Source organism: Eulemur rufifrons, chromosome 15 (genome assembly GCF_041146395.1).
Source record: "Eulemur rufifrons isolate Redbay chromosome 15, OSU_ERuf_1, whole genome shotgun sequence".
In the NCBI taxonomy this organism is placed as follows: Eukaryota; Metazoa; Chordata; class Mammalia; order Primates; family Lemuridae; genus Eulemur; species Eulemur rufifrons.
Genome location: NC_090997.1, coordinates 76,972,246 through 77,116,424, shown reverse-complemented (window position 1 = coordinate 77,116,424; position 144,179 = coordinate 76,972,246). Strand labels below are relative to the sequence as shown.

The 144,179-nt window shown below is 35.5% G+C and overlaps 3 protein-coding genes and 1 pseudogene across 7 annotated transcripts in view; 2 read left to right on the top strand and 2 right to left on the bottom strand.

Annotated features, from left to right (window-relative positions):
- KIAA0408 (KIAA0408 ortholog) overlaps positions 1 to 7,918 on the top strand; it is a 10,487-nt gene extending 2,569 nt beyond the window's left edge. The window contains exons 2-5 of the mRNA XM_069488865.1: positions 1,288 to 1,650; positions 1,739 to 1,818; positions 4,281 to 5,602; positions 7,743 to 7,918. Of these exons, the coding sequence (XP_069344966.1) occupies positions 1,288 to 1,650; positions 1,739 to 1,818; positions 4,281 to 5,602; positions 7,743 to 7,918 (1,941 nt within the window). The remainder of the gene's footprint in view (positions 1 to 1,287; positions 1,651 to 1,738; positions 1,819 to 4,280; positions 5,603 to 7,742) is intronic.
- Positions 7,919 to 32,773: 24,855 nt separating this feature from the next.
- On the bottom strand, positions 32,774 to 33,823 carry LOC138395790 (cell cycle checkpoint protein RAD1-like; annotated as a pseudogene).
- Positions 33,824 to 62,902: 29,079 nt separating this feature from the next.
- On the top strand, positions 62,903 to 106,972 carry ECHDC1 (ethylmalonyl-CoA decarboxylase 1). 3 transcript variants are annotated; one of them, XM_069488054.1, is made up of 6 exons: positions 62,903 to 63,176; positions 74,073 to 74,294; positions 77,559 to 77,701; positions 85,771 to 85,823; positions 87,361 to 87,441; positions 103,216 to 106,972. In XM_069488054.1, the coding sequence occupies exons 2-6, from the start codon at positions 74,075 to 74,077 to the stop codon at positions 103,622 to 103,624; spliced, it is 906 nt and encodes a 301-aa protein (XP_069344155.1). In that variant the 5' UTR covers positions 62,903 to 63,176; positions 74,073 to 74,074; the 3' UTR covers positions 103,625 to 106,972. The 3 variants fall into 3 exon arrangements, with proteins under 3 accessions (XP_069344155.1, XP_069344157.1, XP_069344156.1); XM_069488056.1 differs by lacking the exon at positions 62,903 to 63,176 and adding an exon at positions 63,836 to 63,875; XM_069488055.1 differs by lacking the exon at positions 62,903 to 63,176 and adding an exon at positions 64,220 to 64,457.
- A 2,027-nt stretch (positions 106,973 to 108,999) lies between these two features.
- Positions 109,000 to 128,392, bottom strand: RNF146 (ring finger protein 146). Of its 3 annotated transcripts, none has more exons than XM_069487926.1 (3): positions 128,331 to 128,392; positions 114,320 to 114,429; positions 109,000 to 110,692 (listed from the first exon to the last, which is right to left on the bottom strand). In XM_069487926.1, coding segments are annotated over exons 2-3 (1,083 nt in total). In that variant the 5' UTR covers positions 114,322 to 114,429; positions 128,331 to 128,392; the 3' UTR covers positions 109,000 to 109,611. The 3 variants fall into 3 exon arrangements, with proteins under 3 accessions (XP_069344027.1, XP_069344029.1, XP_069344028.1); XM_069487928.1 differs by lacking the exon at positions 128,331 to 128,392 and adding an exon at positions 128,161 to 128,324; XM_069487927.1 differs by lacking the exon at positions 128,331 to 128,392 and adding an exon at positions 124,413 to 124,618.
- Between the last annotated feature and the right edge of the window lie 15,787 nt (positions 128,393 to 144,179).

The window sequence follows — 144,179 nt, the reverse complement described above, 5'->3', positions numbered from 1 at the left end:
GAAGACAGAGCAAACCTGTTTCCTAGGAATAGCACTTTTCCCCCCTGGTTTTTAAACTAAAGCAATTTTGTTTTTACCCAGGGCTTCTCAAAAACAGGACAATGTCACCAACAGCATCCTTAGATTTAATATGTCACTTTTTAGCATTGCTTCTTATAATATATCTCGAGATCAGCCCAAACCATCATGCCCACAGCCATTCAATACAAGTAATTTTACAAGACCAAAACAATTGATTCATGGCTGCAGTTTGATGCTATCCTGACTTTATACAATAAATACAAATAAATGTATTAGTATTAGTAAAATAAATGCACCATATATCTTTTAGGCATCAACTATGTGCAGTGCTTCTCTCAACTGAGTTTTGAGTAAATATTAAGTAGCAGTAAATCTGTTATATCCTTAAATAATACATGTGGTGCAGATATTGATTGTGGCTATAAAATGTAGAGTTGTTTGGTTAATAGTTATCTGACAGTCTCTTTTGAAATTTGACAAGCTTTTCCTAGACTCCAGCCTAAAGAGAAGGCCACGTCCTTCTATGCAAAGGTGAGATGAGTGAGTGCCTGCAGGTTTAACTAAGGTTTCACCAAGGTACAATTTGGGGTCCACTTTAACACAGACTAATAGATGATCAAAGCCTTAAAGTTCTATTATGCCACATAGGGAATTGTCACATTTGTTTTAATGTGGATGAGAAACTTTTAGAATGTGTATGGCCTTAGCATTTAAAAAAAAAAACAAACTTGGTAATATCTAGCCTTCACCAATGTAATTGGCCAAGGGAAACATTCTTTGATTGACAAATGTCTCCTAGGGAACAGAATGAATTGACTTATTATATGAGATTGTCAACTATTTAGAGTGTTAAATGTTGGCATACAAGTAGGATCATATATTTTTAAAAACATGACTTTAATGTTAAACTCTTCTCTCTGAAAGCAATTAGATAGTATGGCCAGTAATTGATTCAAATCATTCTAATTTTGTGACAGTGCTTCTGTATCTATGTATGTACAGATACAGATTCATTTTATTTTCGAATGAGTTGATTTCTAGTCATAAAGATAGACGTTAGCATCCATGCATTGCCCTACTAAAAGTAGTCTTATGGTTCATCAAAGCTGTTCTAGTTAATCCATATTTTGGAAGCCCTGTTTGGAGGCAGAAACATTATACCCAGGTGCAATATAGTAATATGGCAAAAAGAACTAAAAACAGTTTGCTTAGTATCAAGAATATTAAAGTGAATTAGGGGGAAAATGTTTTAATTTTGTTTTACAGCTTTGCCAGGAAGTAAAGCTTCGGAGGAAAATCAATATGCATGAACGTGCTAGGATCATTGGTCTTGATCTTGAGAAGACCACTCAAGACAAAATGGTGGAATCTTCTCCAGATGACTCCAGTGCAGGACAATACGAATTTACAGGGATGAATCACAGGGATGGTCTGGGAAAAGAAAAGAAAACAGAGCAGAGCTTGTTCAGTGAAAGAAATCAAATGTGTAAAGAACAAAAAGCAACAAAAAAATCAAAAGTAGGATTTATAGATCCTCTGGCCACAGACAATCAAAAGGAATGTGAGGCCTGGCCTGCCCCGAGGACTTCTGAGGAAGAGAGCAAGAGCTGTTCTGGCGCCCTCAGCACTGTAAGTGAGCTGTGATTAGCCTAGAACTGTTTCTAAAGAAATATTTACTTTTCAAAGTGCTAACATGCTATTGCTTATACATATAAAGGCTCTTGAAGAACTTGCCAAAGTTAGTGAAGAATTATGCAGCTTTCAAGAGGAAATTCGAAAGCGGTCTAACCATAGAAGGTAGGCTGGTACATCCATGATTATTTTATGTTGGGAAATCAAAAAGAATATTGTTTGTAGTTAGTGAATCCAAACTGCCTCCTCCTTACATTTTGTTCGTGCGAATTCCTGAGTTGTTAAAATTTATTATCTTGGATGGGAGATAGAAACTTCGATTGTATATGTCTCTGCTCACTAATTCGTAAAGCAAATCTTCTAATTCTCTTTGTAATTTGACTACTAGGAATACTGCACTCTTTTGGTGTTTAGTTAAGGTAGATCTTCCATAATAAAGTAACAAGTAGCCTCTAATGTAGTTCTTATTAATAATTTTGAGTATTTGGCCAGAAGAGTATACAACTAGGCAACCCAGTCAAATACATCTTTAAACTTTGTCAGATTTAACACAATGGTGTGTTAGTTACATATATAATGATGTTCTAGAAACATTTTATGCTTAAGACACAATTATTTCTCTACAATTAGTATTAATATAATGTTTCTGAACATGTTTTTCAGAAATAGTACATAATTGTAACAGCAATTTTTAGCCAAATTCAAAAAATATATTTGAAATTCTCTATTAGTTAAGATGTAATATTTTAGGATTAACATCTTGTGGGGCAGTATGCTTCTCTTAGAAAGCTATAACAATGTGTTCCCTTATTTTTCTTCAGCTCTTAGGAAGCTCAGAGAGAATTTTTGTGCTGACTTGCAATAGATTTTTTTAGTCAACAATGTTTTATAAATAATATTTTCCTCTACTTGCCCATTTAGCTTTTGTTTACTATACTAATGAGTGCTTATCTGTACTTTATTGTAAGGTATCTCATACTCTTTTATAAATTGAAGATATTTATATGTATGATTTATATTTATAAATATAAGTAAGTTTTATTTGTGATTGTTGCTTCGTTTAGGTTTTTATTTAAATAACTCAGAACTTACTTGCCAATTTTCTTTCATAAGTCACACCTGGTATAAAGCCCTTATTGTCATCCCATGACCTTTAGAACAAGGTTCAAAATCTTTGATAAGTAGTTCAAAGGCATGCTGATTTGACACGACCTAATGTTTCCCTCTCATTTTTCATTATGTTCCCCACTCTGCTTTATAATCTATCTGTACCAAAATACTCATTGTCCCTTGAAGAGCCACACAATTTTTATCACAGCTCACTTTGTCTGTGTGCCCTTTACTCAGCTCATCTAAAAAAAAAAAAACACGTTACTTTTCTTTCAAGTCCAAATGACACCTTCATTTGGAATTATTCATGTCTCATTGCACTTGCATTCAGATTTCTATCTTACTATTTAAAATGTTATTTCATATTCAAGGGGAGGAACTTGAGCTCACATTACATAATGAATAGGAATTTGGTAGGCAGAGAGGAGGTAAGGAAATGGCAAGGGAAAGCCAATAAATAGCACAAATCCACAAGACTACACAGTCTAATTTGAGTGTATGTGAAGTTTCAGGTAACAGAGAAAATGGGAGCCGAATTTGAAAAGATAGTTTGGGTTGGAGTATGTTGAATGTAACACTGAGGGGTAGACTCTGCCATAAAAGCCAAAATATGACTTGAAGTTTTTGATTAGCAGATTTATATAAAAACGATGTTTGAGGAAATTGTGTCTCCTTTTGCTGTAGCAGAAATCCATTGCTTAAGCTATGTTTTTTCCCCTTTTTTATTGTATTTTATTTATAGAACTTCTTCAGAGAATAAAAATACTGTTTTTTCAAAATGGTTGTCAGGAGATACAACAGAAAGCGTCTCATTACAATTGATGTAAAGCATATTTGAGAGCTTTGAAAATGCCAGATTTTACGGGGGATTTGAATGTTTTCTTTAGCTTTTTTTAAAATTTAATATAGGTATGTAAAGGTTGTATATTTTTGTGGGGTACATGTGATGTTTTGATACAGGCATACAATGTGTAAGAATCAAATCAAGGTAATTGGGGTATCCATCACCTTAAGCATTTATCATTTCTTTCTTTCTTTTTTTTTTTTTTAGACAGGGTTTTGCTTTGTCACCCAGGCTGAAGTGCAGCAGCCTCATCATAGCTCACTGCACCTCAAACTCCTGGGCTCAGGCAGTTCTCCTGCCTTAGCTTCTCGAGTAGCTGGGACTACAGGTGTACGCCACCACACCCAGCTAATTTTTCTATTTTTTTGTAGAGACAGGGTCTTGCTCTTGCTCAGGCTGGTCTTGAACTCCTGGCCTCAAGCAATCCTCCCACCTCATCCTCCCAAAGTGCTAAGATTACAGGCATGAGCCACTGCACCCAGCCTGCATTTATCATTTCTTTGTGTTGGGAACTTTCCAATTCCATTCTTTTAGTTGTTTTAAAATATACAATAACTTATTTTTGACTATAGTTACCTTGTTATTAGATCTTGTTCATTTTATCTAACTGTATTTTTGAGAGCTTATCCTAAATAAAGTTATAACTAATACAGCATGTTTTATAATTGTTTAGGATGAAGTCAGATTCTTTTCTCCAGGAAATGCCAAATGTAATTAATGTGCCTCATGGGTACCACAGGATCAACAATGGCCAGTGCATTCTTCCGGTTAATTTAGAGAAAGAGAAACAGAAAAATAGAAAGAATCTGAGCTGTACCAATGTGCTACAAAGCAATCCTATGAAAAAATGTGGAATTGACACAATTCATTTGCAAAGAAATGAAACTCCACCAGTACCTCCTCCAAGAAGCACCTCTCGAAATTTTCCCAGCTCAGATTCTGAACAAGCCTATGAAAGGTTGAAGGAAAGTTTAGAACACAACAACTGGGTGGCCCATGAGGGTCTAAATGAAAGGAACTGCAATACTCACTTCCTTTTGAGGCAGCATGAGATGCCTAAGCTGTGTCCAAATGAAGAGAAGACTTTGAAAGATGGTATCATGTTTTCCTCTTTGGTACTAGAAGTCAAAATAGATAGCAAGCCTCCAAGTAAAGAAGATGTTGGCCTTAGCATGTGGTCACATGACATTGGTATAGGTGCCAAAAAGAGTCCCTCCACTTTTTGGTTTCAGAAAACCTGCTCTACTCCCAATAAGCCAAAATATGAAATGGTGATCCCAGATCACCCTGCTAAATCTCATCCTGATCTTCATGCAAGTAATGACTGTAGCTCCTCAGTGACACAGAGCAGTAGCGCACTTAGAAGTTTCAGTTGTGGCTTTGAAAGAACTACAAAGAATGAAAAGCTGGCAGCAAAGACTGATGAATTTAACAGAGCTGTATTTAGAACAGATAGAAATTGTCATGCAATACAGCAAAATCAAAGCTACTCTGAGGATCTTAAGCCCTGTGATACTTTACCTACTCATACAGGTAACACATCAGAAAATGACAATGTGTCTGGTATTTGGAAGGCCAGTGCCCACATGCCTATGCCCATGGAAAATGTGCCTGATAATCCCACCAAGAAATCCACAACAGGACTAGTCACACAAATGCCGGGACACGTAAATCCTCGCAGTTATCGGAATATGCTCCACGAGCACAATTGGAGACCAAGTAATTTGTCTGGTCGACCAAGGTCAGCTGATCCCAAGTCAAATTATGGTGTCGTGGAAAAGCTGCTGAAAACCTATGAGACATCAACAGGGTCTGCATTGCAAAATTCTAAGCGCTTCCGGGATAATTGGACCAAATGTAATTTTGATGTCAGTGTTGGTGCCACATTAAGTCAGCATTTAGAAATGCTCCAAATGGAACAAGAATTTCAGCAAAAGACAGCTATGCGTGCGGGACAGCAAGTGAAGCAAGGAATAGATCAGAAAAAGGTAACAGAGATGAGAAAGCAAATAACATAGTTTGGTAGAGATGCATCCATTTTTAGTCCAATCCATTGCCCATTCGTATAAATAGGATGTAGGCAAACATTTTGGCCTCTTCTTACCTGCTTGACCCTGTATTTGTGAATAAATATAACTCAAAAGGAACTTTTAAGGTATAATTTTTAAGAATGGGAATAGCACATTATAACTTTTTAAAAATTTTGAAATGGTGTAACATAAATATCATAAGTGGATTTCAACCTCCAGAAGATCAAATGTTTGTTCTTTCTTGAAAAAATATTCAGAATGGACATTGGTTGATTTATAGAATTTTGTTCTTTTAAAGCTTTTTTTTTTTGAGTATATGGAAAATATTTTAAAAATAATTTTCACTTTTCAGTTAACAACTATGATTGGTTCAGTCATTCTCAGCATTTGATTCATGTTCTTTCTCATCAGATTAGTCACATTAAGGGTGAATATGGGTAAAACTCGTCATTTAAAACAGCACCTAATAGGGTTATTTTATTTATGGAACTAAAAGATAGTATATAAAAATAAGGTCATTCTTATTTGTATATATTCTTAGCATGGAAATTGGAAAAAGAATTTAAGTGGGTGTTTAAATAAGCTGTTATCCTTTTCTTGTTCCTGTCCATTTCAAAAGAGTATAATCTTCATTAATTATAGGAGAGAAAGAGGTCAAGGAAATTGATATTTACAATGAAAAGTTATACAACAGTCCCTTTTTATGGATATAATTATTAAGAACATAACTTACAAAAAGTTATAAGGTGGCATATTGTTATTATTAGCCAATGCTTCAAAAATTCTAGTCTTACAGAATGCTGTGCGTACACAGCATGGTTTTAAGCTATGCAGGTTGACTCCTTCTGGTGTAAAATATTATGTGGATTTCAAATTCTGCAAAAATATCAGTTCTCATCCATTTTATCAGAACTCTTGCCTGTTTCTGTTAAAAACAGAAGGTACAAATAATTATCCTGCTTTTGTATTTCTCAGCTTAAAAAAACTAAAAGCTTAGAAGTTGAGCTCATAAATGCCCATAAGGTCCTGTAGCTAGAGATGGGAAATAGAAACCTGTGTACAATAAACAGCCAAAATTCTCATTAACTAGCAAGAAATAATACTAAATGTTTCTCCTTTTTTGCATTGATTGGAGGTCTGGGAGGGGGATCATATATTACAGATCCTTACTTTTGTTTTGGTTTTAGTTTTTTCCCCTCTGTGAATAAATCTAAACTATAAGTCTCCAAAGAGAGAAAAGAAAATGCAGGTTAGTTCAGGCCTTGACTAAAATAGTAGAAATAGAGGCAATCCTCACTGCCCGTCTCGGGTGAAAGAGCACAGTCTTGGTTAAAAAGGTCAGTAAGAACCAAGTGTATAAAATGTGTCATAAAAGCTTTTTAATTTTTTTAATTGTGAGGTTCAAAAAATGCTTTTCTTTCACTGAAATAAAAAAAGAAAAAGAAAGGAAATAAAAGAAAGAGAAGGAAAGAAAAGGAAAAGGTTTTCACACATCAGAACATGCCCAGTAGAGACAGCAACTCTTTATTAGCAATTATTAATAGAATGAAATTGTATTTAAAAGTATTTTGATGATGATTTTTAGACTTTTGAGAGATAATAACAGTGATTCTAAGTGAAAAAAAAATAGTATCAGATAAATAATGCAGTTTGTGTGCCTTTTGCTTATGAACTCTAAAAGTGCCAATAATCTGACTTAAATGAACAGTTTCTTCCATCAATTACTTTTTACTTTTAAATAACACTAAAACATCCTAATATCCTGCTAAGAAACATCTGTTCTTCCATCATATCAAAGTTATTTAACTTGAATTTTTGAATACTGTGCTTATAATTAGTTCTACAAAGAGATCAATTGTATTAAAATTTGTTAGTGAGAGGAAAGCTACAAGATTATCAAGTGCCATATTCCAAATTCAATTAAAATTCAATTGCTTTGATTAAAACATCCAAGACCACAAATATTAGACAAATACCTTCTTTAGTTTTCAATGCTTGTTTTTGCTTATAAATTTTTTAATACATGAATCCCATAGTTAGGATCTATAACATATTAAGCCCACTGTTGGTGCCTGTATAGTAAGAGATGCCTTCATTTGTGTCTTAGGAATCCATGGCGGTGAAAACTTCACATGGAAAAGGATTTTCCCGACCTGCTAGACCAGCAAATCGCCGTCTCCCATCCAGATGGGCACCTAGATCTCCATCAGCGCCCCCTGCCTTGCGGAGAACTGCCCACAACCATACAACTTCTTTGCGATCTGAAGCATCAATGATCTAAGTCTCTAGCCTGGATTGTGAGATTACAAAAGTTCTAGTCCCAGTTGTCAGACAGCATTCTGAGTGTTTACAGCCAGTCCTGTTCTCTCCTGTGTCTTTGAAGATCACTGGGACAAGCAACTTAATTCTTAACTTTCCATCAGTCTTCAGTGTTTTTAATCCACGGAATAATTATTTTCCCATATTTTGATTTCTTAGATCAGAATTTTTTAATGCCATCCTCATTAATTTTCCAATATGATTTAAGTTGAAACAATGTATAATATTGTATATTCTAACTTTCTTGCAAGTGGCAGAAAGTAAGGTTATGTGCATGGCCATGTGTTTGTAGGTGCATGTGTTGAAATAGGAAGTATCCTAGTATGTATTTAGATAAGAAAAACTTATGTGCTAGTGTTGACTTTGAAATTATAACATGTATACCTATATATTCTTTGTGTTTATTTAAAAGTTTTGAAAATATATAGTACTATTTATATTTTGTATACCTTTTAATAGGTATCCACTTAAGCATTTGAGGTATATATATAAATTAACCACTTCCTTGACCCTCAGCTACACTGAAAAATAAGAATTATACACATATCTAACATTGGTAGATTTCTAAATACAATTCATAAATAGTTTCTTAACCCATATAAGGATAAACTAATACCATTGATCTCCTTGTTTATTCTTTTATAAATGAAAGTGTCACAATTTTAACAGATCAGCTTTCCAAAGCAAGCATAAAACGTTCATAGATGCTTTCGTATATCATTTGGTAGTCTAGTATGGCTTTATCTAAACTTGATCCTCAGAGCCAATGTCAGGAGACTGCCTTATAAATGACTAAATAATGAATTTATTTTGTCAACCTCAGTAACAAACATTCCTTAAACAGGATGCAAAAGACATTAAATTATGTTGAATTTTACTCTTTGTAGTAAGCTTTTAGTTTAGCTGCTTTACTTGGAGTCGTATATATTTAGAGGTAAGTTATTCATTTTTTTTCCTTTTTCTCACCTTTTCCCTAAAATTAGTAGATGAAAGACTCATTCACTTTTTTTAACCAATGAAGATCAAGAATAATATTTAATTGAGACCTGAATTTTATTTATAATAATGTGCTACAAAAAAAAAAAAAAGCCTTAAACTAAACGTTGACATCCCATAGTAGCATCAGGAAAAGAAACATATATTTTGGCTACAAATTACATACAGTGAACACACAAAATATGTATTGAGAACTGATAGAAATATGAATGCTGAGGTACTTGGAATACTACATGGAAGATCTTAGAAGCAACTTTGCTCTCCACTGTCTCTATATAAAATCAATTATGTTGTTAGTTAGACATTAATTCTATTTAAGCTTTTCTCTTACTACCAAAACAGGTTAAGCAATTCTTATGCCAAACATATTCAAAGAGCCTTTTCCTTATGATGTTTTCTAACCACTTAGAGAAATTTACTTCATTCTACATCGTGACCTGGAGTAAATAATTTTCAAATTGCAATTTCAAATTGAGGATTGCCTTGAAAGGCCCAAGACTGGTGATGTCTACATCCATACTTTACAATAAGGAAACTTTCAGGAGTGACCCAGAATTAAACTTCTAGAATGTGAGTTTGGATCAGATGGTAATTAAGGGCTGTAGATTCACTCTTTTAATTCTTGTTTCTTTTAGAAATATCCTTTTCCACAGGAAACCTATCAAAGACAAATAACCTAGACACTGTCATAATATACTTTTCAGCTACAGTGGAGAAAACACCAGGAAGGTGGAACCCTGGGGCATTAAATAATGGTCCTTTTAGGAAAATGCTGCTGTGTGGCCATGGCAAGCCTGCCCAACGATTGTGCGATGTCACTGTTCCTCTCCAGCACCGTATCCCAGGTAGTCTGCTATGACCTGTGGTTGCTACCTTTACCTATAAACCAGAAATTAAGGATCTCTTTAAACAATGAAATTCCTGATCTTAGTCCATAATTACTAAAACAAAATTTCCAAGTCCCTTTTGTTATGGATGTGGTCAGGACTACTGAATTAAATGTTTTGGTTCAAAAAGACTGTTAATGGAACATCTCCAAAGTGCTACATTTTTTTTAGTCAAATTATTTTGTGGAATGATTCTGCTGTATTTTGAGGTTTACTTACTTAGGTGGCTGCATTGATTCATTGTCATATGCCAGACACTGTGCTAGGTCTGTGGTCGGGGAATGACACTACTGTCATGTCCCTCAGGAAGCCCACAGTCAACTTAGCATCAAAAAATATGAAAAAGTGAGCTTTATGGTAATGTGAAAGGTATAATACAGAGCTTTGAGAACAATAAAATTAAGTGATTTTTTTTTTTCTCTTGAAAAAAGAAAAAAAAAAATTTCCAGAGCTGGGGGCCGAGACTCTGGAGTCTTTAATAAAACCAAACTAAGCAAAGCAAAATATTTGATGGCCGGCAGATTCGGAAGTAGTGACATTGATTAATACTCGAATGGATGGGTACCCACCCTTGGGTGGTCACTTTCCTTCTCTGAGACTTACCTTTGTTATCTGTAAATTAAAAGGGTTACATTGTCAGGCTTCACAGTTTTAAGCTACTTTTTTGGTTAACTTTTGAATGAACCATTGGGACATATTTTAATATCTTCTTATGTTGACTAAAATCATAGACTATTAGAGCTGAAACAATAATTAGCATCTATGCCAACCACTTGATTGTAAAACTGAAGAAACTAAAATAGATTATTTGAATGTTGTTTTCTCTTTTTAAATATTTTATAATTTTTTAATGGAAAAACTTATTAGGTAAATAGGAATTATCCTTGAAAATAATTTTTGATGTGATTGATTGCAATTTTTAACTGGCAATTTTTCTACTTTGGATGGGTGTTTTCTTCCCAACAACATAACTTCCATTATACCATCATTGCTAGGTACAAAGGATTTGTAAACATTTCTAGAAATATTTGGTTAGAAAAACTTATATTAATAGATGTTTTCCCTAGCAGATTTGGGGGGAAAAATCTTATATTATTTTAGCAGGGGTTACTGATATTATAGGCTGATCTCAGAAAAGAATAAGAATGAGGCAGAGAAGAGTGCCTGAGTTTGTGTGTGTGTGTGTGTGTGTGTGTGTGTACACCACCAACACATTAAGTTCTCAGTATTGCCTTATGTCCCAAAGCCTAATATACAAATATAAATGATGCTTTGTATAATTCACTTTATCAAAAATTATCCATAACTTTCATTTGTTTTTATATAGACAATGAAGATGATCATATTTCATTTCATAGATATTACTATAAAACATGAGTTACTTCTACATGGGTGATTTCATCGGGCTTCATGGTATCCTGAGAAAACATCTGGACTGAAAAAAAAAGTGTATATGCTTCCCTACAAAGTTCTTTAAAATTATTGTTATGTGTATTTGCTGATAAACAACTACTTGGTACTGAAATCTTCAGCCATTAGACGCTATCAAATAAAATAGGTGTGTAAATACTCACCCATGGCAATTGTATACATTGAGAACATTTTTATTTTCCTCCTCTTCTGCAGTGAACTCCAGTAAAGCAGAGAGTCTTATAGTCTAAACTCAAGTATGTGTACAGTTCAATCTAGCCTCTCCCAAAATATCTCCAGACAGTAGAATTTAAGCCAAATTTTCCTGACTCCTTGATCCTGGCCACACATAACCCCATATTGTTTCTCACACAATGACATCCTCTCTGTGCCCATTTAGCTGCTCATTGAGTCAGATAAAAGTTTTCTTTGAAAACAGCATTTACCGCTGAAGTTTGCATTTACCTGATGAAATTCATTACTTTTAGGCAGATTCAGATTTCTAGTATAGTAGTATTTTCCTTCAAATTCTGCATGTTTTTCTTAAGTAGCATGTACTTATATAAAAAGTTATAATTATGACTTACTCATCTTACCGAGAAAACATGATCCTTCAAAACATTGGCTTCATAAAGCAAAAAATCAAAAACAAAGAAAAATGGGGGGAGGGAGTCCTTCAGGAAAGTGCCAGATATAACTTCTACCCGATCAATTTTACTGTATTACTTTTTCTTAGCATGGGAAATGATTTTTGTTTTAGTGGGAGTAAAATCATGAGACTTAACATATTGCAATGATCTTATGAATCCAATAGGCTAAATTCCGAAGGGGAAAAAAAAAACCTACTTGGATGAAATGATGGTGAAGTCTAGAAATTAGGGAAAAGTCTAAATTTGGAAGGACCTAAGAAGTCATTCAGAACAATCTCATTTAGAGGTAAGAAACTGGGGACTTATAGGTCTGTGTGGCTACCAAGGTTACAAGGACAAAATCCAAACCTCAGCTCAAATACTAGTATCCCACCTCTCTGTGAAATGTGCCATGTACATCTATGACTTCCTTGTTTGCAAAGCATGAGACTTGTTTACATATTCCATGACTTGTTTGCTTCTTACAACAAACCTCAAGGCATACATTGTGATTTCTAATTACAGAAGGAAAAATTAAATCATTGGGATAATAATTAGAATAAATATTTCCAAGATAATAGTTAGAAATAAATAGCAGATGGCTCTTCAGAGTCCTCGCACAGGTGCTTTTACTTTCCCAAAGAAGAAGAGGAAGGAAAAGACTGGACAGTACTTTTTCATTTTGTTTTATGTTTTATCCATGACACTGAAATTGTTTATTTTGCTTTCAGTAAGAGTCTCTTGATTCCATCTTTCAGTGTTCTTCATCAAAAATCATCACTCCTGATTTATATGGTTTTAACAAATTCAAAAAGTTGTCAACAAGGCACAGTTTAACAAAATATTTTCCACTTTTAATGCCTGTGCTCTTGTTTTATATAAATTTTGTGTGTAGGACATGATGTTGACAGTAAAACTAATAAATAGCCAAGCAATCCTCATCTACAGCATCAACGGAATCCTGACCTCCTTAGTCTTCAAAAGAATCACAGAAAAGTTTCACACTATGTAACTTACGTGTACTCCAGAATAAATGAGGGCATTTCACTTGAAGTTTTCTTCTTAGTCCATCTGTGCTGCTACAACAAAACATCTGAGACTGGGTAATTTATAAAGAATAGAAATTTACTTCTTACAGTTCTGGAGGCTGAGAAGTCCAAGATCAAGACGCCAGCAGATTCAGTGTCTGGCGAGGGCTGCTTTTTGCTTTCAAGATGGTGCCTTGTTGCTGTGCCCCCACGTGGCAGAAGACCAGAATAGCAAACAGGAGCCAAATGCTGTGTGAAACCTCTTTTATCATGGCCTTAAATTCCATATGTGAGGGAGGAACCCTCATGACCTAATCACATCCTAAAGGCTCCCCCTTCATACCATTGCATTGGAGATTAAGTTTCCACTTAAATTTTGGAAGGACACTTTCAAACTATAGCAAGTATGCAGTTATTTCCAATTTAAATCTCACTCAAAATTACAGTCATATCTGCATAAAGTGGTTCAGTCAATGACAAACCACATATACAACTATGGACCCATAAGATTAGAATGCAGTGTTTTTGCTGTACCTTTTCTATGTTCAGGTACATTTAAATACACAAATACTTACCATTGTGTTACAGTTGCCTACAGTATTCAGTACAGTAACACACTGTACAGGTTTGTGCCCTAGGAGCAATAGTCTGTACAACATATCCTAGGTGTGTAGCAGACTATACTATGTAGGTTTGTGTTAGAACACTCTATGATGTTCGCTCAGTGATGAAATCATGTACGGATGCATTTCTCAGAACATATCCCTATGATTAAGCAATGTGACTGTAATTGTGCTCTACCATCAGTTTCTTTTTGAAGTTTTATTCTCCAATCAAATTATTTACTTGTGGCAATTTTATAAGAATCATTAAACAAATTTAATCCAGCTATTTGTGATCTGCAAATTTTTTTTTACATAATGCTGATCAGTCTCAAAATATTGCCAAATTATCTAATGTAAATTATACATTTTTTCATCCCAATCATTGCTTAAAATTTTGTTTTTAAAATTAACCAAGTAAAGAGTTTTCTGAGTTAATGATATCTGGAGTAAAATGGTTCATTTGCAATGAAAGCCAAAGAAGCATCCAAGTAATTTTTAAGAGGAAGTTACATATAGGAGTATTAGGGGGCAAAAGTCTCTATATGTTAAAATTCAAGAGATAAATCATTGGGAATAAAGATTCTTCCTAGAAAAGCCCAGGCAAGGATAGAGGAGCTGAGACCTGGCATGTCACTGTGCTAAAGATAGTGGCAGTATAGCCCAGGGAGCCAGAGCTAAATGAAAGCACTAGGCTTCCCAGGCAGATCCAGGCCTGGAGAACACACTACATCAAAGACCCCAGCGTGGACAGTGATCAAGGGTCAGACAGGTGGTCATCCTTAAGGAGATTTCTTCATAAAGCAGCAGAGACCTGACACTGGGCCCAGGTAGTAATGAAGTGTCCAGGGAAAGAAATTAACAAAAGCAAGATCCAAGATCAAGCAGTCCAGTCCTAGGGACCAGCATGTAGGAAAGTTAAGGGATGCAACCTGAGGTAGGAAGGCAGGTGCCACTGGCATTAGAAATGAAGAAATATTCACCAGCACACCAGATCTCTACTGCAGTTGAGCTCCAAGAAGACTAGGGTAACAAATGAGAACCCATTTGTAGGCAACTAGGAGAATAACCACCACTAAGCTGAAATAAATGGAGGGTCTGCAGTGTGGGCCCTCAACTGAGACATTTTCAGGAACTAGAATTTATAGGATATTATCAGAGGACCTCACTGGAAAAGGCACAAAGATGATGGAGTGGGGACTAATCCTCTTCTTCTCTTCCTTTTGGTGCTATTTTCTTGTGACTCTATCTCCAGAACCTAATACTTTCCTGATAATATGATAAATAAAATAAGCCATTCATACTTTCATATGATAAAATGCTAAAATTAAATGATACATTCTTCTCCAATTAAAATTTAAAATAGGCACATGAAGAGTAAGACCATTTTTAGAACTTAGAAAATTACCCAAAATTATCTATGTATGAAGTCAATGAGCATAGAGAACGCCCTTACTGCATTGGTAAGAACAGAATCTCTGTACTTAGAGAAGTTGGAGATCATCTAGACCAGTGTTTCTTGAATGCCTCCAGAAAATCTTCCCTAGTAGGAGAGAAAAGAAATAGCCATCCAAAGACCTCTCCTATTGTTTAAGATAGCTCATTGTAAGAGAAAATTGTTTAAATTTGAAGGGTTTTAACTTGAAAATTTTTACTCTGTAAGCAAACCAGGATTCTGACAGCTTTGTTCACTAGTTGTGCCAAGCACTTAGAAAAGTGCCAGCAGATAGTAGGTTGAGGGAGTGAATAAATGAGATTTTTAAATGTTTTAATCAAGCGCTATCAGGAAAAATGAAAAAGGTTTCCCTGCTTCCTTATTTAATTACAGATAACTGAATTTGCTTATTTTATAAAATTGAGCTGACCTGAATTTACATTGTATAGTAATTTCTCTTCCTGTTTAACAATATTTTGAGAACCTGAACCCACTGAAAAATATGCATACAAATTGAAATTGCTTTTTCATTGTTTGAAAAATTTTATAAAAATAGTCATTAAGGCAAGATGACCAGAACACTAGTGAAGAGAGAGCACACTGTAATGTTTCAGAGGACTACTGGTAGAAATTTTGCTAAATATCTTTTAGCTGAAAGGTCAAAGCACTTGTGTCATATGACATTTCGTAACGCTGTCTCTTTTATTGCCTTAGAAAAAAATAGTTGAAGGGCCTTTTTGAAGGAAGAAAAACAACAGATTATATGGGCTTTTATTACATGTAGTTGAACTGAATTACGTTTTTAAAATTTTATTGTCAATAAAGTCAACTCTTCAAAACTCTCACACTTTAATTCTGTTGCAATCTCATTGCACCCAGTGAAAGAATTCACGGTTTGACTTTCACAAAGAAATTACTTTTAAAATGTCTTGGCTGATTAAGCCAACCTTGAGAATCGCTGTTTACCATTATAATGGCAAAACAACGATTCATCATTTTAACCTATGTTTTAGTCACTTAAAAAAAAGTAATTCCAATAATTGAAAATCTGATCAACATTTTTCTCTGCCTAATCCAGCACACGTATATGTCAAAGAGCAAGTTGCCAAACTCATGTCCCATTTCTTTATAACTTAATCTAAGAAGGTAAGCATCTAGATAATTTTTTTCTGCTAATTTTAAACAAAATCCAGCATTCCTTTTCAGGTCATTAATGCACAACGAAAACCAAGAAACAAACTCTTTCAAAGGAGATTTTACTGACCGGTGACGCCAGGGCTGCTGATTCATGCAGGGTACAAAAGTGTTACCTTTCCCACCAATGAGCCTCAGAGATTTGTTTCCATGCATGTCCCTACCCATCCATATGTTATTCTATTCTTTTTGTAAAAAACTTTTATATTTTTTAAAAATTATTTTTACTGGTTATTGCACTATCAATTATCCTTATAAAATTAGTGAACAAAGATCAATAAATAATTGCTAAATTATTAGTGTCTATGCTTTCCAATGTAAAATAAAGAGCATTCATCTCTCAGCCATTCATTCCAGAATACCCATCATGCATGTCAGAATTATTTAGTTGGGCATTATTCAATAAGTATACCTTTTTCAAATTACTCGTTTGTTTTTAAGCTCCACACAGGTTTGACCTTAAATACTTCCCCCACTTCACCAAGTTTTTGTTTGGTTGATGGTTTTTTTTTTTTTTTTTTTTTATTCGTGGTTCTTGTATATAAACTTTAAGTTAATAATCATCAAGCAATATTGACTTGACTTGTGCTTTTCATTCCTAGTTGCTATATTTTTTCCTTTGTTGATGCAACATTTTCTGGTTGTTTGAATCCTTCATTTTTAATGTTACCCACAAAAACAATGAGGATTTATGCAGTCATTCTCAGGGTTTTATCCACTGAAATGTATAAAGAATTAAACCTTTGGCAGCTACACAATGTTAAAGCTACTAAATATATTTACTATTTTGAGATGGCATCTAGCTACTACCAGTTTAGTAGTAAAGAGAATGGTCTATGATATTTTTCACCATCAATTTCATTGGGAAAGCCTCATCTTTCCAACCTTTTCAGATTTCTGGTTGTACTAAAAATTTTAAATCATCTTTCCTTTTTTACCCAATATCAAGTTATGATCCAAACTTCCTGTATTAAGTCACAATATATTTCCTATTGGAAATATAATTTTAAGATTATTCCACTTTAAATGTATAAATGAAAAAAATGGTAACCACACACACAATACAGATTTAGGGGGTACTTATTTACTATTGGGAGGAAATAGAACTAAAATGAATCATATGCTTGTAAATAAGATATATAATGAGAGTAACTGTTAGAAATTCTTAAACTCCATTTGGAATTGATGACTTGGTCAGGTTTTGTGACCTAAAACACTGATTCCTGCAGATGCAAAATAATTTCTCAGAAGACTGGCCATGTGGGTCTCTGAGTTTACATGAGGACATCACAGTTTCAGCACTTTCACTCTGGCAGCCAGTTCCATGAGCAACCTCAGCACACTCTGTGCTTCCCCTAGTAGCATGCCCAGATCAACTCATGGGGACTGCAATGTTAATGCCACTTTATTCCCCAAGCACAAAAGCACCAAATCAACAATTTTCAAATCAACAATTGCATATAAAAATGTTTGCTTTCTGAGCTTACATAAAAGCAACAAAATATTTACCAACAAAAAAATCAAATATTCTTTTGTTCATTGAGTTTTCATGTACCAGATTTTTAAAACTTTTTATTATGAACGGATGTTAGACTCATGGGAGGTTAAAAAAATAGAATAAAAAGTCCCATGAATTCTTCATTCAGCTTCCTCTGATGATGACATTGTATTACTGTAATACCAAATCAAAACCAGGAGATGAACATTGGTACATTACTGTTTCAAAATCTGCATTCATCTGTGTGTGTGTGTTTCCAAGCACTGTTTTCCAAGAACAAATTTGTTTAATCACCACTACAATCAAAATACAGATTTGTTCTATCACTGCAAAAGAACTCTCTTCTGCTACCTCTTTGTGTCTCCCTTCCCCCACTACACCTGTCCCTGTGCCCTGGCAGCCATTAATCTGTTCTCCATCTCTGTAGTTTTGTCATTTCAAGGATATTATATGAATGGAAATACACAGTGTGTAACATTTTGAAATAAACCTTCTTTTCAGTAAGCATAATGCCTTTGGGGTCCATCCAGATTGTTGCATATATCAATAGCTCACTATTTTTTATTGCTGGCTAAGTATTCTATTGTATGGATGTACTTGAGTTTGTTCAACCATACATTCATTTAAAGACATTGAAGTTGTTTCCAGTATTTTACTATATAAACTATTCTTAACATTCATATGCATGTTTTGTATGAACATAAGTTTTAATTTTTCTGGGATAAATGCCCAAAAGTATAATTGCTGATCAAATGGTAAGTGCATGTTTTAGTGTTATAAAATCTGGCAGACTATTTTTGAGAGTGACTGTACTATTTTATATTTCCAATCCAGTTTCTCCACATCCTTACCAATATTTGATATTACAGTTGGCCCTCCCTATCCTTAAAAAATTAGTTCCAGAACACAACCCCCCACTCCCTCAAGGATACCAAATCCACAAACACTCAAGTCTCTTACATAAAATGGCCTAGTACAGTAGAACCCTCCATATCTGCAGATGGGGAAAACCCACCGATACAGAGGGCCAACTGTATTATTTTTTTGTTTCAGATGTTCTAATAAGTATATAGTGATATCTCATTATGGTTTTAATTTGCATTTCCAAATGACAAATGATGTTAATGTCTTTTAATGACCTCATTTGCAATTTATGCCTTACCTTTGACAAAATGTTTTTGTACTTCTTTTGTCTATTTTCTAATTGGATTTTCTTTAATGCTGAGTTTTGAGAGTTCTTTATATGTCCCTGATATAAGGCCTTTGTTGGACAGATGGTTTGCCATATTTTATCCCAGTCTGTAGCTTGTCTTTTTAACCTCTTAATGGGACCCTTTGAGAACAAAAGTTTTTAATTTTGATAAAGTCCAATTTATTCATTTTCTTTTCAGTTATGGATCATGTTTCTGGTGTCAAGTTTAAGAACCTTTTTGCCTTGCCCTAGGTCCCAAATATTTTATCCTATATTAACTTCTAAATGTTTTATAGATTCATATTTTACATTTAAATCTATGGTCCATTTTGAGTTATTTGTTTAGGTTGAGGTTCAATTTTTTTTCTGTTCTCATTCCTCTTTTTCCCATTTCTTCTTTTGTGGGCTTTCTAGATATGTTTTAGAATTCCACTTTAGTTTATCTAGAGGGTTTTTAAATATATCTCTGTGTATAGTTTTTACTGGTTGGTCTTGTTATTACAGTGTTCATGCATTGCATATCATGGTCTGCTAATGTCAACATCTTACCACTTTAAGTGAAGTGTAGGAACCTGACATTTGTTTAGATCCTTTTACTCACCTCACTTGTCTACATAAATGTTTTAAATATTTCCTCTACATATTTTAAACAACACATCAGATGATGTCATAATTTTAGTTTCAACTTCAAACATGGTTAAAAAACAAAAAAGACAAAAAATAGTCTATTATTTTTACCTCTATTTTCACCTATTCTCTTTTTAAATTTTTTCTGAAGTCCCAGCCTCCTGTTGGTGTTGTCTTTCTGTTTAGAGAACATCTTTTTAAATATTTTTTAAGGGTAGTTCTGGCAAGAAGTTTTCTTAGTTTACCTTCATCTGAGAATGCCTTCACTTCTTTCTTCAGAAGGATATTTTCACTGTGGTTGACTCTTGAACAGTGTTATGCCACTTCCTTCTGACTTCAATAAAAAAATCACTTTAACTTTAATCATTTTCCCCTATAGATAATGTTCTGTTTCTCTATAGCATCTTCCCAGATTTGTTTTTTCCTTTGGCTCTCAGACATTTGATAATGATATGTCTTGACATAGATTTCTTTGGGTTTATCCTGTTTGAGTTTCACTAAACTTTTTGAATCAGCAGGTTTATGTCTTTCACCAACTTTGGAAAGTTTTCAGCCATTATTTTGAATACTCTTTAGTACCACTCCTGTTTATTTCCTAGGACTCCAGTGATACAAATGTTAGATATTTTGTTATTATCTCACAGATGATATTGATTGCTTTTTAATATTGAACTAGCCTTGGATTTCTGGAATAAACCCTTCTTGGTCACAGTATATAAATATAAAAGTGTGTATGTGTGTGTGTGTATACATAGAGAGAGAGACAGAGGAGGAGACAGCTGGATTCAGTTTGCTACTATTTAGTTGAGGATTTTTGTGTCTATGAGAGATATTGGTCAGTTGTTTTCCTTTTCTCTGCCATCTGTGTGGTTTTGGTATTACGATACTACTACTGGCCTCATAAAATGAATTGGGAAGTGTTAGCTTCTCTTCTGTTTTCTCAGAGAGATGATGTGGGATTGGGAATAATATTAATTATTCTTTAAATATTTGGTAGAATTCTCTAGTGAAATGATCTGAACCTGGAGATTTCTTTTTTCAAATATTTTTAACTTTAGATTCAGTTTTTCTTGAATTTGGACTAATCAGATCATCTAATTCATTTTGGATGAGTTTGGTAGTTTATGATTTTTAGCAGGTTTGGTCCATTTCATCTAAACTGTTGAATTTGTCTAGACAAGAGTTGTCTGTAATATTTCATTTATGTTCTTCTAATGGCGTGAAGAATCTGTAGAAATATTGTCTGTTTTGTTTTGATATTGCTAATTATGTCTTCTCTCTTTTTTATATCATGTCTTACTAGAGTCTTATAAATTTTGATTTTTTTCAAATAGCTTTTTGTTTCATTGATTTTTCTCTAAGTTCTACTGATCTCTGTTTTAAATTCTAGTGATCTCTGCTTTTATCTTCATTATGACCTTTTCTCTGTTTGTTTTGTGTCTATTTTGCTAATTTTTTTCTAGTTTCTGAAGGTGGAAGCTTAGATTATTGATTTGAGAACTTTCTCCTTTTCTAACATAAGTATTTAATGTTATAAATTTCCCTCTCAACACTGCATTAGCTACATTTCACAAATTTTGATATGTTGTATTTTCATTTTTATTCCATACTAAGTTTTAAAAGATTTTTTTCCTTGAGACTTTCTCTTTAACACATGGATTATTTAGAAGTACATTATTTGAATTCCAAGGCTTTGGAAAATTTTCTGTTATCTTTCTGTCATTGATTTTTAGTTTGATTCTATGATGATTAGAGAGTATATTTATTCTGTATGATTTCATATGCTTTAAATTTGGTGAGGTTTGTATTATGCCTCAGGATATGGTCTGTATTAGTGAAAGTTTTGTGGACACTTGAAAAGAATGTGTATTCTGCTCTTGTTGTGTAGTGTGTTCTATATGTTGCTATTAGCTCTTATTGGCTGGTTGTGTGATTCAGTCTTCTATATCCTTGGTGATTTTCTGTCTCATCATTCTATTAGTTGCTGAGAGAGTGATGTTGAAGGTCTCAACTATAATTTTGGATTTGTTTTTTCTCCTTTTAGGTCTATCAGTTTTTGTTTCATGTATTTTGAAGCTCAGTTTCTAAGCCTCCTTGGTATATTGACCCTTTTATCAATATGCAATCCTCCTTTGTGCTTGGTAATTTTCTTTTCTCTGAATTCTAGTTTATCTCATATCCACTCTTACTCTTTTTAAATTAATGTTTTCACATCTTTTTCCATCTGTTTACTTTCAACCTACCTATGTTGTTGTATTTGAAGTGAATTTGTTGTAAACAGCATAAAGTTGGACTGTTTTTTAAATCCACTCTGTCAATCTGTTTTTTAATTGGTATAATTACATCATTTACATTTAAAGTAATTATTGATATGTTAGTGCTTTAAGTCTGCCTTTTTATTATTATATTCTAGATACAAGTTCCTTATTAGATATATGATTTCCAAGTATTTTCTCTGTATGTTGTCTTTTCATTTTCTTTATTGTGTCCTTTGAAGTGCATAAGTTATTAATTATGATGAAGTCCAATTTACCTGTTTTTTTCTCTTTTGTCACTTGTACTTTTGCTGTCATATCTAATAAAATCATTGCCTAATGCAAGATAATGAAGTGTTACTTCTATATTTTCTTATAAGCATTTTGTTGTTTTAGCTCTTACCTTTAGATTTATGACCTATTTTTAGTTAATTTTTGTTTATGGTGTGAGATATGGGTCTAAGCACATTATTTTTCATGTGAATACACAATTTTCAAAGCATCATTGATAAAAAGAAATTAACAATATATAATAGTTTCTTTTTGGACCCTCAGTTCTATTCCACCAATCTGTGTGTCTGTCTTTATGCCAGTGCCACACTGTCTTGCATACTATAAGCTTATAGTAAATTTCTGGGTAGAATTTCCACATGAACTTTAAGATAAGCTTATTGATTTCTGCAAAAGAAGAATACAGCTGGGATTTTGGTATTTTTTGTATTAAAACTGGAGATCAGTTTGGAGAGTATTGCCATCCTTAATATTATGTCTTCTGATATATAAACATGTGATGTGTTTTCATTTATTTAGGTCTTCTTTAATTTCTTTCAAAAATATTTTGTAGTTTTCAGTGTACAAGTCTTATACTACTTTTGTTAAAATTGGCATTGTTTTATTCTTTTTGATACTATTGTAAATGGAATTGTTTTATTGATATCATATGATAATTTATTTTGTATATTGACTTTGTATCCTGCAGTCTTACTGAATTCATTTATTTATGCTAATATTTTGTGGGGGGGGGTTCCTTAGGATCTTTTATATACAATACCATGGCATCTGCAAACAGAGATAGTTTTACTTCTTCCTTTTTAATCTAGATGTCTTTCATTTCTTTTTCTGGACTAATTGGCCTGATTAGAACATTCAGCACAATATTGAATAGAAGTGGCAAGAGTGGATAACCTTGTCTTATTCCTAATCTTAGGGGAAAGAATTTAGTTTTCGGTATTAAGTGTGATATTAACTGTATGTTTTTCACGGATCTCCTTTCTCAGTTTAAAAAGTTTCCTTGCAGTCCTACTTAGCTGAGCATTTTTTATTGTAAAAGGGTGTTGGACTTTGCCAAATGCTTTTTCTACATCTATTGAGGTATCAGATGATTTTTTTGTCCTTTATTCAATTGATACATTGTATTACATTTGACTGATTTCATATGTTAGACCAACCGTGCACTCTTGTGATAAATCTCAGTTGGTCATGGTGTATAATCCTTTTTATATGTTGCTGGCTTTTTTGCATCTGTATGCATAGTGAATATTTTTCTCTAGTTTCCTTTTTTGTGATGACTTTATCTTGTTTTAGTGTGAGGGTAATATTGGACTCATAGAATGAGATGTGAAGTGTTCCTGTCTCCTATTTTTTGAAGAGTTTGTGAAGGGTAGTTATCAATTTTTCTTTAAATCTTTGGTAGCACTTTCTAGTAAAACCATCTGCCTCAAAATTTTTGAGTGAAAAAATATTGTGTTCTTAAATATAAATCTTCAAGTAAAATTTACATTCCAGAAAGCTGTGTTGAGCTTACAATATAGCAAACAGCTTCCACTTCCATTTCAGAAGCATGAATGTAGTTCATCACTCTTTTGTGAAATGATATACCTTGTTACAAAAGAAGCATACTTTCTGAGGTGCCTCTTTTTTCTGGTGTCAAAGACATATGCTCTGTTTTTAATGTGGGATTCTAGTGGCTTCTTATCAGTATTTTATCAATCAGGGTCCAGTAAGGAGAAAAGAAACAACACTAAGAATTTAAAAACGTAACAGGAAATTGGAAACAAAGATGCTGGAATAGCTAGAAGAAAAAATGGTGAAAGGGGATAGGGGAGAAAGAAGGAAATAGAGATAATACCTAGAGATTAGAAATTGCTAATGTTTCTAGCTTGGAGCACACACCTGATGCTTTACTGTTGGCAGATTCTGAAACACTGAGTAACAACCAGTCCACATGGAAAAGTTCTGCTTCCATTTCGAAGTGTAAAGTTTGAAATCACCTGACTTCCAATACTGTAATAGCAACTACCAGTAACTACCACTAGCATGAGTTAGAGACTCGAAGCCTTTCTTTTCATTTATTCTTCTGATCTTCTGCCAGTAGCAAAGGAGCCTAGGAACTATAATATAACTTGTAATTTCCCAGCCCTGGCTACACACTGCAAGGTATACAAAAGCAAGTGGGGAAAATTGAAATGTTTCTGTAGAACTTATTCTGAAATTAAACATTTGATTTAAAATGTCTTAAACCACAGGAAAAATGAAAGCAATAGTGTCTGTTGGGTGATTTTCTGTTTATTCTAAAATTTTAGAGCAAAATAAAATTATCTTCAATACGTAGCAGGATCATTTACTTACAGATCTCAGTAAAATCAACAAAAAGGATTTATAGCTTAACTTGGCAGAGGGTACTACATAGAAATGTCAAAGTGCCAGAGAACAGAATAAAGAGGTTCAGTTTTTTTTCATGTTGTACTCAAAGATATTAACTTGTTTATGTGAAAGAGAAGAGCAAGGAATAAGACCTTGACCATAAAAGTACTCAATCCATTCCAAGGGTGTGGAGAAAGCATAGAGGATTAATAAATCATTGAGGATTATTCTTTAAACTGTGTCTTAAGCACCTCTAACCCAGGTCATCCTAAAATAATTTATAGAACCTGTTAATGAATTTATTTGCCTAATATTGCTTACCTCACTGCTTGCAGGATTGCTTCTTTCATGTTTAATTTGGTCAGCCTAATAATTACGTGACATGGTGATTGCCTTTTCACATTGAGTCTCCCAGGAGTTCTGTGTGCTTCTTGTATCTGGATATCTAGATTTCTGGCCAGGCCAGGCATATTTTCCGCCAGTATTCCATGAAATAAGTTTTCCAGCCCTTGTGTATTTTCTTCTTCTCTCTCTGGGTGCCTATGATTCTTATATTTGGCTTCTTTACATAATCCCACATTTCTTGTATGTTTTGGTCTTGTCTCTTGTTTCTGTGTTCTTTTTCTTCATCAGATTTGTTTGGCACATAGGCATTATCTTCAAGTTCTGAGATTCTTTCCTCTGCATGATCCATTCTGTTCTTGAGGCTTTCCACTGTGTTTTGAGGTTCCTTGGATGCGTCCTTCATTTCCAAAATTTCTGTTTGGTTTTTCCATAGCATTTCAATTTCTTTAGAGAATTTTTTTCATTCATTTCCTGTATTATTCTTGTGGCTTCTTTATGTTGGGTTTCTATTTTCTCTTCTATTCCATTGAGTTTTCTTACAATCCATGTTCAGAATTCTTCCTCTGTCAGTTTAATCATATCATGTAAGTTGGTATCTAGTGATTGAGATTGAATATTTTCTTTTGGGGGTGACTTTTCTCTCTGATCTTTCATGTTTCCTGTGTTCTATCACTGATTCTTTCTCAACAGACTACTTTGTCAAGAACTGGGAGTGATGAGGCTAGTTTATGGCCTTATCCTTGACAGTGCTGGGGAGATATGCTCTGGTCCTATATTGCCTTGGAGGTGTTTTAGCCTGTTGCGTTATCTCTGACCTGCTGTCTTCACCTCTTGCCAAAAGAGATTAGTGAGTTTGGACCCCTTGCTTAGTCTCCCAGGTGGTGAATCCCTCTTGTGTGTGCTACTCTGCTGCCCTCCAGTAGTTTGAGATGGAAGCCACTGTGTTGGGCTATGGGATTACCCTCTCTGTTGTTGCTTGTAGTTTGTGTGGAGGAGTCAGTTATCAAGGTATTCCAATACTTTTGTATTGCGCTTTAAATACCCAAATGAGATATACCAGTGCCCACATCTTTGGGAAATGTCCTGTCACTCCCAAGGGTTACTTGAGCCCTGTTGCCACTCAGGTGGTATGAGAAGAGCAACAGGTACCTACGAGCCTGAGGGCGTATACTTCTGTGGTTGCTTGATCTGCTGTTAGGGGAGAGCTGCTAGTATGTTATTCAGGGCTCTTTTGCCACACTTGTGAGGCAGCTCCAGGCTCCACGTGGGGGATGTCAATTGGTGCAATTGCTGAGGACTCTGGCCAGGATTTTCCTTCCCAGTCCACAAGCCCCAAAAGTGGCAGCAGCCTGGGCACCAAGGGCGAGCCCAAGTGTTATGTTCTTATCAGATGATCAAAACCAACTCACTGGACTGAATCAACATTCTGTCCCTTTTTCCTTAGTTCCAAGGTCCCACAGATTCATGCCAGTCGCACAGAGAAAATGACTTTTCTCCTTTCTCCCTGCCTCCAAGGGCGGAGTCTGACCTATCCGGGCGTGGAGGGGCATTGACTTCAGGCACTTCCCTGCGGGAGTGGATATGGAGGTCGGTGGAGGAAGAGTCTTCCTCCTGTGGGTCAAATCATGCTGCCCTAGCCGGCCAACACGCACGGCAGCCCCACGCTCTATTCCCTATTGTACATCTCGCACTCTCCAGACTTTGCAGTCGATTCTCCGATTCACCTTTTTTTCCCCCCCAGCGCTGCTTGTCCTGCACTGCTTCGCTGCAGAATTCACGATGCTGTTCTTATGGGAGAGGGATCCACTCGTGTGTAGCTGTGTGCGTTCTTCACCTCCTACTCTGGGAGCAGAGAGCCAGGAGGTCGCCACTAATCTGCCATTTTCTGGCACGCCGTCCTCCTTTGGAATTTGTAAGACAGTCAGTACATCAACTTGCCTGAAGGGAAGCCTTCCAGTGAGGCTAGAACTTGGTAAAGTGTTTATACTTTATTCTGTAAACTAATCAAAATTTGGAACAAGGGAATGACATTATATCTTTGAAGAAAATGTCAGGCCAATGAGTTGGAAGTATTCTTTATATTTTTAAAAATTACTTACACCTAGGAACCTAGGACTGCCATACTATGAGATATCAAATTTTTGGATCACTAACCCTGGCAAAATTGTTATAGGTGTCAATGAGATGTCAAAATTGCTTCGCAGATACTCAGCTTCTGTTAAACAGTAGCTAAGGGATATCCACTTAAGTCAACTGTTTCTTTGTAGCAATGACCAGAAAGTCTAAGAATCATTTTTTTAAATAAGAAATTTGGGTCACTATCATCTCTAATAAATAGTCTCTATGTTCAAGTGTCTGGAACATTTTCTGAGAAACAGTCTTGTTTCTCAAAAGCCTTCAGATGTCAAGAAAACTGGGAGAAGCATGGCAGAGAGGAAGTGAATGGTTATGGCAGTGACAACTGGTTTGGAATCTATGGGGTGTGGCTCTAAGACCTACCAATAGGTCAGATCATGGGTCAGATCCCTGTCTTTCTTATCTACATCAGAGTTGAGTAATTATCTTCTGTTGCTGAAATAACATAGTATAATAAAGGCCTACACCACTAGTGCTCTCTTCAACAGACCTATGCCCCACTTCTGACATTCTCTGCCCACTTCTAAAATTCTATGATGCATAAGGATAATCTATAGATTTGAAGGAATGACTAAATTTGTCCTTATGAATATTTTACCAATTACTTTTATAACAATATATGGAAGCAAGACATACCAGGATGAAGAAGATTAATTAGCATTCTGAAAATGTTTTCAATACTTAAATAATTGGAGATAAACATTGAAACTATATAATAGAAAATATAGAAATATTAGCAATATAATAGAAATATTAGCAATATAATAGAAAGCAATATAATAGAAAGTTGTCCTTTCAATTATTCTTTTCCTTCCATTCTCTGATTCCACATTTCTTGATATTTTAAGGACATGCAAGATTTATTTGTCCTTGTATGAATCTTGAATAGCTTGTTATAATTGACATCCATGGATTATGACTATAATTTTCATGACATTATTTGACTCTCAACATCAAAAGACAGAGAGTCATCACTGCATCAAGTCAAGCTACATTTATTGAGCCTGTCTGCACATTACTATTTTGGACATAGTGCAAAACTAGTCTGTCACCCTCAAATATTAAAACTAGTTCTGGAGAGAAAAAAACATATATATGCTTTGAATCATTTCCACAGTTAGGATGTCAGTGAGCATAAATCAATATTGTAATAGCACAAATTACATACACACATATAAGATATAATCAGAGTAGAAATAACAGACTAGATAAATTGAGTAATACTATTTCTGATCACATAGTGTGCCCATGTCCCAGCCAACAGATGGAAAGTTTGCAAGGTCCTAGTGTCTTGGTAGCTTTCAGCTAAATTGGGTTCCAATACCAGAATGGTAGGCAACCCTGCCCTAAGAAGACACGAAGGGGAGCTAGTCATGGCTGTTTTCAGTGTGACTTTCATAGAACACTTCTTTTACCTGGTGGATGGCCTAATGCCAGCTGTCTAACCCTCAACCAGGGGGTCCCTTGCCCAGGAAACTTGTTTATACTGATACACATACCCTTGTGGCTCTTGTTTGATCCATATCCAGTTTATGCCTGCCTGCCTAGTACTCTGGTGCTGGGAGCCGAACCTTGTGTTCTCCCCAGCATCACAGGGAAAACTCAGTCTGGGTCAGCCCCTGGTTCTTCAGAAGGAAGCACAAATTCAATACACCACCACAATAGGAAACAAGTTCAAAGATTTTTACTTACAAATCCTGGGCTAGAAGAGTGTAATGAGTTGGGAGGGCAATTCTCCTTCTGTGGGTCACACAAGGCAGAAATGAAGCCAGACAGAGAGAAAGAGAGAGAGTAAGTGGCAGTATATATAAGAGACTAGGATGTGGGTCACTTTAGGTTCATGGGCAAATGCCTAAATGGTACATTTAAAGGAAGCAGCAGGAAAGTGGGGAGTCCAGTCTACTAAGCAGGAGACATGTCCCTAAGTTATTATCTCTTCCCACTGGCTTGAGCCATTTGGGTGTGTGTAGAACTGGAAACTGTGTCATGGGTGACTGAACCCAGCTTCTGGTATTATTTTTTTTTTTTTTTTTTTTTTTTTGAGACAGAGTCTCACTCTGTTGCCCAGGCTAGAGTGAGTGCCGTGGCGTCAGCCTAGCTCACAGCAACCTCAAACTCCTGAGCTCAAGCGATCCTCCTGTCTCAGCCTCCCGAGTAGCTGGGACTACAGGCATGCGCCACCATGCCCGGCTAATTTTTTCTATATATATATTTTTTTTAGCTGTCCATATAATTTCTTTCTATTCTTAGTAGAGATGGGGTCTCGCTCTTGCTCAGGCTGGTCTCGAACTCCTGAGCTCAAACGATCCGCCCACCTCGGCCTCCCAGAGTGCTAGAATTACAGGTGTGAGCCACCACGCCCGGCCCCAGCTTCTGGTATTAGAAAGTTAAATATGTATTAAAACTGGATGCCAAGGCAATATAAAATTATAAGAATTCCCCACACCCAGGCTTTGCAATGCTCTATTTTATGACCTAGAAGAAACAGATCATCTTTAGTCAGTCCTACTAAAACCCTGGTGACTTTGCCACCATGGGAAAAGAAATGATGCCTCTAACACAGAAACCCAAAATACTCAGGGAGATGAAGATATTTGTCGAGATTCATTAAAATTAACAAGAAAATTAGCAGTTCCTTTAACAAAACAAAAGGCTCAACGATACATTGTGTTCAACCAGCAGAAAATAGAAGGTCTCATTTATTTAATTCAATACATTATTATCAAGCACCTTTATGTGTCAGACATTGTTCTAGGTTTTGGCAGAAATAACCATGAGCAAAATGGGTCAAATCTCTTCTCTTGGTGCTTACATTCTAGTGGAAGAAGAAAGACTGAAAACAAACATGTAAATAAAAGATGTAGGATGTCAGATGGCATGTTGGAAAATGAATATGGTATCCTGGGATGGGGATTCAATTTAAAAAGAGTGGTTAGGAGGCCTCATTGAGAACAGGATATTAGAACAAAGGTCAGAAGGAAGCTGTAAGTATCTGGGGGAAGAGTATCCCAGGCAAAGGGAATAACAAGTGCAAATGTCCTGAGGCAGCAAGACAGAGCGTCAGAGGCACAGCAAAGATACCAGTGCAGCAAAAAAGAGTGAAAAACAGAAACATAAATATAAAAGAGACTAGAAGGGTAATGAGGGGCCAGGTTGTGTAAGGCCTTCTAGGATGTTCTAAGTTATAAATTTTCTTCTCAAAAGTGTTCACAGCAGTAGTACTGCAGTAAGTACTTGCTAGATACCTTCCATTTGCCTACAAGTTTCTTGAACAAACCAAAGTGTAGAAAACCAGTTATTATGTGATTTTGTACTTTCCTGGGTAGTTGTCTGTAACTCTGCAGATTGTTGTATATTCAGGACTTTCTCTCTGAATAAAATAGAAAACCATTGCGGGTCTTTAAGTGAAGGAATGGCATGATCCTACACGTTTTAAAGGGATTACTCTGACTGTTGTGTTCAGAATTGTTTTAAAAAAAAATCTAAACATATAATTCTTTCCCTTTAAAACAAAAATCTGCAAAGGTATTGTATATCAATTGAAAAAATAAATGCCTGTCTTTAGTGTACAAAGATGTGACTAATTCATGCCCATTTGGCCATGTGGCTGAAAAATGGTGGTGGAAGTTGGAAGTGGCCCATTCTTCCTCTGGAACCTTGCCTCCCTTATGAGCAGCTGTGCACACTGGGAAGCCAGCTGCTCAGGATTAGAAGATAGAAAGATGGGAAGCTGTGTGCTGCAGGACTTATTCATTGAGGATACAGGTTGAGCTACTTCTCTCTCCTCTTATTCCTAAGATGGACACCAGCTTCCTCTCAAGGACAAATAAACAGCATTTTTATTAATTAAAAAATTATGTTTCTTTATTTCAATTAATTTTTCTAAACAACAAAGCACACAGTCATCAGAATAAAATGCAGAATCCCAAACCTGACACCCAAGTTTTCATCAGCACAGCTCTTGTTCTTTTCCACATTTTTTACTTTTCCTGCACACAGACTATGGGCTTTAGCCAAACTGAACTGCTATTTTCTGCTTCATTGCTCATGCTGTTTGCTCCACCTAAAAGACTTCCTTCACTCCAGGTTCTTTTGGTCACAATCACACCCAAAACTAAGCAACAAAATGAAGTTGAAAGGACAAGGACTCAGAATGAGAAAGCCTGGGTTACTGATTGTTAACCTTTCGTCCTATCACTCAAACTTTCTCATCCTCTTTCCTTATGTGCTACTACTCATGGAGTTTGTTGTGCATAAAATAGATGATATAGGTGAAAGCCCCTATGGATTGAAACAAAAAAATACCATACTAATTTATTTAACCAACATTTATTTCACTGAAAGGGAAAAAATTGAGGTGAATCATGGAGGGAATGGGAGACAGTATTCAGGAATGAGAAAGCACAGGGGTAAGCGCTGTCATGGTGGAGGTCTGGGGCTCTAAAGAGTCTCTTCTCCAACTGTACATGCTCATAGGGTGGAGAAGAAGAAATCAGGCCTACCCTTAACATTTGTGGGGCTTGGGGAAATAGTACCAAAGGAGACCCATATTCCATATGTCACCTACCTTCACAGCAGCCAAATTGCAAAATATGTGACAAAATATGGCTTTTATGTGATTGAAAGTCTGCAAAATACCAAATTCTACTGAATTCAACTACTGTTACATATGTCTGGGTATTCTGTTGAGAGACAAGTGAAGTGATAAATAATAGAATAAAAATAAATGTAATTAATAAATTATCATACATTCCATAAAACTTATTTTTATGATTCATTTTGTCTAAACCACTAATGATATGCTATAAGTGTAAAATACACATAGATTTTTAAAGACACACTACCAATAAAAAAAGAAGGTAAAATATCATATCATTGATAGGATAATATTTTAGATATAGTAGATAAAATAAGATACATCATTAAAGTTATATATAGAGAGAGCTTACATTTACATTCCCTGTTTAGTTTTTAGTTATATTTTATTAAATACAAAAAATAGTTATATGCCACAAAAATTATTTCAGTGACAACTACCCAGGAAAGTGCAAAATCACATAATAACTGGTTTTCTACACCTTGGTTTGGTCAAGAAACTTATAGGCAAATGGAAGGTATCTAATAAGTACTTACTACAGTACTTACTGCTATGAACAGTTTTGAGAAGAAGAAAATCTGTAACTCTGAAGACTGTTTTATATCCTGTTCATAGATTTCTTCAAAAGGTATACTTTAAAAATAAGTCATATAAAGAATTGTTCAGACTTATCTGGTGATGTCTCAACTTCAGAACGTTTGCAAAGAAATCACATGTAAAAGCAATCACCTCAATGCAATTAAATGCTTTTTTTTAAGTGTACTTTAAAATAGTGATTCCCAAACTTTAATGTGCATCAGAATTTCCTGGGGGAAGCTTGTTAAAATACCAATTGCTGGCCTCACCCCCAGAGTTTCTTACAAGTTGGCTGGTGGTTCTGATGTTGTTGGTCTTAGCAGACAACTTTGAGAATCACTGCTTTAAGATCTAGTCTCCAGATTTCAAACTAATAAGCAATGCTCATCTACCTTTGCTTTTTTCTAACAGTAAATAAATAAAAGAACATTTCAGATGTGGCTTCAACAAACTGTAGCTCTTTAGATTCTTCAAATGTTCTACTGAAATAGAACATATAATTTATGCATCTCAGCTCACAATGATTCCCATGAGTTCAAAAGACGGAACCACAGGACAGTCCAATTCTGGATAATCTATGACTACGTGAAAAAATTTATTTTACAAAATACACTGCAACTGTTAGGGCACAGGGATCTTGCTCCTATGTTCTCTATGCTTCTTCTCTATAGAAAATCCAATAAATTATAAAAAGTACTATACTTAGCGGGGGAACTTAACCTATCATGAATGTACACATAAAATATTAATATCACAGCTAATTATACTCAAGACTCAGACTCAGGAACATCTTCATCAGGGCAGCAGTAATATTCCACAAAACGTATTCGTCCATCTTCTTTTCTAATCATATACTGCAGTGAGGGGAATCCTCGGTTATCTGTCTGAATAGATACCTTGCAAGATAGAACTAGTGCCTTTGTAGATAGTTTCAGTAGAGAAATTGTGTATCTGTTGACCTGGATCTGATTACAATGAAATGCTTCCATCAAATCAGAATCTTTGAGATAGTCAAGATAGGAACTTCCTGCATTTCCAAAAGTAGATAGCCTGAAATAAAGGCTTGTCAGGAGACAGGGCAATCTGTAGGACCTCACTCATCACATCCAATTCAGAAAGTGCTTCATGAAGCCTCTCTGACTGCAGAATAATTTTATTTAGTAACATTGGTGCTGCAAAAATCATAGTCCAGAGTCTCCTCAGGCTCCTGAGTATTGATTTTACAGACTGTCACCACTCTTTCTTCTTCCAGGAACAGTATGAAAGGGCAACCATAACCTTGGTAACACACCCAAAGTGCATTTAAAGTCCCTGCAGCAATGGAAGAAATCATGCTTTGGGCTTGGCTTTATAACTCTGGGTTCAGCTTCTCAAAATTACATGTAAAATTTCTCAAGAATAATTTCCTCTGCCCCGTTTCTAGCATATATGTATCTCCTCATAAGAAGGGATTACATCTTCCTTGATGACAGTAGTGTGTAGACAATTCCAAAGATAACTGCAAGAACACTGGCATAGGACTTCATCCAAAAATAGATAAACAGTCTAAAAGGACAGTTAAATTAATTCGAAAAGTAACAGACTCTTCCTGAAGTGTAAACTCTTGAAATATTCCAGCCTGAATAAAAGCATTTGCTTGCACACAGACTTGCATTTTCCAAAGTAACCTTGATTCCATATTTAGTAGCAAAACATGTGGCATGATCTTGGAAATGAATAGCTTTCAAAATAGGGGAGGGATTCCCAGCATTGTCAAGGCTGGCCACTAAGCTGTACTGATCATTCTCATCGTGGATATGCCGAGTTAGAAGGGGCATCATCCACTGCACATTCGGTCTCCAGGGGTGCTCCTGGGGCCAACATCTGCTCCCACAGATCAAGAAACACCTGCTCCTGCCACCTTGCCACAGGCACCACAGAGGGAGGCATCGGGGCTCCTAGCTCAGTCCTGCCTTGGACGTGCCCTTCCCTTGCAGTCCTGTGTGACTCAGCCTCCCCGGGCTTTTCCTCAGCTGCCCTTTCCACTTTCACGTTTTAGACAAAACTATGCACTGAGCAAACTAAAGCTAACTTGAGATATTATCTCTTGTCATTTTATAATATTTCTGAGGCAGGGAACATGATAGAATATTTCTAGTGATTATTGCTCCTTCAATCCTTTCCTTGACTAGACATAAGAAGAAGATGTCAGAAGCAATGGCTAGAGGTCAAGAACCTGGCACAGGATTGGGAGGCCGAGGTCCAGCTGAAGTTCACCATTGGCTATGCTGTGCCCTGATTTCTGCCTTTCTTAGATACAGTCACTATGAAGCAGATTTTCAGCCTGTGCAGGGTGAGAGGTAGGGAGGACTCTGAACAAGAAGAGTATGTAGCACCTAGGACATGGCGTAATCTCAGAGACTCCAGAAAACCACACTCAGAAAAACCTCCTTCCTCACAGAAACTTGAAGTACTAGAAAGAATTTCTTTCTAAACTAAAGTCACAGGAGGTAAGGGACAGCAGCATTTCAAACACTCCCCATAAAATTGTATTTGATGTTTTATGTAAGCTCCTGAGTATCTTGTACAATCAAGGACATCAGAGCTCCCCAAAACAATCCTGAAATTGAAAAGGAATTATAAGTGACCGGTAGTCTATCAGACAGAGACTCTATCTTTAAACATAGCACTGGTATACATTATTGTCTGGTTAATTCATATAAAGGTAGCAAATTCAGTTAAGCCTAGCTTAAAAATTTTAAATCTCTCTCTTTTTAACCTGAATTATTGCGAGTGTGGCAATAACTCGGGGATTTAGAAAACTCAGGATGTTTGGGCATAAGATAGGGGCTGGGAGTCGATCACAGAGGCAAGTAAAGTAGATTTCCTTCTTGCTAGAAGTGGAGAGTTCAGGGGAAAGGTGTTGAGGCACCTATACAGCATCTGCCCCTCTCATGGGGCAGGACGGGAGCAGAGAGAGTCAAGGTCAGGGATGGTTTCCAGCGCGGCCTTGGACTACAGCAAGGTTAACACTGAGTGGGCAAAGGGAAGGTAGGTGTAGGGACCGTCCCTGGGCAAGAACTGGCTTGAGCCCAGAGTCAGCGAAGCTGGACGTGCTTCTTGGGACCAGAGGTCAATAGGTCCAGACTCGGCCTGTTGAATGCTTCTTGGAGCTAGAGGTCAATGGCCTGTTGAATAGACAAACTGTTCCCTATGGCAAATAGCCAAGGGCTTTAGGTCTTGCACACAAGCCAAGGCGTGTCTCATTGTCCTGCATGGTGGTAATGAGGTCAAAAGGTTAAGATGCAAATATCTGCCTTCCTTGAGCTATTTCCCGGAAGGAATGGAACATGTTGCCTCAGGGCTCTAAAGATAGTCATGTACCAGGAAGTAGCTGCTGGACAAAAAGAGTATAAAAATAAAATGACTGGTGCTTTTGGCACTGTAGTCTTGTACCATCTTTGTGTTGTCTGTGTGTTTCTTTGTGTGTCTGTGTGTTTCTTTCTGTGTTTATCCCCCATTCTGCAATCGGGCTGCAACAACAGGTGGTCACCGCTTTCGTTCTCAGTCTCCCTGCTCTTCCGTTCCACCCCATAACACACACACACTCTGTGGGAGAGGTATTTCCTGAGAAAGAGTTTATTTAACCAGGATTGTAGCCAAGACATAACGTTGTTTTCATCCACAGGGGTAAACAAGCGAGAGGAACCTGGTTGTCCTTAAGAAAGTGGTAGTGAGGTACTCGAAAGAAGAGTTCATGGTAGAGTGCACAAACACCCTCACAAAGGACAACTGAAACCACTGCAAGCAGAGTCAGGGACAAGCATGGACCATTAATAGGCCCAGAGGCCATGAGCCAAGCAGCCAAAGATAGAACAGATATACAGGGGAAAAACCCAATTTTATAAGAGAATGTTGTTTGCCCAAATGGGGATAAATGAAAAAATATTAATAATATAATTGGTCTTCTCGTAGGTGGGATACAGGACTCCTCTTTCTTATCTACTATATTTGATTTGTAGCTCTAGACAGGTAGAGAGAAGATTGAGAAGAAAAGAATCAGATCGGGAAGCTCTCAAGAATCTCATCCCAATTGAGGTTAAATGTAACAAAAACATTAACATAAATAGATACTAACTTAAAGAAAGGCAGGGCAGTCCTCCTCCCTGAATATTTCATATTCTTAAATTTGTGTTATACTGTCTGTAATAAAATTAGCCTGTTCATTACTCTTATTTCTATAGGGTAAATATTGCTGAAATATGTTGATATTTGCCTTTATTATTACTTAACAAATGTCCATTGGCTTTTTTGTTTTAGATAGATCACAATGAAAAATTAAAACAAAGAACTTTCTAACCTTTGAATTCCTCTCTTTTTATCATATAATATAAAAATAATTCATCTAATTAAATATCTCTAAAAGAGATGGCATTTGCATGAGCTAATAACCTTTGTATATGGAGAATGTTTATTTTGTTTTTGGTTTTTTCCATGCATTCCAATGGAGCAATTTGGAGAACTGTGCTAAAAGCATTTGCAAGTTCATATTTCAGCCAAATGTTGCTTCATAATTGTCAAACTAGTTGTGAGAGGTTTGAGATTGAGAAATCAGGTCATCAAGCCCATCACCAGAAGGTTAGATTTCAGGGACATCTTGTACTTATTGTCAGTGAAGTATTTTGAATTTGAACTTTCCACCTGATTGAGATACAACTTTATAATTATAAAAGATTATTTTTAAATGTGAAGAATATATACCTCATCATATAGTCATTGATTTTCATTAAATAAAAATTAAAGACATGCATTAAAAATATGCAAATGATTATATCAATTTGCTATTGGTGTATGTCTTTATATGATGAAGTGTGTTTTTCCTTCTTTCCTCTGTTTTCTAAATTTTAAAAATTCTTCTGTTATTTAAACAATAAATATTAGGACAAGAGGAAAGTATATATACCTACCCATCTCTTTAACCTGGAAAAATCACAGATTTATATCAATCCAATAATTCCTTTTACCTATAAGGACTGCTAAGAAGCTGCAGAAAAATCCTGCATCTCCACAGAGAAGTGTGTTGCCACAAGAGGCAGTGATGACCCTGGGCCCTGTGGCATTTCATTCCTCAGCTTTTCCTGATCCCTTTACTTCACACTGTCTCCTCACTGCCTCCTCGTTTACAATACTTTACCTTTACCTTACAGTTCATTTTGAACTGGGAACAAAACACTGCAAGAACAATGTAATCTTTCTCCCCTAGATGCAAGCCAAGCTACCTTGATTCCCTTCTGCTCCCAAAGGCTGACTCGTCTCCTGTGCCCCAGATGTTATGGCCTCCTACTTGCTTAAGAACTTTCCCTCCGTCAAACATCCCCTCCCTTGTTTCTGTATCCTAAATCTATCCCTCTCTATGATCTCTTTCCCATGAGTCTTTAAGTATGTTCTCCTTAAAACATATAGCTGTCCCCAACTGATTTGGCCACCAAGCCCGAAGCCATTTCCCTTTTCTCTTCTCACAGGCATGATTCCTGTGGAGTTCTCTACCTCACAGCCATTCCTTGATTCACCGCATTCTCATGTGTACCCACATTAAGCCTATACTATTTCCTACCACAAGGTTCATCAATGATCTCCTTTTTGGAAATAAACTTGAAAGTTATTAAATCATACTCAACTTCTGCAGCATGGAAAGCATTGACTTTGAACCTTGAAAGATTTTCTTCTCTTGGCCTCCAAGACACCTTGCCCTACCTTTAGCTGCTCCCACTCAGTATGCTTTTTGTCTTGCCTTTATCTTCCCTTAAACAAAATGGTGTACAGTTTTCAGTCCTCTCTCTTCTTGTATCAAGAAATCTCATTCACTACTGTTGCTTTGATTAATTAACAACTTTATTCAAGTTTTTGATCTTTTATTGTCCCATATATATATGTATATATTCACTAGACAACTTACCCTAAAAATATTTCTCTGCACTCTGGAGGCACAGGATGGTACCGTAGCTCCTGCAACTCAGCTAACATTCAACTTGGGGGTGAAAGAGACAGCAGGGGTGGAGACATGCTATTCTTCCCATGGGAAGAGACAGATAAAAAGAGAATTTTCACTGGTACTCTGAGAAAGAAATTTCTTTCCTAGTCTCTAACCTATTCTTAAGGGAGACTGAAGATGTTTTACTCTTTGCTGTCAAGTCCTTTGTTGGCAAATCTCACCAGGAGGATATCTAGTGTCATTTGTTTCCACACATGGGAAGTCCCTACAGTAAACATTCCTTAGAGCCAGAATGAGTATCAGTAGGTGCAACACCTTCATGTTTCTCATTCATCTATTTCACAAATGTTGAGTGTCCTTAAAATTTTTTACAAACCAAGTGGGAAGACACATATTAAACCAGTAATTACACAATTATTTAATTACACTGCATTAAACGCCATGAAGGAAAAATATAGGATCTTGAGATTATGTAACAGGGGATCTTGCCTAATCTTGGGCAACAGGAAAGGCTTCCCTGAGAAAATGTCATTCAATTGCAAGGTAGAGGATAAGTAGGAGTTAATTAAGCAAACTGATGAAGAAAAAGTCTTCCGGAAAAAGCAATCATAAAACCCAGTGTTGAAGTTGGCATGAAGCTAGTTAAGCTTAAGAACTGAAAGTAGATCCGGGGGTCTGGAATACATCAAGGAGAAAGGCTAAAGAAGAAAGGTATGTAGGCACTCCGGGACTAGATCTTGGCGATCCTGCTAAGGATGGTCACACTGCAATTTCATTTCATTGCGTAGTAGCTTGCTTTAGAAAAAGGGTCTATTAATCTATTTCCATACTTACCCATCTTTGTATTATAATGTAACTTAACTAAGATACTTTTGATTGATAAATATAGAATATTTCATTTTGAGGAGAAAGCCATTATTGGATCATGTGATGAAAAGATAAGATTAAGAAAAATAACATTTGGTACTGCAAATTGTTTCAAAATCAGTGATGAAAACAACTTTTTACCACTGACTATGTGACAGAATGCAAACAGCTTGTATCACCAGAATTGAAAGATATATTGAGCTAATGAGCAGTAGATATTGGGTGAACAAATACAGATTTTACAGTTGCTACTGCCATTCCAGTAATAGTTAATTGTGTAATTAGCACCTGAGTTATTGATAACATGCCCTAGAGATCAAAGAAAATATTCTGACCCCGTATAACAACCTCTTATTTACAAGTTCTATTACAAATCCCTCAGTACTGATTTTTTAATCCACAAAAGTGTGAGTAAATTACACCAAACACACACACATGCTGCACACTTGTTAAAAAGAGAACATTCTAATATTTTTTCTCAGCCGCACACCAAGTGATAGGAAACATATAAGAATGCCAGAATGAGACTTTGAGTTGTATTTTAAAGGCAAAAAAGCAAAATATTTAAATGGCTCCATAAAACTGATCAAATGAGATGGTAAATTCTAGGGTTGGGGCAAGAAGTTACAAGATGAGCCTGGAACCACTTGTACAAAAAATTAAAAGAGTGTTCACAAAAAGAAAGGAAGAAAGGAGAGAGAAAGGAAAGAAGGAAGGAAGGAAAGAAGGAGGGAAGGAAGGAAGGAGGGAAGGAAGGAAGGAAGGAAGGAAGGAAGGAAGGAAGGAAGGAGGGAAGGAAGGCAGGCAGGCAGGCAGGCAGGCAGGCAGGCAGAGGGGAGCATGAATAAACAACACAGGAGCCAGCTTGGAGTGTCCATCATTTTAGCAATCTGAAACAATTTGTCCAAATAAATAAGGGTAATAATATCTTTGAATAAAACAGGAATCCATGGGTCCACGTGGAGGTAGATCAATAGAGAGGAAAGGGCTCTCAGAGTAGAATGACAACTGATTAATTTGGAGGGTGTTGGAGTTGTCAAATCATCCTTTGCCTCCATCATCAATACTGATATTGATTTGGGCAGGAATACTCAATGAATGCTAAACCTGAAGGCAGAGGAGTGAGTGATGAATTTGATGAACAGAATATTTTACTTGCTTCAAGGTATCTCCCCACAGATTGCTATTTAGTACAAGGGAGAGAAACCAGACAACACATTGATCAGTGATCAAAGTTAACATCACTAAGGAGGTACTGGTGGATATTAGGTGCCTTCAGATATGATATCCAGAAAAAGACACAGCATCACTTTTGAAGCATTCTGGCAAGGATGGCATTACCTGAATTTAACTATGAGGAAGCATCAAACAAATAAAAATTCAGGAATATTCTATGGAATAACTTGCCTGTGTCCTTCAGAATATAAATGTCATTGGCTAAGAAACTGTTCCAGATGATAGAAGAATACAGAGACATAACAATTTTTTGTAATGCATGGTCCTAGACTAGTTTTGTACTGGAAGGAAAAATATTACATAAGATATTATGAGAAAATTGTCATAATCATAATATATACCATAGATTTGATAAAACTATTGTATTAATATTACATTTCCTGAATTTGATAACTGTATTGTGGTTATGTTGAGTGAATATTCTTGTTCTTATGAAATATATATATAGAAGTATTTGGGAATAAAGAGGTATTATGCAGGCAAACTATTTTCAAAGGTTTCAGAAAAAAATAAATCATAGTATATATCTGAGGGACAGAATGATAAAGCAAACATGTTAAAATATTAAAAAATGATGAATCATGTAAAAGGTGTATGAGAGTTCTCTGAATTTTTTTGAAACTTTTCTGTAAATTTGAAATTATTTTAAAATACAAATTTAGGACAAAGAAAAAAGAATAGACATAAATACATTATAGTATTCTATTTTAATACTACATAATAGTTTATAATCAATTATTACTTTTTTATTTTTTGAGGTCTTTATTGGTGAACTTTTTTTTTTTTTTTTTTTTTTTGAGACAGAGCCTCACTCTGTTGCCCAGGCTAGAGTGCGGTGGCATCAGCCTAGCTCACAGCAACCTCAAACTCCTGGGCTCAAGCGATCCTCCTGCCTCAGCCTCCCGAGTAGCTGGGACTACAGGCATGTGCCACCATGCCTGGCTAATTTTTTCTATATATATTTTTAGCTGTCCATATAATTTCTTTCTATTTTTAGTAGAGACAGGGTCTCGCTCTTGCTCAGGCTGGTCTCGAACTCCTGACCTTGAGTGATCCTCCCATCTCGGCCTCCCAGAGTGCTAGGATTACAGGCGTGAGCCACCACGCCCAGCCTGGTGAACTTTTTAAAAAAATTTCAGAATATTACAGTGGTACAAATGTTTTGGTTACATAAATTGCCTTTGCACCACCCGAGTCAGAGCTACAAGTGTGCCCATCCCCCAGACAGCATGCACTGTACCTGTTACGTATGAGTTTACTCATCCCTTCCTTGCCCCTCCCACCTGCCTGATTGCTGCTGTGAATGTTACTTCCATGTGTGCACATAAGTTTTGATTGATTAGTACCAATTTAATGGTGAGTACATGTCATGCTTGTTTTTCCATTCTTATGATACTTCACTTAGAATAATGGGCTCTAGCTCCATCCAGAGTAATACAAGAGGTATTAATTCAACATTTTTTTAATGGCTGAGTAGTATTCCACGGTGTACATATACCACATTTTATTAATTCACTCATGTATTGATGGGCACTTGGGTTGTTTCCACATCTTTGCAATTGTGAATTGTGCTGCTATAAACATTCTAGTGCAGATGTCTTTTTTTTCCTTTGGGTATATATTCAGTAGTGGGATTGCTGGATCAAATGGTAGTTCTACTTTTAGTTCTCTGAGGTATCTTCATATTGCTTTCCACAGAGGTTGTACTAGTTTCCAGTCCCACCAGCAGTGTATGAGTGTTCCTATCTCTCTGCATCCACACCAACATTTGTTGTTTTGAGACTTTTTGATAAAGGCCATTCTCACTTGAGATAAGTGATATCTCATTGTGGTTTTGATTTGCATTTCCCTGATGATTAGAGATGTTGAGCATTTTTTCACATGTTTACTGGCTATTAGTCTATCATCTTTTGAATGTTTCTGTTCATGTCCTTTGCCCACTTTTTAATAGGGTTGTTTTTGACTTTTTCTTGCTGATTTTCCTGAATTCTATAAAGATTTTAGTTATCAGCCCTTTATCAGATATATAGCATGTAAATATTTTCTCTCATTCTGTAGGTTGTCTATTCACTCTAGTGATAGTTTCCTTGGCTGTGCAGAAGCTTTTTTATTTGATAAGGTCCCATTTGTTTATTTCTGTTGTTGCTATGGTTGCTTTTGTGGTCTTCTTCATAAATTCTTTGCCTATTTGCACCAAATTAGCCAAAAACCATATTTACTGATGTAAATATGTGAACTGTATTAAATAATGGCTTTATTTCCCCCATTCATGATCTCATTTTTTTTAACATTAGTGTCTTTCAACCTTGTTTAGGGCCCCTCTCTCTGCATCTACTCTGATGTCAATTATTTTAATAACTAATATTTCAAGTTATGTTCTGTAACTGTTTCAATTACTTGAAAAAATGGATAATGCTGGAGAGCCAGACTATGCTTCTAATTAAGCCCTGGTTTAATAAACTAAGTGCAGTAGAATTGCAGTAGAAGTGTGGTCCAGCTTTCCAGTATCATCTATCAATAGGGTGAAATATAATCATTATTTTTTTTAAAGTTAGTATCTGTCATTATATTTACTTATTCTTATATCTCCTGGTTGTTAAGAGTACAAAGGAAGACTACCTACAATGTTAAAAACTATTTTTTTAACCACTGAAAAAGTAGAACAATAATTGACCTCTACAAATGACCTTAGAGTTTTTAAATTCTCAAATGTCCTACACTAAACTCTATGCTATATTCTTGGATTTGCTCAAAGAGTTTCTACTATATCCACTATTTATTCTGTTTCCCCAAACTAGAAATCTTGGATTTTCTTTTTCCAGCATCAAACCTGTCAAACAACTTCTAGTGGGGCCATTAGACCCATCTCTTTATTCTTCCCACATGAACTCGCTCATTAATTTCCAAACCTGGCAGGTTCCTTTTAAGACTTTGTGCATTTGTACATGCTATTACTTGCAAGGAAGGATCTTTTTTCTTTATGTCTGATCAACTTCTGCCATCCTTCAAGTTTCATCTCTGATGTTAGACTCCTCCAAATATAGTAGGCAGCACTCTGTCCTATGCCCTATTAGCAACTCTGTCATTCTCGTGGTATTGTGGAATTTATTTGTTTATATGCCTGTCTGGCATGCTAGACTATGAAATCCTTCAGAACATGCAGCATATCTTATACATTTTTATATCTCATCCAGCATGTGGAATGTGCATGATATAAAGCAAATATTCAAGAAAGGTGAAATAAATGAATGAATGAGTGAAGAAAAAACAAGTAAATGAATGAATAGCAGTAGGATGAAATTAAAGAGCTAACACTATGGGAGGAGGGGTAGGAATTTTTAGGAGATAGGATATGAGAATTTTTACCCATTTGAAGTCTATACGCAGGCACACACACACATGCACACACACACACACACACACACACTGTCATTTTTTTAGAAGAATAGTCTCTAAATCCAAATAAGAGTTCTTAAATTACATTTGGAAATAAATCAATGACAGAAAGAAGACCTGAAAGCCTTGCTTTACCAGCTGAAACCAGCAAGCTAGGTACTGCAGAAAAGGTCTTCCTCTCAAAGATGACGCCCCTTTTGTGCAGCAAGGCCAAAGTCAGCTATCTTTTGGCCCATGGCAATCCTTCTGTTGTTATGCATTTTTATAGTATAGACTACCTTTCTCTGTCTTTTATAATTCCTTCCCTACTTCCTTGAATCATGTACCTAAGGATTACCTGGCCTTGTTCTATATAAAACCCTGCAACTCTCATTTACCCAAGTTTCAAACTATCTGAGGTTGACATTGCCTGATTTGAAAGTGTATCTCCCCCTGGTTAGTGGGAGAACCTATATCTCCACCAACCCCTGGCCTGGCCCCTGTTTCTTGCTATCAAAAATAAGGGAGAGGAACTCCAATGACCCAGAAGTTTCCTTCTAGCTCTAAAATTTTGTGATTCTAATGTTAATAATGGTAATGATAAATGATAGATTATCTGGCCAGGTAAAATCACACTTTCATCCATCACTGTACCATGGATGGTCTCTCAAGTTGACAGTGAGTGACATAGTAAGTCAAGGTGACTTTTGCTGTGGTTAAGCTCAGAGAAGCTATAGTCCTAGGGAGTTGCCTGCTTAAGGTGGCAGCCGTGTCAGTGTGCCGGGCTTGACTCCAGGGGACTGGGCCTTGAAAATGTCCTTGAGTCAAAATAGCAGGCAGAGCTGAAATACCCTAAATAGCTTCTATGTTTCTTTTTTTTTTTTTTTTTTGGAGACAGAGTCTCACTCTGTTGCCCAGGCTAGAGTGAGTGCCGTGGCGTCAGCCTAGCTCACAGCAACCTCAAACTCCTGAGCTCAAGCGATCCTCCTGTCTCAGCCTCCCGAGTAGCTGGGACTACAGGCATGCACCACCATGCCCGGCTAATTTTTTCTATACATATTTTTAGCTGTCCATATAATTTCTTTCTATTTTTAGTAGAGATGGGGTCTCGCTCTTGCTCAGGCTGGTCTCGAACTCCTGAGCTCAAACGATCCGCCCACCTCGGCCTCCCAGAGTGCTAGGATTACAGGCGTGAGCCACCGCGCCCGGCCTGCTTCTATGTTTCTTAATCTCAGTTCTTGCAGATGTAAAAATAGAAGAACACCGTGTATTAGGTCTTTCATAAACCATACACTGGAAATGCCAAAACATGAGCTTCCTCTGGAAAGAAAGAGTAGGAGTTTGTCATCCGCTTTGTGTGAGGGAGGCAGCAAGATAACTGATATAATCATTACTTATTTATAGGCAGGTGGTAATATCATGCTGGTAATTTGAACTATAAAGAAGTGGTTTTTAATTTCTGAATAAGTCCTGGATCATATTTAAGTGATGTCAAGCATTCGAATGAGAGGAAAAAAGCTTTGTTATAAAACAATACAAAAATGCCTATTGGCTTGATGTCATGCAGGCAAGATAGCTATATATTTGACTGAAGGTTACACATGCGCATAGATTACTCTTGACATTACACAGATGTGGCCTCAGAGGTGAACCACTAATGGGAAATTATGAGCTTTGGGAGGCAGGAAGGCAAATAAGTTTCCTGTGAGCTGGGTTACATCGTCCTTACTCTATTGCTGTGAAGTTTCCACCTCACTTGCTAGCATGTGGTCACTGCAATGTATCACACACTTGTCCTGCCAATTAGCCTCTAAGTGAGGGGTTCCGAGACTTTATATTCTTAGTCATGGAAATAGCTGCAGCATTGTAAAACTGTGTGATACTCCCTACCTCACACTCTAGTTAGTGCCTCTGTTCCGTATTCAGTCACGTTAAAGTGTCTGGACTTGGACCTAGAAAGTGTATGTTCTCATTCAAAGGCAATTTCTGGCTTGTCTCTTTCCTTATTTCACAAAAGGTATTTTAATGTATTATTTTATTAGTTCTAGTAGAGAACAGCATATAAAAATCCATCTGACATGTTGAATGAAAATCTATATTGTTAATATAGATTTCTATATAATGGAAATATTACATAAGTTAGGAATATGTTCTGCCATACATATATATATTTAATTAGCTTCACTCTTTCTTCAACATCTTTTAAAAGTGACATGTTCAAGCTTTTCTTCCCATTTTTAATGATTTATGCTACTGATGACTTCTGAATGCAGTTCTTATAAATAATTGCTTTATTAATTTTCATTTGCCTCATACAGGGGATTATTAGTTAATTGGTAACTTATGAACGCTGATGATTAATTTTAAGTGAGTTTTCTTAGTTTTTTTTCAAAACTAAGACAAATCTTGTAAGAAATGCACATGGTAGAAAGAGTATGATTTTTAAAGTCAGACATCTTTAGCTTTGATCCTCATGTTGCTACTTAGTACCTCTGTGCAATGAAAATGACTCATTTCTATAAATGTTTTTCTCGTCTTTGAAATAGAAAAATACTTATAATGGGAAAACATCTTTTTGAAGACTGAATGTGATTACATGTAAAGCTGCTAGCACGACTATGCTCTGTGAGCCACAAACTGGGCATCGGTAAACATCAGTTTCCCCATCTACTCCAGCATCCTCCTTCTTTGTAGCCTGATGATGATGATTTTAGAGGCAGGGTCTCACCCTGTTGCCCACACTGGAGGACAGTGGCATGATCATAGCTCACTACAGCCTTGAACTCCTGGGCTCAAGCGATCTTCTTGCCACAGCCTGCTGAGTAGCTGGGATTACAGGAGAGTGCCACCATGCCTGGTTCTTTGTAGCCTTAGATTTTGCTAAATCTTCCTTCTGCCCCTTTTTATTTCTACATCAAGTAGAATAATAACTGTTTCTAGGCTTTACCCATTATTTTGTTCAGTTCCAAGTCCTCACTTGGAGTCCTCCTCCAAGTGAGCATTGTACCCGTTAGGTGTGAATTTACCCATTTCTTCCTCTCCCGTCATGCTTGATTTCCATTGAATTTTACTACCATATGTACATGAGTGTGATCATTTGGTTCCAATTTAATAGTGAGTACATGTGGTGTTTGTTTTTCCATTCTTGTGATACTTCACTGAGAAGGATGGTCTCCAGTTCCATCCAGGTTGTTACAAAAGGTATTAGTTCACCATTTTTTATTGCTGTGTAATACTCCATGGTATACATATACCACATTTTATTAATCCACTGATGTATTGATGGGCAATTGGGTTGTTTCCACATCTTTGTGATTGTGAATTGTGCTGCTATAAATATTTGAGTGCAAATGTCTTTTTTATAAAATGTCTTTTTTCCTTTGGGTAAATACCCAGTAGTGGGATTGCTGGATCAAATGGTAGGTCTACTTTTAGTTCTTTGAGGTTCCTCCATACTACTTTCCATAGAGGTTGTATTATTTTGCAGTCCCACCTACAGTGTATAAGTGTTCCTTTCTCTCTGTATTCACACCAGCATCTCTTGTTTGGGGACTTTTTGATAAAAGCCATTCTCACTGGGTTAAGTGATATGTCATTATGGTTTTGATTTGCATGTCTCTGATGATTAGAGATGTTAAACATTTTTTCATATGTTTATTCATCATTAGTCCATCTTCTTTTGAAAAGTTTCTGTTCATGACTTTTGCCCACCTTTTAATGGGGATGTTTGATTTTTCTTTCTGATTTGCTTGAGTTCTTTGTAGATTCTGGTTATTAACCCTTTATCAGATGTATAGCATGCAAATATTTTCTCCCATTCTGTAGGTTGTCTATTTGTTCTATTGGTTGTTTCCATGGCTGTGCAGAAGCTTTTTAATTTGATCAGGTCTCATTTATTTATTTTTGTTGTTGTAGTGATTGCCTTTGGGGTCTTCTTCATAAATTCTTTGCCTAGACTGCTATCTATAAGAGTTTACAGAAGCAGAAACAAAGACCATATGATCCTCTCAATAGATGCAGAAAAAGCATTTGACAAAATTCAGCACCCTTTTATGATAAGAACTCTTAACAAAATACACATAAATGGAACATACTTCAATGTTATAAAAGCCATATATGACAAACCCACAGCCAACATCATACTGAATGTGGAAAAAATCAAAAGCATTCCCATTTAGAACTGGAACTAGACAAGGTTGCCCACTGTCACCACTTCTATTCAACACAGTGCTTGAAGTCCTAGCCAGAGCAATCAGGCAAGAGAAAGAAATCAAGGGTATCCAAATGGAGAAAGAAGAGTTCAAACCATTGCTCATTGATGACAATATGATCTTATATCCAGAAAAATGCAAAGATTCTGCCAAGACACTCCTGGAATTGACAAATCAATTCAGGAAAGTCTCAGGTTACAAAATAAGTATACACAAATCAGTAACATTCTTACACACTAACAACAGTCAAGCTGATAATCTATTCAAAAATTCAATACTTTTCACAATAGCAGTAAAGTAAATAAAATATCTAGGACTATATTTAACAAAGGAGGTGAAAGATCTCTACAAGGAGAACTATGAAATACTGAGGAAAGAAATTGCAGAGTATGTAAACAAATGGAAAAACATATCATGCTCTTGAATTGGCAGAATCTACATTGTTAAAATGTCTATGCTACCCAAAGTGATTTACAGATTCAATGCAATCCCCACTAAAATATCAATGTCACTTTTTGCAGGTCTACAAAAACTTATCCTACACTACGTATGGAACCAAAAAGGACCCCAAATAGCCAAAGTAAACTTAAGCAAAAAGAACAAATCAATAGTCATCATTTTACCAGACTTCAATCTATACTAAAAGGCTATAGTAATCAAAACAGCATGGTACTGGCACAAGAACAGAACACAGACCAATGGATCAGAACAGAGAACTCAGAAATAAAAACATCTCATGCTGCCATCTGATCTTTGACAAAGCAGACAAAAACATACACTTGGGGAAAAAATACATATACAATATATGGTGCTGGGAAAATTGGATAGCCACGTGGAGAAGACTGAAACAGGATCCTCACCTCTCACCAGTCACAACAATTAATTCATAATGGGTAATAGACTTAAACCTAAGGCATGAAACTATAAAAATTCTAGAAGAAGAGGTTGGGAAAACTCTTATAGATATCGGCCTGGGCAAACAATTTATTGCTTCAATATTAATTGCTGGTTCACTTTAGTTCAACCAAAATTAATTATTTGGTTGTTTCAGGAGCTTTCCACCTGGAAATGCAAAGTTGACAATGACACAGGCTCCATCTCTGAGGAGTTTGCAGATACAGTCAAACTTCTCCCCACTGGAGGTCTGTTCTCTTGTGTCTTTCTTAGACACATTCATTAAACATTACAGCTAGCAAAAAACTTGCCTTTCACCACCTATCATTCCCACTATACCCATACCACATAACCCTCACTATTCTAATTTTGGGCTTGTAGTACCACACTTATCTGCCCTAGGGAAAATTAAATTCGAAGAGTGTGCATTCCCATCTTTTATTTGGTCTTTGTTCATAAAGTATTCTGAAAGGTTGCCAACAGTCAAAAGAGAAAATAATGTTTTCTATTGTTGGTGTCATGGTTATCCTTTTTGTAAAATTCTATCACGATAATGTTTCAACTCTTTCATCATAGCAAAATGTACATCTTGTAGAATGAACTAAAATTATTTCTTTCTAGTTAACAAGTCTTTCTTAAGATATTCAGATTTGTATTCGATGTTATGAAATTTAAAGAAAATTAAAGACATAAATTCAAAACAAGAAAGACAAAAAGTATACAAAAATAAACAACCTGAATACAATTCTAAAGGTGCAGTTATGTGATACATGCAAGCTAGACAGGTGCATTTCTGTACCCATATTAAGTAAAATGTCAATGTATAACTTGGCATTAGACAGTATAGCTTTTTAACAGATAGTGAGAGATGTGAGGTTTCTCTGGGTGAGAGAATGACATGCACAGGGAATGTGCAGAAGAGAGTGAAGAAGGAGAGTGGTCTCCTTAAGAAATATATCAGGGAACAGGAATCAGAGCCATAGTAAACCAGGCAAGAGGAGAGAGAGTAGACAGCTGCCTAGCTCAGTATAATTTTGACACACAATAATTAATTGTATATCTATATGCTAACAAGGAATGATGGGAGAGGGAAATTAGAAAAGCAATTCCATTTACAATAGCACCAAAAACACCAAAAAGAGATTAATTTAACCAAAGAGAGATAAAATTCATAATCTGAAAATACAAAATATTGTTGGAAGAAATTCAAGATCTAAATTTTTTAAAGGACATCCCTTTCAAATGGATCAAAAGAGTCAATGCAATCCCCATCAAAATACAGTTGTCTTTTTTTCAGAAATTGATTGCTGATTAAAAAATTCATAAGCAAATGCCAGGGGCCCAAGATTGCCAAATTAATCTTCAGTAGCATAACAAATTTAGAGGACCAACATTTCCCAATTTCAAAAGTTACTACAATGCTAAATTAATTAAGAGAGTGTGGTAATGATCCAAGAATATACATAGTGAATAACAGGATAGAAATGAGAGTTCAAGAAAAAAATCCATAAAGGAATGGTCAATTTGTTTTAAACAGTGGAGCCAAATCTATTAAATGGGGTAATAAATAGTCTTTTCAAAAAAATGGTTTTGTCTACGATGCACCCATGTCCCTAGCCTGAGACACAGCCTGGCAGCCCCAATACTAAGTGAGCCTGCCCCTGTGCCAGCTGACCTGCTGCATGCACATGCCACTAGACTAAGAAGCAGTCCAGTGCTCATCCTCAGAAAAGCCACACCACTGCTGCCACACACTCCCACAGCCTAGGAAACTAAGGCACTCAGAGACATTACCAATGTAAATTTCAAATGCAGAAACTGCAAAAAGACTATACTATTGCATCCACTCAGAACCAAAGTCAATTCATCCTACTCAACCAACATCCTAGAATCTATCTTTAGAAAAATGTCATCTATTCCTATAAAATACACTCCATAAAAGTGGAATATGTGGCCATTCTATCAGATGCACAGATATCAATGTTGAAAAACAAGAAACATGAAAAAGCAAGGAAACATGATGTTTTCAAAAGAACACAATAATTCTCCAGTAGCAAGCCCCACAGAGAAAGGAATTTATGAAAAGCTTGAAAAGTAACTCAAATAATGATCTTAAGAAAATTAAGTGACATACAAGAGAATACATATAAACAATTCCACAAAATCAGGAAAATGATTCATAATCTGAAAGAGAAATTCAACAAAGAGATAGATATCATAAAAAGGAACCAAACAGAAATATTGGAGTTGAAGAATTCAGTAAATGAAATAAAAAATACAATTGAGAGCTTCAACAACAGACTAGGTTAAGCAGAAGAAAGAATTTCTGAGCTTAAAAGACAGGTTTTTTTTTTTTGTTTGTTTGTTTTTTGCATATTATAAATTTTTTTTATTTCATCTTATTGTTATGGGGGATACAGAATTGCAGGTTACATACGTTGCCCATGTACCGCCTTTCCCCCCAAGTCAGAGCTCCAGGTGTGTCTGTTCCCCAGATAGTGCGCGTTGCACCCATCATGTAGGTATATATCCCTCCCTTCCCCACCCCCCCTTCCCGAGTCAGCACCTTCAAGCGTTACCATTCCCCAAACGGTGCGCAATGCACTCATTGTGTAGGCATACCCCCATCCCCTCCCCCACCCCCACCTCAGTCTGATATCTGATTGGTGTCGTTCCCAGATGTGTATTTAGGTGATGATCAGGGAAACCAATTTTCTGGTGAGTACATGTGATGCTTGTTTTTCCATTCTTGGGATACTTCACTTAATATAATGGGTTCCAACTCTCTCCAGGAGAACCAGAGATATCGTATCTTCATTATTTCTTATAGCTGAGTAATATTCCATGGTATACATATACCACAGCTTACTAATCCAATCATGTATTGATGGGCATTTGGGTTGTTTCCACATCTTTGCTATTGTGAATTGTGCTGCTATAAACATTCGGGTACATGTGTCTTTGTTACAGAATGACCTTTTTTCCTTTGGGTATATGCCCAATAATGGGATTGCTGGATCAAATGGCAGGTCTACTTGAATCTGTTTAAGATACCTCCATAATGCTTTCCACAGGGGTTGCACTAGTTTGCAGTCCCACCAGCAGTGTATGAGTGTTTCTGTCTCTCCACATCCACGCCAACATGTGTTGTTTTGGGTTTTTTTGATAAAGGCCATTCTCACTGGGGTTAAGTGATATCTCATTGTGGTTTTGATTTGCATTTCTCTGATGATTAGGGATGTTGAGCATTTTTTCATATGTTTGTTAGCCATTCTTATATCTTCTTTTGAGAAGTTTCTATTCATGTCATTTGCCCACTTTTTGATAGGGTTGTTTGATTTTTTCTTGCTGATTTTCCTGAGTTCTAACTAGAGTCTTGTTATCAGTCCTTTATCTGATGTGTAGTATGCAAAATTTTTTTCCCATTCTGTAGGTGGTCAAGACAGGTTTTTTTTAAATAACCCAATCAGAGGGGAAAAAAGAAATAAGAATGAAAAAAATGAAGAAAGCTTACAAGACCTGTGAGACACCATTAAGTGAACAATGTTTGCATTTACAGGTATGAAAAGAGGGGAGAAGAGAAAGAGAAAGTCATGAAAAACATATTTCATGAAATAATAGCTGAAAATCACCCAAGTCTTGGGGGAAATAAGGACATCCAGTTTCAGAAAGCTCGAATATTTCCAAATAAATTCAACCAAAAAGGTCCCTCAGAGGCACATGGTAATCAAACTGTCAAAAGTCAAAGAGAAAGATGAAATTTTAAAAACTGCAAGAGAAAAGGATCAAATTACATATACAGGAATCCCGATTAAGGTGTCAGCAGATTTCTTAGGAGTAAACTTGCAGGCCAGGAGAGATTGAGATAATATATTCACAATGCTGAAAGAAAAAAAAATCTTCTAGCCAGAACTTCTATACTCAAGAAATATCCTTCAAATGAATAAGAAATACAGTCCTACCCAGATGAACAAAAGCAGAGGGACTTCATCACCAGTACTAGACTGACCTTAAAAGAAATTCATAAGGAAGTGCTATAAGAGTAAGAGAAAGGATAATTTTTATTATGAAAACACATGAAAGTATAAAACTCACTGCTAGTGGTAAATTCATAATCAAACTCAGAATGCTACAGTACTGTAATGCTTCTGTGTAAATCTTCCAAACCTCTAGTGTGAAAGTTAAAATCAAAATATTCAAAATAATTACAGGTAAAATTAGTTGTTAAGATGCACACAATATATAAAGATATAAATTAAGGCAACACAAATAGAAATGTAAGGGGAGGGTAAAAGTCTAGAGTATTTTCACGTGACCCAATTTGAATTGTTATCAACTAAAATAGTCTATTATATCTGCAAGATTCTTAATGTTAGCTCAATGGCAATCATAAAGAAAGGCATTGCAGCAGATATACAAATAAGAAAGAGAAAAGAATCAAACCTTAGCACCACAAAAACCACCAAACCACAGTGGATAAAAAGAGAGGAAGAAAGGAACAAAGGATCTGTAAAACAACTAGAAAACAATTAACAAAATGGCAGGAGTAAGCCCTTACCTACCAATAATAAACTTGATTATAAATGGATTAAATTTCCAAATAAGAAGATATAGAGAGGCTGATTGGGTAAAGAAACAAGACCTAACTATGTGCTTCTTTATTCAGAATGAAGAGATATTTGAGGTGTAAAAACTATTACTAAGTATTGTTTCTCAACATTCGATTTAAGGATCACTTGCTCAAAATCAAATATCTGGAAGTGGGGCCAAGAACTTGCATATTTACCTAATGTGTCAGTATGTCCGCCAATGCTTGCTCAGTGTTTGTCAGGAATTAGAAATTCATTAATACAACAAAAGTAACAGGACTTCCCTCATCCTAAAATACCAACTCCTGACATTATGCTGAACATGCTTTGCCTTTATAGCACTTAATACCACCTGACATTGTATTATATATTTTTTGTTTGATTTTTATTGATACATAATAATTATATATATTTTTGGAGTACAGTGTGATGTTTCAATGTATGTGTACGTTGTGTAAACATCAAATCAGTGTATTTAGCATATCCATCACCTCACACATTTATCATTTCTTTGTGGCAAAAACATTAAAAATCCTCTCGTCTAGCTAATTTGAAGAATACAATATCCTTAATCATAGTTCCCTACTGTGCAATAGAAGACCAGAACTTAATTGTCCTATTGAATTTCATCTTTGTACTGAAAACCAATCTTTCTCTATCTCTCCTTCCCCTTCCCCTGACTAGCCTCTGGTAACCACTAGTCTACTCTCTACTTCTATGAGATCAACTACTTTAGAGTCCACATATAAGTGAAATCATGTGGTATTTGTCTCTCTGCACCTGGCTTATTTCACTTAACATAATGTACTCCAGGTCCATCCGTGTTGCCACAAATGACAGGATTTCATAATTTTTTATGATTGAATAGTATCCCATTACGTGCATATACCATATTTTCTTTATCCATTCATCAATGGTTGAACACTTAGTTTTATTTTACATGTTGGCTATTGTGAATAGTGCTGCAATAAACAAGGTAGTGCAGGCATATATATCTCAACATACTAATTTCACTTCTGTCAGATATATGCCCAGTAGTAGAATTGCTAGAACTTACTATAGTTCTCTTTCTAATTTTTTTAGGGACCTCCATACTATTTTCTATAATGGGTGGACTAATTTACATTCCTGCCAACAGTGTTTAAGAGTTCCCTTCTCTCCACAGCTGCACCAGCATTTGTCATTTTTTTTTTGTCTTTTTGATGATAGCCATTCTAACTGGTGTAAGGCAATATCTCATTGTGGTTTTGATTTGCATTTCTCTGATGATTAGTGATGTTGAGCATTTATACGTTGGTCATTTGTATGTCTTCTTTTGAGAAATGTCTATTCAGGTCTTTTGCTTATTTTTAAATAAGATTTTTTTTTGCTATTGAATTGTTTGAGTTCTTTATATATTCTGGATATTAAGCTCTTGTCAGATGCATAGTTTGCAAATATTTCCTCCCATTCTGTAGGTTGCCTTTTAACTCTATTGATTGTTTATATTACATATTTATTTTCTTATCTTTTCATTGTCCACCTCCCCCATTAGAAAATCTGTAATATAGAGTTTAACTTGAATGCTTTCCTGAAGTATGAAAAAGATAGATGGAAAATGGAAGCCAGAAATAAAGCTCACTTAGTATTAGTTATTACTGAGAAAGAAGTAAGAATAAAAGTTATTACTGAAAATAAATAACTGAAGAATCCTTTCCTCAGGGAGGAAAAAAAAGCAGCACATACATAGATTGTTCACTGCAATCCACATATAATCACTAAAAAGGGATCTAAGCATAGGCAACATTTGGGCAGCAATAGATAACAAGGACAGTATAAAAGTCCTACCAACATATAGGTGAGGGAAAAAGAATTTCATATAAAAGTACAATATCAGGTTGGCCACATATTTCTCCTCTATCAAAAGAAAAGAGAGCATGGTCTACAGAGAAAAGAAAAAGGTGAGACCCAAGAATTGATCACCAGCCAAGTTGAAGTTCCTGTGGGAACAAAAGAAAATACAGCTTCAGATATCCATGGACTCAGAAAATAGGCAATACAATGTACCTCATTGGGAAAAATGTAAAAATAAACAAAGTACATCTTTGGAGAAATTAAAAAATCAAAATAAACAAAAAACATTTTAAGCCCCTTTGTAATCAAGTAAGAGGTGAATCAAAGTGAAAGTTTGAAGTAAGGGTATAAAACAACTTTAAAGGTTTTAAATACAGGATTAAGTCTACATTCTTTTAAATATGGTCTAGAACACTAGATGGAACTTTGAAAAATTATTGAAAGAGAAGATACACAATGTACAAAACACAATTTTGTAATGTAAATTAGGTCTTAAACACCAGATTATATAACAAAGACTGGAAAAGAGAAAGGAAGATGAAATAAAAGTAAAAATACTAAATTCTCTATTTTTACAAAGAAAGGAGTAAACAAAAACTTTTACACTGTTTCGACAGTTAGAGATTCTAGGAAAATGTAAATAACCATAACAGAATTAAAATCAGAATGTTTAACTTCTAAAGCAATAAAATCAACAAAGATCAAATGGTTCATATAACAAACTACAAAATACATATATGCACATGCACACACACATAAAGAAACACAAAGAAGCATATATGACAGCTACAAATCTCAAAGCATAAGCTGGAGTATGCAAGGAATTTAATTTTCTTTTACTTTGGCTCAATTTAGTTTCTAATGCCTCAGTTGTGCCTGTACAGTGAACAATTTTAATCTCAGATTTTAAGGGTTGTTCCTGTTTGCCCTGGTGTTACAGCAACATTCTGAGAGGTTTATATAATCATGCAAAGGTAGGCAATGTAATCCCTGAGATCGTATGGAACCAGAGAAGACCCCATATAAAATTGGGAGGCATCAGTTTACCATACTTCAAACTGTACCACAAGGCTACAGCAATCAAAACAGCATGGTACTTGCACAAGAACAGAGACACAGACCAATGGAACAGAAAAGAGAACCCAGATATAAAACTATTCTCATATTGCCACCTGCTCTTTGACAATGCAGACAAAAACATACACTGGGGAGAAGAATCCCTATTCAATAAATGGTGCTGGGAAAATTCGATAGCCACACGTACAAGACTGAAATAGGATCTGCACCTCTCACCTCTCACAAAAATCAACTCATGATGGATAATAGACTTAAACCTAAGACATGAAACCATAAGAATTTTAGAAGAAAATATTGGAAAAACTCTTATAGACATCAGCCTAGGCAAAGAATTTATGAAGAAGACCCCAAAAGCAATTATACCAACAATAAAAATAAATAAATGGGGTCTGATCAAATTAAAAAGCTTCTGCACAAAGAAATAATCAACAAAGTGAATAGACAACCTACAGAATGGGAGAAAATAATCACATGTCACACATCCAATAAAGGGATGATAACTAGAATCTACATATAACTCAGGAAAATCAGCAAGAAAAAATCAAACAACCCTATCAAAAAGTCGGCAAAAGACATGAACAGAAACTTTTCAAAAGAAGAGAGAATAATGGCCAAGGAACATATGAAAAAATGTTCAACATCTCTAATCATCAGGGAAATGCAAATCAAAACCACGATGAGATATCACTTAACTCCAGAGATATCACTTAACTCCAGTTTTTACCAAAAAGTCCCCAAACAACAAATGTTGGCATGATGCAGAGAGACAGGAACACTCACACACTGCTGGTGGGACTGCAAACTAGTGCAACCTCTACAGGAAGTAGTATGGAGATATCTCAAAGAGCTAAAAGTAGAATTACCATTTGACCCAGCAATCCCATTACTGAGTATTTACCCAAAGGAAAAAAAGACATTCTATTAATATAAAAAAGACATCTGCACTGGAATGTTTATAGCAGCACAATTCACAGTTGCAAAGATATGGAAAAACTCAAGTGCTCATCAATACATGAGTGGATTAATAAAATGTGGTATACGTATACCATGGAGTACTACTCAGTCATAAAAAAAATGGTGAACCATCTCTTGTATTCTCCTGGATGGTGCTAGAATCCATTCTTCTAAGTGAAGTATCACAAAAATGGAAAAACAAGCACCACATGTACTCACCATTAAATTGGTACAAACCGGTCAACACTTATGTCCACATATGAAGTAACATTCATCGGGAACCGGGCAGGCTAGGAGCAAAGGAGGGAATGGGTAAATTCTCTCACCTAATGGGTATGATGAGTGCTGTGTGGGGGATGGGCACGCTTGTAGCTCTGATTCAGGCAGTGCAAAGGCAATATATGTAACCAAAGCGTTTGTACCCCCGTAATAGTCTAAAAAAAAAAAAAATAACTAAACCAAAAAAAAGTTGAGTTCACACAAGAAAAAAACAAATGGATAGATTACCACTGAAATCACACAACCGTAGTTTGCATTGCCTCTTCAATTCTTGTAGCTTTCTGACTCCACACTTCACTTAGGGCACAGGAATTTTTCTTCAATTTTCTGGGTACCCATGGCCCAGGTTCACTGCCCTCAGATCCTATGGCTCTTCTCAGAGCCTGTGCAAGAAAATTCGTATCCTCAGACACTATACTCTTTCTCTCAGCCAAGGAAAATTTTTTTAGTCTATGAAGAACCCCTTCCCTAGTTACCTAGTACTGGCCAAGGCATCTTGTTTATGATTTCAAATCTTCTCTCTTGTATTTATTTAGCAATCGTGTAGCTTCTCCTAAAAATTCAGGCTTTTAGAAAATAAATCCAAGGAGTGTCACAGGTTATTTCAGATTTCCTCTCATCCATATCACTCCCATGAGATAATGAGCATTGAGATATGTATTTAAGTGGGAGGGAATCATTTAGAAAAATATATATATGTATATATAAACAATTTTAAAATACTATCCCTTCAGACAAAATAGAATATCATTAAGCATAAACCTTAAGTTTCAATTAAACAAATGTAAATACTTTAACCTCCCCTAAAAGATAAAGACTCTCGGATTGGGTTAAGCAAAATGCTGCTTGTAAGTGACATAGCTAAAAAAAAATAATAGAATATGAACAAATCATTAAATAATAATTTAAAAAGTATTTATCAATGTGGAGAAGTATTTATAATACTTCATTTTGCTAAGTAATATATAGATTTTTATAAATGTTTATATGTATACAGACGTGTCTGTATACAGACAAACCATATCAATCTATTTTTAAACATTCTCAAGTATTAGTTGTTATTTCTATGTTATGGGATTATGAAAGATTTTTGTTCTTTTATTAACTTTTCTGTATGTGCACAGGAACCTTATATTTCTAAAAAGAGAAAATTTTATATTTTTTCATGCCAGTAGAGAATTATACTGTTTAAAAAAAATAGCTAGGAGAATACCAGAGAATGTCTTTTACTATAAAGAAAACAAGGAAGGGTCAGAAAGAGAGAAAGGCTGAGGGAGGGGGTAGAGAGGATGAGAGAAACAAGAGAGCAAAAAATCCCAAAGTAGCAGAAGTTGTAGCCACTTGATACATTTAGTATTTGATAAAAATACATTTGCCTTTCAACTGGGTTTTCTTGGAGGGATGAAGTAGTGATCTGTGTAGATGTTAAGTTAGGTCAAAATACTTTTTAAGGTTCACAAAATCATTTTGAATTATTATAAAAATGCAAAAACGTAACTAAGTGAAATGCAGGAAAGAAAATTTTATGTGCAACAAGATTGAAAGCTAAGAGGAGCGGATGTTGAAAAGCCCTGAGTGTAGAACATGTTATGGATAAGAGAGGGGAGAACAGTGTGACAGTGAGTCAACTGAAGGAGGAACAGAATATTATGTATTTAAGTGGGATTAATTATTTGCATTTATGAAAATGCAAATAATTAAAGAAATGGTCATCCAATATTTTTAGATTGACCTAGAAGTTAAAGGGTGGTATTGATATGCTAATACTACAGTACATTAACTTTTAGTTTGTAGTTTAGCACATTGTTTATTGCAGTGAAGGTGTTTTCATGCTAAGTTGTATGTGCAGGTTCACTGAAATTCTATACATATAGATAAGCAATCAGAAAACTACTGAAGGAAAAGGGAAAAAAAATGAGAAAGATTAGGTCTTAGGATAGCAAACTTTCCCGCTTTTTCCAAGGTATGTGGGCAATAGGTACTAGATATCTTTGTTCAGTCCTCTTAGCTCCCACCTTCCTGTCTTCTCAGGACACTTAAACAAATTTGTTTTGTGATTTAGTCTCAAAATCTATTTCAATTTATCAGGGCTAATTACTAATGTGTACATATGGGTATGGGGGTGTTAGAGTAGGTAGTCAGTTAGATATGCACAACGGAGGAGGGAACAGAAAGCTTAGGCAACTGCGTCAAAGAAAGTTCCTGAACAAACAGACTTGAAGAGAAGAAAGGAGCCATTTATTTCCCAGCATTGCACAGGCACAAAGTGACTTTTCCTGCATTTTACCATTTTATATGAGTAAGAACAGAATAAATGCTGATCACCCAGCCTTCTTTGTCTTCAATAAATAAAAACAGTTATCACTAGGAGTCTGGCCCAGTTGCCCTTTTGGAACTGCCTACTCCCTTTCTTGGCAATGTACTTTTGCTTCTACTTTCTATTTACTTAAGGAAGATACTATCAGGAAACTATGAAAAAGTGTGCAAATGTCTTACCCACAGCTGCCAACCTTGGAAGGTTGTAAGACCATGTGTCCATACAGAAACTTATGGCACAAATAATATATCTAGTCACCCCCTTTCATTCTGCAAACTGATAGACTAATTCTCCCAAATCACCATTTAATCAAGTGACTTTCCTGTTCATCAGACTATAATGACTTAAGTTGCCTACTTCATAATAAACTGGAATTAAATACAGTGCTTTTAATAATGACTTCTTCCTACCAGTACAAACTGGGCTTCTTTCCTGTCATACACATCTCTGTACGTTAAAACTTAGTTATCATCTCTGCTTCTGTTCCTTGGCAATTTCAGTTCCTGCCACTAGAACATTTCCTTTATCTATTCAAATCTTACCTATGACAACTGCAGAGCTTGCAGGTACACAGAGCCCTGTGCCTAGAATGACTTCAGCCATTCCTAAAGTGCCTGCCTGAGAAATTGGAATTAGTTCTAGCCAACACACAACTTATGACAGACCCCTGACCTCCCTTTGTTGGAGTATTTAATAAAAGGGTCTTACAGTTATAAATATGTATCTCTTATAACTCAGAAGCCCTCTCTCAAGGACCTGAGAACCAATTCTTTGAAATATAATCATCAAGAAGCATAAAAACTGCCTCCCATTCTCTGTGGGAAAATAGAATCCTTAAATAACTGCCAGCTAACAAACAAAGCTGGCCTAATCATATTTACACTGACCAACAAAAATTTGTACGTAGTTTCTCTGACTCTACTGAGCACTTGCTCTCTCCTCTTTCTCCCTTTAAAATGCCCAAATCACCTCTGCACAAATCACTGTCAGCATTTTGCTGAGACACACTCCAGTATGTCAGATACACAGGCCAAGGAGAGGTTTGAGAGTGGGACTCAGATGGTGAGAGAGCCCAAGTGAACAGAACTGATGGGAGAATACTGCATGGTTCTGAGATACGGTTATCTGGGAGAGCACCCACCCCTTCTCACAGGAAAGCTGTGCTATTGGATTAGGGCAGGTCCTCCAGCAGGAAAGATCCCAGCCTGGCGCCATAGCAACCAAGAATTTAGACCCTCCCCCGTGAACAGCCCTTCAGGTCTGGAGAGCCTTCCCTGACCTTCCTCCCAATGGCTCCCCCTAGAGGCCGGGAAAGCAAACTTTGAGATCTGCTGAGTTTTTGCAAAGCCTTCCAGGCAGGCTCAAGCAACCTAATATGAGGCTATAGTAACCAAAACAGCATGGCATTGGTACAAAAATAGACATGTAGACCAATGGAACAGAACAGAGAACCTACACATAAAACCATGTGCCTACAAGTAACTGATCTTTGACAAAGCAGACAACAATGTACACTGGGGAAAAGAAGCCCTATTCAATAAATGGTGCTGGAAAAATTGGATAGTCACATGCAGAAGAATGAAACAGGACCTCTACTTCTCTCCATTCACAAAAAATAATTCAAGGTGCATAAAAGACTTAGATTTAAGGCATAAAACCATAAGAATTCTAGAGGAAAATGTAGGAAAAACTACTTAAGGAATTTATGAAAAAGACCCCAATGGCAATTATGGCAGCAATAAAAATTAATAAATGGGATTTGATTAAACTAGAAAGCTTCTGTACAGCCAAGGGAACAATCAACAGAGCAAATAGGCAACGTACACAGTAGGAGAAAATATTTGCAAGCTACACATCTGATAAACGGCTGATAACCAGAATTTACAAAGAACTCAACCAAATCACCATGAAACAAACAACTCCATTAAAAAGTGGGCAAAAGACGTGAACAGATGCTTCTCAAAAGAAGAAAGACAAATGGCCAAGGAACATATGAAAAAATGCTCAATGTCTTCAATCATTAGTGAAATGCCAACTAAAATGACAACGAGATATCACCTTACCCCAGTTAAATGGCTTTTATTAAAAAATCCAAAAACAACAGACGCTGGTGTGGATGCAGAGAGAATGAAATGTTCATACACTGTTAGTGGGACTGCAAATTAATACAACCTCTATGGAAAACAGTACAGAGGTTCCTCAAAGAACTAAAAATGGAGCTATCATCAGATCCAGCAAGTCCCCTACTGGATATGTACTCAAAGGAAAATAAGTCATTTTATCAAAAAGACACCTGCACTTGAATGTTTATTGCAGCATAGTTCACAATTGCAAAGATGTGGAACCACCTCAATTTTCCATCAAGTCATGAGTGGATTAATAAAATGTGGTATAGGTATACCACAGACCACTACTCAGTCATAAAAAAGGATGGATTTATACCTTTTGCAACAATCTGGATGGAACTGGAGATCGTACTCCTAAGCGAAGTATCTCAAGATGGAAACACAAACACCACATGTACTCACTATTAAATTGGAACCAACTGATGAGCACACAGGTGCACAGAAGGAAGTAAAACTCACTGAGAACAACCATGGGGGAGGGGTGCGTGGGGGGACAGTAATAAATCAACCCAATGAGTACTATGAACAGGATTTGGGTGACAGACACATCTATAGCCAGGACTCAAGCATTACAAAAATGATCCTTGTAGCCTAAAACATTTTTATCTCCTTAGTATTTTTAAATTAAAAAAAAATGACAAAATACCCATACCTCTTCAACTGAGATAAGATATCAAAAAAGGGACAGCCCCTCCCTTTTCGCTATTTCCTTAAACTGGCTTCCTTCCTTACACTTCCCACCTTCACAGTGGAGCATGCCAGGAAGCAAGGTTCGGCAGCCTCCCCTCACCAGCTCGAACCTGTGTGGCAGAATGGAAAATTCCAAGCAAGAACAATAAGAGCTTGCCGTCTTGGGCTCGCTCTCAACAAGGGCGGGAAAAGGACTGTGTCGCGGCGCGGGTGGAATTTCTGGGTTCACGGGAGCCCGCAAGGGAATGGACTAGAGATCCTGAGGAGAGGGAGCGTGGAAGCTTAAATGGGGCTAGGAGAAGAAGGGGGACGTGGAGGAACGGAAGATAGGCGCAGGAGCAGACAAGGGTTTCCCGGGGAGCAGAAAAAACGGTATGCAGAGCGGAAGTGGGGCTGCAGGGGAGCGGAAAGGGGTCACCGTAAAGCGGAAGGGGAAGTCGCCGCGCAATCCGGGGCTGTGGCGGGAGGGGCTGGCCGTGGGACTACGCTTTAAGTGCAGTCCGGGGAAGAATCCTGGAATGTCGCTGTGGAGTGGACCCTAGCGCTCCTCCGAGCCATTCGCGAACAGCCAGCCTCCCTAGTTCCGCGGCTTGTCTGCTGCAAAGCTGCGGCGCAGACCTGCCCTCTGCTGGGCGTGGGAACGCGGTGCCGAGCGCCGCGGACCGACATTGCCGGGTGGAGAGCGCTGGGCAGAGAGGAAAAAACCTCCTGGAAAACGCAGAGAAGTACCGGCGTTAACATTTTCACGAGGGTAAGGAGGTTTCCTTTCAGCGCACTAATTTAATTTCTGAATACTTTCGAGGCTCCGTGCGAAGTTAGGTAATGTTCCTGGGACCTCTGTAATTGTCTTTTTACTTATGTATTAAATTGTCTTGCTTAACTAAAACTTTATTTCTTATATTGCTTGTATCGTGCAGCCAACTTTTCAGCAACAACAAAATGAGCAAGTCAGTTTTGCTGTGGGTTCTTTCCAGAATTTGTGTGAGCTGAAATAATCCTTTTAATGCTACACACAAGGATCACAAATATAGGCAGGGAAAATCATAAATTACAGGCTGAAAAGGCTGATAAGGGCTGGAGACAACATCTAAGTCAGCGCGCTCTCTTTTCTTTCTTCACTTCCGCATACGAAAGCCTACCGTGTACCAGTTTTTGCTGTAGGTGCTCGAGGTGTAGAAACTGGACATGGGTAGGAGTAATAAAGGACCCTTTGGTTTGAAGAACTAGTACTCCCTTGGAAGAAACAAGCTTGGGTAAGAAATATAATTGTGAAATCTACTGGTGGAGGGAGGAGCATAGTAATTAAACAGCTCATCTTTTCTTGACATCTTATTGGGTTCTTACCTGACATGTGAGCAGAGAATAATCATTTGGGTACTGGCAGTAGTCAGTGTTCTCCGCATTCCACTACCGGAAGCCAGCTTGTGAAGAGGCAGGGAGCTGAAACAGAGTGAGTTGAGAGAATAATAAACAGGATAGCAGGAGAGTTGGTTTGTGGCCAGATTCTTCAGCCCCTGTGTGTATTTTAGTATTTAAGAAAATTATTATTGGCAATTACCATTTGTTAGGCACTGCACATGCTTTCTTGAGCTAAATCTAGTAGGGAGAGCTGATTAAAGAAGTAATTACAGTAAAGTGTGCTGATCTTTTCTTAACACCTTATTGGGTTTTGACCTGAAAGGCGAGTGTATAATAATCATTTGGGGCACTGAAGTGATCTGCATTCCACCACATGTGGTGTGACAGGTAATGAAACTTGCAAGGTAGTTTATATGATGACAGACTAAAACCAAATTGAATCTTTAAAAAACAGCTATATGTTGACAATCTAAAATCAAATACTTCTAATTTTTCCTTGTTTGTTACCGTAGGCCAATTGTTTTCTTTTTAAGTATAGGTTTGTGTTAGTTTTTTTGGATTTAATGGTTCCAACATAAGGTAAAACAGAGCTTTTAAGAGAACATCTTGCTAAATTCCTGTGCACTGAGGGGAACTGTATTCGATCACCTTTGCAGAACTCGGAAAACAACTGGTGAGTGAACCCTTTACTGGCCGGTGACCCCTTTAATCTCAGATGGCTACAGAAGATCACACTCTCTTCCCCTTTTCCGGTGGTTTGGCAGTGAGCTTACTCAGCTAGACTGAATCTGCTTTGTAGCAAGACGATCCCACGTGACCAGTTTTGTCCTGAAAAAGAGAGTTTATAAAATTGTAAATGCCTCAGAACCTTTTCATTGCCTTGTGATTGTGAAAGAAATCCAAAATACCAATTGTTTTACTACATGGTTATACAGAACCTGAATCTTAAACTATGTTCACTTGTATTTTCAGAGACTATAGTAGCTTTATAATGGCTACCACCTTGTCATTTCCTCACCACGGAGCTCTAATATAGTCTCTGAATTTAGTATTGGAATGAAAGTATACATAACATATCATAGTATCAAATTTTTAGAATTAGATTCCTAAACTTGAGTTCGGTGAACCTAGCAGGCTTTAGCAGTGCCCAAGTTTTTCTGGCACAGGCAAAAGAATATGAAAGGAGGAGAGAAAAGAAGGGACAGTTAGTAGTGGGAGTGGGACAGAATGAGGGGAGAAAGAAATATGGAACAGCGAAAAGGATCCATGAAGTATTGTAAGATTTCCTTGGAAAAAGTCAGCATTTCAAAGATAGATCAAAGATGTCTAATGAGGCAAAATATTACTGTTACAAAAATATTTAAATTTTTCATGATTTAAGGATAAGGGTATATAGATCTTGTGGCATTTATACTAATTTCCTGGTGTTTTTGGGTGTTGCAGGTAGGGGTAATCAAGACAGAGCAGACATACCTCTTGATGAGAGCAGAAAATATGTTGTTTTCTGATTCTACAGTAATAAGAATGCTAATGCTTTTATAAGTCCTTACTCCTTATTTTAGTTTAATTCCTTGTTCTTTACTCTAAACAGAGTATTTCAGAAAACATAGGCAAACCTATTTTTTGAAAATAGTTACCTAAATCCTTATCAAGTTTCTTTAGCACCATGATTCTGAAGTTATAATCAGTGTGGAGAAGATCAGGACCTCTGCCCCAACTGAATTTTCTTCATTGAGTTTTCTCTTTATATCTCTAGGGGCAAAATATGTACAGAACACATTCCAGGAAAAAGCAAGTTCCTGGGCATATAATGCGTGGCTCTGAATATGTAGACTTCCCAGCATTGTGAGTTGAGATAGTAAATGACCTTAACCCTATTTGGCCTTCATAGAATGGGACACTTACCAAATTGAAGGCTGCCTCAGGTTCCTTTTACTATTGGAGTTGTAGAGAGAGAGAGACAGAGATAGAGAGGCAGAGAGAATGAGAAAGAGAATCTAGTAGAGAGGAAAAGAAGGGAGAACAGAACTAAGAGAATTGAAAACAGCGGGTTGAGTTTGTAGCCTCTCACTGAAAGCTCTAGTACTTTGACTGAATTACTTGTCTTTACCTCAAAACCAACGTCTTCCTCTGGAAGGGGAAGTGAGGAAGGGGAGAGGACACAGTGGGTCAAGTCTCAGGTTCCTCATTTAAGTTTGATAATAACATTTACTAGGTATTGACCTCAGTACCTATTGGGTAAATTGCCTCTTATTCTGAGAGCCCTAACCTGTAACTCCTAATAGCCTTCTGTTCAAATATTAATAGTTAAAGTAGGAAGAATACTACTAATCAGGTCCTTATAAAATATGTATTACAGATATTGTAGATACAGAGTGATTTTGTTTATTTAACCTCGTTTCTTAAAAAGTGTTAATATTTTGATTAAGGATCCAATAGAGATCATACAACCCATCTTGTAAACATGAATAAAACCAGTCATGGAGCTCTTGCCATCCTTTTCTGAGGGGGAACAGAAATTCTTCAACTGGGACTGATGGAGGAGTAGAGGCCCTGTGGCAAGCTGACCAGAGGACAGTGAAAAGGAGAATTTATTTCTCTGGCCATCTATGATACTGTCACTCACTTGGAGCTGCACATCCAGGGCTTACATTCCTTAGAAACCCAACAATGAAATATTTTTTTTTCTATTTTGCACATATAGAGCTTATCTTTAGTTTAGGAAATGATGGTTAGGTATTGTAATACCTATACAGTAATAACCACATTGGGTGCCCTTTGGTTCCACAAAGATTTAATGTAAAACTCTGTGTGCTAAGAACTAATAAGGTGTAGTACATGTCCTTAAGAATTTTTGAGTGGAGACAGGAGCTCACCCTCAAAATGTTACCATTGTTATCTCTAATTCTCTATTATCTAGTTGTGCATCAGGTTTTTAAGAAATATTACGTTTAGTATGGACTCTTGCTTAGTTGCCAGACTTGCCAACTAAGAGACTTCAGACATCTATAGGCTGTATTATTATTGGTGGCTACTGATGGAATATTGTGTTCTTTATTTCTTCTAAGTAAAAAAATAGAGTATTTAAACTAGTTTTGAAATTGGCAATTTAGAATATTGGGAGAAATTACTGGGAAAGACAGAGACATCCTCCAAAATTTGCAATGATATTCTTCAGTTAAAAAGTTTGTTGAGAAGTAAATGTAGCACCTGTACACAGAATGTAAAATGTATAAGAGTTTAAAGAACAACAACAAAATAAATACGTATGTATCCATTACCTAGGTTAAGAAATAAACATACCTACATTCCGAAACCTAACTTTTTTTTAGCACTTTGTAGGTGACTCAGCCAACATTTTTCTTCATTCTTCACATCTGTGTTTCTTTTCTTTCTGGCAAAGTGTAATGCAACATAAATTGCAAATCAGTGAACAAAAGTCATCTTTTATAGAAAACCTATAATTGTATAACACTAGTATTACACTGTTTCATAACCATACTTTTATTTAATCAAATAGTCTGTATATAAACTAAAGGTTTTTAATACACTGATAGTTTTTTTTTAAATGTATATATTTATTTGGAGGAAAAGCTGAGAATGAGGACTTTGGTTGAGTGCTTTTGTATTTTTTCTAAATTTGACAGTAAATAGGCTACTCTCTAGAGGAAAGCTACATACAAAGGTAAGTTTTAATTAATTGTAAAATGGAAATGTAGGCCTGTCTTAGTCTATTTTGTGCTGCTACAACAAAATACCTGAGACTGTGTATTTTATAAAGAAGAGAAATTTATTCCTCACAGTTCTGGAGGCTGGGAAGTCCAAGATCAAGTCACTGGTATCTGGTGAGGGCATCTCTCTGTTTCCAAGATGGTGCTTTGAACACTAAGTCCTCCATGGCGGGGCAGGGTGGGGGGATGCTGTGTTCTTACATGGAGAAAGACAGAAGAGCAAGAGTAACAAACTACCACCGTCAAGCCCTTTTATAAGGACACCTCACAAAGGCCACACCTGCCAATACTGTTGCATTCAGTATGAATTTTAGAAAGGATAAAAACATTAAAATAACAGGACCTTATTTCTGTTTATTTTGTAAATTTGTTTTGGGAAGGGGAATGGGATTATATAATTTTCATGTTGTAATAGATTAGCTCTAACATAATTTTTTGAAGAAATGATACCTTGAAAACATGTAAAATAAGAGTATTTTAAGGATATCTCCTCTGTCAATAGCTTGGCCACAAGGGTCTACAAAAATAAAGCTGATCTGAGCTTGTTTTCCTTTAGTTGCTCCTCAGCCTTGCTGGTGTGTCACTTGATTTTTTGTTGTACTTCTGCCTAAAACTTCAAAAATTAGAAAGAATGAAGGGAAATATAGTATTATAATCCCATACACTGATTTAATGTTATTGGATCAATTTGTGCCTATAGAACATCCTTAGACTACATGGTAAAAGTTTACTGGTGAAAAAAAAGGTATCCTTTTATGAAATTCAGACTGTATTTTAAATTTAATGCAATTCTCTAATAGAGCTCAAGAAAAAGACTTTGCTCTATTTTCAATTACATATTTGAATTATTTTTGGTTTATGTGTATATATTTTGTTTCCCTGATGAAACTGAAAACTTTTTGGTCATGAAGATGCTTTTTTTTTTTTTTTTTTTTTTTTTTTCTGAAATAGCTAGCAAAGGAAAGATCACTGGTAAAAATTCAATAAATGCCCATTCAATTGCTACAAAATTACTTCTTACCAAATGCATTACCGTATGTGTGTGTGTCTATGTACTTGAATCACATTCTATTAATTTCTTGGCCATAACAACCTATACATAAGTGGAGTTTCCTTAATGGCCCATATGCCAAGAAATGAATCAAGTTTTAAAAATTATTTCTTAGAATGCAGCTAAACTTGTAGCTATAATTTACTTTAAATAATCCAATAGAGAATACTATCCTGTTTTAAAATATTTGTCTTAACTGCTAATCTAGTTATTAAGTATATTTTTTGAAACTTGTCTTCATGAAGCAAAGAAGGCTTCAGAACTCATTTAGAATGCTATAGTTTGGTATATTTCCCTATTTTTTCCCACAGACTTTGACCATTTAACTTAGGGGTAGTGAAAGGGGAGGTGAAAAAGGAAGAATAGTGGGTTGGAGATGAGAGGGTTATGAACATGAATGGAACCTGTAAACATAAACTTCATAATAAATACATCCTGTCATGAGCATATAGGTTTAGTTGACTAATTTGTTTCAAGCCCTATTGCTTTGTCTATTCTCAATAATCTCTGAAATTTTTAGTTTAGGTTTCTTCCACTAAGAGAACTTGAGGCAACTTGATATTTACATATGAGTGACAACTTAAGAAGCCTCCAAAATCCTTTTTTTTTCATGACTACTTTATACTCCTTAATTGGTGATAACATTTTATATTTGAAATTTTTCTCCTCTTCAATTTCCCATAGACCTGAATTTTCTACTTTTATCACTGTATTTCTCCTTCAGGTTCATTCTTTAGGTTCATGTTCAGGTTTTGAGAGGCCCCTTTACTTTATTAATAAATCTTTTCATTTTTTTGAGATCGTGTACAAAGATTTGTATTCCTAGGGGTATACATTAGAGACATATGGTTATAAATATGCAGTATCTAAAAATAAACTGAAATACCTTAAACTTAATTGAAATATTGAACAATACAGTTCTGTATGCCTGAGAGCAAGAAAGCTCTCAACAAAAGGATTTGTCCTTGCCCTGGGAATTTTGTTCTCAGTTAAATAGACAGTTTATGCCATCAGAGATTAATGACCATAATTTCAGGAATGCTTTCTTTCCATAGACAGAACTTTTACTCCTCTCAAGGAAAGCAGAGAAATAGGTCTTTCAACCAGGGTGCAGTTTTGGAAACTGGGGCTATACAAGGGACAGAGATAAGAGAAACATTGGGAATAATATTCAGTGACTGAAAATAATATTTGTGAGAAAATTATTTATTTTAAATGAATCATTTGTTTAAAATTAAATAATTTTTTTAATTTTATTCGTTATTTTTACGGTATCCTCTGATTCTTCCATGTGCACAATAATTTTATGTAGTACCAGTAAAGTACCTATTGTACTAATTTAGGTCATAGGAGCACCTAAAATATAAACTATTTTTTATTCCATCTTCATTGTATTATACATTTTCGTGTTCTAATTAGATTCTTATGTTTATTTGGAAATTTATTTTTAAAAATCTTGCAATGTCCCTTGAGTTAACTGAAAATATACTAGAATGTTGCAAAATCATGTTTGATAATTCTTCTTTCTAGCTTCCTAGGTCTTCAAGAGGCCTTAGATACCTTAAAATCAGCTAACACCATAGAATCAGTTAATACCTTATCGTTTTCTAATTTGATAGCTAGAGCTGGTAATGAGATGGGAGGATGTTACACAAATGAATATAGTTCATGAGTTTTGGAAAAAGGAATATGGAATTGGCAACAGATGGAGATACTTTATTTTGCAACTTACGACATTTGACTACTTTCCTTGGTTACTTATTAGTTCTGTTTGTCACATTGACCCAGACCTTATTAATCACAATCCATAAAGTGAGTCACCCACTGCTTTCATCACTCTTTACTCAATAGCTATACCTACAGGCAGCTGCTGAATTTTTTGGAGGAAGGGAGAGTGGGTGCAGAGTAAGCACATGAGGAGTTTGACATAAAGGGAAAGAATAAAGTTATGGCTGTTGAAACAGGTCCCATCACAGGACTTGTGATGCAAGTTAGAGCACCCTTTTTCTTGGAAAAATAACAACAAGCTTTTTATTCTTGGATATCATTCTGTAAGGCAAGCACCTCCCTTTTTTGTTAAATCCTCTAAAATATAACATATTAGGTCACAATCTAATAAGAATTACATTTTATTTAAGTCTCCTTGAAGAGATTTAAGAAACACATTGGTCTCTTCAATATTGTACTGATAAGTCACCTTAGTGGGTGGGTAAAATTTTGAAAGACTCATCCCAAGTTCTTGAAGTATGTCTGTTGGGGGGATTACATCCCACTATGTACTCTTTTTAGATACTTATACAATGCCAAGTATTCTGCTGAGACACTTCCACAAAAATGTCACTTGAAGGTGAAGCAATTTAAAGTGGAAAGAGGGAATATTGCATTGTAACCTTCTTTATGTTGCATGTTGTTTATTGGTTTCTTGTATAGTTTTATAACTCACATAATTAGAGACATTTTTAAAACTATAAAACAAGTTTGTGATTTCTTTTAGCTACCTGATAATTTTTCACTTGCCTATATTTTCCTCCATTAACCATTTATTAAGTAGGTTTTTTTTTTTTTTTGAGACAGAGTCTCACTCTGTTGCCCAGGCTAGAGTGAGTGCCGTGGCGTCAGCCTAGCTCACAGCAACCTCAAACTCCTGGGCTCAAGTGATCCTCCTGCCTCAGCCTCCCAAGTAGCTGGGACTACAGGCATGCGCCACTATGCCCGGCTAATTTTTCTATATATATATTTTTAGTTGTCCATATAATTTCTTTCTATTTTTAGTAGAGACGGGGTCTCGCTCTTGCTCAGGCTGGTCTCGAACTCCTGACCTTGAACGATCCACCCGCCTCGGCCTCCCAGAGTGCTAGGATTACAGGCGTGAGCCACCGTGCCCGGCCTTATTAAGTAGGTTTTATGTAGTGAGGACTGTACGAGGCACTAGTGACACAGAGTATGTACCTCAGAGTACTGCTCTCTGATCTGATCCTTACCTAAATCTTGAATCTCTTCTCTCATGATATGTCTATACAATCTACATTGGACACCAAATAACCACAGTCCCACAAATTTACCATGCCATTTTATATTATTGCTTCCCCTCATACTGTTCTTTCCTCCCTCATTGATATGGTCAATTCCCAATCATCTTTAAAAACCCAATTCCTAACTTTCCACCTAAAAGTGATTTCTTAAGTAGAGATAATCACTCCCTTTATTTATCCCAGTCCAGAATATTATAATAACATTATTCCATTTTAACACATTAGACACATTATCTTATTTTTCATTTGTCTTCCTCAGTAGGAAGGATGCTTCCAGAGAGCATTGGGCTTGATTCTTTCAGTAGTAGAGAACTGTTTAAAAACCTTAAGTTTAAAACATCCTGATTGGATTACAAAGATATCCACACTAATACAAGGAATAGTGTGAAACTAATTGGTGACCATTGTATTAGTCTAGATGATATGTAATCAGGTTTGAATTATATTAGTAATAGAAGGAATAGAGGATGGGAAAGATAAGAAAGAAGAAACCGGTTTAGAGGTACACTACATGTGGGAAGTCGGGGAGGAGAGGAGATTGGGTTGCCCTAGAGGTTTTCTGGCATGAACCGTTGAGTTGATGATACAATGAATAGTTAAGAGGGAAAAAAGAAAGAGCAGCAAGTTTTAGGTGAAATATGAGTTCAGGTTTAGACAATGGTTTTGAGAAACCTATGATATAGCTAGAGCTTAGAGGGGCAAGGAAAGTTCATTTCTGGTAGGCAATATTATGAGTTAGGAATACAAGCATCATAATGTCCGAATTGGAGATAGAAATGTAAGATTTGTTGTCTTATGGGTTTTAGGAAAGTTGTGAGAAGAAGGATAAAAGATCTCTAACAAATGAACAATAATAAAAAGGCAAATAAATAGGAAAACTGGTCAAAAAGCTTGCAAGGCACTTCACAAAATATATGTAAATGACAAATAAGCATAAGAAAATTACTCGCCTTCATTAGACATCATAGAAATACAAAATGAAACCATAATGAGATACCATTTGCTAGAATACCTGAAATGGGGTAATGATAACAAGGTTGTAGAGCAACTGGAACATTATCTATGGGAATATACATTGGCACAACCATTTTGAAAAACTCTTTGGCAGTATCTTCTAAAGTTGAACAAATAAATGAACAAATACATATATTATAATTGGCAATATACTGGTAAACTGTATTTGTGAGAGAGGGAGAGAGAGAGAAGTAGTGTTTACTGATATTCCCACCATGGTCAATTTCAAGCTACCAATGATTTAAAAAAGCAACTTGCAAAATTCTTCAGTGTTAAATAATCAGTATAAGCTGGGCTTTAGGACACCAACCCATCAGTTTCATTCCCAGATATATAGCCATCAGAAATGCATACATATTGACCAAAAGACATACACGGAAGTGTTCACAGCAACTCTGTGATGTCAAAAACAACCCAAATGTCTATGAACATTCGAATATATAAATTGTGGGATATTCATATAATAGAAATACAGCAATGAGAATAATGGACTATTTAGACTCACATAATAAGAGTAATAGTGTTAAAAATATAAAGTTGAAACCAGACTCAAAAGAATATATGCTATTCAATTTATGTAGAGTTCAAGAGCAAGTATACTAGTCTTGGCTGTTAGAAGTCAAGGTAGTTGTTATCCTTATTTGAGGGGTCATGACCAAAAGGTGGCACAAAGGACTTTCTGAGATTCAGGTTATATCCTGTTTCTTGATTTGGCTGCCATTTACTAGGATGTACCTTGTGGAAATTTACTGAGCTGTAACTTATGTTTTGTATACTTTTTTGAATGTATGTTTTGTATCAACAAAAATGTTTACATGGAGGGAAAGAAAAAGCCTATGGGCAGAGATGGGATTACCCAAGAGGTATATATAAAGTAAGAAAAGAAGAGTGACAAAAACCTGGGGAACACAAAAACCACATGCACATTCCTATTTCCTTCCTCATTTTCCTTGGGGCCTCCTTCAGCTTTTTGTATGAAAGCATTGCAAAAGGTAAGGATAATGCTAAAAATAAAATTTCTGTTAGAGAGTGGGATTGCTCTTACAGCATTTCTGCATAGAGACTGTTTCCAAGGGGATACTTGGACTGAATTTATTCTTAGATTTTGAAAATTTAAGGGTTGGAGAATGAAGAGATACTGTGATGAGAGAGACCACCTGGAGGCAGGAGATGGTGCTAAATACAGAATGGCACCATTTTTTCTAAATTTTCCTAGTGTATTGGATCCCAGTAAATGTACTGTGATTATGTCAACATTTCTCCATGATATGGTGAAATGATATATTTTGTGAATTATTTGGTTTGAGAAGAAGGATAAAATGAAAGAAATTCCATACTGACCATCTCCTGAAAGAGTGCTTTTAGAAGTGAGCAGATATTCCCAATTCAACAGGTATTAGAGATCTTTTTCTTTTTTTCCTAGATAAAGAATCATACTGAATCTAACCTGCTTTTTCCAGGAATGGCAAAAAGTCTTTTGAAGACATCACCTCTGTCTGTAAGGACAAAATTGCTAAAACAAGTGGGAGTATCACTATATAATACATCCCATGGCTTCCATGAGGAAGAAGTAAAAAAAAAACTTCAGCAGTTTCCTGGTGGATCCATCGACCTTCAGAAGAAAGACGATGGCATTGGCATTCTTACTCTGAACAATCCAAGTAAAATGAATGCCTTCTCAGGTATTAGAGATCTTTTTCTTCTTTTCCTAGATAAAGAATCATACTGAATCTAACCTGTTAGCACATGTAATCATTTCTCTTGTCACAGAATTCTTTAAAGTCATGGTACTCCTTGTAGAACACAAAAATAAAGACAACAAAATTTCCATAACATGAATCAGGAACATTTTTGCTATTTATGAATATTTTAATGTTTTCAGAAAATTCATTAATACAAATGTTGATAAAAGGGACTTAATATTGATTGTATTTTTCCATTGAAATTCATTAACCATTTAATGACTTCATTTGTTTTCAGCTAGTGCCACTGGGAAACAAGGGGAAGGAGTTTTAAAAGATTTTCTGAAACTAAAGAGAAAAGCCTGTAAATGAAAAGAATTATTTAGTTTAAATTTTTTTCTATGAATTAAAATGAGGCTGTTATTGTTAGTTTTTAACTTTGTAATTTCATGGTTACAGTGGAAACACTGCACTTGCCTATCTGTTGACTCTTTCTTAACTGTTAAAATACTGGTGAATGTGCTCTGTTTGCTAGTTAACACTTATAGCATGTATGAATTTTACGTTTAAGAGACCTGAAGATCCAGGACATATGATAATTTAAGATTTTTGTGGAAACTCAAATTTGAATTATGCTGCCATGATATTAAACAAGAGCTAATGAGTAGCCTTGCTGAATGAACACTTACCACTCATTTGGTAATATCTATTTGTTAGTTATACATTCCATGGGGGATAAGTATATTCGTTAGCATTTGAAATATTGGGCTCAAAAATATCTCAATAAATTCTCATGTGTCTACTTTATATATGATCACCCCTAGAGACATAAATCAATATGCTGTAAACTTTGTAAATTACCAATTGTGGGTCTTTAAACCCAAGATAACTTTTTTTTCCACTTATCAGAATTCATAGATGTAATGTGCTGACCAATAGAAATAGAATGCAGACACAAATGTGAGCAACATATGTAATTGTAAATATTCTAGTAGCAATACTTAAAAAACTAAAAAGAAATAGATAAAATTAATTTTAATAATTATTTTAACTCAGTATATTTAAAATAGTATTTCAACATATAACAGTTGTAAAAAATTATGAATATTTTCCTTTTTATTTTCTTACTTAATATTTGAAATCTGGTATTTTTTTAATACTTTCTGCACATCTCAACTTGGACTAGCCACATATCAGGTGCTAAATAGCTACATGTGGCGAGTGGCTACTTTATTAGACTATGCAGCTCCACACCTTCAATTGGTTTAGGGAATAAAAGCCAATTTTAGTATTATCCCAGGAAAAATAAAAATAGAAAGGTAAGGCTGCTCTAGAAGGTTAAATTAGATTAGTAGTGTTAATTTGCTTCTCATTAGTTACAAATATTTTTTTATTCAAGTGGAAACATTAATTTGATGTATAACATATAAAACTAATAAAAGTAGAGCTGCTTTGATTTGGGTAATGGTGTTTGTTTCAGTTGGGTTGGCAGAGGATGAGTGAGCCCTCAAGGCTCTTGTTTAAAAATCATCTAACTAGATACTCTTTAGGATCTCTTCCAACTCTTAAGGTTTATTTTACAAAGAAAAAACAAGAGTTTAAAATTAATCACTGGTATAAATTTTTTTATACTTAAGGATAGCATTATTATTTAGAAGCTTAAATATTATGAATAATGATTAAAGGTCCATAATTACCTATAGAGATTTATTCTTACCCTAAATACGTTGGGTTTTATTGTTTCCTTTACTAGACTGTAAATCATTTGAGAGCAAGAACTGTATTTCTAAAGCATCTAGGACATCCTTAGGAAGGGTTACAGTTTTAAATACAGTCATGCATTGCTTAATGATGGGCCTATGTTCTGAGAAATGTGTCATTAGGTGATTTCTTCATTGTGTAAACGAATATCATAGAGTCACTTACACAAAACTAGATGATATAGCTTACTACATACCTAGGCTACATGGTATGGCCTATTGCTCGTAGGCTACAAACCTTTACAGGATGTTACTATATGAATATCGTAGGCAGTTGTAACACACACGTGTGTAATGTGTTGTATTGCACTACAACAAGACAATGGCTTTGACATCACTAGGCAATAAGAACTTTTCAGCTCCATTATAATGTTATAGGATCACCATTGTATATGCAGTCCATTGGTAGCAATTAGAAAGGATAGTTGCTTAGTCACTTGTGAGTTAATAACACTAGTTTAACATTTATTGTAGGACTACTTCTCTACCATTTACTTCAGAAAATGGCAAAGAAAATAATAGTTCTTGACATTATGGGATTTATATTCCAAAGAAGTATACATAGTTTAATGGGGCCTATATAGTAAGTTTTGGGACCTTGTGGTACAGATTCTTTGTCAGTTTTAACCCTCTATTGTGACCTTTATATTAGATTCTAAAGCATTTCCTAGACAGAAAAAAAAATTAATCATATTGAGAACAGTGAACTTTTTTGAAGTTGGAAGATCACCAAAGATAAGCATATCTAAAAGTTACTGATTAGATCTTAAAATGACAATCCTTGCTGTTTCTATTTTACATATCTTCATTATAAAGAAGCTCCCATAGAATTTTGGAGCGATACCAAAGTAACAATCTAATCTATAAGTTATAGAATCCATGGTTGGTGGCATGTGAAACACTTCCATAGTGTGCCTCGGCCTCCTCAGAGCATGGTTTTTCAACCATGGAACAAGATGATAATTACTACCCCTTTCCTGAACTAACATCCTATTGTACTAGCTGTGATGGGAGTAGGACAGGAATTTCACTTTGTTCTATGTATCATATGTACAATAGATCATAAGATCTCATAGTCCTATTTTGTAGCCATACAGCTTATTGACTGAGACACTTAACATGTATTGCTGAGAAGTCTGTGTTTTATCTTTACCCTAAGAAATAATTTTTTCTTATTACCATATCCCATATCGTACATTGTAATTTTCTTATTTTTAGTACATGTATGATATGAATATATTCTTATTTTTCTACCTAATCATATATTTGTGTGATTTCTTAGATAGATAGATAATACTAATAAATTTAAACTTTTAAAGCAGGGACTATCATATATACCTCTTTTGTTTACTCCATAGTACCAGCACAATAGGCATTGGACAGACATTCAGCAAATATTAGTAAAGCATGTAAGAGTACTGCTTGACACCTTATGATTTATAAATTATTTCTATTTTTACAGTATATTAACTGTGTTTATTACTTCCCCTCCCCTCTCTGGCAGGTGTTATGATGCTGCAACTTCTGGAAAAAGTGATTGAATTAGAAAATTGGGCAGAGGGGAAAGGCCTCATTGTCCGAGGGGCAAAAAATACTTTCTCTTCAGGATCTGATCTGAATGCAGTGAAAGCACTAGGAACCCCAGAGGCAAGTGAATTATGCATTAGATTCTATGTGTTTATCAGACATCTATGGCTGAGATATTTATATTTTACTTATATGATTACTATGATGACTTTAATAACTTTCAAAGGATCAGAGGGTTTTTTGGTTTGTTTTGTTTTTGGTGGAGTTATAGGGAAATTATATAGGGGAAACAATATATAGGGGGAATTATATAGTAGGTATTATATATATGGGAAACAAATGATTCTTAAGGTTTTACCAATGGTGTATCTGCAAAGGGCACTTTAGTAAAATCTTTGACATCGCTTTTCTTTGTGGTTTCGCAGAGCACTCTAAGTTGTTTGGGGTTTTTTGGAGGGTGGGATTCTCTCTCTTTTTCTCTTGCTCTCAATATTATTCCTAACTGCTTCCCCCAAACCCCCATTTTGTCTCTTTTTTCCTCAGGGCCATTGATTCTTTTTTTAAAAACAATTTTTAAAAATTTTAGAATCATTTTAGATTTACAGAAAAATTGTAAACATAGCAGAGTTCTCATATACCTGACATCCATTTTCCTCCATTCTGTTTTTAATATATTACTATGGTACATAGATTTATTACAACTAATGAACCAACACTGGTACCTCACTGTTAATGAAATTCCACTGTATGATCTCACTTATATGTGGAATCTAAAATAGTGAAACTCAAAGACGCAGAGAGTAGTAGAATGGTAATTGCCAGGGGTTGGGAGGGGGTTTGGGGGAATGGAGAGGTGAAGCTTAAATGGTACAAGGTTATGTAGGATAAATAAGTTCTGGAGATCTATAGAGCATAGTGCCTATAGCTAATGGTAGTGTAGTATAAAATTAAAATTTTCTAAGAAGGTAGATCTCAGGTTAAGTGTTCTTATTACACGTACATACAAAATAATAATAGGAGGAGGAAGCTTAGGGAGGTGGTGGATATGTCTGTGGCCTTGATGGTGATGATGGTTGCATGGGATGGGTTTATACTTATCTACAGTATGTGTATCTTTTTACATGTTAATCATGCTTCAATAAAGTCGTTTTAAAAAAGGAAAAAAGAAACCCTACACTTTGTGCTGGGAGTTAGCTACTCTCCCAGCAAAACAGACCCCAAGGCAGGGTTGTCGCAAGAGATTTGGAAATAATAGGAAATAAAGAAATAATATAGACAGAGAAATGATTTAGATGGAGACAAAGTGCAGTTTAAGTGATGAGGGGGTCAGGGGTCCTCCAGCATTCCGTGAGCTGTGAGGCCTCGACTGAAATCCCACATCAGTATTTATTGTTACAGCAAATAGTAGTCTTTTGTTAAAGAATTATATGTACAGCTCATTTTTTGAGGTTTCCGGGGGAACCTTATCTAATTCTATCTACAAGAATAGATGCTTACAAAATTTTTCTAAGGTAAGCATGTTAAGCCCTAAGTGAGAAACAGACCTAGCTGAGTGTACAAATTAAAGGTAAAATCTATAAAATGAGAACACTGAGTCTGTGTACTACTCTAATCTACTTCTAAACACAGAGACATGTAGTCAGGAGTGAAGCAGGAGTAACCTTGAAGTCTAGGATAGTTACAGCTTCATGTTATCTGCTGGGCAGGCATTTTAATCAGCTTCTCCGCCAAGGACCCAAACTGAGCTTCTGCTTTCCAAACAACCTCAAGGCGATGGCCGGCAGCAAAGAATCGTTGCTTTGCAAATGTCCTCTGACAATGCCTCCTTTGTTGGAAGCAGCTTCTGTTCTGTGAACTAACATGTCCACAGATTCCTTCATGGCAAAGCCCTGCAAAACTCCTGAAACCTTTCACGTCTCTTAGCCTATTTCCCAACAACTTTGTTTTTCACTAGTTTTTCTATTAGTCCTTTTTCTGCTTCAACATTCCATCCAGGATACTATAGTAAATTCAGTCATCATGTCACCTTAGATTCCTCTTGTCTGTGACAGTTTCTCAGACTTTCCTTGTTTTTCATGACCTTGACTGTTTTGAAGAGTACTAGTCAGATATTTTGTAGACTTTTCTGTAGTTGGAATTTGTCAGGTGTTTTTCTTGTTTTAGACTGGGTTATGGGTTTCTAAGAGGAAGACCAGAGGTAAGGTGCTATTTTCATCACATACCAAGAGAACACACTGTCAACATGACTTATTACTCTTCATGTTAACCTTGGTCACATGGCCCAGGTAGTGTTTGCATGGTTTCTCTACTTTAAAGTTATTTTCTATAGTCTCCTCTTTGGAAGCAAGACACTAAGGTTAGTCCACACTCAAGTGGGGAGGAAGAATAAATTCCTTCTCCTGGGGAGGGGACATATCTATGTCAATTATTTGAAATTCTTCTGTAAGGAAGATTTTTGTCTTCTCCCCCATTTATTCATGTATTTATTTATTCAATTCTTTATTTATATCAGTCTGTGTTCATGAATATTTATTTTGCATGCATTATTTATTTTGTTGCTCAAATTGTTCCAGCTTTGGCCATTGGGAGTCCTTTCAGGGTATTTCCTGTCTCCCTTTGTCACTCGCCTATCCTTTTAGTTTTTTGAGTACTCCCTTACTTTCTGATACTATCGGATACTCTAGGTTAACCTTGTATTTTCCCTGCTCTAATTCTAGAATCAGTGATTTCTCCAAGGAGTTCTGGTTAGGGAAAATGGTATAGAATTGTGTTACAAACCAAGTTCTGGGGGTTGAGTGTCTGTCTCTCTCTTTCACCTATATTGATAGAACAAATTCCTGGATTAGTTGTGCCTACCCGTAACTATAACAGCATAAAGAAAGCTCTGAATCCAGAGTGAGAAGTCTTGGGTTAGACACAAATCTGCCACTTAACAAAAAGAGAAAGGTACACAACCTTCCTCTTAGCCTTAGCTCCATGGGGTTGATAAAACCTATTTCACAGTTAGCTAATGTATACTAAAGTGTTTTGTAAACTAGGAAGAGCTACTGTAAGATTTCAAATACTAATATAAATTGGTAGTATTAAGATGATAGATTGAATTCAAGATTATCACCTTTCCTTTAGAAGTCATGAAGTAAATACTTCTTTTGTTGTTTGATTTGCTTCTTAACGATTAGGGTGCAATAATGTGAAGGGTTGACAAAAAATGAAGGAGAAAGATAAGTAATGAACAAAGGTCATTGTTAAAATCAGCAATAATTTGAATTCCTTTAAATGGAAGCCCCTTAGCATCTCATGATAAGAAATTTTACATGAAGTATGTATATGAAACACTAAGCATAGTTCTGACACATAGTAACCTTCAACAAATAGTAATAATTTTACAAGTGTGCTTTTGAATTACTCTGATAGAGTAGGAATCCCTATCATCTTCCATTATCAACATTATCAATCCTCCAAGGAACTTGTATTTCTTGAATTCAGTCCCCTGCTCCACAACATTTTCTAGGTCAAAAAAAAAAAAAGAAAGAGAAAGAAAAGAAGGAAGCAAGGAAATGAAAATAGAAAAGGTAAAAAAGTAAGTAGTATTTGTTGCCATTTAATTATAGATATGGACTGTATGTAGGTTATCAAGTTTTCATGGTATTCCACAAATCTCCTACCACTGTATGTAGTATATGATTTCTGTTTGCTTAAATAGATGAAGAAAAATCTCTTGGTAAATTAGAGCACTAACTTAGACAGATTTAGGTTTGAATGCTAGTTTCAACACATTTTGGCTAAGTGGTTGGGCAAATCTTTCTGTCTTATTTTCTTAATCTATAAATGAAAATTATACTATTAGGCCGGGCGCAGTGGCTCACGCCTGTAATCCTAGCACTCTGGGAGGCCGAGGCGGGCGGATTGCTGGAGCTCAGGAGTTCGAGACCAGCCTGAGCAAGAGTGAGACCCCGTCTCTACTAAAAATAGAAAGAAATTATCTGGCCAACTAAAAAAATATATATAGAAAAAATTAGCCGGGCATGGTGGCGCATGCCTGTAGTCCCAGCTACTGGGGAGGCTGAGGCAGTAGGATTGCTTAAGCCCAGGAGTTTGAGGTTGCTGTGAGCTAGGCTGATGCCACGGCACTCACTCTAGCCCAGGCAACAGAGCGAGACTCTGTCTCAAAAAAAAAAAAAAATTATACTATTAATATATATTTCGTAGAACTATTATGAGGATTCAAGATAATATATACACAGTGGCTACTAACACTGTGTCTGAAAAAGATAGCTATTATTTTTATTTCAGAGATCATGAGAAATATACATTATTATACATGAGATGATGTATAATTTGTAGCACCACTACTAGATTTTAATTTGTAATATATCCAAAAGGTTAGAGCACTAAGCTGGAAATCTGAAGATATGGATTTTTTTCCCCAAGATCTCATAATTAGCCATGTGACCTGCAAGGCATTTGATTATACAGATTGAGTATCCCTTATTCACCATGTTTGGGACCAGGGTGCTTGAGATTTTGGATTTTTTCAGATTTTAGAATATTTGCATATACATAATGAGATATCTTGGGGGTGGGATCCAAGTCTAAATACAAAATTCATTTATGTTTCATATATACATTATACACATAGCCTGGAGATAATTTTCTACAATATTTTTAATAATTTTGTGCATGAAACTGTACATGAGGTCAGGTATATTGTTTTCCACTTGTTACATCATGTTAGGGCTCAAAAAGTTTTGGATTTTAGAGCATTTCAAATTTTGAATTTTTGTATTAGGGATGCTCAACCTGTATATATATATATTTTTCACTTCTAGAATGACTGTATTACTATGCCCTAAGTTCATGAAAGACATTGTAACAATAGAATGAGATAGATTATTGTGCGTCTGATATAAGTTGGGTAGGAAAACATCTCTAGGAAGATGAATGGATATTTTATTTTGCTGTTTTCTTCTAGATAGAAGGTAGGTTTTTGTCTCTTTATATCATGTGTCCAGGATTCGTTTCTTATATATGTGAAAGCTACGAGTGGAAACATACTAATTGTTTCATATATGCATTATTAGTGTGATATAAGCCATGTAGAAAAACACAGAGTTTTTATTCAGACTTCAAATAAGGGATCACTTAGTAAAGTTTATTCTTTCTAGTACAGACATTCTCCAAGTAATCTCTCTTCAATGCCTACAGTAAATCTTTTGATTGACAGCTGAGAACTAGGGTGGTGTGGCCTTAATGCTGTGGATATCACTGCAGGAGTCCATTACTTGTTGCTATAGATACCTGCCCATCTCAACAACGAAAATCTGGAATTGGGAGTCTGCTTTAAAATGAGTATGCTTAGAACCCAGATTGGAATTGAAATATTTTATTTAAAGCATTTTCCAGGGTAGATAATTCTTTATTGTACTTTTATGAAATCTTGATAGTCATAGTGTAGGAAATACATAGTATAAAAATAAGCAATTTGAGTAAAATTCTCTTTATGGATAATATTAAGAAATAGTAATAAGTTAAAGTATGGAGTATGTTTATCACATGATGATTTTAAAATTAATAAGAACTAGAAATGGTATATGTTAAATTCTTGGTAACTCACTCCCTTTGTTCAAGTCTCACTGGCCTTGCCACTGTTCCTCAGCCATGTGGGTCCCTGCCTGGAAGGCTTTTGCTCAACTCTCTGGCAGGTCACTCCCTCACTTGTAAGATGTTACCTTCTCAGTGAAGCCTGCCCTGATCACCCTATCTCTAATTATAACCTCAACCCCTCCTGGTCCTTCTATCTCCTTCCTTGTTTTGGTTTTTTCCATAATAATTGATTCTATCTAACATAGTATCTATGTTACGTGTTGTCGGGGAGAAGGAAAACTGCATCACCCTGGAAGGTTCACTGAAAGATCAACTCACAATAAGGCAGATTAATATGAGAAATAGATTATAAATTTCTTTACCATGCACACAGGGAGAATCACAGAGTGATTACCTAATATCCCAGTAGGGTCCAGAAGTTTATATACCCTCATTTTAGAGGTGGGGGGGATATGAGGAATACAGGTAATTCTGTTGAATGGCAATAAATGATTATTAGGGAGGATGAATAGATACTTGGGAGAATGAATGGATGAGGGGAAACAGATTGACTTGTAAATGCTTCTCTTTGCAAATTAAATTAACCTGAGACAAGTATTATATTCAAAAGGTCTGATTGCATTCTTGATCTTCTTCCTGCAATATATTGAGATAACAGGGAAAGGAAGAGAAGTTGATTATTCTTTTTGACAGGTCCTGTCTGGTTTATGCGGGTAGAGGGAAAGTCCATTCTAAGGCCTGTTAATTTCTAAGGGCCTTTAATTCAAAATACTCTTCATACCAAGGAGTCATATTCTAGGATGAAATATCCTGAGCTCCTTGATTCGGAAGCAAAGCTACTGTATTGTAATAATTTAGTCTTTAGTAACATAGGTCTGACCCAGTACAGCAACAGTGAGAATATAAAAAGATTGGATGTATTAATATATTGGAAATATGTCAAAGGAAGAACTGAGGGGAGAATTACTTGTTACCTCATTGAGGGTGGGAAAACTGTGAAATGAAAGAGTCAAAATTAGTACCAGAATTCTGAACTTTGTTGACCACTAGCTCAGACCTCTTACACTAACTTTTTCCACTAACACAGACCTCTTATATTTATGTAATCTTTTTACAGAGAGTGTCTTAGGTATATTTTTATCTTTCCAACCACCCTTTAAGTCAAATAGAACAGACACTATTTTTATTTCTTATTCTTTATGGATGAGGAGATTGAAATTCATAGTTATAACTTGCTCAAGTTCGTGTTGTTATTAAGTGGTAGTACTAAGATTCAAACTGACTCTTTTACTCCTAGTTGGTTTTGCTATACTGAGTTTGAGGTGTTGGCAGGATGTGAAAATGTCTAGTAGGTTTTAGCACTTCACAAGAATTCAGTAGTTGAAGCAATGGGAGTGTAGGAGACTTCCAAAAAAGAAATTGTAAATAGAGAAGATAAACTCATGGGTTGGATTTTTGGGAATACATGCATTTAGGGGATTAGCTGAATAAAAAGAGCCAATGAAGAAAACTGGAAATTACAATCAAAGAAATGAGAAGAGAATCAGGAGTGTATAGCGTTGCTAGAAACTAATGGAGTATCAGAATAAAGAAACTAGCCAAAGGAAGAGAGAGAGAAGAAAAACAGAAATAAGAAAAAGTCATTTAATTTGACAAATAGGCAATTATTAGAAAGCTTTGAGGAGGGTCTTTTGGGAGAAAGCTGAAGGCCAGATTACACAGGTCGAAGAAAGTGTATGAGATAAAAAAAGAAGGGGGTAATGAGTTTGGACTGCAATTAAGAAGTTTGTTTAGGCCGGGCGCGGTGGCTCACGCCTGTAATCCTAGCACTCTGGGAAGCCGAGGCGGGTGGATCGCTCAAGGTCAGGAGTTCGAGACCAGCCTGAGCAAGAGCGAGACCCCCGTCTCTACTAAAAATAGAAAGAAATTATCTGGCCAACTAAAATATATATATAGAAAAAATTAGCCGGGCGTGGTGGCGCATGCCTGTAGTCCCAGCTACTCAGGAGGCTGAGGCAGAAGGATTGCTTAAGCCCAGGAGTTTGAGGTTGCTGTGAGCTAGGCTGACGCCAGGGCCTCACTCTAGCCCGGGCAACAAAGCGAGACTCTGTTTCAAAAAAAAAAAAAGTTTGTTTAAAAAAATTATAATTTGTGGAGATACCAAGATAAAAGTCTAGGATGTACAAAAAAAAATCAAAGCTTAACATCACTTTTCCCTTTTTCCCCTCCTTCTTTTATATGTTTATCTTCTCAGGGATAATAGGCGGGTGTATCTTACGCTTCTCCCCCTCACATCCCCTGCGCAGAACTTCATCCTGTTCTGGGGTATGTGACCTGACTCTTATGCCTACATCTTTGCTAAAACCTCACTCAAATCTGAGCTCAAGGAGCCCTAGAATATCAGTAGAGTCAAAAACAGCACCATATGCATTTCAGACAGCATCAAAGAGTTTGAAATGGAGACCTCATTTTTAAAAACATTAGATATATTTTTGGTTTTATTACTTTCTGAAATCTGAATTTTAAAAAAATTTTCTTGTATGTTTACATTATACCTTAGTGTTTATGCTTATTTTTCTTTAAAGGACGGAATTGCCTTATGTATGTTCATGCAGAATACCTTAACAAGATTTATGAGGTAATGTATCTTTCTTTTTAAAATATAATTTCTAAAGCACCCAAAATATCTTACTATTCCATTACTTGCACCAGTTAAAACATAATAGCTGATTCTCAGATTATACTTATTCTAATGATGAACTATTTCTTTGTGCCATAGAGGACAGACATTTAATTATATGTTAGTGACGTATATAGAAGTATTTTAAAAATAAGAGAATGAGGAATAAAAAGAATTTAAGATATAGTGCTTTCCCTAAAGAGCATATATAACTAGCTATATTAAGGAATAGACATGAGGAAAGTTAAATACTGATATTACAGCAAAATAAAGACACTGATCAAGAGATGACACTCAAAGATTACCTAATATTCAAAATTAGTAGATTGTGTAGTGAAGTGGTTGGTATCCACAGGAGAGAGAAAAAGAAGTATGGATTGGAGAAGGCTTTTATAGCTTTCTGAGGAAGATGGATTCACTTTGCACCTAGATGAAGAAAGAAAAGGGGAAAAATTCTTCTTGGTTTATTTTTCTATGTTTGGGGTTATAAACTGTGACATGTTTTGGCTCATTAGTTTTCTGTTTTCATATTCTGAATATAGATAATTTTAAAATTATGAAAACTAATATTCATATTTATTTAAGCATAGTTATTGGTCATTACTGTACTTTGGGTACTTATCATATCTGAGAGCCTAGAAAGAGTACCATTTAATAGAATCATACCATTACTATTCTAAAATGCCATTTTTATTGTCTTAGCTCTTGTTAACCTCCCTTTCCCTATGACATTTGACTTTTTCTTAGATAAATCTAGGAAGTTATTTGAAATTTTCAATTACTTTAGACTTGCAGGTTTGGATTTTGGTTAGAACCTACAAAAAATTTCATACCTTCAAAATATTTTACCTGGTAGTATTCAGACACTCCTGCAAAGTGGTTCTTTGCAAACAGGAATGGTAAGAGATTTATTTTTACCATCAAATCATGCCTTTATATAGGATTAGTCTGTGGATCACTTCAGGCAGTAATGAGAAGATTTCTGATAGAAACCTTTATAACACACTTTTAGGGCTCTATCTTCTGTATCACATTTCCTTCCTTTGGATACAGCCTTAATTTTCCCACCTTTAACCTGATATCAATAAAAATGGACTAAAACAACATCACATGGAACTATTCCTGATTTCCAGCTGCTGAGAAGTTCCAGGAGTTATATATTATACAAAAACATCCACCTATTTGGAAGACAGTTACAATATGTCTATATTTTAAAAATATATAGTCATTCAGGGAGGTCTTTTGATAAACTTACATGGCATTTAGTATGAATTATTATATCTTTAGTATTATACTCTTCTTCCTCTCATGGTACACAGGTTCAAAGTTCTACTATCCCCTGATGTATGTTTGTTATTATAAAGACAATGTTTGTTACTATAAAGACAATGCAATACTTTTGTTTCATTGCATTTTAAGATATTTTTAAAAATAACATTTGTAAATTAATATTGAAATCAAAAATATTAACCTCAATTTTTCCTTCAATATACAGACTTCCTTTAATAAGTGTTGCCCTGGTTCAAGGTTGGGCATTGGGTGGAGGAGCAGAATTGACTACAGCATGTGATTTCAGGTAGTATGAAAATATTTTATATACTCTTAAACAGGATACTCAATTAGTGAATATTCTCCTTTTGTCTTAAAGTAGGTAATTTTAATTTAGCATAACTCTACTATTACTTTATTACTATACATTTCAAAATATTAATATAATAATTCTGGATAAATCACATCCGTTATTAGCAAAACTCCTGGTGAAGAAAGCTAAGGAAATATATGAAACTTTAAAATCCAAAAAAAAAAAAAGTATTTCATTATACAAAGAAAAGTAAACAACTAAAAAAAAAAAAAAAGGAAAAATAGAATGAGAGAAACTGCTATAGCTGTCCTCTCCCAAATTAAAAGAGGTTTTCTGAGATCCGCAGATGATAATATCATATATAACCACAGTACAATCACAAAACCAGGAAATTAACATTGATAATACTTTTAAATAATACTTTTAATACATAATACATAATACTTTTAATACATAATACTTTTACATACATAATACATAATACTTTTAATACATAATACTTTTAAATAATCTACAGACCTCATTCAAATTTTTTAAATTATCATACAAATGATCTTTTCCTGATCCAGTATCCAATCAAGAATCTATCTTGTCTGATGTAAATATAGCCAGCCCAGCTTTATCGTGATTATATTTCTATGGTATTTCTTTTACTGTCTTTTCATTTTAAACCTGTTTCTATTGTTCAAATTATATTCTAGTAGACAACATATATTAAGGTCTTGCTTTTCTATCCAGACTGACAATCTCTGCCTGTCTGCCTTTTAATTGGAGTATTTACTCCATGTATATATTCAGTGTTGTTATTAACATGATGGGGTTTATATCTACCATCTTGGTACTGGCATACCTCAGTGATATTGCAGGTTTGGTTCTAAACCACTACAATAAAGTAAATGTCACAATAAAGCAAGTCACACACATTTTTTGTTTCCCAGTGCATATAAAAGTTATGTTTATACTATATTGTAGTCTATTAGTTGTACAGTAGCATAATGTCTAAAAAATGATGTACATACTTTAATTAAAAAATAGTTTATTGCTGAAAAATGCTAATAATCATCTGAGCCTTCATTGAGTTGTAATCTTTTTGTTTGTGGAGGGTTGTCCCTCAATGGTGATGGCTGCTGACTTATCAGGACAGGATGGTGGTTGCTGAAGCTTGAAGTGACTGTGGCAATTTCTTAAAATAAGACAACAGTGAAGTTTGCCACATTGATTGACTTCTTTTCATGAATGATTTCTAGCCTGTGTTGCTATTTGATAGCATTTTACCCACAGTAGAACTTCTTTCAGAATGGGAGTTAATCCTCTCAAGCCTTGCCACTATTTTATCAACTAAGTTTGTGAAATATTCTAAATCCTTTGTTGTCATTTCAATAATGTTCATAACATCTTCACCAGGAGTAGATTCCTTCTCAAAAACCACTTTGTTTGGTCATCTATAAAAAGCAACTCATCTGTTCAGCTTTTATCATGAGATTGCAGCAATTAGGCCAAATCTTCAGGTTCCACTTTGAATTCTAGTTCTCTTATTATTTCCACCATATCTGCAGTTACTTCCTCCATGCAGTCTTGAACCCCTCAACGTCATCCCTGAGGGCTGGAGTCAACTTTTTCTAAACTCTTGTTAATGTTGATATTTTGACCTCTTCCAATGAATCACAAATGTTCTTAATGGCATCTAGAATGGTGAATCCTTTCCAGAAGGCAGATCCATCAGAGGAATCATTATCTATAGTGGCTATAGCCTTATAAAATGTATTTCTTAAATAGTAAGACTTGAAAGTCAGAATTACTCCTTGATTAATGGGCTGCAGAATGGATGTTGTGTTAGCAGGCATGAAAGCAACATGAATCTCCTTGTCATCAGAGCTCTTCATTGACTAGGCTTATTGTCAACGAGCAACAGTTTTTGGGAGAAAATTTTTTTTTTTTTTTATAGTGGTAGGTCTCAAAAATGGTCTTAAAATATTCAGTAAACCATGCTATAAACAGATGTGCTGTCAGTGAGGCTTTGTTGTTCCATTTATAGAGCACAGGCAGAATAGATTTAGCATAATTCTTAAGGGCCCTAGTATTTTCAGAATGGTAGATGAGCATTGGCTTTAACTTAAAGTGACCAGCTGCGTTAGCCCCTAACAAGAGAGTCAACCTATCCTTAAAAGCTTCGAAGGCAGGCATTGGCTTTGCTTCTCTAGCTATCAAAGTTCTACATGGCCTCTCCCTCCAATAGAAGGCTGTTTCGTCTATACTGAAAATCTGTTGTTCAGTGTAGCCACCTTCATCAATTATTCTAGCTAGATCTTCTAATTAACCTGCTGCAGCTTCTACATTACCACTTGCTGCTTCACTTTGCACCTTTGTGTTATAGAGAGGGTTTCTTTTATTAAACCTCATGAACTAACTTCTGATAGCTTCAAACTTTTCTTCTGCTGTTTCCTCACCTCTCTTAGCTTCAAGGAATTGAAGAGTTGGGGCCTTGCTCTGGATTAGGCTTTGGCTTAAGGTAATGTTGTGACTTGTCTGATCTTTTATCCAGACAACTAAAACTTTCTCCATATTCGTAATAAGACTGTTTTCTTTCTTATCATTTGAATGTTCACTGGAGTGACACTTTATTTTATTTTCCAGACAGAGTCTCACTCTGTCACCCAGGCTAGAGTGCGGTGGCCTTATCATAGCTCACTACAACCTCAAACTCCTGGCCTCAAGCAGTCCTCCCACCTTAGCCTCCCAGAGTGCTAGGATTACAGCTGTGAGCCACTATGCCTGGCCTAGACTAGCACTTTTTTTTTGTTGTTGTTGAGACAGAGTCTCACTTTGTTGCCCAGGCTAGAGTGAGTGCCGTGGCGTCAGCTTAGCTCACAGCAACCTCAGACTCCTCGGCTTAAGCGATCCTACTGCCTCAGCCTCCCGAGTAGCTGGGACTACAGGCATGCGCCACTATGCCCGGCTAATTTTTTCTATATAGATTTTTAGTTGTCCATATAATGTCTTTCTATTTTTAGTAGAGACGGGGTCTCACTCTTGCTCAGGCTGGTCTCGAACTCCTGACCTCGAGCGATCCACCCGCCTCGGCCTCCCAGAGTGCTAGGATTACAGGCGTGAGCCACCACACCCGGCCTAGACTAGCACTTTTAATTTTCATCGAGAACTTTTCCTTTGCTTTGACAACTTGACTAACTATTTGGTACAAGAGGCCTAGCTTTGGTCTAGCTCAGCTTTCAACACACCTTCTTCACTACACTTAATCACTTCTAGCTTTTGATTTAAAGTGAGAGACGTGTGACTCTTCCTTTCACTTGAACACTTAAAGGCCATTGTAGGGTTATTAATTGGCCTAATTTCAATATTGCTGTGTCTCAGGGAATAGGGGAGACTATTGTTGTGTCTCAGGGAGTAGGGGAGACCTGAGGAGAGGGAGAGAGATGGGGGAACAGCTGGTCAGTGGAGCTGTCAGAACACACTCAACATTTATTGATTAAGTTTGCTGTCTTACATTGCGGGGGGTGGTTTGTGGTATACCCAAACGATTAAAATAGTAAGATTAAAGATCACTGATCACACATCATCATACCAGATAAAATAATAATAAAAAAATTTGAAACATTGCAAGAATTACCAAAATGTGACAGAGATACAAAGTGAGCACATGCTGTTAGAAAATGGCACTGACAGATTGGCCTAATGCAGGGTTGCCACAAACCTGCAGTTTGTAAAAAAAATCCTACTACGGAGCACAATAAAGTGAAACGCAATAAAACAGTGTATGCCTGTATTTGTCCCATCTGTTGTTTGTTCCTTCTTACTCTTTTTTCCTGCTTCATTCTAGATTATTTTGTGATCCCATTTTACCTCTAATATTAACCATATCTCTTCCATATATATATATATGTATATGTGTATATGTGTATCAGATATATAGATTTTTTTACTAGTTGGCTTAGGGTTAACAATGGCATTTTAAAGTTGTCACAGTCTACCTTCAAATAATGTATTACTTCACAAAACATATAAAGACATTACAACATATTTTTTTATTTCCCTTCTCCTGTCCTTTGTGTATTGTTGACATACCTTTTGCTTAATATAACTCCATAATCATTATATTTTTTCCTTAAACAATTATCTACTAAAGAAATAAACATAAGGAGAATAGAATGCCATTTTCTTTATATTTTTTATCAGAAAGAATATAGGGGGTCTAAGCATATCTGAGTGTTTAACTTCATGAATGAAGATAATGATTTCCCTAAACAAAAACACTTCTAGTATTAGATGTGTTGTTTTCTATGCTCTTTGAATAGTTTTCTTAACTCACTTACTTCTAAAATGGCTGGACCTATATTAATACCTAGATGATATTTCTATATTGATCTTCTAGTTTTCTGAGAATATAATGAAAGCTAGGGATTCTCTATTAGGAAACTTCACATAAAATATCTTCCATGGACCCATGGGTTAGAACCCCTGATTTTAAAGTAGATGTTTCTATATATATAATACTTTATCATTATCTTTTGTCTTAAGATATTTCTTCTGACTACTGATACAGTTCTGATAGGCCTTCTAATAGTATGGTTTTGTCATATAAAACATAAACATTCAGTTGGATGACTTTTTACAAAGTAGAACCTTCATAACCACGATAGAGGTCAAGAACAGTAGCATTGCCAGCACTCCCAAAGCCCCCCACCTGCCCCTTCTTGGTCATAATCCCCTTTCTTCCACTTAGTGTTAACTGTTAATATTATCCTTAATTTTATGGTAATTACTTCTTTGCTTCCTTTATGGTTTAATATGCTATAACTGTAACAAATATATTCTATTTTTTTCTTTTCAACTTCATATAAATGGCATTATGTAGCAATAGATGTATAAGAAAAGATTCAGTAAGCTAATTCATGCAAAATAGTAAAATTTTATATTGATTTTTCTTTTTTAAAATAATTTATTACTCAAGTTTCAATTTGTCAGTTAAAATATGTCACTTTGTACACACATAGAGATTTTTAAATGGTTTTAGTGTATCATAAGATAATTTACAGAAATCCTGGCCTCTTTGAAAATTAGTACTTCCTGATCAGACTGGATTCTTTGTACACAATGAAAAGTGGTCATTTTATATGACAGTGCCCTCTGCTGTCAGCAGTACAGATTGCATTAGGATGCTGCTATATTTTATTCTGTAAAGAGGAGGCAGTCATTGGCTTTATGCACGATGGGAGACTAAATAGGAAATGCTATAAGTGTGAAAGAATTAAATCCATTATTTACTTTACCCTGACATACATGTACTTATGGAATATATAATTTCAACATATATGTAATATATATAATATATGAACCTGAAATATATATTTAAATATATAATACATTTAAAGATTCTGAGCTATATGCAAGTGTGCATTACTACACTTAAAAATCTTTTACATAAAAGTACAGATTAAGACTTTTTAGATGTCCTTTGGAAAATGTGAAAATCCTCTAACGTAGATTCTTGTTATTACACTTTTGTATTTATTAGACTTTTGTATCATCTTTTGTATTCATTACTCATCTGTGTTTGGGTGTAGTTAGGGTTTAAGACAAAAGGCAAAATAGCAGAAAAAATAATCAGAGACTATTATATCCTATAATACTGTGAAATTGTCTTGCTTTTATTCTCTAAATGAAGAAAGTATCGTGTGTCCTAAAGCCTCATTAAATACCTAATTTTACTTGTTATGAGATATCTGAGGATATTACTCTCTCTCAGATTTATCCAGTAATATACCTCATACATTTGCAGAGCAGCTTCCAATGAAAACACATTCATTGTAGATCAAGTTTTCTGGAAGTGGTGTCTTTGTTCATCAAACATATTTCGGTACCCACGTATAGCAGGCACAGCCATAAAAAAAGTGTATTAATATGTCTTGGTTTTTTGTTCTATTTTTCAGTAATTTTTTTTATTTTACAAAATTATTTGTCTACAACTGATTAGAAAATTTTTTTAATGTAGAAGAAATTGATCCGTGACCATAGAAATTTGAAAAGCACTGTCCTAGATTACTCAGCCCTTTTAAAACCCACATACCAAGGGCAACTATAGTTTTTAAAAGTTAGAGGTTTGGCTGGCACAGTAGCTCACACTTGTAATCCTAGCACTTTGGGAGGCCGAGGTGGGAGGATCACTTGAGCCCAGGTGTTCAAGACCATCCTGAGCAACATAGCGAGACCCCATCTCTACTATTAAAAAAAAAAAAAAAAAAAGATGTTATTAGAGAAATTGCCTACTAAATTAACTACACTAGTAGCCCCAGTTACAAGGAAGTGATAAATCCGTACAAGTTGCTCTAGCTGATGTTTTTCCCCAACTTTATCCGTACCTTGTCAGTTACCTTTTATGACAAATTGCTGTAGTTATATTCTAGGATTATCTGCTTGTTTCAAAAGAACACCAAAAGTTTTTATAGCATTCTGCTAAAAATAGAAAGTTCTTTCTTTAAGTATATGTGTTGGTCCTTTTTGCTTGTTTAACTTTCTTAACCTTGGAGGATTGCCTGGAATTCACTCAACTAACATTTTCATCCATACCAGTGGAAAGTACCATAGCAGATGGAGATACACTTAATATGAATATATAAAAGAAATGAGCTCATAGAGCATTCTAGCATTGCCCGTTGTCCCCGAAACCCTGTAAGCACTAGCTGATAGTAGATCTAATGAATACATATGTCAGAAACACACAGGTCTACTTGGCACATATAGAGCTTCATTTTAAATTGCATTCAGTTGAGTCATAATTTTTATGTAAAACACTCCAAGAGAAAATGGCCTTTTAAAAATATTTTTAAAGCAAAAGACTAACTTATGAATTAAAAATGGGCATTCTTCAATGTTCAGAATCTAGTCACTCATGCATTATATTTCCATTTTAGTGATAAAATTGATTGAGGAAAACTAAAAGCTAGAAATGTAATAAAATAATTCGCTTTGAACTTTTTAATCCATCTTGACAAATTAAAAATATTTGGAATGAAATATAAAATAAGAAAATGTTTGTATGTGTAGTAGTTTTCTATAGATGCCATAACATTACCTCAAATTTAGTGGCTTAAAACATCTTTATTATTCACAAATATAGAGATCCAGAGTCTGCCTGGGCTCAATTGATTTCTCTAAAGGCCAAAATCAGTGTCAGTTGAACTGGGCCCTGAAGACTCCAGGGGAGGATCCACTTCCAGGCTTATCCAAGTTCCAACTGACAGAATTCAGTTCTAGGTTCTTGTAGGACTGAGGTCCTTGTTCCCTTGCTGACGTCAGCAAGGAATGAGCCTTTGCCCCTGGAAGCTACCTGCATTCCTTCTCTTGCTTTCCACGTGGCCCCCTCCAGCAGTGGTGGTTCAAATTCCTCTCACATTTCAATCTATTTGCCTTTCTGCTGCATCTCTCTGACTCCAGCTGGAGAAAATTATCTGCATTTAAGTGTTCTTAGGATTAGATTGGGCCCACTCAGATAATCCAGGATAATCTTCCTATTTTAAGGATGGATGTAACTTTCATTACATCCCATTTACCATGTAAGGTAACATAAGCACAGGTTCCATAGAGCATGGACATCTTTTTGGGGTCATTCTACCTACCATATATGGGCTTGGTACAGAGAATATAATTGTCTTATTTGTTGCTAACTTTTCTATTTCTGTTTGATTACCAGTGAAAAGAGGTAACTTTGTTATTCTAAATTAATTTTGTAAACTGTGTTTTTATTTTTTTAACTTTTGTTTAGATACTTTTAGAAAACATTGGTAATAGTTACCATATACGGTCATGCACTGCTTAGTGACAGGGATACATTTTGAACAATGCATCATTAGGTGATTTGATTGCTGTGTGAACATTACAGAATGTACTTACATAAACCTAGATGGTAGAGCCTATGACATAAACACCTAGGCTATATGGTATAGCCTATTGCACCTAGGCTACAAACTTGTAAAGCATGGCACTGTACTGAATACTGTAGGTAACTGTAACACAATGGTAAGTATTTGTATGTCTAAACATAGAAAAGGTACAGTAAAAATATGGTATAAAAGATTAAAAAAATGGTACACCCATATAGGGCAGTTACCATGAATGGAGCTTGCGGGACTGGAAGTTGCTCTGGGTGTCAGTGTGTGAGTGGTGAGTGAATGTGAAGGCCTAGGACATTACTGTACACTACTGTAGATTTTATAAACTGTATACTTAGACTGCATTAAATTAATAAAAAATTCTTTCTTCAATAATAAATTAACTTTAGCTTACTGTAACTTTTTACTTTATCAGCTTATTTTTTTAAGCTTTTTGACTCTTGAAATAACACTTAGCTTAAAACACAAATACATTGTATAAACATACAAAAATATTTTCTTTCTTTATATCCTTATTCTATAAGCTCTTTTTCTATTTAAATTATTTTTAAACTTTTTAAACTTTTTTTTTAAACGCTAACAAACAAACATACACATTAGCCTAGGCCTACGAGAGTTAGGACCATTAGTGTCACTGTCTTCCACCTCCACAGCTTGTCCCACTTGGAATGTCTTCAGGGGCAATAGCACGCATGGAGCTCTCATCTCCTATGGTAACAATGCCTTCTTCTGGAATACTGCCTGAATAACCCGTCTGAGGCTATTTTACAGTTAACTTTTTTTATACGTAGAAAGTGTACACTCTATAATAACAATTAATAGTATAGTAAATACACAGCCCAGTTTCATTTATTATCAAGTATCATGTACTGTACATAATTGTATGTGCCATACTTTTATACAACTGACAGTAGATTTGCTTACACCAGCATTACCACAAACACATAAGTATTTCATTGTTCTACGACATTCAGTGGCTACAATGTCACCAGTTTATAAAAAACTTTTAGCTCCATTATCTTAAGGGACCACCATTGTTTACGTGGTCCATCATTGATTGAAATGTCATTATTCAGCGAATGATTGTATAACTAATTTAGAAAGGGTTTTCTGATACAAACATTATTTTAAATGTAATTATACCTATAGTATGATTTGTTAGATTGCTTTCAAGCTCAAGATTCCAGAATGTGCTTCAGGAAGTACTTAGAACACTCTTTGATTCTACTCTCTGTCTAATTCTAATCATTCTAAACATGTATGGGGAAAGGGAAAACAATCTCGCAAAACTACCTTAGAAAATAGAAAATGACAGACTTGGACTGCTTGGCTTTTAGCATAAACTTCTGGCAGTCAAAAGCATGTAAATATTTCAATTACATGCCTAACATTTAGTTTTTTGCTGTTGAATTTGGTACTAGAGAGAAACTGGAATTCTATTTTTTGGTTTTTATTTTGCAATAATTACAAACTTTGAGAAAAGATTTAAGAATGAATCAAATAATTTCCCTATGCCATTCACTGAGATGAACATTAGAGATATTTGTCATTGTCTGCAATATATTTTGTATATATTTGCCCAGCTTGTCATATGTCTTTTGACTTTGCTTATTTTTTGTTATTTATTCATTTTTGCCATGCAGGCTTTTTTTTTTAAAAAATGTCGTATGCATCAAACTTTTTTTGTTGTTGTTGCATCTGGTTTTGAGTGGTAGTTAAAAAGTCTTCTTTATACATAAACCTGGGTTATAGAAGAATTCCTCCGTTCTCTTCTGTAATAGTACTTGTATGGTTTTGTTTTACATTTATGTAGCTAATTCATTTCGAGCTTATTTTTATGTGTGGTTTGAGTAATGGATCTTATTTTATCTTTTTTCCAAATGGCTGTTTGTTCCAACACTATTTTAAACGGCCTCTGTGTTCTAATGATTGGAGATACCACCTTACCATACACTAAATTTCCTAGTACATGATACATAGTTGGGTCTGTTGATAGATTTTCTGTTCTGTTCCACTGTTTCCAGTTTTCCTCTGTCATGATTAATGCTGTGATAACTTCCTTATGCATAAGGTTTTATCCACATTTCACATTATTTCCTGAAAATATGTCCTATAAGTAGTATAAGAACTTAATCAAAGGATATGAAAATGTTCAAGGCTTTTGGTAATTGCCAGTTGTCCTCCAGGAAGGATTTTATCAATTTATACTACCACCAGCAGTAAATGAGTATCTATTTGAGAACATCATTTCTTACAATGAGTATAATCTTTTAAAAGATCTTTTCTAATTTTGATAATCAAAAATAATACCCCAATTTTTAATTTGCATTTTTAGAGATTTTTGCTATGGCATACATTTTGATAAGTTCACTGATTTGTCTGTGTGTGTGTGTGAGACAGAGAGAGAGAATTGTGCATTTTCTTTTCCCATTTTTCCTTTGGGATATTGATTTGTTTATATACCAGATGAAAAGCACATTTTTATTCCTCCATATCCCTAGTGAAATAAAATTCTCAACTACACAATTTAGAACCTGTCTATCTAATTTGTTTTCAATCTCTAGTGTTGTTTTCATGAATATAAATAACCCTCATTCCCAGATATTACCATTTCCAGCTGCTACCCATTAGTTCAAAGCATATTACAAAGAAAGGGAGCTGTAATCATGCATTCCGCAAGGGAGCTTACTGTAGGTAGCCCTTTTATTAAAATATTGGCTTAATGAATAAAATACAAAATATATACACAGTACACAAACTTGCACATACATAAATAAATGCATGCACATACACACATCCCTAAAGAACAGATTCCATTTTTGATTTGGAAGTGCCTGTAGTCTGAATATGAGATGCCCACCTCAGGAAGCACTCACATTGCCCATGTTGCTTTCTTTGTTTTGTAATTGTCACCACATTTCTTGGAAATTCTTGCTTTACAGCCTGCAATATCAAGAAAATCCATCTGTGATCATGTTAGGATTACAAATCAGACTTGAATATCACAAAACGTTTACTTGTCTGCTCCTCCCTCACTCTGCCACCACACACGCACAAATAAAAATTTTCACTCATTCAATCATATACTTTCTTACTCAGTCTGTGTATAAAATGAATGTAGCTTCATGAGGCCAATCATGTGAGAGTTGGAAATCAGAAAAGTGAGACTATAGTGAGAGAAGTTTTGAGTTCTTTCCTTCTATTGTCCATAGTTTGTCTTGTGATGTGATGGCAGGTGGGAAGGGAGAAGGTGCCAAGAAAATGTATGTCCAAAAAAATTAAGTTTATGGTGAAAGCATGCTTTTTAAATTGTTTGCAGTCAGAGATGCCATTGCTAATTCTATAATTTTCTATGCCATATTTCCCCAGGTCAGCAAAGTTTGCTTTGTTGTCTTTGGGTCTCAGTGTAAAAGGACTAGCAGTTTCTGCCTCTAGACTAAAGCTTATTTAAATCAGTGATTCCAAACTTTAAATTTACGACATTGTGTTAATTTTGTAACATCAATGCTTTCTTTAAGATTTCAAGATATTCATGCTGTTACTTTTATTGCACAATTCTCCTTAAGAAATTTTAGAGGGATAAGTGTCTACCTATTTTTTTTTTTAAATCAGTTTGTAATCTTCTGCTTCAGCCATATCTATAGAACACAGCATTAATTCTAACTTTATTTGGAAATATAAAAATAGCATATGTTTTGTGTTCTGCATTTATATAATCTACATTGAGGAAAGATAGTATAATATTATTTTCTGGGTTTCACAGTGTGAATATAGCTCTTTTACTTTGAATACTTTAGGGACTGAGTGATTTTAATCTAGGAAACAACTTCTACCTCTCTAGCAGAAACACTACTGTTAATTGTACTTACCTATCCATGTGACTTATTTAATGAAAGCTAATACATAGAATTTAATATGTGTCAGACTACAAAATATATACAGCTTTTATACTTCCAAATAAAAGTTTAATACTGTGTTCTACTGTACTGCTGTTAAGGCAGACAGTTTCACACTGATTTTTTTTTTAATCATACAGACACAATCCAAGCTCACCTATAAAAGAATTGAGTATATATGTTCTAAGTACCTGTCACATATTAACTCATTTAACACTCATAATAATTCTATGGCATAAGTACTATTACTACATGTATTTTTATAGACAAGCAAACCGAGGCTCAGAGATGTTAAGTAGCTTCCTAAGATCTAGAGATGAATCTTCTTCATCCTCTCTGTACCATGTGTCTTTTTCCTTTGCAGTGTTTTACAAGGTATAGTGTGCAGCCAGTCCAGTGGCCATGCTAGAAAGCTGTAGAGTCTTCTAATTCAATTATTTATGTGTTTCCATCCTTTATCACAGAGTTCACTAGAAGTAAATTTATTTAATAATAAACATTTTTTAGAAAAGTTTTTCTTGTATAACTTTTACTAAAAACTATTTCAGTAAAATTTGATAATTTCTTTTTAGAATTGTTTTTCTTGTGTACATTTGTTCAAAGACCTGACACTTATAGTTAACTCATCAGAAAGTAGTAGCTCACTGAACAGTCCTTCTAGATACAAACACTTTACTTTGTCGAAGGTGAGCCACTTTCCTCAGTTGTGGGTAGTTTTTCCTATAACATTGTTTCATCTAGGCAGTAACAAGAAGCATTTCCACTTTTGATTACTTTCATCTCCTCTCCCCCAGAATGTCACAGGAAATTTTAAACATTGCCAATAACAGTTTTACTAATAAATAGTCAGAAAATACTTATAATTCTTTTATGTGTCAAAATAAGAGAGTTTAATGTGGTTTTATAAATTGAGTCTATTGTAAATCTTCAGAATTATAAGAGCTAAATCTTTCAGTACTCTATATAGATTAATAGATTATCCCCTACAGTAAATTACATTATCAGGTAACTGCATCTAAACTCTAGAAGGAATTATTATATAAATCTGTAAGAGTTTTGGATGTATCTTGTTGATTGGATGTCTTCTCAAGTTATGTTTTTCAAGTTTTAAAATTTTATACTTTAATTTTTAGGTTAATAAAGAGTTTTGTGAAAGGTTACCATCTGAATGCTGTATATGTCTGTCATTGTTGAGTACACTACCTGTGTTCTTTTATCACCAATGAATAGTTTGGTCATATCTGTTTAATGTATGGGGTGTCCCAGAAGTCTCCAAAGGAAAAATTCTGTAAAGTTTTGTAATGAATATTTTGTAAATAAAGGTACATTTAGCTACAATTTCCCATTTTCCCTATGTATGGTGACTTTTAGGACACCTGTATATTAAATGTATATCAGTACAAAACTATACCTGAGGTATATGATTTATAAAGAATGGATGCCAGAGTTTGAACACAAGTATTTTCACAAAGATTATGTCAAGATTTGTTAGAGTTGTCAAATATAATTCAAAAAAGAACACTTTACTTTGTAAAATAAAGAAAAATAACAAGGTATAAAGATGATGAAGATTCTTCATTAGAAGCAAAGAATTCCAAATCTAAATGTGCTTACATAGGTAATAGCTTTTGTTGTCATAGCTCATCTACATTATCCCAACATTGAGGACTTTAACCAACTTTTATATTCAGCTGATTCTAAATGAATTTATTCCTGACATAATCCTTTACATACTACATTGCAGGCATAGACATTTCTATTCCTTTTTTTTTTTTTTTTTTTTTTTTTTTTTTTTGAGACAGAGTCTCGCTTTTTTGCTCGGGCTAGAGTGAGTGCCGTGGCGTCAGCCTAGCTCACAGCAACCTCAAACTCCTAGGCTTAAGCGATCCTACCGCCTCAGCCTCCCGAGTAGCTGGGACTACAGGCATGCGCCACCATGCCTGGCTAATTTTTTTCTATATATATTTTAGTTGGCCAGATAATTTCCTTCTATTTTTAGTAGAGACGAGGTCTCGCTCTTGCTCAGGCTGGTCTCGAACTCCTGACCTTGAGCGATCCACCTGCCTCGGCCTCCCAGAGTGCTAGGATTACAGGCGTGAGCCACCGCGCCCGGCCTCTATTCCTTCTTAATCTTTGACATTGTTTTCTGTTTATTATAACAAGGTAGTACTCCTTCCACAATTTTACACTAGATTCAGATTCTTATGAGACTTGTTCTTTCTCTCTCCCTATTTAAAAATTACTATTTTTATAGCTATTTGCCTCAGAAGTATATGTTCATAATAGAGGTATATTTTCCTTTGTAGAAATTCATAGCATTGATGAGAATGTCTCCCAGTAGGTTAAAAAATAAGATTTTGTGGGAATTCTATACTGGAATATTTCTCCTGATTAAAGGGTCAAGGACTGAGTCTGCTCTTCGTGCTAATAGAACCAAATCACCTGCAGTTGATCATTTAACAGTTTGGAAAGTCAAACCAACTTAAGGTCTTCTTTTATATAATGAGTGGTTTGAAGGCAAAATTTTTTCTTAAAAAATTAAAATTCAGACCTGATATTTGGCCCTAATTAGGTTTTAACACACTGAAAGCTTCTAATTGAACCATGCAGTCAAAATAAAACTATTTCCTAAATCATACAGCTTTACTCAGTTTGTTGACAGTCTAGAAATATTTAACTGGCAGATGTGAAGCCTTTCACTAGGCCCACCAATTTCTTTGCGTTAACTCCCTTTTATTATTACACTTTCCTTATTAAAAACTCTGTTTGTAAAAATCCCATAATTTGGGAAAAATGAAACCCTGCTATAGGAAATCACTGTTATGAGTCTAACCCAAGCCACTACCAATTTTCTTACTGGTATACCTGCTTCCACTTTTGTCTAGTCAACGATTGTATGCACCATGAAGTTAAGAGGATACATTGAAGTCAAACTGCATGGGTTTAAATCCTGGCTCTGCCATAGTTGTATGGCCAGTTCTTCAAAGTGCTATGAAATACTAAACAAAAAGTCTTCATTTATACAGCAACCAGAACAACCCTCATTAACCAGATTGCTAATCCCTTGGTTGACCTCTTCTAAATAAGTTCACACTTAAAATCTGAAGTCCTTACTAGAGCCTGTAAGTCTGTTTCTCTGATTTCACCCATTACTCTATTTGCTTTCTCTGTCCCAGTTATACTGGCCTTGTCCCTAGAGATACTAAAAGTAGTACCTCTTTGGGACCTTTGGGCTTGCAATTCCTTCATCCTGGAATACTTTCTCCCGGAGTTTTATATTGCTCACTCCCTCAGGTAGCTGCTCAAATATTCAGATGCCTTCTCCATCCAAAATAACATACCTCCAACACACATATCCTCATTCATTAGTCCCTTGCCCCATTTTTCTTTATAGCACTTTTCATCACTGACATTATATGGTTTATTGCCTTTCTCTCCAAACCAGAATGTAGCTCCCAAGCACAAGGATTTCATTTTGGTCACTCCTGTAGTCTCAGCACGTAGACCACCACCTGGCATTGGTAGTGTTTAGTAAATATTTGCTGGATAAATTCTGCATTAAAAAACATAATTTCTTCTTTTTCCGAGGACTGTTGAGAACTTTAACTTACTATGCTTTTTTTTTTTTCATAGTATGAACCTAACATTTCCTACTCCCATCTTTTCTTGATCCTGGTTTTCTCATTAGGCCACCAGTCACTTTAGAAGGATGAAATTGGACTTTTAGAAAGAAACATAAAGTTCTTATTGCAATGTAAAGGATAAACAAGCACAACAAAAGTGCTGATGTTGTTTTCAAAGGAAAATGTTAAGTACTATGTAAACTAAATTCCAGATGAAACAGCCATGTTTTTCTAACATTCAGTTTTTAACACATCTACTTATAAAGATCTGTGATTTCATATTAAATGATGAATGGGTACTACTTTATGATTATACAATTAAGTTTTTCTTTTTTTCTTTTGCAGGTTAATGACACCAGAGAGTGAGATCAGATTTGTCCATAAAGAGAGGGGTATAATACCAAGCTGGGGTGGCACTACCCGGCTGGTTGAAATAATTGGCAGTAGACAAGCACTCAAAGTGTTAAGTGGGGCCCTCAAACTGGATCCAAAAAAAGCTCTAAACATAGGAATGATCGAAGATGTCTTGCAATCTTCAGATGAAACTAAATCTCTAGAAGAGGCTCAAGAGTGGCTAAAGCAATTTATTGAAGGGCCACCAGAAGTAATTAGAGCTTTGAAAAAATCTGTTTGTTCAGGCAAAGAGCTATATTTAGAGGACGCATTACAAAATGAAAGAGATCTTTTAGGAACACTTTGGGGTGGACCTATAAATTTAGAGGCTATTGCTAAGAAAGGAAAATTTAATAAATAGTTTTTTAAAAATGTGGACAAACTATAAAGCTCCAATGATATGTATTAAAATTAAATATGAACATCAGAATTACTCTCAAGGCTACTACTAATATTCTGATTTGTTTTTAATATTTTGCAACACTTTCTTCTAAAATTCTTATGGTTTCATGTCTTAGGTTTAAGTCTGCTAATCATCTTGAATTAATTTTAGTGAGTGGTGAGAGATAAGGATCCTCTTTCAGTGTTTTACACGTGGCTATACAATTTTCCCGGTACCAAATATTGAATAGGGATATTTTCCCCAGTGTATATTGTTGTCTACTTTGTCAAAGATGATTTTATATCTCTGTTCTCTGATCTGTTCATTGGTCTGTCTCTATTTTCATGCCAGTACCATGCTGTTTTGGTTACGATAGCCTTGTAGTATATATAGCTTAAAGTCTCGTAGAGTGATGCCTCCAGATTTATTCCTTTTGCTTAAGGTTGCTTTGGCTATTCAGGCTCTTTTGTGGTTCCAAATGAAGCATAGCATTATTTTTTCTAGATCTGCAAAAAATGATGTTGGTATTTTGATGGGGATTGCACTGAATGTGTAAATCATTTTGTAGACATTTTAACAATGCTGATTCTGCCAATCTCCGAGCATATGTTTACCATTTGTTTACATCCTCTGTGATTTCCTTCCTCAGTGATTTGTAATTCCCCTTGTAGAGGTCTTTCACCTCCTTGGTTAAATATATTCCTAGATATTTTATTTTCTTTGTTGCTATTGTGAAAGGTATGGTGTCTTTGATTTGATTCCCAGCTTAATTGTTGCTGGTGTATAGAAATGCTACTGATTTGCATACGTTGATTTTGTAACCTGAGACTTTGCTGAGTTTATCGCTTCAAGGAGTCTCTTGACAGTCTTTCAGGTGTTCCAGATATAAGATCACATCATCAACAAAGAATGATAGTTTGACCTCTTCTTTCCTCTATCCTATTTGGATACCCTTGATTTCCTTCTCTTGCCTGCTTGCTCTGGCAAGGACTTCTGGCACTATGCTGAATAAAAGTAGTGACAATGGGCAATCTTGTCTAGTTCCAGTTCTAAGTGGGAATGCTTTCTGTTTTTCCCCATTCAGTATGATCTTGGCTGTGGGTTTGTCATGTATGGCTTTTATAATTTGGGAAGTATGTTCCACCTATACATATTTTGTTTAGAGTCCTTATCATAAAAGAGTACTGAATTTTGTCAAATGCTTTTTCTGCATCTGTTGAGATAACCATATGGTCTTTGTTTTTGCTTCTGTTTATGTGGTGAATCACATTTATGGACTTACATATTGTTGAACCCTCCTTGCATCCCTGGGATGAAGCCTACTTGGTCGTGAAGGATTACTTTTTTGATGTGCAGCTGAATTAGGTTTGTTAGAATTTTATTGAGAATTTTCACATCTATATTCAAAAGGGATATTGGTCTGTAGTTTTGCTTTTTTGTTGTGTCCTTTCCTGGCTTTTGTATTAAGGTGATACTGGCTTCATAAAATGAGTTGGAGAGGATTCCTTTCTTCTCAATGTTATAAAATAACTTCTGTAGTATGGATACCAGTTCTTCTCTGTAGATCTAGTCAAATTTTGCTGGGAAGCCATCTGGTCCAGGATGTTTTTTTGTTGGAAGACTTTTTATTGCTGCTTCAATTTCATTGCTTGATATTGGTCTGTTCAGGAGTTCTATTTCTTCCTGACTGAGGCTCGGGAGGTTGTGTGTTTTCAAGAATTTGTCCATTTCCTCAACATTTTCAAAGACCCCCAATGGCAATCACAGCAACAACAAAAATAAATAAATAGGACTTTTTAAATTAAAAGGCTTCTGCACAGCCAAGGAAACAATCAACAGAACAAACAGATAACCTACAGAATGAGAGAAAATATTTGCACATTGTACATCTGATAGAGGGCTAATAAACAGAATCTACAAAGATCAGGAAGGAAAAAATCAAAAAACCCCATTAAAAAGTGGGCAAAAAATATAACAGAAACTTTTCATAAGATAGACAAATGACCAATAAATATATGAAAAAACGCTCAACGTCACTAATCATCAGGGAAATGCAAATCAAAACCACAATGAGATATTACCTAACCCGTTAGAATGGCTTTTATAAAAAAATCTCAAAACAATAGATACTGGTGTGGATGGGGAGAGAAAGGAACACTTATACACTGTTGGTAGTACTGCAAACTAGTACAACCTCTGTGGAAAACATTATGGAAATAACTTAAAGAACTAAAAGTAGACCAGCCATTTGATCCAGCAATCCCACTACTGGGTATTTATCCAAGGAAAATAAGTCATTTTATCAAAAAGACAGTTGCACAGGAATGTTTATTGCAGCACAATTCACAATAGCGAAGATGTGGAATCAACCCAAGTGCTCATCAGTTCATGAGTGGATTAATAAAATGTGCTATCTGTATACCATGGAGTACTACTTAGCCACAAAAAAAAAAAGAATTGAAAGAATTGATACCTTTTGTAACAATCTGGATGGAAGTGGAGACCATTCTCCTAAGGAAGTATTGCAAGAATGGAGAAATAAACACCTCATCTACTCACTATTAAATTAGAACTAACCAAAAAGCGCTCATGTGCACAATAGGAAATAAAACTCAATGGAAATCAAACAGGTGATGGGGGGAGAAAGGGAATGGGTGAAATCATACCTAACTGGTACAATGTACATTTATCTAGGAGACTAGCACACTTATAACTTTGTCTCAAGCAGTACAAAAGCAATCCGTGTAACCATATTATTTGTATCCTTGTAATATTCTGAAATTAAAAAAACCTAAAATTACAAGGCAAAACAGTGCTTATATGTAAAACATATACTTTGGGAAAGTCATTTTAATGACAACTAAGGTTTGAATCACAAATAATATTAAGCTTTATACACTTCCTGCGCTGTCAGAAATTAAAACAAGAAGTGAGATCTCCATTCTCACACAAATAGTGGGTAAATTTTCTGAGCTTAGTTTCAGCAGCACATTTTAGACCAAGATGCAAGAAATTTCTATATTTCAAAATACATTTGTCTGTGCAATTGAGTTGTTTTCACCTAAACTTCAAATGGAAATGATTAATCTGCAATGTAATGATATGCTAAAAGGCAAATATCAAGAGAAGAACCTAATAAAATTCTGTAAATTCCTTTCAAGCAATGAATATGCTCAATTAAAATCATATGCTCATGAACTGCAGTATTTAGCAGTACCTATCTATGTCAAAAGAATTTTCAGATGAAATATGTAATATAATGCAAAAATCTCATTACAGATCAGCAGAGATGAACAGAAAATTTGATGATAGGGAACTGTAATAAGTTAAATGTTCCCTTCAAAGAATGCTGTTTCTCTCATTAGTAGACTTGTACTACAAAAATTTGTATTAAATTATATTTTTAATATCTGAACTCATTGGCCTAGCTTTTTTTTTTCCCCCCCCAAATACTCACTTGGGTATTTACCAAGTAATCTGGAACATTTGGCTAAAATATGCAACTTTTGTCTTAAAAATTGTTGCTATCAATGCCTATATTTCTGTAATAGTATTTAGCTTATAACCAAAGGTCATTGTTTAAAAGAAAAAGCTTCTACAGAAAACCTCTTCCTGGGGTTATTTTTCATAAAATTTTTGTTTTGTCCTTCTTGGAAACAGAAATTACCTCACTACACTCTACAAATTTGGAGCTTTATTTGATCTTTTAATAATTAATTTTCAATCTTAAATTATCTACTAAACGGTAATAGACATGATGTAAAAAGTCAACTGATTCTACAAATTGGCCAGCCATTTGTGTGACCTGGAATTTCCAAACTAGTAATAACTACTGTTAATGTAGTTTTAAAATTGAAACTACTCAAAAGGACTCATGAAGCATCCTGCAACATAAATTTGCATTTTATATCAGATTTCTATTTTTTTCCTGATAAACAGCTAACCTTTTATAACTGGCTATCTTTTAAAAGCAAATGTAAGTTGAAGTATCTGAAGAATGGGAAAACAAACATGTACTCTCTAATAAATTGGAACTAACTGATGGGCATACATGTGCACAGAGAGAAAAGTCATTGGCTATCAAGTGGAGGGAGTGGGGCAAAAACCTACCTAATGGGTACATTGAACACTATTCGGGTGATGGGCACACTTACGGCCTTGACTCAAGCATTACCAAAGCTATCCATGTAACAAAAACATTTATACCCCGTTAATGTTTTGAAATAAGTAAACGTTAAGAAAAATGCACAAAACTTTTATGATCATCCCAGATACTTTTAAAAAACCATGTAAGTCAGTTAAGTCCTAATTCTGACCTATCACGAGATAAAAGATAAATTTCAAAGTAGTGACAGTTTTTATTTGCTATTATAACATTCAATTCACATTTGAGTATCATAGTAAAAGTAACTTGCATTATGCTTTATCAATATGATCCTACTGTTTTGAGTTAGGAAAATATAGTAAGACAAACTCACATTACTTTTTTTTTTTTTTTTGAGACAGAATCTCTCTCACTCTGTTGCCCAGGCTAGAGTGCCGTGGCATCAGCCTAGCTCACAGCAACCTCCAACTCCTGGGCTCAAGCAATCTTTCTGCTTCAGCCTCCCGAGTAGCTGGGACTACAGGTATGTGCTACCATGCCTGGCTAATTTTTTCTATATATTTTTAGCTGTCCATATAATTTCTTCTATTTTTAGTAGAGACAGAGTCTCACTCTTGCTCAGGCTGGTCTTGAACTCCTGACCTTGAGTGATCCTCCCGCCTCGGCCTCCCCAGAGTGCTAGGATTACAGGCGTGAGCCACAGCACCCGGCTTCACATTACTTTTTTTCAGAGACAAATTCTAGATTACCATGTCAACTCAATACTTCCTACCTTGCCATAGATATAAAAACTATACAATAAAAGTGGATTATATGGTCTACAGCATTTTGTGTAAAATAAGTTTGTGTCTGCTAATACTGTTTATATGTCTGCCATTTAATCCAGAGTGTTAGACCACTAGTGAAGATTGGTAAGGAAAATATAAAATATTAATGGTATCAGCTATTTGAGAAATTTAAGTACCACAGGCTTTAGGTTTATTTCTGTACGTATTTATTCCATACACACTACCTATAAATTCTGCTTAAATATCCTCTGTGAAGAAATCAAACTTTTCTGGGCAGGTGAGTATTTAAGCTGAATACAACCACTTCAAACCACCACTTTTTTAAAGACCCTTGACCACAAATGTCAAAATGTTTCCATCCCCTTCCAACTCAAACAAGAGACAAATTAATTTTGATAAACTCTAGTATTTATTAAATTATAAATTTTGTAATCAAAAAGAAAAATGTGGATCAAGAGAAACCTCAGACTCTAAAGACTAGACAGCAAAGCCTATGAGAACGCCATGAAGTGTGTTACAAAGATTCTGAAACATAAGTTATTAGCTGTTTTCTTACATTTCCATTTCCATAACTTTACTATAAAATAGTTGTTATTCATCTATTTTAAAATCCCAGATTCACATCTATTCTCACATTAAATTAAGCTTCCTGCTCATAATGATATCAAACATCTCATAGTCGCCAAATTTTAGTAACGGTTTTATACCAATCCATGCAGAAAAATAAGACACAATGCAAAAGTCAGATGAGGACCATTAATGCACAGATAATACACACACATTAGCAAAAGAACTAAAGAAATTAACAACAACAAAAAAAACCATAAAGTAAAAAGACCTCGAGAAAACTGGGTTATTACTAAATGGCTCTCACTATTAACACACAAATTCCTTACATTAAATAAATTTCTCTCAACAGAAACATGTTAGACATTTTAATTACAGGTCTATCCTTCCCATACCCCTTCCCACCCCAATTCCCAAAATGCACTATTAGGGATGAGTATAATGTTACGTGGGCAGAAATTTACAGATAACCCTTTCAACATTAAGCATGGAGTTGAAGACTTTATTTAAACTTCAGTTACTGTGCACTGTCCATCAGGCCTTCTAGATCTGACACTGACACTCACTGTTCCACCCCCTGCTACTGATCGATCAGTTCCTGATCGATCTGATCGATCAGGTACTGTCTGATTTGCATTAGGAATCAGAAGTCTCTGTTGGGTCAAGGAGTGCTGTGCAACAACCGCAGATACATCCTCACTATCACTACTGGCATCTGATTCGGTTTCTTCAATGGAAGTGTCTGGTGCCGGTACCCTGCCTGAAGATGGTGATTCGTGATCTTCTTCTCCTTCCCCCCTATGACTCCTTTCAGCTATGTTGTCTCCACTGAGTTGTAAATGAGCAAAAGAGTCTTCCAGAGAAGTGCTTGCATCAGGGGATGGGGTTGCAGGGCTTGTTAACTGACCGTCTACTGACGTTAGAGGCCTTAGAGAAGAAGACACTAGAGGCTGAACAGAAGCTCCACTCTGTGCTGATATACTGTCCGCTCCATCAGCAGAGCTCTCTCTTGCTAGGTTTACAGTATTAGCATCACAGTCTAGCCTAAGTCCAGCTACTCCCTTCTTTGGTATATCTATTATATCTCGCTTAATCTTCCTGCGACGTCCATGTTCGTTTCTCCTATATTGAACCATATTTTCAAGATCGGCAACATATAGAAACCCAGCAATTAACATTTCAGTGTTCTTTTTACCTTTGGAAAAAGCATCTTCCAGCTCTCTACTAGTGCGCTCATCATACTGCCACCACCCATTTCTTCCTTCATAATACCATGCATATTCACCATTTCCTCTACTTGCTGCCTTGAGTTCTTCTGGTGACAGCAAGGTTGGCTTGTCAAGAAAATCCTCAGGAATTTCTTGTCGACAAAGGGCACATCGCTTTCCAAGCCAGGAAGCTCCCTTTACACACAGATAGCAGAAAACATGCTTACAGGGCAGACTGACTGGGTGAACACATGTTTGCAGACAAATGGCACATTCAGGGACGGTTAGAGAAGGTGTAGTATTAGAACAGGACTCATTTGCTTTCCTGTTCGTAGGAAGCATGTTTATTGAGTGATCAATTTCACCACAGCCAGCCATCCTAAGAAAGTAAGAAAAAATATATATGATATTAAAATCATGTTTTAATCCTTTCAATCTCTTATTAAACAATTCCGAAAACACTTATTAAACACCTATTATATGCTTTAAATGCAAGCCACACCTTATACCATAGGGAGCCAAAGATGAAAGTAGAGGAAAAAACTTTGTGTGTGTGTATAGAAATCTTTTTGATCTGTGTTTGTGTGTCATCAGTTTCTACTTGCAGGGGACAACAAAGCACACAAATGTTAAGCAAAAAAACCAAAAACAAAAAAACCAAGGTATAGATTTTAAATAAATATACCATCTCTACTCAGACATAGAATTTGTAAGACAGAACTAAATACAAAGATTTAAAAATGTACAATCCATTCTCGACTGACTCTACAATCAGTCTGGAAAGTAGTTTGGGAAACAGAAAATAGCTAAAAATAATTCAGATTATAATTAAAGAAGGCAACAATTTTTAAAGCCTTTTACGATATTACTACGGTAATTTTAGAAATATTACCATATATTAATACACTTTTGGTATTTGACAAGTAGAACATCTGAAATTAAGACTAAAGCTGAAATCCTAGAAGTTCCCTATCTCTGCTGTATACTAAAAATACTGGTTCAACCAGGCATTTCTGTCATACTTGACCATTTCCATTGTGTAAAAAACACTCTTCTATGGCTTTTTTGTTACTGTTGCCTTTTTCTATTTTTCTAAACCATATGCTCTTTTCACTATACTCTTTCAACATGATCTCATCTATTCTCATGGCTTCAATATTACCTATATAATAGGTGACACACAAATTAGTATAACTAGTCCAGACCTCTCTTTTCGGTCATGGACCTCTTTCTAAATTGCCTATTTTAGATCTTTTCTAGGATGTCTTGAACATAACAAAAACTGAACTCATGATCTGCTTCCTTCTTAGTTGCTCCCTAACCCTCCCACCCACCCACCTCTGACCCTGTGACACCACTATCCCTTCTGCTTATACAATCCAGAAATCCAGCCTGGAAATAGCTGTTGTCATACCTCTCCCCATCCAAAACATCAGCTAGTAGTATCAATTTTATCTCCTAAATATCTCCTGAATCCATCTATCCATCTCTACCCTTCTCTAGCCACTAAGCAAACATTGTTTATTAAATTACTACATATGCCTTTTAACTAGTCAGCCACACCCCTTGCTTAAAAAGTTGATTTTAGGATAAAAAACCAAAATCTCTAACAGGATCCACCCTGCATGGTCTGGACCCTACTTCCCATGCCAGCCTCATTGCACATCCAACTTCCCCTTGATCAAGCTTCTAGCCACACAGGCTACTCGCTCCAGTAATAGCTTTTCTCTGTATGTTACACTTCCTCCTTGCCTCCTGCCTTCCACATGCCCCCCAATGGGCAAACTACTACCATGACTATATCAAATCACGCTATTAACTTATTATCATGTGTTCCTCATTCCTTATCAGAATTGCAATGTTACACTTATTTATGTGATTATTTTGTTGATGTCAACCTGTTAATGTGCTTTTACAAAGGCAGGGAACAGGTCATTTTTGGCTTATCTCTGTATTTTCATATAGGACCTGGCAGAGAGAGAACACTCAAATATTTGCTAAGAAAATGAATGTGCTTTCCCAAACAATAACATCAGTGCATCATGGTATTACAGAATATATATTTGAGTTTTATTTTATTTTAAATAATTTGAAGTTAGACCATCTGACTGATAAAAACTTTTTGTTAAGCATATACCTGTACATACCTTGGGGATGTAAAAAAATTCTGTCAGTGCACTTACAGATCGGCCTTGTAAAAGCACACTGAAGAATTACATACTGAAAAGCTGCAGTGAGCCAAGGGAAAAAGGATAACTTGCCTTACTGCAGCTGTTACACAGCAAAACTAATGTTAGACAAGAAATCTAAAACCCTGAGTTTTGGGCCCTCTTATTCATTACATGCTCTTACGCACTCCATTAAACCCTTAATCTAAATTTCCTTACCTGCAAATCAGAGTTTACAAAGTTCAGGTAAGACTGGCAAAAAAAATGTTTTGTAATTGCTAAAGCTCCATAAATGTTACAATCACATAAGATCAAAGGGGAAAATGATATGAATATCAAAACTGCCCTGAAGAGGAGGGAGAAAAAAAGATTTGTCAAATTGGATGTATCAAGCTTAAACACTGACATAAAATTTGATTTTGTGATTAAATTCAATAATGCAAGTAGAATAACCAGTAAGCCTTACTGGTTGTGATAATATCGTAAGTACTAAATAAATGTTCATTCTCTTTACTTAATTTGAAGTCTCTTTCTCCCACCCTACTTTCCCACATAGGATTATTCCCTGGCTCTTGTAAAATGCCTTGATGTCTAGGCAACCATAACTTTCCCCTCCTCATTCCCTTGGCTTGAAAAATATTTCCTAGTTTTCTTCAATTGTTAAAATTCTACTCATTTTTTAAGGCTAAGCTAAAAGTTCTTCTGTTCACTTCATTCCATCAGATGGAATTAATCTCTTCCTCCTCTCAGTTCCAACAGCATTTTATTGTTACATCAATACAGCATCTGTCCTACTGTTTGTTAATTACGTATGTGTCTCATTTACTGGCACCTAGACTATCTGATCTATAAGATTAAAAAAAAAATGTAGATAAATAAATGGATAGGATTGAATAAAAGATATTATGTATTTGTCCCAATTTTAAAGAAAAATCCTTACTGTTATCTTTTTTTAATCAAATTCTCAACACTGAAGAATGATGATACAGTTATACTTTTAATGGGAATATATAATCAGAGTATCATATTGGGAAGTAGACACTAAAAGTTTAATGTCTAACTGGGAAAATGTAAAATAGTATCTATCAGGGTGATTCTTTGGTCCAATAATTTAAACGCTATAATCACCGAGACTTTAGGAGTCAGTAAAATATTCACTGCATTTCTCGTAAGTGACACTGAATTGCATAGTGTTCAAATTAATTTGGAAAATAGAAATACGATGTTCACTGTGGGAAAATGTTGCATCAATAATAAAATGAAGTTCAATATGGGCAAGTTCAAGGTAGTGTAACTGTTTAAAGCATATTACACAAAGACTAAATGATAGGAAAGCACAACTAGTAAAACTGAGGATAATATGAATAAAAAGCAATAACATACTAAATTTTTAAAATCCAATCATGGTATAAAGAAAGTCCTTTATTTTAGTGACAAGTTTTTAGTAACTAGTGGTTTTATAACCCAGAAGTCTCTCTTATTTATAAAAGCTGATACACTGTCTACCTAGCTTGGTTATTTAAGTAAATTACTATGTAAAGAAAAGGTAGAATCTAGAGGACCTAAAGATTATGCCAGTTTTTTAGCTTTCTATAAGCCAATTCCTCTGTCTTCAGTTTCACTTCTTACAGAGATTTTTCCCTTCCAGAAGACTTTTGGAAATCTACATTAACAAAAATTTAATGTGAATGAAACTGTTAATAAAGTATCTGTAAGTCAATAGAAAATGTTTATTTTGTATAAATAAAACTAAATATGACAGATACTTGATTTATCATATTTTATACCAGTGCACTTAATTTACTGAAGCTTTGGAAAAACCATAGTGCTACACTTACATTTCTATCACAGATCCCACAGATGCCTGCCACAAAAATAAAGCATCTTCTTCACCAGCAGACAGCCAGCTTGCAGTATTTTCTCTTCCACTGCTGGTTCATTCTTATTGCTGCAAAAGAAAAAAATTCCAACATCAGCTTCTCTACAAACTAAGATCTACTGAATTAGTCAATTATGTACAATCCTTTAACAAAATTCAGTGGCAAATTTTATCTTAGAAGTGACAAAAAATCAAGACAAAGATGCCTGCTTTCACCACTGCTATTCAACACTACTGTAAGTTCTAACAGAGTGATTAGACTGGAAAAACAAAAGGCATACAAATCGGTAAGGAAGAAGTAAAACTCTCTCTCTATATAAAAAAAATCTCAAAAAAGCTATTAATAAATTCAGCAAAGTTGCAGGTTATAAATTCAACACACACAAAAAATCAGTTGTGTTTTGATACACTAAGAGTTAACAATCCAAAAAGGAAATCAAGAAAGCAATTCCATTTATAATCATACCTAAAGGAATAAAACAGCTGGGAATCAACTTAACCAAGGAGGTGAAAGACTTATATATTGAAAACTATAAAACATTACTGAAAGAAACTAAAGTAAAGCTAAGTACATTGAAAGACAACTGATGTTCATGGATTGGAAGACTTAACATGTTAAGATGACGGTAATACCCAAAGTGATCTACAGATTCAATATAATTCCTATCAAAATTTCAACATCATTTTTTACAGAAATAGAAACACCAATCCTCAAATTCTTATGGAATTGCAAAGGGCCAAATAACTCAAACAATATTGAAAAAGAAGAAAAAAGTTGAAGAACTCACACTTCCCAATGTCAAAACTTACTAAAAAGCTATAGTAATCAAGACAGCGTAGTAATGGCATTATGACAGACAAATACACCAAAAGTATAGAGTTGAGACTCCAGAAATAAACCCATATATCTACAGCCAAACTGAGTTTTAAAAAGGGTGTCAAGTCCATTAAATGGGGAAAGATCAGTCTCCAACAAATGCTAGAGCAGTTGGATTTCCACATGTGAAAGAACGAAGTTGGACCTCTACCTTACACCATATATAAAAAAAGTTAACTCAAAACAGATCAATGACCTAAATGTAAGAAGTAAAACCATAAAACTTTTAGAGGAAAACACAGGGGCAAATCTTCATGACCTTGGATTTGGCAATGGGTTCCTAGATATGACATCAAAAGCACAAGAAACAAAACAAATGGATAACTGGACTTTATCAAAATTAAAAACTTTTGTGCAACAAAAGAAATTTTCAAGAAAGTAAAAAGAAAACCTACACAATGGGAGAAAATGTGTGCAAATCATATATCTGATAAGGGTTTAATATCCAGCATATATAAAGAACTCCGACAACTCAACAAGAAAAAGAACCCAATTAAAAAGCGAGCAAAGAACTTGAATAAACATTTCTCCAAAGAAGATATATAAATGGCCAAAAAGATGCTGTGCTAAAGATATATCTATTAGGAGGGCTATAATTTTTTTTTAAAAAGAGAAAAAGTGTTAGAAGGATGCAGAGAAATTGGGCCCTCAAACACTGCTGGTGGGGATGTAAAATAGTATAGTTGCTGTGGTTAACAATTTGGTGGTTCCCCAAGAAGTTAAACATATAATTACCACATAACCCAGCAATTCCATTCCTAGGTATATACTAATAGAATTGAAAACAGGGACTCGAACAGATACTCAAACACCAATGTTCACTGCTGAAATATTAGTTAAAAGGTGGACACAAGTCAACAGATGGATAAACAAAATGTATATAAATACAACATCATGTTATTCAGAAATAACAAGGAATGTATTCTGGTATGTGCTACAACATGGATGAATCATGAAAACATTACACTAAGTGAAGGAAGCCAGACATAAAGAGACAAAGAGACAAGTGGTGTATCATTCTACTTAGATGAAATATCAAGAGAAGGTGAATTCATAGAAACATAAAATATGAGAGGTTATCAGGGGCTGGGAAAAGAGAATGGGGTGTTATTGCCTAATGGGTACAGAGTTTCTAATAATGAAAAAGTTGTGGAAATATTAGGTTATTAAGTATGAAATGTCCAATTTCCTTAAGTACTAAGTTTGACAGTTGATATCTCTGACATTTCCGTTTGACATTTCTTGTTGTATTTTTACCACAAAGGTACATCTTCATTCTTTCAAACACATGGCTTGCCTTGTGATCATCTTTCAAATTTTTTTTAGAGTAATTTTTATGAAATCACAGATAAGTCAAAAATTCGTGTTATTTTCAAACATGAGTTCTGTCGTGGAACCAATGCTGCGCAGACAGCTCAAAATATCAATAAACTGTTTGGAAAGCATGTGGCTAATGAACGCACAGTACACAGATGGTTTGAGAAGTTCCAATATGGTGATCTGAATCTTGAAAATGAGCCACTTGTATGACCTGACACCAGGTGGATGATGAACTGAAAGCTGTAGGGGAAGCCAATCCACCTCAACCTACATATGAATTAGCAGCAAGGTTTGATGTTACTATTCTAACAATATTGGACCACTGGAAACAAATGGGCAAGGTAAAGAAGCTGGATAGATGGGTTCCGTGTGAATTAAATGAGCATCAGAAGAGAAATCATTTGGAAGCTTGCCTTTCTTTGCTGTCACGACATAAAGACGACCCATTTCTATACCATATTGTTACATGTGATGAAAAATGGACTCTTTTTGACAATCACAAGGTTTGACACAATGGTTGAATGAGGATAAACTGCTGAAACACAGTCCAAAACTGAATATTCATCAGAAAAGGCTAATGATGTCTGTTTGGTTATCCCACTCTGGTACTATCCACTACAGCTTCATGAAACCTGGTCAATCCATTACAGCAGATGTCTACCGCAACCAATCGGACGAAATGATGAGGATGTTTGTGATTAAGCAGCCACGATTGGTCAACAGAGACACGCAAATCCTCTTGCAAGATAACGCTCAAGCACATGTCACACAAGCAACACTACTCAAACTACAGAGGCTGGACTTGGAAACTCTGTCATCCAGCATGTTCACCAGACCTTGCACCAATGACTACCACTTCTTCCAGGTGTTGGACCCCTTCTTGTAAGGAAAAATATTCAATTCTCAACAAGCTGTGGAAAACTCCTTTCACAATTTCATCATCACTTGCTCTCCAGGCTTCTTGCTGCTGACATACACAAGCTACCATTAAGATGGCAAAATTGTGTCAATAGTTTAGACACATACTTTAACTGTACTGCTTCTTGTTTGAGTATAATAAACTAAATTTTGATTCAAAAGTGGACACTTCCTATTTAATAACCTATGGTGGTGATGGTTGCACAACATTGTAAATAAAATTAATCACAATGTATAGTACACTTAAAAATGATTAAAATGGTAAATTTTATGTTACTTATATTTTATTAAGCACCATCCAAAATACTATTTCAGTCATTAATCTTCTTTCTTCTCATTTAGTATTCCCTCCTCCTACTTTGCCATGCCCACCCCATATTATACAGAACTTACTTGGAATCAAGCACACGTGATAACTAAAGAGATGACAGACCTCACAGTAAAGACAAGATAGGAGAGACTTGAATCTTCTTTCAGTTCCATATGACTCTGACAGTGTAGGCATCTTTCTCCCTACGGTATCTAAGAGTCTAGTGTTTAAAGATAAATATTTTTAATGACATATGTGGCCTCTAAATACAAGCTGACTTATCCCACCAAATGTTTGACAGAATAATAATCTGTTTCAAAACCAGAGAACTTTCAACAATAACTAACTAAACAAGGATTCTAAGTAACCTGGCTTTTTAAGAGCTCTGACTTTAGATGATATGGACCCCTCTTCCGACTTTCCTCCCAACCTTTTCATTTTATCCTCTAGGTTCCTACTACTTTAATGGTGTCACAGAAGACTTCATTCTTTCCTTCCTGCAGCCTACTCAAAACAGAAACCACACACCCATACACTTCCTATCTGCAAGACAGAGGGGACATTCTACCGTTCTAATATCATTACTTATTCTTTGTAATCTCTACCATTGGCCACAACATACTCCACAATCCTCTACAGCTGTTCTCACTCAACCTTTATATTGACTTCATCTTTTCACTACTGTTCATTCTCTTCACTCTAACTCCTGACATCACTATGAACCTATTTAAATATCCTTGAGAGTGAACCATCATCCAACATCTATCTCAGAGGTTCCCAAACTTGCCCCAATGTCTGTTCATCAGAATCCCTCAAGTTGCTTGTTAAAAATACACATTCTCAGGTTCTCACCCCTAGAGATTCTAGGCCACAGTAGAATTAAGCCCAGGAATCTCACCCCAGGTGATACTGATGCAGTAGTCCATCACATACAATTTGAGAAACACTGTCCTCAATTTTCAGTTCCTAAAATCCTAAATTCAATGAAGTTCATCTCTCCAGGAACAAAATATCATGGCCACATTTGGAACTGTCACCTAAAACTGCTGCTTCCATGAAATCTAAATCTCATTCTCAGATCACAAGCTCTGGTCCTTCTAGCTCACTCCCTCATTCCCACACCTGCTCTTTAATTTCATGGGGACCTCCAGTCTCTTAACCATTCCCTTTTCTTTTTATCCAGTGCCTGATCTCATTTCCCTTCCTGACCAATCAAGAAGCTAATCATTTTAACTTCTTTCTTAACAGAACCCTTGGCTGCCTCATATCTTTGTCTCTCATCTAAACACACACTCTACAGAACCCCATTTGGGCATGATTCTTGCAGTATGACATCTCAGCTTCAAGGCTTTAACAACTTAGTGTTAATGGAGAAAAAGAGAAAATCTTTTCTCACCGCCCACCCTCCTCCCCATACCCCACCAAAAAACCACAGCAAATTCTGTCAACTTGTATCCCTAATTCCTTTGGGATATCCTGTACTCTCTACCCATTAATGGTGCCCTAGTTTAGACCAACATCACCTCTCACCTGCACTACTATTGAGCCTAACTGACTATCTTCCTTTAGTATCACCCTCAAATTCATTCACTAAGCTTCTGAGTGATATATTTAAAGGCAAAATGGACCATGTTCTTTCCATATCTAAAGCCCAATATTGGCTCCCCAGCCTACACAATAAAGACAAGGCACCTCAGGACAACATTCAAAATCCATAAAAATCTGAACTGTAAATAACTCTCTAGGCTTATTTATCCCTGACAACTACCCTTACAGATTAATACTCCAGTTATACGAAATTACTCATAGTCCTCCAAACCTCCCTTTGTATCCTGTCTGGTATGGCCTATTCTCTTGTACAGATTATGAATGTCTATTTGTTCTTCAATGTATCACACAGGAATGGTCATCCCTACCATTTTCTCTGAGTAACTCCGAAAGTTAATTGTTTCTTTCTATATTTTGTACTTTTTTCTATTACTAAACTTATCATATGCACTGACATCATTTGTTTGCGAAGCCTGACTCTTCTATTAAACATGAGCCCTCTGAAGATAGGAACCATTTTTACATCTCCAAATGGCTAGTAAAGTGCCAATTAATTTCTGTTGATTTGAAATGGTATTTGCTGGATAACTGAAAAATTAACTTTCCAAAGTAACCACTGAGAGAAACAGAATATCAAAGGCTTAAACTTATTTACTCATATAACACAACATTTGAGCTTTAATCATAAACAAGGTATCAAGCTGGAAGCTACAAGTTATATAATGATATTTAGATTCTAATCCTTTTTTAAAAATTTAAAATCTAAAGGAGTTCCTACATTTACAAATTTAAGATTCAAGCTATCTTTGTATCTTTTGGTAAGCACATCATTTACCCAACTATTCTTCAGTGGCAACAAATTTTCCAGAATGCAGATAAAAATACAAGCGTAAACCAAAATGGGTTTCTAGACAGCCAAAGCAGATTTACAAAGCTCTTTCCACAATAAAAATTAAGATTCTTCACTAGGATGACCATATAAGACAGCTCAGAATCTGTCCAGTTTGCCCCTTTGTTTCTTAACATGTTCCAGTTTGGAAAATATAGAGACGCTCTACTCTTTTATTATCACAAAGGTTTCTGGACCACCATTCCAGTCAATTTACTCTTACTTTACCCACAATTCTAAGATGGAGTTTTTGGGTCCACAAACTCCTGCTAGATGTTGCTACTGGTCACTAGCTTATAAGAATTTTATTCACTAGCTTACAAGTATTTTAAGACATATCAATCCATCATTTTAATCTCTTACTCCCAGGACATATTTGATTTAATGTTAAAACCTCTAATCAGAAAGATTTAATTACATTTCTTCTAAAGTCTTGTTTGATCAGCTTATACTTTAGTAATTCAGATGTATAGAAGGTGCTGTTTTATATGAAACACACAGAAATACTTGTTCTTATTTCTAATCCGCCTCCTCTCTTACATTTATTTACATATTCTCTCTTTAACATACCTCATCTCTTCCCCTCTATTCACTTACTTTATTCAGGTCTTATCCATAAATATTTTATCTCTGAAACAAAAGTTGATGCTTAAAGGAATCTAAGTTAGCTGAAGCAAAGTAGCTTCAAAATAATGCACAAAAACCCTCTTTTAAAAAAAACCCTATTTGGGCACCCAAATAAGTTGTGAACTACTATTTCGCACAGTTAAAGCTACAGCCACAAACACTGAAGTAAAAGTTTTGTTACATATACACTAGGAGAAAAAAGTGGCAAAAAAAAAAAAAAAAAAATTCTAGTTAATCCAAGGGGATGCGGTTTTCTCATTTTGCTTCCCTTACTTGAAGACTAATAACTGAATTCAAGTAATTTATCAATAAAATAGCATAATACTTTGAAAAATCCCTTAACAGATTAAAAAAAAAAGCACATATAAACCATGGAACAGGGACCTAGTCAGTAGTACTCAAATAACAGCCAAGCATCCATGAACAAAGATACTTTTCTTCAACATGAACATTTTCCTTCAATACAAAGAACACCCTCACCCTCATCACACCCCTCTCATCTAGCTATGTTTAGCAGTAAACAAAGGTTGTATCAGTGACCATATTCACATTCCAATATGACCTTTCCTTATATTAATTAATGCCCTTTTTAAAAAATAAGAAAACAATATTTATTTTAGCCTGATATTTCTTCAATTTTTCTGGTCTAAGGTAATTTCTAGGACTCTCTTAGAAATGCCTTCCTCTAATTTTCAAAATTTTCATGATTTCATTTCTTCTTCCAAAGATCTTTAACAATAAAATAATCACGTACAGCTGATCCTTGAACATGGCTTGGAACTGTGCAGGTCTACCCTACATATGTCAATTTTTTTCAATAAGTATATTGAAAATTTTTTTGGAGATTTATGACAATTTGAAAAACTCACAAACTGTGTAGCCTAGAATTATCCAAAAAATAAATAAATAAATAAGAAAAAGTTAAGCCATGAATGCATAAAATATATGAAGACATTGGTCTATTACTACCAAGCTATAAAAAGTTAAAATTTATGCAAACACAGGCTGCATAGGGTCCCATTAGCAGTTGAGAGAAATGTAAACAAATGTAAAGATGCAGTATTAAATCATAACTACATAAAATTAACTATAGTACATACTGTACTACTGTAATTTCATAGCCATGTCCTGTTGCTATTGTGGTGAACTAAAGTGAGTTTCTGCTTAAAATGCCATGTGACACTAATTCTCCACATAAGCCGTTCCTCTCTCCAGTAAATTATGTATCCCAGTAAAAAGTGATCTGTCAAGGTTCTTCAGTATTTTTTCATCATGTTTAGTATAAACCTTGGATAACACCATGGGACCTATATGAAGTGCCACTAGTGATGCTGGAAGTGCTCCCCAGAAGCAGAGAAAAGTTATGACATTTCAAGAAAAAGCTGAATTGCTTGATATGTACCATACACTGAGGTCTACAGCTGCAGTTACCTACCATTTCAGATGATTCATCTTATAAATAAATGACGTAAATTTATGGGACTGATAAATACAGTACTGTAAATGTATTTTTTCTTATGATTTTCTTAATATTTTATCTAGCTTACTTTATTGTAAGCATATAACATATATAACATACTTAATCTGGGTTAATTGACTATATATTGGTAAGACTTCTGGTCAAGAGTAGGCTATCAGTAGTTAAGCTCCAAGGGAATCAAAATTTATATCTGGCAGGGTTCATGCCTATAATCCCATCACTTTGGGAGGCCCAGGCCAGAGGATCGCCTGAGGCCAGGAGTTCAAGACCAGCCTGGGCAACATAGTGAACCATCTCTACAAAAAATAAGAAAAATTAGCCAGGCATGGTGGTGTTGGCCTACAGTCCCATATACTCAGCTACTCAGGAGGCTAAGGTGGGAGGAGTAGGTGGGAGAAACCTCCCACCTTAGATCAGATTGAACTCCAGGAGTTCAAGATTACAGTGAGCTATGACTGTGCCACTGTATTCCAGCCTGGGTGATGACAGGGTGAGATCCTTTCTCTAAGTAAAAAACAACCAACCAACCAACCAACATTTATACTCGGATTTTCTACTGTGCAGGGGGTTGGCACCCCTAACTCCATGCATTGTTCAAGGGTCCACTGTACTATCCTATTATCTTAGAACATTCTTAAAATTATTTCACTTTTAATTATGTATTATCTCAAAAATACATTTGTAAAAAAACATAATTTGGCTCTTCTAGATCAAGACTTAGCAATACCACCCTACCAAAAAAGTAACTCCAGCTAAAAGCAGACAAAAAACTTTAAAGGTGTAAACAGGAATACTGCAGTATCCCTAAGAGGGCACAACTCATACAATTTTAGTAAATCTTACAAGTTATGGTGACTTTTTCAATTTCTATATTCCATGGATAATTTTCAAAGCAGAGACTAAATGGATAATAAAGGTTGGGGAAGGAAAATGGACTAGAACTTAGATAGGAATCTAGGTCCTAGCTATGCAAATTGTGGTCCCCAACTAGCAGTATCAGCATTACCTGGGAGTTCCTCACAAATGAAAATCTGAAACTCCACCCTAGACCTACGGAATCAGATCTCCAAGTGCTTCATTTGTATATTAAAGTTAGTGAAGCACTATCAAACCCCTTATATCACTGAATCCTCAAAACAACACTGTGAAATTTCCCAGTTTACAAATGAGAAAACTCAAGCTCAGAAAGTTAAATAACTTACCAAAGTCACAAAGGTATGAACATTGGAAAATGGGATTCAAACTCAAGTATATCTTTAAAAAATCCTTTCTACAATGTATTATCTCTGAGGGAAAAGGTCTAGAAAAGCATTATCTAACAGAAATATGATTCAAACCATATTTCAAATTTTCTGTTAACCACATTAAGACTAATAAAGGTAAAATTAATTTCAATAATATATTTTATTTAACCCAATGTATCTACAATATTACCACTTCAATGTGTATTCAATATAAATAATGTGAAATTTTATATTCTTGTGTGTTTACTGTTTGAAATCCAGTGTGTATTTTACTCTTAAACCACGATTCAATTGAAACTGGCAACATATCAAGTGCTCAATAGCTCCATGTGACTAGTGGCTACTCCACTGAACAACGCAGGTCTAGAATGTCTTGCATATTAATCTTTTTTTAACACAAAACTGGTAAGTTATTGTTGAATAGAGAAAATCAACACCATGTCAATATATCCAGACCTTTACTCAATATATATAAAAAAGAAAATTGCATATTCTATTGTAATCAAAATTACAGGTTTAGATGTGCCCAATTTTGTCAAGCTGACCCATCAACCATAACGTCTCAGAATTACACAGGTGATCCTTGAACAAAGTTGGGAAGTTAGCAGTGCCCATTTCCTGCACAGTTGAAAATTCATGTATAACATTTGACTACCCCAAAACTTTATTACTGATAGCCTACTGTTGACTGGAAGCCTCACCGATAGATATATAACATAAACAGTTGATTAACACATATTTTGTATGTTACACATATTATACACTGTACTCTTACAGTAAAATAAGCTAGAAAAAAGAAAGTTATTATGAAAAACATAAGGAAGAGAAGATATATTTACTGTTTATTAAGTGGAAGTGGATCATCATAAAGGTCTTCATACTCATGGTCTTCAGGCTGAGAAGGCTGAGGAGGAGGAAGAGGAGGAGGGGTTGGTCTTGTCTCAGGGGTGGCATGTGCAGAAAAAAATCCTTGTATAAATGGACCCACACAGTTCAAACCTGAGCTGTTCAAGTGTCAACTATAATGTCAATTGGGCACAAAATAGAGCACACATGTAATACTCGGAACAGTAATGTGAAGAAGACCTAAGAAAACGTCTATATGACTTGAAACCAAAGGTTTCCAAAAAGTGAGGCGAGAAGGGATGCTTTTATTTTAACCAAAAGGAAAATTTAAGATAGAGCAGTGTAATTTTAACTACAGGCCAGAATAAATTTGGCAAACATAAATAATTCAAACATACATAATCCCTGCTACAATAAATGACTTCTAGATTATACACCAAACTCAGTATGATGTTCTATCAATAAGATAACATAAAAAGAGAATAAATTTGAAACTAAATAAGATACTTTGCTCCTTAACAATTCTGGAGATAAAAAAATGACAAGTGAAATGTAAAAATATATGAAGGAGTTTAGAGATTATCAGTGAATTTAAGGCTTTACTCACTCAACCAAGTAATTACAAAATAAATCTAACTAAAAGTGAAGTAATATTGTACTATTTATAATTTGTGACCACTCAACAAATTCATGCTTCCACTTTTCAAGTCAGTCACAAGCTCAAAAAAGTCAACTTTTTTTCAGATTCAAATAAATGGTTATCTTCAATCAAAGAAAAAGATGTGTATGTAACATCAATATAAAATACATATACATAAAAATCAAAACATAAATGTCCAATTGTAAATATTTGAAGATTTCCTGTTTTATTTCCCCAATTAACAACTGTTTAATAGTTTTTACCCTTTATTAAAAATACACAAAACAGAAAATGTTCTATATAAAAGCTCTCAGTGACAGAAAAAAAATACTTCAAACATTCCAACTTTTGGTGTACAAGTTAAAACAACAAAAAAAAGATAAAGACCAGAAAAGGAGTAGAGAGAACAGGTGTGATTTAGCATTTATCAGATACATCTTAATATTTCTTAAGAAAGAGTCCCAAATTGATAGATGTAACTTTATGTCCTAATGTTTCCATTTTTAGCCCTCACCATCCCCTGTTAAAAATCAGCTTACAAAAAGCATAGGTTATACTTGGAAACAAGTCTTCAGTCAAAATTCATTTCAACTAAATGAGGTTCAATATTCTACTATATTTTAAAGAATTACTTCCCTTATTCTATATCACTTCCCTTAAAAAACAATTACTGTATAGCAATTTACTTACTGCCCTTACAATCTTCATACTTAAGCATTAAACCTTTAAATGTCCCCTAAAAAATTTTTTAAAATGTGGGCTTTGCATTGTATCATGAGTTGTAAATATGAACTAATACTGTCTTTTAATGATACCAAACTTAGAAGTTTCATGGCCAGCAACCATTTCGTAAATAAGAGTCTCTCTTGCTAATTATCTGTGTGACCTTAGTCAAGTCATAACTCCCACGTCTTTGTCATCTCACCTTACTCTATAATTCTGTAATTCTAAGCTCTAAATGCTTTAATTAACATTAATTTAACAACATTTTCGGTTTTAATTAGCCCCAAAGGTAATAGGCCATGAAAATTAAAGAGTCCATAAGTAAGGTGGTTGTAGCCAAATTTAATAAACTGGTTTCCACACCAACAAAGATTGTTCCTAATCCAGCCTGTTTTTTCATAAATTTAGATTCCTCAGGCACAGGCAATCAGGCAAGAGAATGGAAAAAGCTTAGCACCTTCTAATACTAGGACTGGAGAAAAATAAGCATTAAAATTCCTAACTGACAGTGTCATCAGGCACTTCATACTATTAGATAGCTAATACATAAAATAATATTCTTTAAACAGAGCAATGTGAAAAGAAAAGATTAATACTTTTTTTTCTTGTAAGTCAAGATACCATTTTTGGATCCTTCCCCAAAAAAAAAAAGTCTGCTCCTTTCTTCTGACAATTCAAGTAGGTGGAAACTGAAACAAAACACTGTACCAGTTGACATGTCTCCTAAAAAAAAGTTATTTCTTTTTTTCTTCTCCGTGCTAATGACAGGCTATTTGGAGAAAGTTTTCCTGATGACTATAATTCCACCCAGTTCTGAACAACTAGCAACTAACAAAAACCTTCAAATGTATTTTCATTCTGCCCACAACCTACGTTGGCCCATTTGAGACATAAATTCTCAATCAAAAACTGGGCTTAAACAACATCCTCCACTTTAAGATATACAATGCCAAAACAAACACATCCAAAATTCTATTTTTAGAGTGGCATTCACTCATCTGGCTTTCACTTTAAAATGAGATTTCCTTGACCTATTTTCATGTGTTTTTAGAGCACCCAGACACTCAACACACAAAATATTTGCTAGTCAAAAAAAACAGCAAAGCCAACATCACAAGCCTGTTATTTGTGTGGATCATGTTATTCATGTGTCCTTATATGCCATGTCTTTTAAAAGTCTAAACATAGATCCATTTACTAAAATGTCCTAGGTCTTCCAAATTCTGTGATTATATACCGCTTTCAATGCCAACGTTATAAGTTCACATATCATTTGAAAAGTATAAATGGGGGGCGGGGGATAAGCCCAGTACCTGAAATACAGAGAACAAAGCGTTTTCTATCATCTCTTGGCTTTCTTCTCACCTCAGTTCTAGTTTCAGTATTACAAAAATATTTAAAAAACAAAATGTTCAAAACTTGAGAAATAAATGCTCACTAAAACGGCACGTAAATAAAAACATACACCAAAATGAATCACAAGAAAAAAATCCAGTTGCCAGAACGTGTGTGCAAACTTACAGTCCTGCAGATTTTACCTATGGAGAGAACGGTTCCATCGCCACGCTCTCAAAAACAATTTTACAGCTTTTCTCTAGGAGACTTCAGAAAATAAACAGCGACAACAATGGAAGACCCGCACTCCTTCAGACGGGATGGAGGGTAAGAAGAGAACTCCGCACCCAGCAACCAGAACAAAGCATCAGCCTGGGCTTTTAGGGCGCACGGAGGTTGGGGAGGCTCAACGGATATTCCAAGAGATCTAACTGTTCCGACGCTTCAACAGCCGTCAAAACAAGCAGGAATATGCAGCACTGGGTTTCACTAGGACAAGGTGAAGGGATTGCTCCACTTGGTATTAGGCAAGACCCTGACACAGAGCAGGAGAAAGGAGGAGAGACGAGAAAGAAGCAACCAAAGACACTCTGGGAAAAGACAAAATGCAAACTGTACGTCTTAGCTACGATCTGACCCAAGGCCCAAAGTGTTTGACTCTAACGGAAAACAGGGAGCAGGTTACTCCCCAAGTCACCGCCACCCCCAAACCTCGAGGCCAGAAGGTCCCTGGGCACAGGCCTGACACCACCGCCGAGGGGAAGGAGAGGGACCCGCCTGCAGTCAAAGGCAGCGACGCGGACTGGGCGGAAGAGGCTGCGCAGTAATGGCCGCTGCTCCGCCTCTCGCACCCCGACCGAGCCCAGCTCCGGCCAGCGCCCAGGGCAGGGGCTGCGGCACCCGCGGGGAACGCAGAGGCCGTCACAGTCTTCTTGCCTGCGACAACAGCCAAGGCGGGGGTGGCGGAAAGGGCTGAGCTGTCCCATCCCGCCTCCGCGCGGACAACCGGAGCCGCGCCAGCCCAAGGGCGTCCATCTACGTACCGGCCCCTGACCCCGCCGCCGCCCCTTTCAGGCCCCAAGCGCAGGGCCGACCAGGAGCGCGTCGCGGCTGGAGGTGACACGGCCATCTGGGCCTCCTCTCCCCGAGTTAGGATACCGGAGTGGCCGGCTTTCACCCTGCCCCCCCGCGAGGGCTTCGCCCCGACTCCCACCTCTCCGGCCACAGCCGCGGCCACCTCGCTGTCTTTTTCTCTTCGGCCTCGGAGTCCGCAGCGGCCGGGAACGCGCGCGGCCGTCACGTGACCGCCCGGCGCGTCTCGGGGGCGGGGCCGCGCGGGGCGGAAGCAGCTCCGCGCACTCGCGAGCTCGCTCCGGCGGCTCCGCGCCGTGTTTCTTTCTCTTCGCTCCGCCCTTGGGTCACGGTGCTGCGTGCCTGCGATTTGCCGGGGACCAGCGATTTCGCTCCCTGGGTCCTTCTAACTGCTTTATATTTTACTTTATTTATATTAGGCGCTAGAGGCGCTAATGCAAGTCCACCAGAAAGAGATTTGGAGTGGAGAAAGTAAGAAGCGTGTAGGACCATTAGGCAGTAATGCTCAAAAATCCAGCTTTGAAACCCAAAAGAAGCGCTTGGGCGCCTAGCTGAGTTTCAGTTTGAAGATCCCTTAGCAAAAGTACTGTGTGTTCTCTTATGAAAAAAGGGGGGCGAGGGAGGAAGAGTACACTAGGACGTTACAACTTATTCATCTTCTGAATGGTTGAAAAATTTAATCGAAAAGAAACGGATATTACTTTCCTTTTGAACGGGATGGTGCATGAGAAGCTAGAGGAAGAAATCGGCATAAGAATCTAAAATTAAACAAAGGGATTTTTTAATTGCAAGCATGTGTTTTTAAACATCAAAACTCTAGCATTCTTCAATTTCATTCTAGCATCTGCATTTCCTTTTTCAGAACTAAGTATTCTTAATTTACAGTAAAATGAAGAGGGTGAAAGAGCATGCCTTTTATCTTGGAAGGAGTATGTATTTCAACACTATGACAATATTCTTATTTGAAATGATGTATTTTGAGATTTCATTGACTATTTCATTCGGGATTGGAAGTTTTCAGTGTCCTTGTACGTGTAGAAATGTGTACGTTTTGTAGTATTCCCTGAATTCAATGTATTTCGGGTTCTTATTCATATATATCAATACATAAACCAATCTCTAGAAAGGTGCTATCTAGTACAGTGATGTTGACTCATGTAAGCAATACTATTTTTCGTATAACCTCTATGTAAACATGCTTTGCTTTAACCTTAGTTCTCTACTTTGCAACCCAGTTTTACCCTTCTACACAACCCATGAACAGATAATAGCAAAAAATTGATGCGTAAAAATTGCAGCTTGAAGAGATAATACTAATATTAACTAACAATGTGTCAGGCATTGTTCTCAGTGTTTTACACATATATATTAATTTAATCCTCATAATCTATGAGGTAGGCACTATTGTTATTCCCATTTTATAGAAACAGACACACAGCTGTGATTTGAATCCAAGCAGAGACTGTAAGAGGTCACCTAGTCCAATTCTTCATTTTCCTAATTTTCGTCAATTAGAAAATAGACATAACAAGGTTAAATGACTTGTTTAAAGACATTCTTGTTCGATGTATATCTGGGATCAGAACACAGGTATGTTTCCTGGTCCGTAAATACTTTTAATTTAGGGAAAGTTTTTCACAGTTCTTCAGTTGCTCTAGGTGCTAATTTAGAACAGATTCTTTAAATTAATGTTATAAATTATATTCTATCTATCCATCTTTACAGTAGCACATAAGACAGTAATGAATCAACAGAGATCTCTCAAAAATTTTCTTTCAGGCATCAAACCCTCTCTTGGCCACACCCACAGTCTTTGTCATTTCAGTAAATGGCTGTATCTTTCCTTGTCCAAACTCATCTTTAATTGCTCTCTTTCTCTTATATCCATTTTGCAAATAATCTGTTGCAAGAATCTGTTGGCTTCAAAATATATCCAGAATCCGACTACTTCCCACCTCTATCACAATCAACATCATCTCTTGTTTGGATTACAGTATTACAGAACAGGAACTGATCTTGTTTCTGTCCTTGCTTTCCTTTGAGTCTATTGTCAACACAGAAGCCAAAGTAAATCTATTAGAAAAGAAGTGAGATCATACCACTCCTCTGTTTAAAGTTCTCCCATGGCTTCCCCACACAAAGTAAAAATCAAAGACCTTATAATGGCTTTAAAATCCTCCCCTCATTACCTCTCTGACCTCGTAGACTGCTCACCCAGCTTTGTGTTCCTAGAAGACTGGACACAGCTCTCAACCTCTTGGTCTTTGCAGTTGGTGTTTCCTCTGCTTAGAACACTCTTCCCCATTGTGCTCCCTCCCTTTGTGCTCAAATGTCATCTTTTCAGTCAGTCCCTACATGCCACCCTATTTTTAAATCATGGCATTGCCCATTCCCAATATTTCTTGTTCCCCCCTTTACATTTTCTCTTTAATGCTTATCACATTGTAATGGATAATTTATTTTATTTATTCATCTTTATTGTGTTTCTCTCCTCACTAGAACATAAGATTCATAAGGGCAGTAATTTGTGTTTTATTTTGTATTCCAACTGCCAGCAATAGAGCCTAACACATTTAGAGAGGCTCTCTGTAAATATGTGTTGAATGGATGATTAAATGAATGAATAGGTGCATACACATAAACATGTATGTGAATGTATATATGCATATACACATTTATATATGAATAAAAAGTGAACTTGTTATTTGTCAACAATTGCATATAAAGAGAAGAATTAAATGTATGGAATACTATATCCCACACCTCCACCAGCCACCTGAAAGATAGTGGTAAGTTTCTATCATTGGATAATATAGGACAGCACCTCTCCGCATTGTGAGAAAATAATTGGTTTTCAAAATAGTTGGTTTCCAGTAATGAAGTGCCCAGACCTTCAAGTTATTATCTTAAATAAATGAGAGCCTAACTGATTAAAACTATCTCTGTAGCAATGTTCCTGTCACTTCACTGGGATTCTATTTTGCTTCATTGAATCAGGATAAAGAAGTCCCAGCAGATAGCTAGGAATTGCCCATTGTTTACAATCCACTGTTTATTTCCCACAAGCTTGTAAAATACTTTAATGAATATCACACATGTCTTCCAGGCACCCAGTCTTCACCATACTATCTTTCTAACACCTGAAATTGTCTGAAGTTTCACTTAAACATCAAAATAATATCTGAAGACATTCATGAAAATGTGTATGAGAAAATTGTGTGTGTTACAGGGCAATACATGTTGAAAACCATTGCTGTAGCTAGCCTAGGACAGTGGTTTCCAAAGTGTTATCTAGTGACCCCTAGGGGTTCTTATGACCCTTGCAGAAGGTCGGAGAGGAGAACTTCAGTTTTATAATACTAAAACTCTAGATGCCTTGTTCATCTGCACTGTCTCAAACGTACAGCAGAGTTTTCCAGAAGCTACGTGTTGTATGATGCAGCAATCGATTGAATGTGGAAGCAAATATGAGCATTTGGCTGTATGTATTAAGCCATGCAGTAAAGAGATGTCAAAAATGAAAAATGTAAAATGCCATTCTTCTCTTTCAGTTAGCTTGCTTTGGAAAATGGTTATTTTTCATAAATCTGTCATTTAGGCATGTTAATACTTGATACATCTATTATTTTTAAATGATTTAAGTATTTTAAACAGTTCTGTTTCAATTTTTAATTTGATAAATATTAGCACATGTAAACAAAAGTTCTTTGGAATCTTCTATAATTTTTAACAGTGTAAAGGGGTCCTGAGACCAAAAATTTTCAGAACACTGCTCTGGGCCTATTTCTTGTACCAACTCTAAGTTAGATTTCCTTCCACATGCCAGCACTCATCTGATCGCTATGGACACAACTTTCTCATATGTCTGAAAACAGAACAAACCAAATTCAGGAATGTACAAGTAATTAAAGCTGGCAGAAGAGTGAAAATAAAACCAAGAGGAAGTTTTAGAAAGCAAACTTTTCCATTTCAATTGAAGATTTTGCTTCCAGAGCTGATACATGGCTTGATTTCTGTCCTACCATTTGATGTTGTTCTACACACAGTAATCAAAGAATATATGCTTTTCTAGTAGAACTCCTTTGTAAATAATAGTATGCTTGTGTGTGTGTTTTTTTAACCTGATGTGATCATTGATGCTTTCTCTGTGAATAGTTAGTTCCCAATATTCCTACTCCAGATCCAGAAGTACAAATGAATTATGACAATATATAGCCAGAAAGTAGCCTGAAATAAAACTGTCACTGAGTCAAATGTTGTAGTTTGACTATAAAGTCAAGCATGCACTTTATAACCATGGTGGCAGTATGTATATATGATGTATATATTGATTTTTAGATGTCTTATGTTGACAATAGTAACTGTTATCTCCAAAGTCCATGCTTGTTTTATTAAACAACATGACCTCTCATTGAGCATAGTATTGAAAGAAAAGAGTAAATGCTCTTTTATTTTGTAATGGCAGAGTTTTTTAAAGATAGATTATTATTTTAATAAAATAGTCACTTAAACAGTGCACCCCTATCACACAAAGGAAATAATTTATGTTCATAAAGACAGCAACTATGTTTCATAATGTCACATTTTCCTCAAAAATTGTTAGGATTTGGGAAATATATGTTAAAAGGTTTTATAATTATACATATTTGGGATTTATTTATTAATGAAATTGTATGCATATCATATCAGTTTAATATAATTATAACCTAAAAACTTGACACATTTTCACAGAAGTGTGTCAATCAAGATCCTGCTTGAAAAACAGAAACCACCTTAAGTATTTCAAGAAAAGGAAATTTAATGTACTAAATTGGTGGCAAAAGTATTAGAAAACTGGAAGAGCTAAAAAAGAAAAGTGAAGATACCCTGAAATCAGTAACTGTGAGAAGTCACTGGCTCTTCTAAGGCTGAAGGGGCAAAAGGAGGCTCCTGGGAGCTCCTGGAGACTGCTGGAGCACTGTTTTTGAACTGCTGTCATAGGAAGCCAGGGTGTCATATGATCACTGAGCCTGCAGAAGCCCAGGAACTCACAGCCACAGGCAGTCACCTAACACTTCAATGCTAGAACTAGAAACAAGGGAAAAAAAAAAATCACCTTCTCCCTTCCACCTTTTTGCATATGAATGCCTCCCACGGGCAGAACCAAACAGGAGATGTCTGTCAAAAGATTCTTAAAAATGACCTTTCCTACTCACTTACATATAAAGCAAAGTATGGAAGTGCCAACGTGGGGGTAGGCATCAAGTACCTGGTTCATAAAGTTTTAAAAATGGTTTATTATATTGCTCAAGGTGATAGATATTCTGAAATATGGAAAGAACTAGAATAGGTGATTGCCTATTATTTTCTAAGCACTTAACATACTTGATATTTTCAGAATAATGATCCAGGTCCATTAATATCTTTAACCCATGTTCCTGCAAGACAACTGCAACCCAGAGAGGTTACCAATGTTCGCAGGTAGCCCAGGGTAGAATCAACGGGAACAGAGAGAGCCTGGCTGAGCCAGGAGTATGGGCAACAGTCAGTAAAGGGTCAGTAGAGATACTTGTCCTAGAAACAGAAGTGCCATGAGAGCTAACTCAAGCATGCCGTTTAATGTCCCTAAACCTCGGTTTTCCTACATGTAGCCACAAAACAGGGGTAAATTATTACCTCTATTCATAGATTTGATGTGAGGTTTAAGGTAAAATAACTTAGCCAAGGTGGAAAAATCTTAGCTATTATGATACATTTTTTATCTGGCTTTAAATTCTGAACTGGTTACACTAGACCTTCTCATTCAGTCTGCTACAAAGCAGCAAAAACAAATACCCATAATTTCTTAACTTCTATTGCCTTTTGGTGGAAATTAATAAATTATTTCCTAAGCTGAAATATTATAATTTCTTAAGGAATGTAAATTTAAAATTCAAATCTGATTTTTTGACATTTCCAATAATATAGATTATAGATTCTAGTTGTATAACTTTCATAAATCAAAGTAAATCCACAGTAATTATATTGGGAGGACTCATCTTCAATATAGAAAGTTTTTCTTCTAACTATTAATTCCAGTTTGGGGGAGATTTTTTAGGGTTGATTCAGATCTGTCGACAGGAAGAAAATCCTAAAAATGAACTTTATTTTGCATAACATGGAATGTTCATAAACAGCATTGTTATAGTAATCCACGTTTAAACTTTGTCATTATTATGCTTTAGACAATATTAGCTATTGTGACAAAGTAAGGAAATAACCACCTTTGATGTGGTAATCTTGACTCTTGCTAGATATTTTCGGATTTAACTTATACTGGAGGCTTCCTGGACCTCCAGCTTTCAGATGGCAGATTGTGGGACTTCTCAGCCTCCCTAACTGTGTGAGCTAATCCCTTATGATAAATCTCTTTCTATATGTGTATGTATATTCTATTGATTTGTTTCTCTGGAGAACTGATACACCATGGTCCCTGATTTCCACTGGGAGGCCATGAGATTCTGGGAAACACTACCCCATTGTTGTAAGTGGAACATGTAAAATGCACTAAGCCAGTTAAGTATGTACCAATGCTGATGACTGTAAAGATGTGAACATTTGACCTAAGACAGTACTACTATGTGATCTTCCAGGGCTTATGCAAAAAATTTGGGATACAGAGCTTCTTTTGCTCTGGGTGGCATCAAGTGCAAATGCTGCACTTGGAGCTGGCTCTTTCATATTGCTACTGTGAGGAAAGCCAGCCTGAAGATGACAATGATACATGGAGGACAACAAAACTGGGAGAATGGAGAGGCCTCCCTGAAACATTTAAAGACTGCCTTTTCTCTGTACTTCTCAATTATGTAAGCCCATACAGCCCCTATATTGTTTATGTCAGTTTGACTTAGCTTTTCCTGTAGTATTTGCAACAAGAAACATCCTGATAAATGCTACAGTTTTTATGTCTGGCTGCAAACATTTCCATACTCTAGCTACAAGCTTTCACATTTTTGGCTGTCTCATTTTCTCAGTCCTACTAAACTGTTGGAAATGTAAGGTAATTGTGGGGGGTGTGGGGAGGAAACAACCAAAAAAACTGTTTAAGCAACTGATACATCTCTCAGCCTTTGTTAGAGTAAGTAGCTAAAAAAAAGGCAATGACAAGGAGAAATCCCAGGATAGTTTAAGGTTAAATCAATAGATATACAATAAACTTTATATCCACAAGAGAAGAATATAATGTATTTAGGTGCCCATGTAATAATTACCAAAAAGAGACAGCAAAAAACGAAACTCATGTATTTAGACTTCAAAAAATTTCTCAAAAGTTCATCAGTTCGTATTTTCTGACACAATGTAATTAAACTGGATATCAATAACAAAGTGTTAAATGGGAAGAAAATCCCCTGTCATTGTAAAGTTCAAAGTAAAGTCTCTGAATTTTGGGGCAACGATAAAATGAATGTTATAATTTGAGACAATCTTAAAACAAGAATAACAAGAATACAAGGCATTAATTAGCATTTTTATGGATGTGGGCAAAACTTATCTCAGGGAAAATTTATAATCCAAAAATTTGTATTACTAAAAATAAAGAATGAAAATAATTTTAAAAAGGCAGGAAGAATAGTGGAATGAAATCCTAAATTTAAGAATCAAAGTAGAATTAATAATCTAAAAATTTAATTTTGATTTAAAAATAAATTCACAATATAACAGATCTATCTTGGGCAAATTTTATTCAGAAAATGATGTAAAACACTGACAAGAATTATCAAGAAGGAGAAATTAAAGAAACCCATAGATATGGAGAAAGTTAACATTACTGGATAACAATATACTAATATATTAGAAAATTCTAGTCACATGAGTAACTTGGAACATGCTAATCTTCTTTGTACACAAAGAAATTTTTCCTATACTTTGTACTATCGTACATTCTACCTGGTATCTCTTTCCCTGGATCTTTTGTGGTTTCTTCTTGTCAATGATGTCTCAGCTTAAATGTCACTTTCTCAGTGACATTTTCTCAGTTTTTCTCACTACTCATAATTTCATGACATCCCTCCGTCTGTCACTCTCAAGAGTGTCACAATATCACACTCTTAATTTCACCAGAGCATTTGTCGTTACCTAATATTTTTAAAATTTATTTTTTGGTTTATTATCTGTCTTCTCTTTTGAGAATATAAGTTCCTTGAAGATAGAGTCCTATGTGTCTTTATTGGCCAAAGCACACAGAACAGAGGTGTTAGTTGATATTAATGAAGTCTTAAGTAAATAAAATAATTTTTGGCAATAAAAAAGTGACTAGAATCATAAAACATATATCCAGTAATTATGGGATCACATCAAATAGTCTCAAGGCATGAAAATTTACTGTTGAGCACTTTCAAGCTTTCTATAACTAAAAACTCTTCATGTTATATACAATATTTGATAGCCTAGAAAATGATGACCAGATACCCAAATACATATTTAGAAAACCAAAATGAATAAATTTAAAAATTTTAGAACTAAAAGAAACTTAAGTCAAATATAGACATATGAAGTAAATACACAAAAGCGTATTTATATATTAGCAATAACCATTTAGAAGATAACATTTCAAATCAAAGTATCAAAAGATGTTAGAAATGAACAAGGTTATTCTTAAATTTACCCAAATGTGCAGGAAATAATAAGCAAGAAAATGTTGGAAAACAATAGCAGTGGAGGAATGCTGGTTTTGAAATAGGTGAGGATACTTGTTTTCATATTTTCTAAAATACAATAAAAAATAATTATGGCTAAAATCATTATACAGAATTTACTATTATGAAAATAGTATGGAATTGGTAGAAGAATGTACCCATCAACAGGACAGCTGCTAGCATACAAGTGTACAGTGTTCGATGAAGGAAGGTTAAGATCTTAACACGAAAGACTATGTTTTTCAACAAACAATTTTGGGGACAAATTGCCTACTTGGAAAAAAATATATATTACATTCACCTCTTACACTATCAACTAAAGATTGCTAACTGACCACTTGTGTACTATAACTAAGCCACAAATGTCTATTACTAATATGCTGAAATAAAAAAAAAAGTCTGTTACTGTTAGTTGTATGCTATTTTAAAACTCAGAAAAATTTACATCAAATATAAATGTTTTAAAAAAATGGGGAGGAGGAAAGTAAATCAAAAGATACGGCAACTTGGACTCAGATTCCCAGATGGCAGCATTTGGCAAGAACAGAGGGGCGGCGGCCCCCCGGTGCTCTGCAATTTGGCACCGTTCTTCCCACCTCCTGTTTTGTGCCAGTTTGCCTCACACATTTGTGTGACTGGCTCCACTCCTATAGCCATCTGAGAATAAAAGCTCCAGGTGGGGCAAGAGTTAGATATAAATATAAAAGATAAAACCATGAAGTAAAGGAGAAAAAAATATAGGTGGATATTTAACTAGTTCTTGTGACCTGGCCTAAGCCAATTTGATCTTGTATAACTCCTAGGTTATTTTTTTTTAAATTAATAGTAGCCTCCAAAGTTTAAAGGTGCATGAGGATTTACTACTTCCCCACAACCTCTTTATCAGGTTGTAAAGAAAACAATTCCGAGACCAAATTCTGCCACATATACAACCATTAGAAAGCAGGCAAAAAATCTCATTAGGGGTTCAGTCTTGGAGCCCTCCCTAAGTGAACAGGATATAAGGCTTCCTGGATTCTTGTATACTGTTCATGTAAGGGTGGGAAGTATCTCTGAATTTTTTTATCCTAAGTGTATATCTCAGATGTTATTAATTTCGCCAGTAAGTATCCATTTTACCAACAAAAAGCCTTTTCTACTATTCATATCCTGACTAGAAAAAGTTCTGGCGGTGATCAGACAAAAATTAGCTGCAGAGTGCACAGTATTTGGATCGTGGTCTTTCTGATTAAATGCTAGAGGATCACCCTTTGTATGGGCATTCCTGATTAGGGCAAATGACCACATATAAAGCATAGCTTAAGCCAAGTAGTTCATACATAATCATATACTGTCTATGTCAAAGTTTTATAGATACTATAGCATTGGTCTTTTGCAGGGAAATATTTTCCAAGCATAAAAGAAATGGAAGAAAGTATAGAAGAAAAATATAATATATGATGCCATAAAAGTGGCAAGCTTCTGCCCATGAAAAATCCATTAAATTAAAAGGGGAATAAAAATCTGAAAATATTAATAGCAAATATTTCCTAAATGAAATGTACATGTTGTTTTATTACATATATAATAAAACATAATTCAAAACATCGTATATGTGTGTGTGTGTATGTATATGTATTTCTGTTTTCCTCTTAGTGTTTTTATATGTTACCTTATTATGAAGAATGGTTAAATGGATTTTTGTTAAATGCATAGGGTGCATACGTTGCTCTGGAAGAAGTGTTTTCTTTCACTCCAGCATTCTCATCTTGCTCCTTTGCGATGCTGCTGTTGTTTCTGGTTCTCTTGAAGGTAACGCTGCTGGCCACAGATTCTCTTCTGGTCACCACTTGTGAAACTCCTTCTTGATCCTGAGCAAAGAAAACTCTTTCTCCTGTAGCGCAAACGACTGTTTTTTGTTTTTGTTTTTTGGAGGGGAGGGCAGTTCATTTTGTTTTTGTCATGCACCAGTTAGCCACCACTAACTCAGAGGTACCTTCTTTGACATGGTAGGATCCCATAATCACTGTCACAGATACCGGAAGCTCCAGAAAGTAGCTTATGTTTTTCCATGAATGTTGCTATTGCTACTTGCACAGTAAACAGAGGTGCTCAGCAGCTACCACAGGCAGGGAAAGCTCTAGAATAATATCTCCATGTCAGCATAATGCCTCCAGCCCAGAGAGTGAAAAAAGACCTTTCCTCCCCCAAATAGAGACCCACTTCATTTCCTTAGTCTACTATTAACCACTTCCCAGAATGTTTCATCTTGAGAGAATCCTTTCTTTTATCAAAAAAGAGGGGCTTTGCACCAAGGTTCAACTGGCCATCATAACGTTGCTCTACATTGGTACATTTCCCAAAATCTGTGTTATTTAGTCATGCAGTGGACATCTGTTGTTTATGCCTGCCAAAAATCCATTTCCCCTTCTTTTGAAATGGTGCCCTGAACTTGCATTGGGAAAGCTACTCCTTCACTATTGGATACAGCCATGGAACTGTCGATCAAGATGTCCCCATTTCCCCTAGCCAAGGGATGGCCCTGGGACCCAAGCACCAATCAGATGCTTTCCTCTCCTTGGAATTTGAAGAACATGTAAAATGTAGAAAAAAAATAGAATAAGCAGTTTGCACTGATTAATCCAAGCTGTGGGATTAATGACTGTGACTGTCCATTAGTTTCCATTTTCCCCAGAGGTACTTTGGCTCCTGGCTTCTCTAAGATTGACTCTAAAATTGTGAAGGTGTCCTATGTTCTCCAATCCTCCTACACATTCCTATGTGCTTGTTAGGCTGGGTTGATTTCTGTTTATTGCACCTAAGGAATCCTAACTGATACAAATTCTACCCATGATTGTATTTTTATGTTAATATGTTCCTTCCCTAAATTTCCTGTTACTGGGTTTCACCTATCTACCAGGATAGGGCAGTAAATGGATCCTACCATCTTACCAACACCATCTGTCTATCTGGTCTACTTTTCTCATGAGATGCTGAATCTATCTACAGAGTAGGGATAGGATCAGATCACACCTGGAATGTGGTTATTGAGGTCAAATGATTGCCACAACTCATTTTCAATTACAGTAGTTTCATTCTTGCATTTTGTTGCCTCAACTCAAAAGCACTCTCTTTGAGTCCTTGATGAAAAAGAAGAAAATATGAATTAAAGTAAGGACCAGTGATGTGGGGGTTCTCCTTTCCCCTCTTGCTGCAACCTGGCTGGAATCGATAGGCCAAGGCAGGTGTAATCAGGGCTGAAGTTTCTGAGTTCTGGGGTGAAAAATTGAATTTATCTTTAAGAAATTCTAACCCTTTTTTTGTGTTAGAATTCTTAGAAGTGTCTCTTTAAGTATACAAGTTGAAAGCAAAAACCTACCCATTGTTCTTGAAAAAGCTATTTCATATTTGCATATTACATGCTTTACTCTTTCATATGAGTTTTAGGATCATAAATTCCACAAAAAATCTTATTAGGACTATATATTGGATTATACTGGATTGATAGATTAATTTGGCATAAAGTTGCCCAATATATATAAAATACAGGATGCCCAGTTAAATTTGAAGTACAGATAAATAATAAATTTTGTATATAGTCATGTGTCACATAACGACATTTCAGTCAACAATGGACTGCACAGAAAATGGTGGTCCTATAAGATTATAATGCCATATTTTTATTGTACCTTTTCTATGTTTATATATGTTTAGATACACAAATACTACCATTGTGTTACAATTGCCTACAATACTCAGTACAGTACCATGTTGTGCAGGTCTGTAGCCTAGAGGCAATAGATTATATCATATAGCCTAGGTGTATGGTAGGCTGGCTATACCATCTAGGTTTATATACATACACTGTACGATTGCACAAAAAGATCACCTAACAATGCATTTCTCAGAATGTATCCCCATTGTTAAGTGATGCATGACTGTATATCTATATCTATATATGTGTCTATTTCTCCATATACATCTACACCTATATATAACCTGTGCAATAGTATAAGTGTGTCTCATGTAATATTTGGGACAGACTTGTACTAAAAAGTTATTCTTCATTTATTTGAAATTAAAATTTAACTGGCTTTTATATATTTATATTTGCTAAATCTGGCAACCCTAATTTAGGAAGAAATGACAGCTTTAAAAAAATAGAGTCACTTTTTTCACAAATATGCTATACTCTCTATTTAGGATTTATATCACTAAATAATTAGGATTGTATATCATGCTTATTTTGTTAAATTTATTTCTAAGTGACTTAAAATTTTTAAAGCTACTATGAATATTTATCATTCTAAAGGAACCCTATTTTTGTATAGTGATCTTATAGCAAGCAACCTGTTGTACCTATTAGTCTATAAAGTGTTTTCAATTTTTGTATTGACAGTCATATAACCTAAAAAGGATAAGCTTATATTTCTTTCTTTCTAATCCATATCCATTTTTTTTTATTATTTTGCTATACAGACTAGGACCTCCAGTACAATGCTGAGAAGTGACAATAGTAGATATCCTTATCTTATTATTATTTAAAAGGAATATATCTATAATTTCATCAAAATTTTTAACAGATAGTTTTAATCAGGTTAATACTTTTCTATTTCTAGTTTGCTAAGAGTTTATAATTATTTCTGTCATGACCATTGAAACTTACTAAAGATATTTTCTGTACCTATAAAGATTATATGATTTTTCTCTTTTAATTCATTAATGTGGAAATTACAGTAATATATTTCCCAATATAAAAACTTCTTTTGATATAGGTGTTTCCAAATTAGTCATGGTGCACTCAAACGAAGACACACACACAACCATTGGTGGGTTCCATTTACAAATATTTTGTTTAGAGGATTTATGGCCCATGTGAATTCAGCTCATAATTTTCCTTTCTTATAGTATTTATATCTGATTCTGGAGTGAAGACTATCTTGGTTTCATAAAATAAGATCACTAAACAGGAATTTCTTCTTTTTTTCCTCTCAAATAGTTTGTGGAATTTTGAGTTGATCTTTTCCTTCAAACAGTAATTTTCAAACTTCAGCATGTGTCACTATACATATTCATTGACCTCACACCCAGAGTTTCTAATTTAGTAGGTAGGAAGTGAATTTGCATTTCTAACAAGTTCCAGGTGATGCTGATGCTTTTGTTCTGAGGACTAGACTTTAAGATCACTGCTTTAAAATTTGTCAAAACTCATTTATAAAAGCTGATGAGCTTATTTGTTTTCCTTGTTTTGTTAAGTAATGAGTGGATTTTACATTACTAACTCACTACCTTTAATGATCTGGTTTTTGTCAAGTTTCCTTTGGAGTCTCTTCTGGTAAGTTATATTTTTCTAAGAAACTGTCCATTTTTTCCAAGTTTTCACTTTTATTGAAAAAGTTATTCAGAATATTCTGTCATAATATTTTAATTTTTTACTACATTGTCCTATTTTTTCAAGTATAATGTTGCTTATTCGTGACCTTTCTGGTGGTGTACTGAAGCTAGCTTGTAATGGCTGCCTACCATCTTTCTCTCCCTCCCATGAAACTCGTTATAGATTTTTCTTTTCTTTTCTTTCCTTTTTTTTTTTTTGAAACAGGGTCTCACTCTGTCGCCCAGGCTAGAATGCAGTGGCGTCATCGTGGCTCACTGCAACCTCACACTCCTGGGCTCAAGCACTCCACCTCCCTCAGTCTCCCAGGTAGTTTGTATTACAGGAGTGCCACCAAACCTAGCTAATTTTTCTATTTTTTTGTAGAGACAGGGTCTCACTCTTGCTCAGGTTGGTCTCAAACCCCTGTCCCCAAGCAATCTCCTGGCTTAGACTCCCAAAATGCTAGGATTACACGCATGAGCCACCACATCGGGCAGATTTTCCTATTTTATTAGCTTTTTCAAAAAAAAATTTTTCTGGTTTATTTTAGTCTCTGTTTTTATCTTCGTTTATTATACTAATTGATATTTGATCTTAGTTTTATTATTCTCTTTGTTCTATTCCTGGGTTCTACCCTATTATTTTTTAGTTCTTGGGTGGATTATTAGCTCATTTATTCTTAGTTTTTCTTATTTTGTAATACATGCATTTTAAGACTATACATTTTTCTTTAAAAATGGCATTAATTGCATTCCACAAATTTTGCTATGTGGAGTTTAATTGTAATTCATAACTCAATATTTAATAATAATCACTGCCCATTATGATTTCTTCTTTGACTCATGACTTACCTAGTACTGTGCTCTTCTAAATGCCTAGATATTTGTTATTATGATTTTGGTTTAATTGTTTTTTAAGCCATCTTTTCATTATTAGTTTTATTTTATAGTAGAATAGTTATGAAATGTTGGCACTTGTTGAGATGATTTTGTGGCCCAGAGCCTGGTCAACTTTTGAAAATGTCCCATTTGATCTTGAAAAGAATGTGCATTCCCTAGTTGTTCTCTAAATTATTAATTTTGTTGCTCAAATCTTATCCTTAAAAAATTGATCTGCTTTAACTACCAGTTTCTGAGAGAAGTGTGTTAGTTTTTTTTTTTACTATTTCGATGCTTTTCCATACGTTATTCTGCTTGTTTGACTTAGAACCCCATCCCCTACTGAAATATCTGGTTAGACATGCCATGAGCCAGGACATCAGTTTCACCTTCTTTCTCTATTATTGCTTTACTTCTTTGTTTAGGGTTCCTGAAGTTTTCTTGTCTGTCTTTCAAGTTGAGAGTTGTATTAAGCCATTAAAAAATATTTCATCTGGAATTTTCTACGTGTTTATAATCAGAAGCATCTATATCAGCACTGTGTGCTGTGTCTGCTCATGCTCTTCTTGTGCTTTCCAATTCTACCATTATTTCCTTTTACCAAGATACGAATTCCAACTTTTAGCTTTATTAATTCCTTCCATCTGTATCTTTCTTATTTCTCAAATGCTATTCTTTTTTCCTAATTTATTAGATTGAAACTCTTATTTTCTTGTTGCTATTTTGTACTTAATTGCATAAAAGCACGCTCAAGACTTTCGATTTCTCTATGGAGATTTCTTTAAGAAGGGGTATATTTTTTGAATATAATTTTCTTAGTTTCCGTTTGTCACATTAATTTTTGTTCTTCATCAAATTTTAAAATTTATTGAGTTTTTACTTATGCAATATTATGTATTCACATTTTGTTTTCATATTTCAAGAATACTTGAAAAGGCTATGTAACTTCTGCAGAATTTAGCTGATGCATAGTTGTTAAATAAATCTTATTGAGTTTATGCAGTTATATCCTATACTTAAAATTTTTATCTAATTGACCAGTTATGAATTGAGAATGAAATGGTGCATTTATTTGTTCCTTTTGC

Bases quoted from the DNA above. Each gene is read 5' to 3' on its own strand.
- ECHDC1 (XM_069488054.1), top strand. From the start codon at position 74,075: ATGGCAAAAAGTCTTTTGAAGACATCACCTCTGTCTGTAAGGACAAAA. The intron at 74,295-77,558 runs GTATTAGAGATC...CCTCTCTGGCAG, and splicing joins TAAAATGAATGCCTTCTCAG to GTGTTATGATGCTGCAACTT. The intron at 87,442-103,215 runs GTAGTATGAAAA...TTTCTTTTGCAG, and splicing joins ACTACAGCATGTGATTTCAG to GTTAATGACACCAGAGAGTG.